This window comes from Zootoca vivipara, chromosome 7 (genome assembly GCF_963506605.1).
Source record: "Zootoca vivipara chromosome 7, rZooViv1.1, whole genome shotgun sequence".
In the NCBI taxonomy this organism is placed as follows: Eukaryota; Metazoa; Chordata; class Lepidosauria; order Squamata; family Lacertidae; genus Zootoca; species Zootoca vivipara.
In genome coordinates, this window is record NC_083282.1 from 93,748,096 (window position 1) to 93,884,806 (window position 136,711).

At 47.3% G+C, this 136,711-nt stretch overlaps 3 protein-coding genes across 4 annotated transcripts; all 3 read left to right on the top strand.

Annotated features, from left to right (window-relative positions):
- Positions 1 to 1,886: 1,886 nt before the first annotated feature.
- On the top strand, positions 1,887 to 58,146 carry DNMT3B (DNA methyltransferase 3 beta). Its single transcript, XM_035122933.2, has 21 exons — positions 1,887 to 2,418; positions 23,049 to 23,193; positions 25,276 to 25,358; positions 26,199 to 26,351; positions 28,591 to 28,755; positions 31,228 to 31,386; positions 32,614 to 32,721; positions 34,705 to 34,846; positions 35,212 to 35,358; positions 36,322 to 36,366; positions 38,424 to 38,503; positions 39,997 to 40,109; positions 41,354 to 41,537; positions 41,944 to 42,028; positions 43,460 to 43,605; positions 45,457 to 45,547; positions 45,664 to 45,812; positions 46,694 to 46,779; positions 47,667 to 47,736; positions 48,752 to 48,870; positions 54,324 to 58,146. Exons 2-21 carry the CDS (start codon positions 23,055 to 23,057, stop codon positions 54,463 to 54,465), a joined length of 2,406 nt encoding a protein of 801 aa, XP_034978824.1. The 5' UTR covers positions 1,887 to 2,418; positions 23,049 to 23,054; the 3' UTR covers positions 54,466 to 58,146.
- A 1,819-nt stretch (positions 58,147 to 59,965) lies between these two features.
- On the top strand, positions 59,966 to 72,976 carry MAPRE1 (microtubule associated protein RP/EB family member 1). 2 transcript variants are annotated; one of them, XM_035123105.2, is made up of 7 exons: positions 59,966 to 60,078; positions 62,015 to 62,138; positions 65,802 to 65,947; positions 67,907 to 68,114; positions 69,211 to 69,329; positions 70,238 to 70,390; positions 71,336 to 72,976. In XM_035123105.2, the coding sequence occupies exons 2-7, from the start codon at positions 62,018 to 62,020 to the stop codon at positions 71,390 to 71,392; spliced, it is 804 nt and encodes a 267-aa protein (XP_034978996.1). In that variant the 5' UTR covers positions 59,966 to 60,078; positions 62,015 to 62,017; the 3' UTR covers positions 71,393 to 72,976. The 2 variants fall into 2 exon arrangements, with proteins under 2 accessions (XP_034978996.1, XP_060133386.1); XM_060277403.1 differs by lacking the exon at positions 59,966 to 60,078 and adding an exon at positions 60,332 to 60,427.
- Positions 72,977 to 103,340: 30,364 nt separating this feature from the next.
- EFCAB8 (EF-hand calcium binding domain 8) lies at positions 103,341 to 119,036 on the top strand. Its single transcript, XM_035122016.2, is given in 11 exon segments — positions 103,341 to 103,541; positions 103,988 to 104,072; positions 109,171 to 109,283; positions 111,134 to 111,207; positions 112,491 to 112,621; positions 114,762 to 114,829; positions 115,845 to 115,993; positions 116,559 to 116,696; positions 116,985 to 117,080; positions 118,822 to 118,993; positions 118,996 to 119,036. Coding segments are annotated over 11 exon segments (1,179 nt in total). The 5' UTR covers positions 103,341 to 103,429.
- Positions 119,037 to 136,711: the final 17,675 nt, after the last annotated feature.

Below are 136,711 nucleotides of genomic sequence, written 5' to 3' on the forward strand. Positions count from 1 at the left end.
CGGCGCTGCCAGCCTCAGAGCTACATTCGCCTGCAGAGCTTGCAGCCAGAGCCTTTCCGAGGCAGAGACATGAGAGGGCATCCGAGGAGGGAAGGAAGGAAGGAAGGAAGGAAGGAAGGAAGGAAGGAAGGAAGGAAGGAAGGAAGGAAGGAAGGAAGGAAAGAAAGAAAGAAAGAAAGAAAGAAAGAAAGAAAGAAAGAAAGAAAGAGGGAGAGGCCAGGGTTGCCCGCGGCACCCGTGACCATCCTTCACGGCACACTGGTTGAAAACCACTGCGTTAATGGATGAGGATAAGGCTTGCAGTAGCTCCTAGTCACAATGGCTATGCGCTACCTCCAAGGCCAGAGGCAACATGCCTCTCTATACTACTTTCTGGATCGCAAGTGGGTGAGGGCAGAGCTCTGGCACTTTGCCCCCTGGCTTTTCGTGGGCACCTGGCGACAATAGGATGATGGACTCGAGGGGCCTTTGGTCTGACCCAGCACCCAGGCTCTCCTCACGCTCTTAAGGCATACTTTCTGCCAAGCAGGATATGAGAAGGAGCACAGAACATCTGCCGCCTTCCACAATGACGTACCATACAGATGTTTTGGACACTATCTGCTTCCGGGTTGGGGAAAGCTAGTTGCAAAATGCATCCTATGCCATGAGAGGTGGCCCCTTGCTATGCTGTAGTAGGAGATGCTGAGGTGCCCTGGATTTTGCCTCTTGGGTTGCTTGCAATGGAGCCCCCCTGTCCATCACCCCTACCCTCCTTCCTCCAGACCACAGGTCCAACAGGGGCCTTTTAAAAGCCTGGAACTTGCCTCCTCGCTGTCAAGAACATAGGAAGACCCTGTGGATTAGGCCAAAGGGGACCCCATTTAGTCCAGCATCCAGCTCTCACCGTTGCATGCGGGGAAACCAGCAAGCAGGACCTGAGTGCGAGAGCCCTCCACACTCCTGGAGTTTCCAGCAAATGGGATTCAGAAGAAGAAGAATTTGGATTTGATATCCCTCTTTATCACTACCCAAAGGAGTCTCAAAGCGGCTAACATTCTCCTTTCCCTTCCTCCCCCACAACAGACACCCTGTGAGGCGGGTGGGGCTGAGAGACTTCAGAGAAGTGTGACTAGCCCAAGGTCACCCAGCAGCTGCATGTGGAGGAGCGGAGACGCGAACCCGGTTCCCCAGATTACGAGTCTACCGCTCTTAACCACTACACCACACTGGCTCTCACGGCTGTGGAGGCAGAACAGAACCATCCTGGCTAGTCGCCATCAATACCCACCTCTTCCTCCATGAATTTGCTCCAGTCCTGAATTAAAGCCATCCTGGTTGTTGGCCCTCACTGCCTCCTGGGGGAGGGAGTTCCATAGGTTAACTATGTGCTGTGTGTTCCTATTCCCTCTGGCACTGTTTGGTCTGGCCTCGTTTTGGGACCCCTGTGTAGCTCCCCTGTCGAATGTCAGATTGCCAGCTCCTAGGGGCAGGGACTTTGGGGCTGGGTGCACTCAGGGTGGCACATGCTTCCTAGAAACCAATAAAAATAGGGGCAATGTCACTGTGCATTGAAAATCAAAATGCTCCTGCATTTGGGAAGATGTTCTGGGATCACTGAAACGCGTTGCTAATGAAGCAGCGGGGAGACCAAGGCAATGGGGTTACTAGAGAGCCAGCCTGCCCAGGAAAAAATTCACCCCAGGAAGCAGCACCCCGTCCATTTCCTGGTTCTCCTGTGTGTGTGCACCCTGGGTTACTTCCTCGGGGAGGCCCCCACCCCTGCTCAGGCCAGGCCAGGCCACCTCGCTCCCCTCCTTCCTTCCTTCGCGTCGCCAGCCTCACCTATTTTCTCCTTCGCCCGCCTCCCTCCCCCACCCCACCCCCTGGAAACTTTTGCTTTTGGCCATCCGGGCCCTGCCAGAGGCCGAGGGATCCGGAGAGAAGCATGCGGTGGGGGATGGGGGGGCTCTGGGAGGAGAATCTGGCCTGGGGGTGGGGTAGGCGCCCGGTACCTCCTCCTCCCTCCCCTCCCCTCCCCCAGGCCTGGCAAAAGCATTCACCTGGAGACCCGCCTCCTGCTGCCTTCAACTGGCCCGGGGAGGATTAGGGAGATTTTGGGCTGGGGGTTGGGAGAGGGGGGGAGGGGGCGTGCTCGGCACCGATCCCCTCCCCCTGATAACCCCCCCCACGCCCAGAAGGAGGAGGGGCGCCCGGCGGGCCAGCAAGGGAGTCCAGCAGTGCAGCGCAGCGCAGCGCGGGGAGGGTTAACCCGCCCATGTAAACGTCGTCTGGGGCTTGTCAGTTTCCGATTTGAGACCCGGGAAAAGGGGGGAAAGGCACGCCTGGCAGCGGGCGGGCAAAGCAGCTTCGGCGGCAGCAGGAATACAACAAGACCGCGGAGACCCCGACGGAGAGGACGAGTGGGCGGGCGCCGAGGTGAGTGCCCTCGGGCGCAGGCGCCGTGCTGGCGGGCGGGGTGGTGGGGAGCCCGTGGGGGGGGGGATCGCGCACCCCGGGATCGGGGCCCGGGATGGGCCATGGGAGAAGAGCTCCCGGGGGCTTTGTCCTCCTCGTGGGGGAGGGAAGGGGAAGCCGGGCACTGGGAGGCACGGGCGGGCGCACCGACGACTGCTGCGATTCAGTTTGGGACGCCCCCACGGGGGAGGTCAGCCGGGGGTTTGTGGGGAGGGTGTGTGGTTTTGGGGGAGGTGCCGGAGCGCGGTGGGTCGCCCCCTCCCCGGTTCCTCGCCCTCTTCCTCACTCGCCGTGGAGTTTCCGAGCCAACGCTCGGCTGCCTCGACGGCGCCACAGCCCCCGGGAGTAGGAGGAAGCGCGCGCCGGGGAAGGTGGGATGCGCAGCCCGGTGGTGCGCGCGGTTCCACTCGGGAGCTCCCTCCAGAGTAAAAGCGCGCAACGCGGCAGCCTCGTCGGGTGGGGGATGCCACCCCCTCGAAGGGGTCGTGGTTTGCTGTCGAAGCGTTCCCCCCCCGAGCGGCACAGCCAATTCTCACAACAGCCCAGGTCCTCTTTTTTTTCCTCCTTTTGCTGAATGGGGACGGAGATTTGAGTAGTAGCCCAAAGCGCGGCCGTAACGTCGAGGCTGCGTCCCTTTCCAAACTTACTACCAAGTCCCATGGAACTTACGTGTGCATCCATTTTTTTGTGTGTAGGATCGCCCTGCACGACCCTCTTTTTGTCCGGTTGGGGTGGGCCACGCATTGCCTACACACTGACCCCGTTCTCCACTCAGTGGGGGAACCGTAGGACCCCCACCCCCGGCCTGGCGCTTTTGCCCTCTGGGCTGGGCTGCTCAGCCTCCCGCCCCTTTCCTTTGTCCCCCGAAGCGGATTCCCCTACGGGGCTTCCAGGTGGGAAGTGGCTGGTTCAAAACAACATCAAAGAGCTTTGCAAACAAAAAACAAAAAAACCCACCCCTCTCCATATCTTTTCTTCTCCTCTCCATTGAGAAGCACCCCAAACCCAAGTAGGGCTGGGTTGCTGTTCTGCCCCAGTTGAGGACCGCCACTCAAGTGCGCTCTCCAGAAGCCATTTATCTGACTTTTACCCTTTCCAGAAGTTAAACATGTTTGATACCCAGTGGAAGTTTGGAGAGGAACTGACTCATTGTGGCATAAGAGGGCCCTTCTGTCACATGCAACAAATCAGTACATCAGCCTTCACCAACCTGGTGCCCTCCAGATGTTTGGACTAAAGTTGTAGTCCAGAACATCTGGGGGCACCAGGTTGGCGAAGGCAGATGCACATCTTTAAGGCGACATAATAAGCCTCTTTGCTATAGGTGAATGTGTGTGTGTGTGTGTTCATATGACATGTGAAATGAGGGGCTCGCATATTTACAGAGTGCCCAGCTTTTACATTTTATGCCAGCCTTCCCCAACCTGGCACCCTCCAGATGTTGTTTACCTATTTATGTACATTTTATATTTATTTATATTTGTCAGGTTCCATTGAGAGTTCTTTAAATCATCCATTTACTGATGAATCTTACTGAGGTCTACGGAACTTTTCTGCGCAGAAAGTGTCTGAAGATTTCAGAATGAAGGGGTGTGTGTGTGTGTGATTCAGAAGATCATACTTGCACTGGTTGTTTACTAACTTTTCTGCAATGGACACATTGATGAGAGTTAGAATAACCACTCTTTGGCTGATATTCTCAACAATACTGAAACGTGGATTTGTTAACTCTTGAAACCTTTAACCACATTTTTATTCACAGAAGTGGGGTGGCTACGTCCTGCACCCACATATTGGTAAGATTGCTGTACAATGCTAGTCTTACTCAAGAATAGACCTATTGACACTAATGGCTGTGACTCAAGCCCATTGATTTCAATGGATGGCATCCAGCTAAACAATCCCCCTAGGGAACCTTTTAGTCATCTTCTTTACCCCATGCCCCTAAATATGGTCTGGGGTTTCTCTTTGGATAATTTTTTAAGGTGGTTTGTTTGTGCTAGTGGAACAATTTAACTAGATACCACCTGCTGGGTCTACTCTAATTTAGCTCAGTGGCTCCCAAGCCTTCTCAGGCTCCCTTGGTTGCAGAAGCTCCTTCTCAGGGACTCCTGCCCCCCAAAAGCAGTATTCAAAATAGTGATTTGCAGCACCCTCTAAGAAATACAGCAACCCAATAAAGTTCAAAACAGTAACCATTAATTGCACATTTATTCCAACTCCAATTAGAACTAGTCAGTTTAATTTAATTCAACAAAACTGATCACCTTGTTCCAGAGATACCAGCTTTTAAAAGTGATAGTGACTGATATCTCCAGCGCTTACCCGCCTTTAGTGCCCCCCTCTTCCCTTTTAGCACCCCCACAAGTAATTCCACAGCCCCCATCTTAGGAGACACGACTCCCTGCCTTGGGAACCACTGACTTAGCTGGATATTACAACCCACATATTTTGCCTATCTTTTGGGCATTATTTACACAACTCTCCATCCATCTGAGACTTTTCAGTTGCTGCTGTGAACGGAGGACAAATGGTTGCGGAATAACAGGGGCCCGGGGGGGGGGGGCTGACTCAAACATGGCAAGGCTGCAGCGGCTGGTCCAAGCGGCTACCAGCTTGCTTAAGAGAGCTTGCCACTGCGACTGGGCCTTACGTTTGCAGGCCAGGTTCTTACTGCTGCTGCAAATGTCCCTGGGTTTCTTTCCCCTATATGCTGGGGGATTGACAGCTGCGCCTGGGAAATGGTGGCGCCTGATGTGATGTGAGAATGCATGAAAGCCTTGCCAGGCGGTGGAGCATTCTTACATGCCGCTTTCGATGTTGTGAAGCATCCTGCTTGTGCCGCAGCCATTCCTCGCTGGATTGTGGTGTTTTAAACTCTGCCGCTGCAAAAATCTGGGAAAGGGGTGTGCTGCGCTGGCAAGGGCTGGAAGAGGTGGCTCCGTCTGGGGGTGTCTCTTCAGACAAAGAGATGTGCAAAGCATGCACCATGTTGTGACTCCAGGGGTGCAATCGTCCCTGGAAATGCATGTCTGAATTGGGTCACAAGCCCAGCCAGGACCTTTCTAACGCTCAGTGAGGTCTGGGTGCCGTGTGTGCATTTGAGAGCTTCCCCTTCCTTATCTTCTGAGCCAGGTTGCACTGTTTGTCCAGGTCGATGTGGCCTTGTCCATGCGGGAGGCCCAAGACAATTGCTCTCTCCTTACAAAGGGCCTGGGGAGGGGATTGGTCTTGAGGCCAGATAGCCCTTCAAGCTTTCAACATCCATTGTACCTGAAAAGCTGGCTGCTGCTGGTGGTTGTGTGTATGTTTGCTGTGCATCGACAGCCAGAAGTAGCACTGCTTCTGAATAACCAGTTGCTGGAAGCCACAGCAGGGGAGAGGGCCACTCTTGTGTTCAAATGCTGCTTGTGGGCTTCCCCCAGGCATAGTTAGCCACTGTGAGAAAAGGATGCTGGACAGGATGGGCCATTGCCCCGATCCAACAGGCTACTCTTATGTGCCTTTTGCAAAAGGACTGGTTATGCCAACCTGACTCTAAGCTGCTTGAGTTGGATAGCATCTCCCATTCTTTGGGAGCAGAATGTGTGTCTTGAGTAGATATTAGCTGGTGGTTAGAGGCATGGAGCCATTCCCGAGGCAGGGGAAGGAAGAGGAGCCGGGAGTTCTCCAAACGCTCAGCTATAAAACAGAGGTTTCCTGGCGCTTGAGGCTTTCCGGTAATGATGTAATTTAAGAAAGAGGGTGAAGGAGGGAAGGTGGATAAGGAATGGAGCCACATCCTCTGTTAGAATGGCGAGGTGAGACTCTGGGAAGTTGCGTGTCAGAGAAAGAGAGGGCGACAGAGATAGGGGGAGAGGTCTAGAAGAGGCAACATTGCTTTGCCTCGGGGGCTGGAGGGCTAGGCAAGATTGCAAGCAGGGAGTTTAGATGCAGGGCTGATTTTAACTTGGGCATTTCTGCACTGTGGGAATGGTCACGTAATGTAGAGCTCGGCCCCAGAGCCTGATTCAGGCGCCAAGTCTCTGGCGGTGATTGAAACAACAGTGCTTCTGAGCATGTGGGGAGTTCCTTCATCACTATGGTGGGAGTCTCAGCCAAGCTGGGTGTCAGTGCTGCCAAATCACAGTGGCTAAGGGTCTCCGCTTGGATTAGGATGGGTTGGGCATTATATCACGCACAACTTCCACTGCAATCTGAAAGTGCAAAAAGTACTGACCCACATTGCAGGGCTGTTGTGAAGATAATTGATTACGGATAATGCATGTGCTATGCTTTGAACACTCCAGATAGCACACATTGTTTGAAATATGAATGCTGTCCCTCCAAATGCTGGAGGGAGCTAAGAACCACAGCAATAAAAGAAATTAGACAAAATTATACAGTGAAACAAACAAACCTGGGAGGCAATTAAAAGTGACCAACTGCAGGAGAGCTCTCGTCCAAATTATTGTTGTGATGGTTAAGGATCTGCAACAAGAATGCTTGTTGTCAACCATTTCCTTGTAAAAACAAATTAGACACTGCTCATAAGTTTATCTGTCCTGGAAGGACAGATCCTGAAGCTGAGGCTCCAATACTTTGGCCACCTCATGAGAAGAGAAGACTCCCTGGAAAAGACCCTGATGTTGGGAAAGATTGAGGGCACTAGGAGAAGGGGACGACAGAGGACGAGATGGTTGGACAGTGTTCTCGAAGCTACGAACATGAGTCTGACCAAACTGCGGGAGGCAGTGGAAGACAGGAGTGCCTGGCGTGCTCTGGTCCATGGGGTCACGAAGAGTTGGACATGACTAAACGACTAAACAACAACAACAACAACAACAACATAAGTTTATTTCCCACCATCAAGTGCATCTTGGAGGAAAGCACATTGTAATATATGCTCATCCTTAGCTATGAATGGGGACCTGAATAATCTGTGCATAAAAACATGTGAATTAAATGCCTAAGAAGAATCAGGGTTCTGGATCTAGTAGAATCCCAAGATCTGTCACCCAGAGATGGATGCAAAAGATCCTAAGCTCAGGAATTTTTGTTTCAGGAATTTTGTAATACAGTAGTGCTCAATATCCTTCCACACATAATTCCACTCCTGGCCACTTAATATGCACAGTATAATTGAGGGAGGGGATAGGAAGAAAGGAGGAGAAGGCCAGACTCTCCCCAACTCTTTCCACTGATGGGGGGAGAAGCTTGGCTTCCCTGGGGCTGCACCAAGGTGGACACAAATTGGTAGCTGATATTCACCCAAGATCCATCATGAATTATTCCAAACCTGTTGCAAAGATATTTTGAGGATGCTGATATTGGAGTTTGACACCATTGCTGCTGCTTCCGGCAGTGAGTTCCACAGGTTGTTTGGCCACTGCGATGACCCAAATTCTTGACTGAACTGTCCTGCTTCGCCACAGTTGCAACGTTCAAGGCCCTGGAAGACAAAGTACACTACTTTTCAGTGGAGACTGCTAAGTTTCAAGCCATCATCTGATCTAAGAGTGGGATACAATAGTAGTAGTAGTAGTAGTAGTAGTAGTAGTTGTTGTTAACCACCCTTAATCATAAGATCTCTTTTTCAATAGTCACCTGTCATTTTACAATAAGGACAATGAATGATGATCCAAATACACATTTAATTTCAACTTTCCCCTGCCCTTTCCATGGTTCACTTCATTATTTTCTTTTCTACTACATATTCTAATCAATCCCTATCTTTTCATTGTCTCGTTTTCTATATCTCCCTAGTTATTACTGCTGAATTTACTCTGTTACTGTTAACTTTTTAATATGCTTACAGCAATTTTCCAAATAATCTACAAAACATTTTCAATCTTCTTTAAATAGTTTTCCATCTTGATCTCTTATTCTGTTTGTCAATCTTGCCATTTCTACATATTCTATCAGTTTCACCTGCCATTCTTCCTTTGTTGATATTATACCCTTTTTCTACCTCTGGGTATATACCATTTGAGCTGCTGTAGTTGCATACATAAAGAGGGATTTCTGATCTTTCAATACACTTTCATCTGTTACACTTAGAAGACAGGATTCTGGGCATTTAACAAATGATTTTTAAAGCATTTTTTTCAGTTATATCATCTCCCAATGTCTTAACCTTTTTGCATGTCCACCACATAGGATGAAATGTATCTTCTTTTTATTTACATTTCTGACAGATATCTGCTTCAGATTTGTACATCTTTGCTAATTTACTTATACGACCTATAAATCATTTCCATGTAATTCTACCTTAGTGTGTAACATGCTGTAAATTTCAAATCCTTTTTCCATAATTTCTCCCATGCAGACAACTCTTATATTACGACCTATATCTCTTGCCCAGTGAATCATAGCTGATTTTGCCAATTCATCTTCAGTTTCCCATTCAAATAATAAGTTGTACATTTTGGATCTTCATCATAAGATCTCAGGGCAATTCATAGAATAAAATACAAGATAAAAATATGTGGAAATAACTAAAATGAAACTGGCAAAACAGTAATACCCGCCCCCCTTCCCACAGGCACATATTAGAAGACTGTAATAAGCCAAAGGCCTGGTTAAAAAGGAACATTTTTGCCTGGCACCTAAAAATATGAATGGAGCATTCCACAAATGGGGAGTTTAATCCAGAATGCGGCAGCTAGACTGGTGACTGGGAGCGGCCGCCAAGACCACATAACACCGGTCTTGAAAGATTTACATTGGCTCCCAGTACGTTTCCGAGCACAGTTCAAAGTGTTGGTGCTGACCTTTAAAGCCCTAAATGGCCTCGGTCCTGTATACCTGAAGGAGCGTCTCCACCCCCATTGTTCTGCTCGGACACTGAGGTCCAGTACCGAGGGCCTTCTGGCGGTTCCCTCACTGCGAGAAGCCAAGTTACAGGGAACCAGGCAGAGGGCCTTCTCGGTGGTGGCGCCCGCCCTGTGGAATGCCCTCCCATCAGAGGTCAGAGACATTTGTTGTTGTTGTTGTTTAGTCGTTTAGTCGTGTCCGACTCTTCGTGACCCCATGGACCATAGCACGCCAGGCACTCCTGTCTTGCACTGCCTCCCGCAGTTTGGTCAAACTCATGTTCGTAGCTTCGAGAACACTGTCCAACCATCTTGTCCTCTGACGTCCCCTTCTCCTAGTGCCCTCAATCTTTCCCAACATCAGGGTCTTTTCCAAGGATTCTTCTCTTCTCATGAGGTGGCCAAAGTATTGGAGCCTCAGCTTCACAATCTGTCCTTCCAGGGAGCACTCAGGGCTGATTTCCTTCAGAATGGATAGGTTTGATCTTCTTGCAGTCCATGGGACTCTCAAGAGTCTCCTCCAGCACCATAATTCAAAAGCATCAATTCTTCGGCGATCAGCCTTCTTTATGGTCCAGCTCTCACTTCCATACATCACTACTGGGAAAACCATAGCTTTAACTATACGGACCTTTGTCGGCAAGGTGATGTCTCTGCTTTTTAAGATGCTGTCTAGGTTTGTCATTGCTTTTCTCCCAAGAAGCAGGCGTCTTTTAATTTCGTGACTGCTGTCACCATCTGCAGTGATCAAGGAGCCCAAGAAGGTAAAATCTCTCACTGCCTCCATTTCTTCCCCTTCTATTTGCCAGGAGGTGATGGGACCAGTGGCCATGATCTTGGTTTTTTTGATGTTGAGCTTCAGACCATATTTTGCGCTCTCCTCTTTCACCCTCATTAAAAGGTTCTTTAATTCCTCCTCACTTTCTGCCATCAAGGTTGTGTCATCTGCATATCTGAGGTTGTTGATATTTCTTCCGGCAATCTTAATTTAGAAAATACCTAAAGGTAGCCCTGTTTAGGGAAGTTTTTAATCTGTGATATTTGATGTATTTTAATGTTTGTTGGACGCCGCCCAGAGTGGCAGGGGAAGCCCAGCCAGATGGGCGGGATATAAATAATAAATTATTATTATTTATTATTATTATTTAAGTACTTCTGCTCCTCAGTTGCAAGGATCATTTATATCCCGCCCATCAGGCCAAAGGCCCATCTGGTTGGCCACTGTGAGAACAGGATGATGGACAAGATGAGCCATTGCCTGATACAGCAGGAGCCTCTTATCTTCTTAAGGCACCTGTGGGAATCTACAAAGCCCCAACCAACTTGGGACCAGGATGCCTTAAAGATGCCCAGCTCTATACCTGAGATTGTCCTGGAGGAGGGCTGTTAGCTGTTGAAGTCAGGTATTTCATGTCCGCATCCTGTTCTCACAGTGTCCCCCTATGCCCCAGTGGGCAACCAGCGACACTCTCCTGGCAGAGATTCGGCAGAGTCCGCTTTGCCTTTGACTTCCAAAGGTTTCTTGAAAGATCCTGCTTGTTTCCTGCTTGGCAGGGGGTTGGACTGGATGGCCCTTGTGGTCTCTTCCAACTATGATTCTATGATTCTATGATCTTTATATGCCAGTGGGCTTATAAACCAGTCATTTTATGTTTTATGGCAGTAGCAAGAAATGAGCTGGCGGTAGAAAAATGCATTTAGAAACAAGTAAACAGACATGCAGTATTCTAGGAGGAGGAGCAGCTGCAGAGCAGAAATCCTGTGAAATGAGGGCAAAGACTTGCAGCCTACCTAGATGAATGCTCTCAGCATCAAGGAGGGCCTCCTTTGCAGTCGGGGTCACAGAGTCACGGCTAACTGAGCAGGACTTGCGTTCCTGAGATTCTCTCCCCCTTTCCTTTCCACAACCTCCACGTCACTCCTTCGCGTGTCCCCGTCTCTGGCCTGACTGTTTTCCTCTACCGACTCTCCCTTGCCCTCCTCCCCACCTCCTTGTCAAAAGAGTCTGAATTCTGTTGCAAAGCCTAGTTAATTTGGTTCCAGAACAAACCATGCAAATTAAGAGGTGCATAATTGTGGCTGATTTGCACAATTTAATGAGACTGTAGCTGCTGAGTTTTTTTCTTTTTCTTAAAGTGCCTGGCCTTGTTTTCAGAGAAGGTCTCTGCCTGTAATCCTTGGCAAGGGAGGAGAAGTTGGCGTGGGTTCAACTGCTGGTGGTGATGGATATTGTGTGTGTGATGTTTGGGGATGAAGTGAAACCCACCAAATTAATTCAGTCATTAAGGCCAAAGCTGGGATTGTGCTGATTTCTGCCCCCTTGACAGGTTGTTTTCTTCTGCTTGCTGTTTTTGGATGGGGTGGGGGTGGGGAAACATACCAGGAAACATATCAGGAATCTGATGAGGTGCAGGGGCGAAAAGGGGTGATCTGGAGTCTGCCACGCTCTTTTAAAACCCGGTAGCTCCGCCTCCAGCTGGCCCTATTGGCCAGCCCTGAGCGCAGCAGGTAAAGGTGGAGCAGGGGGCCGGACACGCCCCCCCCCTGCTTGCAGCGTGGAGCGGGTCCCGCCCGCAAATTCCCCCCTCTCTGAAGAGGAGGGATCTTTTTGGGTGGGAGCACTGTGGAACTCCATTCAGATCTGGTACTCGAAGTACGGTAAATTCCTGGGCGCAGGATTCTTTAATTCTAAACGTATGTCTTTTGCAACAGGCTCTGGTTGGTGGATCCTAGTAAAAATCAAAGTAGATCCCAGAAGCCTGAAGTCTTGTCTGTCCCTGGTCTGTGCAAAGTAGCTGCAGTTTAACCTGGGGGGATCATATAGGAATCTCTCCTAGCTCTACCTTGAGAAGCCAGGGATTGGACCTGGGATCTTGTCGCCTGCAAGGGAATGTTCTAACCCCTGAGCCACATCCTTTGCCTTTCCCATAAGCACTGTTAGTATGCGTGAAATTGGTCACTTTTTACTTAGAATGCCAGTTTCTAATAAATCAAGTTATTTTCATTTTTTTAAAACAAACAAACAAACAAACATGTAGATGTATTATTGATTTTTCAAGCAACAGCTCAACCAGATTTTGTTTGTGCACCAAAAATCCCCACCATTTCAACATTTTCAATTATTCTGAAAGTGGTAGCAAACTGAGGGTGTACAGAAGAAGCCATTCAGTAGCAGAAAGTGGTTCATTTTAGGGAACCACTGACATGCTTTATAACCCCCATGGAGAATGCTAGTGGCTATTCTAAATATGTTGTTGTTGTTGTTTAGTCGTTTAGTCGTGTCCGACTCTTTGTGACCCCATGGACCAAAGCATGCCAGGCACTCCTGTCCTGCACTACCTCCCGCAGTTTGGTCAAACTCATGTTCGTAGCTTCAAGAACACTGTCCAACCATCTCGTCCTCTGACGTCCCCTTCTCCTTGTGCCCTCCATCTTTCCCAACATCAGGGTCTTTTCCAGGGAGTCTTCTCTTATCATGAGGTGGCCAAAGTATTGGAGCCTCAGCTTCAGGATCTGTCCTTCCAGTGAGCACTCGGGGCTGATTTCCTTAAGAATGGATAGGTTTGATCTTCTTGCAGTCCATGGGACTCTCAAGAGTCTCCTCCAGCACCATAATTCAAAAGCATCAATTCTTTGGCGATCAGCCTTCTTTATGGTCCAAGCTCTCACTTCCCACTGTAATATGTTACAGCCATTTAAAATACTGAACTGCTTATAGAAGTGATCCGTGCACCCATTTTTCCGCTGGCCTTTGGTTCCAGCTGCCGGCACTCTCTTTAGTCTGAGCCCAATGTGCCATGCGCCACCACATCCTAGGAGCAGGCAGGGCTCTCCAGCTCTACCAAAAGGTGGATATTTGGAGAGGGATGTGAGGCACTGCCGCCTTCCTGCGGTGAGGCCTTTCTTCCTCAGACAGACCTTGAGCCTAGCCTCTGCAACCTCGGCAACCGAACAAATGCAGAATTGCTGCACGGGCAAAAAATGATCTGGGGTGGGGTGGGGTGGCTTCCTCTCCAGCCTCTTGAGCAATGGCTTTTTCTGCCTCCCCACTTCCACCTACTCTCTGAAGACTGGAGATGAGAGCCTCTTAAGAATATTAGGGGGGTGGGCAGGGAAAGGACTAGACCATGTGAAAAAGGAACATAATATTTTAGCTGCAGTTCATTCATTTTCAGCTTTGTATTCTTGCTATAAAAAAGTGCGCCTAAATATTTCGTTGTTGCGCCCATAACCTAGGTTTAAGGTGCCATTTAGTTCCTGGTTTTCTTTTTTCTTTCTTTTTTTGAAAAATGTTAAGAAAATACACCAGAACTTCAGAAATAAAATGTAAAGTACAAATTACACACACAAAAAGTATCCTTATAATTCAAATATGGTTACATTCAAACTCAAAATAAATCTAAGATTATACAGAACCAAATGAAGTCTAAAAGTGTGTTCTAATTTCGAAAACTATCAATACTTCCCACCCTTTCCACTATACCTGGTTTTTCAGATTGATGTTTCTCACAGGCTTGATATTATTAGATTTCTTCTTCTGTTTCCTCTCTTTTTGTCTCTTTATTTGTTTACCATTACAAATACCGTTCTAAATCTGTCAGTAGTGAATTGTTAGTGCTGTACATTTTTAAATATTCTCTGAAAATAACCCACTCTTTTGATGTCTTCTGAATACCTATTCCTCGCACCCACCCCGTCAATTTCGCTACAGTGGAACCTCGGTTTATGAACACCTCGGTTTACGAATTTTCGGTTTACGAACGCCGTGGACCCATCTGGAACAGATTAATTCACTTTCCATTACTTTCAATGGGAAAGTTCGCTTCAGTTTATGAACATACTTCCGGAACCAATTACACCCATGCTTCAGGTTAAGTACGCTTCAGGTTGAGTACTCCGCGGACCCGTCTGGAACGGATTAATCCACTTTCCATTACTTTCAATGGGAAAGTTGGCTTCAGTTTATGAACGCTTCAGTTTATGAACAGACTTCTGGAACCAATTGTGTTCATAAACCGAGGTACCACTGTAGTTGTAAATATTCAATCATTAAAACCTGCCATTCAGTGATCCTTGGGAGTGTTTCAGTTCCTGGTTTTCATATCTCCGTCTCTTAACACTGGTTGGAAGTTTTCGAGTGTCCTGGCCATTGCAGAGAAGCACCTCTCCCAAGAGCTGGTCCTCAGTACAGTACTTATGCCTGCCATGCTTAGAGGTGGGTGGGTGGGTGGGGGTAAGGTCCAGGCAACCCTCTTCCTCCTCCTCCAACACCTGCACTCTCTCCCTTCGACTTTTTTCCTCCGTTGGGGCCTCTGGGCAAGCCCCAATTAAACAAATTCAGCCAGAACTTGCTAAATGGCAACCAATTATTTCTGCACCCCTTTGAAAGGAGCAGAGGGGGCAGCTCTGCAAGGACAAAAGCCTGGGATTAACTCTGGAGAAGCCAGGCGGGTAAGAAAGAGGCAGCAGCAGCCCAGGTTGCTGGTGTGGGGGAGCCATCCGTAAGCCTCTCTGCCCTGAATTGGTCCAATCCTCTTTTAAAGTTGGTGGCCCTCGCTGTCCCCTGTGGAAGAGAGCTCCATAACAGCCAGCTTTCGATCACTGACTATCAAGCCAGAAGCTGAACCTCCATGTGTGCCTCCCCACATCGTCCCCATCCCCGGTCACTTTTTTTAAAAATAAAAATATATGGTTAAGAGAACTGAGATCCCCGAAGGCAGCTGGCTGTATTCTTTCCTCCCAGAGCGTCCCACATCTGTTTGTTCCTCTTCCCGCGTGATTCATTGATGGAGCCAGCCAAGCTGCAGGCTCGCTCTCTCAGCCTGCACCTGTTCCAGGGTTTGGGGGTGGGGTAGGATACAATAGATTTTCACAAAAAGATGAAATGAAGACTTTGCTACACACCCATTCCAGTCAATAGGTCGGTACACACAGGTGTACTTGCTTTATTGTGGCAGCGCCCGCTAGGGAGCATCCCAGGCAGAACCGTGTTTTCCATCCACATGTTTGCCCAGCAGCTGCTGAATGAAGAACTCGAGGGATGTGCATGTGTGAATTGGGCAATTTGGGTGTTGGGCAGGCCAGACCACCCCTCTACCTGCTGCCTTGTATCTGTCATCTGTTGTTGTTGTTTAGTCGTTTAGTCGTGTCCGACTCTTCATGACCCCATGGACCAAAGCACGCCGGGCACTCCTGTCTTGCACTGCCTCCCGCAGTTTGGTCAAATTCATGTTCGTAGCTTCGAGAACACTGTCCAACCATCTCGTCCTCTGTCATCTACACTTGAACTATTGGGCTAAGGCAGGCATCCCCAAACTGCAACCCTCCAGATGTTTTGGCCTACAACTCCCATGATCCCTAGCTAACAGGACCAGTGGTCAGGGATGATGGGAATTGTAGTCCAAAACATCTGGAGGGCTGAAGTTTGGGGATGCCTGGGCTAAGGCGACTGTTTGATTTTGGAATCTTTAAGATAATATTTCGGTTTCCTGTTAATTATGTTGCTTTGAACGTATACTTTATTTTTGACTTTCTTCTGTAGTGTTTTATTCTGGATAGCTTTATTTGATGTTTTAATGTAGGTTGTACTCCGTTTTGAGGTGTTGTTCTTAAACAGATAAAGTGGTATAGAGATGAAATTAATAATACTGTAATCATGTTCTGAACGGAACCATGGAGTCCCTGCCTACAGCCTCCTCTGAAGCCACGTGCTTCAATTGCCTCAGGAGCAAAAGGCAGAGAGTGTAGCAGAATTATCTGCTCTGCAAAGGAGGCTAAACGGGAGGAGAAAAAACTGAGCAGGAAATCATGCAGAGTTTGCAGGAAGCAGCTCCTTTTCGAAACATAGTAGCCTTTCTTTAATTCTTTACATTTTTCATGGGACACACAATCCAGGGCTTTGTGTTTTCTCCCTGGGGGGGGGGGGAAGTGCTCTGCACATGGTCAGGGATAAGTCTCTTCCACAACCAGCACTTCACACATGATTTGGCTGAGCCCTGGAACTGAAAACAGAGTTGGGTCCAGGGGCTGAGCCCTGGTCCTTGCATTCCACACGAGGCATCTCTCTCTGGAGGAAAGCCCCTTTGAGACGGTTTCTGCCTGATTTACAGGCGGGTCTGTGTGTTACAGGGTGGGGTCCCGCATGCCCAGGCAGCTTCCTCCCACATTGTGTCTTGGGTCTGGGAACAGATGTGTAGGATCAATGAGATTTCGGTAAGCACTGGCTGGCAGGTTTACTCTACCCAGGACACAAATGCCTGCTTCCTTCCCGCCTTCCCTTTGTTGCAGAAACTGCAGAGCTCCAGAGATGAAGCTCAGAGCCTAATAAGCATTTGTGGGGAAATTCTGGCGTTTTCAAGGTTGCACACAACACACAGAAATGGGAGGCATCCAGTGAGGAAGACGAAAAAGGGGGAGCCCGTATCAAGGTGCTGAATAAAGAGTATTGCACTGTTTATTAATTCCCAACACATTTCTGCCAAAACAGGCTTTCCACGGGGTGACTTATTACGTTTCATTGCGGACAACTGAAAACATATTTGAAAGCACTGTAGGCAGAACTCCTGAGGACGCGCCCTGAAAAATGCAAAGAACTTGGGTGTTTCAAAATGGAAGTTTTTGAATTGTCCACAAGGAAACACAATTGCCCCCGAGGAAGGCCTGTCGTGGCTGAAGTGAGTTCGGCATTACTAAAACGGGCGATATTCTACCCCCACCAGTTTCTTGGGTTCTTTCCCCATTTTTTGTCATCTCTAAGGACAGAATGAGACACCCCCGACATGCTGGAATTTGGAGTCTAATGGGCCCGAAAGCTGCTGCAATAGGTCCTGGTGGCGTTTTTTTAAGTGCACAAGAGTTTTGGTTACAGGTAGCCGTGTTGGTCTGCCGTAGTCGAAACAAAATAAAGAAATTCCTTCCAATAGCACCTCAGAGACCAACTAAGTTTGTCATAGGTATGAGCTTGCCTTTCAGGTGCATGCACACTTCTTCAGATACACTGAAACAGAAGAGTTTTGATTTGTCAGATGAGGTGGGAGAGGAAAGGAACTGAAAGGATTAATTGTTGTTGTTGATTAGTTGTTTAGTCGTGTCTGACTCTTCGTGACCCCATGGACCATAGCACGTCAGGCACTCCTGTCTTCCACTGCCTCCCGCAGTTTGGTCAAACTCATATTCGTAGCTTTGAGAACACTGTCCAACCATCTCATCCTCTGTCGTCCCCTTCTCCTTGTGCCCTCCATCTTTCCCAACATCAGGGTCTTTTCCAGGGAGTCTTCTCTTCTCTTGAGGTGGCCAAAGTATTGGAGCCTCAGCTTCACGATCTGTCCTTCCAGTGAGCACTCAGGGCTGATCTCCTTCAGAATGGATAGGTTTGATCTTCTTGCAGTCCATGGGACTCTCAAGAGTCTCCTCCAGCACCAGAATTCAAAAGCATCAATTCTTCGGCGATCAGCCTTCTTTATGGTCCAGCTCTCACTTCCATACATCCCTACTGGGAAAACCATAGCTTTAACTATACGGACCTTTGTAGGCAAGGTGATGTCTCTGCTTTTTAAGATGCTGTCTAGGTTTGTCATTGCTTTTCTCCCAAGTAGCAGGCGTCTTTTAATTTCGTGACTGCTGTCACCATCTGCAGTGATCAAGGAGCCCAAGAAAGTAAAATCTCTCACTGCCTCCATTTCTTCCCCTTCTATTTGCCAGGAGGTGATGGGACCAGTGGCCATGATCTTGGTTTTTTTTATGTTGAGCTTCAGACCATATTTTGCGCTCTCCTCTTTCACCCTCATTAAAAGGTTCTTTAATTCCTCCTCACTTTCTGCCATCAAGGTTGTGTCATCTGCATATCTGAGGTTGTTGATTAATACATGCAGCATATAGTTAGACTGTGGAACCCCCTGCCACAGGAGGCAGTGAGGACCGCCAACTTAGATGTCTTTAAAAGAGGATTGGACAAAACAGCGGAGGAGGAGAGGACTGTCTATCGATGGCTACTAGCCACAGGGGTTCTGCTCTGTCCCCACAGCTGGAGGCAGCAATGCTTTGAATCCCAGTTGCTGGAAACCACAGGGAGGGAGAGGACTCTTGTGTTCAGATTCTGCTTGTGGGTTTCCTATAATGGGCATCTGGTTGGCCACTGTGGGAACAGGATGCTGGAGTAGACGGGCCTCTGTCCTGATCGAGCCGGCTCTGCTTAATGTTCCTATGTGCTTAATGCTACAATCACAGACAGCCGCTCCAAAAATAGGCCCCTTGTTTCTGCTGGTTGTCATCTGTGCTCCACAGGGCATTCATTAAATAGAATCACAGTGTTTTTCATGGCCCATCCCAGGCTCAGGTTGGAGCCAAGCACCTGTTCCCAAACAGCGCATTGCTGGCTTTCGGAGTCTTCTTCCAACACAAGACCTTTGTCTAGAGATCAGCCCTGGTGATGTTGGCCAATTCCACACACACACACACACACACACACACACACACACACAACGCCCCCAGCAAGTCTGCCACAAGTTGTGTTAGATGCAGCCACATCAAACTCATGCCGTGCACATGCGCCAGGGCCGGCTCTACATAGACCCCCGGTGGCGCAGTGCATCATGGCGGGGGGCTGGTAAGCTGGGCGCCGGCCCGGCAAGGAGGGCGCCGCACGGCGAAGGCGTGCGGAAACCAATTGTGCCCTGCGAGGGCGGGGCGGGCGGCGGAGCGATCTCCGCCCCTCAGCACCAGGGCGCGCGATCTGCTCAAGACGGCCCTGACATGCGCAGTGCCTGGGTTGGTGGGTGGCAATTTCTTTTTGTGACTAATCAAGAGTCTGTATAGCAGGTGTGTGGAAGCTGTGGGCCTTCAGGTGTTCATAGAATCATAGAATTGTAGGGTTGAAGGGACCCCTTGCAATGTAGGAATCTCAACTTGCAAATTGATTTTTTTTCCTGGAAGCAAGTAAACACGGAAATAAGTGCTGAAATGGCTCTATTCCACTCTGTTTTCGGAAGTGGATTTTATGATGCTCAAAAGCCCACGTATAATGCAGAAATAAACTGTGCGGATGCCGCATTGCGCTCAGTTCCTGGAAGTGGTTTTTGCATCGTGTGGAAGCTCAGATATAATGTGGAATTTAACAGTTAGGGCAGGGGTCTGCAATCTTTAAGACAAAAAGAGCCACTTGGACCCGTTTCTGAAGAAAAAAAATAAACTGGGAGCCGCAAAACAGGGACGTAATTAGAAATCAGAGGGCCCCATAGCAAAATTTGCTATGCCCAATAATCAATGCCCCAAAATGCCCTAGAAAATTAATCAGGGCCCCAGTGTACCATAAATCATAATCAGTGCCTGATGTAAATAATAATTAATAATGAGGGCCCAATGTCATCCTCGTCATTCTAAAAATAACTTTGAGTTTGGGCTGCCTTGATTACTGGGAATGGGCAAAACTCTGACTCCCTTATTAGGACACCTGTATGGTTTCATGTGTGTTGCTCCCATCAAGTGAACTTATAAAATTTCCTCATATTGAATCAACCCATTGATTAATACATCTACCTCAATCTCCTGACCAGGCCGGCAGGAGGCCACAGGCAGGCCACAGGCAGGAGCAGCAAACACACGCTCCGAGCCCGCAAGCCTTTTCTGCTGCTGGGTGGGAAGAAGTGCGCCCGTTTAAAAAAATAAATAACTCCGCCCCCGCCCCCCCGTGAGCCTATTGGCTGCAGAAATGTGGCGGGGAGGGGCTGATGCAGGGAGGGGGCCGACCACGCTCCCCGGGCTGCTAACGTCACCTTGCGTCCTTTTTGCACAGCGCACGCGCACAGCAGAGTTGTGGACTCCGGCGGGCGCCGTGCGGGGCGCAGGCGCACAGCGCGCCGCAGCAGCTGTGTGCTCCGGCGGCGGTGGGCACCGCGCGAGTGTCTGGCGGGCGTGGCGGGCGCCGCCGCATGGCTCAGGCGCGCATTGTTCGGACGCCCCCTCCCCTCGTATCCGCTCCGGAGCCGCAGCAAAGGTGTAAAAGAGCCACATGCGGCTCCGGAGCCGCAGGTTGCAGACCCCTGAGTTAGGGGGACACCGTGAAAATGGAATAAACGGACACATAAATGCAGCCTTTGTCTTTTTCAGCAAGAGCGTTGCAGGTCCTTGAGTCGCACTTAACCCTGGCCTTGTAAATGAAAATCTATTTCATCACTCCTTCCAAAGGGCCTCTTTACATCTACCCACGTAAAACAATTGCATTGGAAGGTCAAGTCGCCTTGGACTTTGATAAATTAAGCCGTTGGCTTAGCTCAGAGAGGAAGAGGACATCATTTGTCATTATTCCAGTTGCAAATCTTTCCTTTGGCTTTTCTCACTTCGCTCCGTCTGGAGCAAAAAGGCTTGTGTGGATGTGCACCAGTTCGGCTGAGGACCACTTTTTAAATATTTTTTTTAAAAAATGGTTCAGAAAATATGCCAGTATGGTATGTGTGTATGTCATGTTTGGAGAAAGAATGAGGAATTTGTGAAAATGAGCGACGGAAGACCCAGCTGAATTACTTCGTAACCTTTAAAATACAGTATATTACTCGAAAACAAGAGTGTCTGACCTGAGGTGGTTGGATGTCTGCTTCCCTCAGTCCCAGCCAGCATGCCAAGTGGCCAGAGACTTGGGTCTTTGTGAGACAGAGTACGACTTTATTTAGGGAACAGTCTGCCAGAAGTATTTTTCGGCTGCTGTTGGTTTCAGTCTGTTTCGTTTTAGTTTCGTTTATTTTGTAGTTTATATATCTTGCGAATGGATCTGGGATGTTATGTGGAACGGTATAAAAATGAGATGAAAAAACATAAATAAAATGCAGTCGACAGTGAAGTCCAGAAACATCTGGATGGTGCAACATCTGGCAGAAGGTGCTGGGGGTGGGGTAGGGTGGGCAGTAGCTCCTTTGGAGCCCCCCCCCAGCCATCCTGCTCTGGCCATTCCATCACCAGCGCTAGTCCAGTTTGTGCGTTGCTGGGGGTTGGTCTAGATGACTCTTGGGTGCCCTTCAAGCTCTACAATTCTGTGATGATGGGGAAGGGGTGCCACCCCACCTTTTGCCTTGGGCAGCAACACACTTTAGGGCCACCTAAATATTTGGGTGGTTCTTATTCGGTAATGTTGGGTGGGAGCTGTGGAAGGACAATGTGGGATAGTGGTTAGAGTGTCGCCCTGGGCAGAAACCCAGGTTCAAAGCCACTGAGTTTATTTATTTGTTAAATTTGTCAGTTGCTTTATCCCAAAGCAACCTACAGACAGACAGACTATAAGCACCACGTAGATACATTAAAATCAAGAGAAGAGGTATACTGTAGTCAGGTTGTGTAGCAAACATAGGTTATTTTGAACACCAATGACTTTTTTTTACATGTGATTTTAGATTGAGAATGAGTCGTTTGCAAAAAAAAACACTGTTTTGCCTATGATTACAAGTTTACCCTAGAAAAGTCTCAGTTTAATTTTGGGGTTAGATATTTTTCATTTATTCAGAAGAACAAACTGTGAATGCCAGCCTGTTTTGTACAAACAAGCTACAGTATAGGGAAGACTAAAATAAACGGCACACACCTTTTCATTTCTCTAATAACGATACAATGCAACACAATGCTCCGTATTGAGCAGATGGGAGATGAATGCCTGGTAGGTAATGAAAAGAAAACAAAGCAGATCTAAAGGGGGTTCGGTGGATACAGAGCAAGATGCACATCAAAGGATTAAGGAGAGAAGCCTCAGTAGAGGAAGGCTGAGAAAAGCCAGCCTGTGTTTTCTTATTCCTTTGTGTGGAAAGGGGTTCCACTCTCCTCATGTCCAGATGCTGAAATATTTAGAGCTGGATGCATATTTAAGTGACAATGATTTTTTTTTAAAAAAACTGGGAAATCTTTCCACAAGACAATGCTATTCCACGGTTGCTTGTTCTTCACCCTGCGGCATATAAATGCAACCAAAGGACCATCTTTCCCTGGAAATAGAGACTGTGCCTGTTCTCAAGGGGGCTGCAGTCTTCCCTCAAACACCCCCCCCCCAACTGCTTGGGTGACTCGCATTTGGAAGATTTGGTAAGCACGGAACTAAATAAAAATAAATGAAAACTGAATAATTGGGGTCCGTTTTGTTTTGTGTTTTACCAGATCGCCAAAGAAACAAGGTTTTTTTTTTTTGGCTTTATTGGTTTTGAAAACTGTACAACAGAAATGATCAATAAAGTTTGCTATCAAAATAAAAATAAACATTCATTCATTCCTTGGTTGATACTTGTTTTTTTATATCATTCTGAAATTCAATTTAACATGACCTCCAATCTTCCCATTGTGTTTTGAGTCAAATTCCTTAAATACGCACTTAACTTTGCTTTCACCCTATTATTTAACTTACTTAAAGATTTTTCAAGTTGTTCTGTTTACACACAGAAGCTCAATCAAGACCTGCCAACGGACTGATATTTTGACAATGTTCTTTGACATAGACTCTGTATATATTCCACTCTCTGGCAAAAATTTCCTCTGTAACACCTCGTAGCCTTGCTGATAGTCTTGCCAATTCTACATAATCTCTTAGTTTATTTTGCCAGAAACAAGATTTTTTGATTGACTTTCCTAAGGTCCAGGGCAAAGCGCCACATTTCGGAAATTCCCCCTGCCTTCGAAATCCTGGCAATGTCCAGGAAAATCCAGACGTTTGGCAGCCCTATCTGCTGCTCCTGTGGCCACAGAGTTGGATGGTACCCCCAGGGGCCATCTAGTCCAACCCCCTGCAGTGCAGGTATCTCAACTAAAGCACCTGTGCCTCCCATCCTGCAGGTTAACATGAAGAAGGAGAAGGTGGTCCAGTGGACGATGGACAGCGAGGAGGAGAACCTGGTCTTGGTCAATGGAAGCTGCGGAGACCCAGCCAAGGCCAAGGCTGAGTCTACCTTGAAAGTCAAAGGGAAGAAGAAGAATGCAGGTATCCTTGGGAGTCTGCCTCCTGTTCACTCACAGAGGCTGGTGGTTTTGCACCCCGGCTTAGATCCCAAGCGGACTGTGGAGCTAGGCTTGGTGCCAGCCGATGGGCAGCGGTTGGGTCCTGGCTGAAGCTCCTGCGTCTCAGAAGGGCACTAAAAATAGAGGGCACTGAAATGGCTCCAGGGTGGCAGCGGTGGTGTTGTGATGCCTAAGCCCGCCACCAGCACAAACCTGGGCATCCTTGGATCTGGAATGTTTAATGCCACATCCCGTAGAATTCTATCAGCTAGATTGGCCGACAGCTAGATTTTTGCACAGCGGAAGCCACGTCGGACGTTCGTGTTCTGATGAACGTTCGAAAACCGGAGCATTCTGGAGCCGAAACGTTCAAGAACAGAGCCTTTCGAGTTCCAAGGTACCACTGTATTTTATCTGCACAATCAGAATGAATTTCGGGAACCAAAATGCTCTTCTGTTTAGCATGAGCAGGAGCAGTGAACGATATTATAGTTAACTCTTGTCGCTTGTCCTTGCTTAGCCCACCCTACTGCCTGGCTCACAGTTATGAACAATACTGGTGAATGGTGTGTTGTGAATTATGAATGGCCTGTTTTGCCATTAAGAAAAAGAGGTGGGAATAGGCCCATATATGTATGTGGACTGTCCCTGGATGAAGTGGCTTTTCTTCTTTTAAGTTCTCAAAGCTCGTAACCTACCGTAGCTCTAGGTCAGGGGTCAGCAAACTTTTTCAGCAGGGGGCCGGTCCACTGTCCCTCAGATCTTGTGGGGGGGGCCGGACTATATTTTGAAAAAAAATATGAACGAATTCCTATGCCCCACAAATAACCCAGAGATGCATTTTAAATAAAAGGACACATTCTACTCATGTAAAAACACCAGGCAGGCCCCACAAATAACTCAGAGATGCATTTTAAATAAAAGGACACATTCTGCTCATGTAAAAACATGCTGATTCCCGGACCGCCCGAGGGCCGGATTTAGGAGGTGATTGGGCCGCATCTGGTCCCCGGGGACCCTGCTCTAGGTAGCCATATGAACTAGCCAGATGTTTAAATGAGAATCAATCCCTGTCAGTCCATCATTTGAAAAACAAGACTTTAGAGCCCTCAGTTGTCAACTAGGCATTCCATGTTGCCGACTGTAACCTTGTAAGGAGACATTTGGTGCCTGGTTTATATATCGTGAGTTTCCAACACTGCCGGTGGCCAGCAGTGTAGGGGTGATGCTTTGGTTTTGGGGGCCAGCTGGCCAGGTGGCACTGAGGGCACCCTGAGGTCTGGGGTGGCCTCCAGTGGGACCGCAAGCTGCTTGGCCAAACAAGGAGCTTCTCCTTCAGAGGAAGGCAGGAGTGGTCCATGTCTACTTCCTGGAGCGTGTGAGGTTGGAATAGCAAGATGGGGAGTCGTGGAACTGCAAGGTCCTTGCCAGCAGGTTGGGATCAAAGGTGCCCATTGGCAGCCTCCAAACTCCTTGGTCTGCCCTCCTTTGTTCAGGGCAGATGAAGGAGTTGACTGGGCATGGGTCATAGCTGCCAAGTTTTCCCTTTTCTCGCGAGGAAGCCTATTCAGCATAAGGGAAAATCCCTTTAAAAAAGGGATAACTTGGCAGCTATGGCATGGGTAGGTTGAGGGTGGTTGCTGGCTGCGTTGAGCGATGACCCATCAGTTCTCCAGCACAGCTTTGGGCATCAGCTTTGAGAACTAAGATCTGGAGTAGACTAGGGTTTGGGTGCCTGAAGGAAGTGCCTGGGGGGACCCTGGGAGCCAGTCATTGCCTCTGAACCTAACCCACTTCAGAGTTTTCATGAGGGGAGAACCATCCGTGTAATGGGATGTCCCATCAATGGTGGGATGTAAATGCAATAAATAATAACTCTTCCAATGGGCGGCAGCAAAGAAGGCAAAACTGGGGTCTGGAGGAAAGTTTACTTGCCTTGAAGTTTACCTTTAAGCTGCCTATGGATAAACTATTAGGTGAGCAAGTTCTGGGGTGGGGGGGTTCCCCAGTGGCTTGGCACAAATGGGAGGAAGCTGAATCGAGGCCACGTTTCCCCGCTGTGCAGATGCCGATGACGCAGGGAAAGTGCCTCGCAAGACGAAGTGGAAGGAACAGGATGAGGAGGTCCCCAAAGAAGCCCAGGAGGAGGTGAGTTCTTTTTTTCCAAACCCTGAACGTCACATCACATTTATCAGTGATAAATACAATTTATCAGTAATGCAAACCAGCCGTTTGTGGGCCACCTGTCTTTTGGTTCCATAAACTCACCCCCTGTTCCCCCACCCTCCCTTATAGAAAGCATGACTCAGAGCAGGGGGTTGCACAACCCAGTATAAGGAAAACAGTAGCACAATAAAATTCAGTGCAGTAACAATTGATTGCACATTCATTTAAGGGTCCATTAAAACTGTTCAGTTTAATGAATTCAACAAAACTGATCAGTTTGGACTTGTAGGGTTGGAAGGGACCACGAGGATAATCTAGTCTGACCCCTCGCAATGCAGGGATTTTTCATCAAAGCGTGATAGTCATTGACACCTCCAATGCCCTCCTGCTGCCCCCTTGCCTCTTAGCATCCCCCAGCTTATCCCAACGTCCCCTTTGGGAACCAGTGGTGTAAATTATCTGGGGCAGCCATAACCAAGGCCTGAGTGGGGCAGGCGATGCTCTCCCCCCCCCCCCTTTGGATTTCCAGCCACTTCAAAGGCATGCTGACTCCAGAAATGGAGGCTCAACATAGACATTGCGGCTAATAGACCTTGAAAGCTTTGCCTCCCACAAATCTGTCAAATCCTCTTTTCACGCTGTCTAAATTGGTGGCCATCGCTCTGCCCCTGAATTTCCATTGCTGTACCAGCTTTGATGGAAGGATCATGTCACCCCTCGATCCTTCCCCAGTGAAACGAGGGCAGGCTGTAACCTTTCTCTGTCTCGCCTGCCCCTGACAAACCCAGGCAGTGAGCGACACCAATCCTTTTCGGTTCCCAGGTACGGAGGCGCGGATCCGCTGGCTGGGAGAACAGTTTGCGGCAGAAGCCCCCTCCCCGCATCGTCTTCCAGGCCGGACCCGCTGCGCAGGAGAAGAATGTGAAAGACGAAGTGGAGAGCGTGGAGAACTTCAAGGAGAGACACAAAATCAGGGTGAGGCTTGGGTTGCAGTGTCTGTCTGTCTGTCTGTCTGTCTGTCTGTCTGTCTGTCTGTGGTGTTCTAAGGATATTGTAGTCTGTAGACTGGGCCTTCTCAGGGAGGTAGTGGAGCTGGTCAACTTGTGATCTGGAAAATGACCCCATTGCCAGTCCTCCTCGTCTGCTGTTGCACCCCAGATTTCATCCCCTGCTTTAGTAGATGGGGGAGCATAGCTGAATGACAATCCTTTGAACCGCCAAATTGCGGGAATCATAGAATCGTAGAGTTGGAAGAGACCACAAGGGCCATCCAGTCCAACCCCCTGCCAAGCAGGAAACACCATCAAAGCATTCTTGACATATGCCTGTCAATCCTCTGCTTAAAGACCTCCAAGAGAAGTCAAACCAGCCCATCACCCTCCATCCCAGGTGGTGTGTGTACATCACAAACCCATTACACTAGTCCTCATGAGCAGGGAAGTGGCTTGGACACACCAGGTAGCTTTCAGCCCTGCTTTCTGGGCCACAATACGCACGGGTGACGCATTTCGTTGTGATGCTCCCCACCTCGTGAACATTGCGAGGGGAAATTCCCCTTGAGGGTTCAAGGACAGAGGCTCACACAAAATTCCCCGTTGCTCAGGCTTCGTTTCATAACTCGTAACTGGACAGAGTCCAAAGAGTTTGCGAGAGCATAGAATAATAGAATCATAGAGTTGGAAGAGACCACAAGGGTCATCCAGTCCAACCCCCTGCCAAGCAGGAAACACCATCAAAGCATTCTTGACATATGCCTGTCAAGCCTCTGCTTAAAGACCTCCAAAGAAGGAGACTCCACCACACTCCTTGGTAGCAAATTCCACTGCCGAACAGCTCTTACTGTCAGGAAGTTCTTCCCAATGTTCAGGTGGAATCTTCTTTCTTGTAGCTTGAATCCATTGCTCTGTGTCCGCTTCTCTGGAGCAGCAGAAAACAATCTTTCTCCCTCCTCAATATGACATCCTATATAATAATGTCCAAGATGTCCCTGCGTCCAAGCTGTCCCGTGTGTCCCTGGGTCACTGCGCATGTGCCCCAGGGATACAGGGATTGGACAGCAGAGACTGCGCGCGCGCACTCTCCCCCCCCCCCTGCCTCCTCCAACCGCCGCTCCTGCCGGACACCGCCTCACTGCAGGGCACGTCAGGGAAGCGAGGGTGGAGGCCGGTGAAGGCCTCCTCACAACCCTCCCTGGCCGTGAGGAGCGGCGGTTGGAGGAGGCAGGGGGGGGGAGAGTGTGCGCGTCCTTCCTGTCGGCAGCTGGGGGAGAGGAACGGAGGAGGAGAACGCAGTGCTTTCTCCTCCTCCGTTCCTGTCCCCCTGCCGCCAACAGCAAGGACAGGTCCCAGGGTTCGGAGAAGCGCTGCGCAAGCGCTTCTCCGAACCCTGGGATGTCTGCTTGCTGTCGGCGGCTGCGGGAGAGGAACGGAGGAGGAGAACGCAGCGCTTTCTCCTCCTCCGTTTCTGTCCCCCTGCCGCCAACAGCAAGGACAGGTCCCAGGGTTCGGAGAAGCGCTGCGCAAGCGCTTCTCCGAACCCTGGGATGTCTGCTTGCTGTCGGCGGCTGCGGGAGAGGAACGGAGGAGGAGAACGCAGCGCTTTCTCCTCCTCCGTTTCTGTCCCCCTGCCGCCAACAGCAAGGACAGGTCCCAGGGTTCGGAGAAGCGCTGCACAAGCGCCTCTCCGAACTCCAGGATGTTCTAGCGCCCGTTATTGAACGGGCTGAAAACCACTAGTCCTTTCATATATTTGAACATGGCTATCATATCACCCCTTAACCTTCTCTTCTCCAGGCTAAACATACCCAGCTCCCTAAGCCGTTCCTCATAAGACATCGTTTCCAGGCCTTTGAGCATTTCCGCCAGGATCCACACTATATGGACAAAGAGACATCATCTTAGCGGTTCACCCTCTATCCAACCATCCCAGCACCCCGCTCTCTCACAAAACCACAGTCCTTAGAAAACACTTACTCAACCCACTTTTTCTTTACCGCACATATTAGAACCCTCCTTGCACCTTACGCAGAGTTGTTTGCCCCTTTAGCATCTAGCCATCTGGTCCCTCCTTAAATGGTTCTTACCGGTTTTGGGGGGGGGTCAGGTCTTTTTGCACATGTGACACTGGCCTCGCTGAAAACGAGCCTAGCAGAAATCCTGCGCCGTCATCCGTCTCTCTTCTAAAGAAGCTCCGCTCTTTTCTTCCTCTCTACCAGTTTTCCAGGAGAATCTCTGCAGTCGCCCAAGTGGACTACTCAGAGGAGAACTTGGTGCAGTCCAGCCAGAGCAGCGGCGGTGGCAGCAGCAGCAGCAGCAATATTGGGGGGGTACCAAATGGCTGCCTCTTGACAGGGACCCCGAGAGATACAGAGGAATACCAGGTGGGGGCCGCTTTTGCCTGGTGGGGAGTGGGCTGACGTGGCTACCTGGCTGAAGCTTCACAAGGGGCTGGGCAGCAGGAGTCAGCTGCAGGCTGCGCAGCTCTGAAGCCCAGGGTGGTCAGAAGAAGGGGAGCTTGGTCCGAGGAGGGGAAGGGCTTGCATTTTGGAGAAGAACACATAGATTATTATTTTTTGGGGGGGGAATTATAGTATGATGACTAAAACCCCCTCTGCATTATTTTCATTTATGCATTGCATTTATAGAATCATAGAATTGGAGATATCCCACTTTTTTTCCTCCATGGTGATGAAAGCGGTTTACGTTGCTCTGCAGCTCAACCCCCACAACAGCCCTGTGGGGTAGGCTAGGCTGAGAGGGAGCGACTGGCCCCCAAAACCACACAGTGAGCTTCACGTTTGCCGAGTGGGGATTCGAACCCTGGTCTTTCCTGGGTTCTAGCCTGGAACTCTAACCACCACACCCCATGACCTCTTTTTGGGGATTTCCCGGCCCTGATTTTGGGACAAAGCATTGCCAATGGATTTCGCTTGTGTGACTATTTTTTAATTCATTCATTCATTTTATTGATTGATTGAATTTATAGACTGCCCTATACTATATTTTTTAGTTTGTTTTTATTATTATCAAAAGGGCTTTGATCCCAGTCTCTAGCTCGGGGGTCTCCAAACTTTTTGGGGGCCAAGGGCCACACCTGGGATCTTGAGAGTGCATTGGGCGCCAGTCATAAAATGGCTGCCGCGGGGGACGTGTCATCGCACAAAATGGCTGCCGTGTCTGAAAACGGAGATAGAAAGGGCCATCAATGGAGGGAAAGGCGCTGCCTCTTTGCGCCTCAGTTTAGAACATAAAGCACAGGGTTGGTGCCCATGTTTGGGCCTGTTGAAGCAGGTGACCAGTGGGAGGAGAAACTGAGCAGGGAGAGTAACTGCGCTGGAGACCCTCGCTGTTGCCCAAGTGCTCTCAGGGGTGGGTAGCGGATTCAAAAGACGGCGACAGCGAAGCAAAACGACCATAGGGCAGCAGGTTAAATGTACAGCAGCCGGATTTCAAAAAGGGAGGAGCGTTTTGTTGGCTAAATGGTTTAGGGAAGCTTTTAATGTTTAACAGACCAATGTATTTTTAATATTTTTGTTGGAAGCCGCCCAGAGTGGCTGGGGAAAACCCAACCAGATGGGTGGGGTATAAATAATAAAATATTATTACTATTATTATGAATATGGTTGTTGTGAGGGACAGGAGCTATAGACAGCCCCCTCCCATCTTGAACACGAGCTCATCGCCCAGCGGAAGTGGGAGCGGGGAGGGGGATGTTTCGAGCGGGGAATCAGGAAGTAGGAGCCCGGGCTCAGGCAGGATAGCTGAGCCACGGCGCCGCTTGGGAACGGAAGGGGGAAGCAGGGAAACCGCGGGAAGACTGATCCCGGCGACCCCGGAATTACGTAAGAAGCGCAGAGGGAGGAGATTTAGTATTCCCAGGCTACTTTGCTGGAGAAAGACGCGGGAATCTCCATTCGGAGGTTCTGCGCCAGACTGACAACATGTACTGCCCTCCTGTATATACCCTGTTTCTCATATTTTAAGACATGCCCATAAAATAAGCCATAGCAGGATTTTTAAGCATTCAAGGAATATAAGCCATACCCCGAAAATAAGACATAGTGATAGGGGCAGCAGCAATGCCGGCCGCGGCAGGAGGAGGAGGAAAAAAAATAAGACATCCCTTGAAAATAAGCCATAGTGTGTTTTTTTGAGGAAAAAATAAATATAAGACGTGTCTTATAATATGAGAAACACGGTAGCACTGTTTTAGCACTGTAAATAGACTGCACCAATAAAAGGATAAAATGCAGAGCTGTGAGGAGTCGTTACTCTAGAGTAGCCACCACCCCACTGTGACAGTTGTGATCAATTCTGCGATTTGTGGAAAGCTTCTCCTGCGCCTCCTTCAGCTGAGTTGGTGCCAAACGTCTTGCTCTGCCTTCCTTTGGACCACGTCAGCGAGGCTGAGAGGGGGGGGGTGTCTTGTCACCTGGGCAGCCCAGGACTTCCATACACACTTGCCAGGCTTCTCTCTGCCCCCTCCCCCATCTCACTTAACCAATGCAGGAGGCAGCAGTTTGACTTCACCAGAGGAGGCACACTCCGGTGTCTCTTGAGATAGATGCCAACGTCCCAGCCTTTTCCTGAAAGCCGCTTGCCAACCTTAAAAGGACCCTCTTGCTTCAGGCCAAAGGCATGCTTAGTTCAGCGTCTTGCCTGTCCCAAAATTGCTGATGGGAAGTCCAGAGGCAGCAGAAGATGGCAACCGTTGGTGACCCTGGGGGGGGGGCTTCATGGAGCCACTGATTCAAGAGCCACTGACAGGCCACGGGGGCTCCCTGGAACACCCCCCGTTAGCAGCCTGCTTCTTTCTGCTTGCTTACCTTCAATCTCGTTTGGTCTTTTTCCAGGACGGCAAGGGTTTTCGAATCGGCGAGCTCGTGTGGGGGAAGATCAGGGGCTTTGTTTGGTGGCCCGCCATCGTCGTGTCGTGGAGGGCCACATTCAACCGCAAGGCGGCCCCCGGGATACGTTGGGTCCAGTGGTTTGGTGATGGAAAGTTTTCGGAGGTGAGGGGAAAGGAGGGGGGGAGGGCGAACGATGGATGCTGGAGGGGCACTTGGTATCTCGTCCCATCATCCGCACTCGTCTAGTACAGCGGTACCTCTACTTACGAATAACTCTACTTACGAATTTTTCTACTTACAAATGGAGCTCCGTCCGCCATCTTGGATGCGGTTTAGATAGGATTTTTTCTACTTACGAATTTTTAGATAGGGTTGCTTCGACTTACGAATTTTTTCTCCCAATGCATTTCTATGGGATTCTACTTACAATTTTTTTTAACTTACAAATGTGCGTTCGGAATGCATTAAATTCGTAAGTAGAGGTACCGCTGTATATATACACGTGTGTGTATGTTTGCGTTTCTCTCTCTCTCTATATCTGTCTAAAGATATACAAAAGTCCATACCCAAAACAAAGTAATTTTTTTTTATAATACACTGAAATGAAAGAGTGTAAAAAGGAACAGAGGCAGAAATAAGCAAAATGGGGAATAAAGGAAGAAAGAAAAAGGGAAAGAAGAGAGAGAAGATTAAAGAAAGATTAAAAAGACTTCCAGTTTTCTAAACAAAATAAAAAAAATCCTTCTAGTAGCACCTTAGAGACCAACTAAGTTTGTCATTGGTATGAGCTTTCGTGTGCATGCACACTTCTTCAGATTCCAGTTTTCTGTACACTCATTTACATCGAACCATTCCATCTTCTGTAAACCAATGTTTTTTTCAGTCCTCAAATCCAGATACGAACTGGGGTGTGTGTTTGTGTGTCCTTCCCAGAGCTACATTTCTTAGCCTTTCTTGAAACGAGTTTCCTGGAGTTGAGCCATTCAGACATTGGGAAAAGACACAAGGAGTATTTGTAGACCGCCTTTTGCACTTCTCAGAGTGGCTACTCGCCTCTTCCAAGTGTTGGGGGGGGGGAACAATGGCAGATGTGCCCCTGGCGATGCTGAGCATTTAGGCCATGCTATAGGATGCCAAGCTCACAGTGAACTCCCTCTAAATACGGCAGTCTGCAGGATGCGGGAGTTGTACTAGCGCAGCCGCTTTCTCCCGCCTGGGTCTCCCGATGTAGCTGCCTCCCAGCCCACCACCCCCTCTCCCTCCTTTTGAGGAGTTTTGCAGGGGGCGGTGGGTGGGTGATGTTCCTCAAAGCAGCCCCGTGGCCCTGTCCTGACAATGGGGGGAAAGCCCTCTTGTTCCCATGGCTGAGCTTTGGCGTTTCCACCGCAGGTCTCGGTAGACAAGCTGGTGGGGCTGTTGGCGTTCCAGGAGCATTTCAACTCCACCACGTTCCACAAGTTGGTTTCGTACCGGCAAGCCATCCTTCACGTCTTGGAGGTAAGGGTCAGGCGGAGAGATGGGGAGCCTGGCTAGCAGGGCCTGGCACGATTCCTCCCAGAGGAGGGAGCCGTGGCAATAACCTTACAATACACCTTCTCAAGGGAAAAATGTGAGGGTCCTAGTCTCCACCTTTATTTAATGGACCTCCCGTCTGTCTTCTAAGGATGAGGGTAAAAGCATCCTGAGGGTCTGTGGTGTAGCTGTGATTCCTGAATTGCCTAGGGTAGGACTTGGGACCCTCGTATCTACGGGACCGTCTCTCCTGGTATGCCCCGCGGAGGACCTTAAGGTCCACAAACAACAATATTCTGGAGATCCCGAGCCATAAGGTGGCTAGATTGGCCTCTACTAGGGCCAGGGCCTTTTCAGTATTGTCCCCAACTTGGTGGAACGCTCTTTCACAGGAGACCAGGGCCCTGCGGGATTTGTCACCTTTCCGAAGGGCCTGCAAGACAGAGCTGTTCCGCCTGGCCTTTGGGTTGGACTTAGTCTGACCCCTGTGTTTTTCCTCCCTCATGGCTTGAATGTGACTTCGCAAAATGAGGCTGCATTTTAAATTTTAATCTGTATTTTAATTCATTGCTTTTTATGTTTTATCGTAATTTTTTTGGTGTGAGCCGCCCTGAGCCCGGTTCTGACTGGGGAGGGCAGGGTATAAATAAAAATTTATTATTATTATTATTATTATTATTATTATTATTATTATTATTATTAGAACTGTGGTTCCCAAAGTGGGGCACACACCCCACAGGGGGTCAATTTGATTTTCAAGGGGGGCAATTCGAGAATGAGTTAGTAACAGTGAATGGCCTTTTAGGCTTCCTCCACGTGAATAGAAGCTCACTTTTTGAATAATTATAAGAAGTATATGTCACCGGGGGGGGGGGTGTCATCAGGATTTTAGAGATGCTTCGGTGGGGCATCTTAGGGATGCTTAGGGACCCAGGTGGTGCTGTGGGTTAAACCACTGAGCCTAGGACTTGCTGATCAGAAGGTCGGCGGTTCGAATCCCTGCAACAGGGTGAGCTCCCGTTGCTTGGTCCCAGCTCCTGCCAACCTAGCAGTTCGAAAGCACGTCAAAATGCAAGTAGATAAATAGGAACCGCTACAGCGGGAAGGTAAACGGCGTTTCCATGTGCTGCTCTGGTTTGCCAGAAGCGGCTTTGTCATGCTGGCCACATGACCTGGAAGCTGTACACCGGCTCCCTCGGCCAATAATGCGAGATGAGCGCGCAACCCCAGAGTCGGTCACGACTGGACCTAATGGTCAGGGGTCCCTTTACCTTTACCTTAGGTGGGGCATGGCCAAAAAAAGGTTGGAAACCACTGGACTAGATGAACCATTGGGGATGGTCTCCAACTCCCAAGATTCTGTGAGAGTGATTCATACCTCCAGAGCCCCCTGCCACCCCCCATGCCTCTTAACACGCCCTGAGGGAATCCTGCTGCTGCTGCCCAGGTGGCAATACCCCCCAACTTTGGGAACCAGTGTTATAGGGAGAGATTACCCGCTGCCTTTCAGGACAATCTTTGGGAGCAGAAAAGGCTCAGGAGTGTCCCCAAGCCTTGTCTGCCTCCTTCCGGCAATTCCTGCAGCCAAGTTGGCACCAAACATCTTGCTCTGCTTTCCTTTGGACCCTCACCAGCAGGGGGGACGGGGGACGACACAGCCCAGGACTTGCACACACCCTGGCCAGGCTTGTGCCCTGGAGAGGCCACTTCAGTATTGCTGACACCACTGCAGGTGCACTCCATTGTCTCCTGGGACAGACGGATGCCAACCAACATTTTTGGGTAGCCAGGGCCCAAGGCATATGGGACTTTATAGGTCCTAACCTATATCAGGTAGGAGCTGCAAGGAGCTTTGCGCATCCCGCTCTGCCGTGAAGCAGCCAGGAGCGAGAATTTAGCCAGCATAACCCAGGATGCCCACCTGCTCCGCGACACCTCCGTAAGGCCTTCTCCTCTTCCTCCTGGCAGGTCGCAAGCAGCCGAGCAGGCAAGTCGTTCTCGAGCGCCCCGGGGGATTCTCTCGAAGACAAGCTGAAGCCCATGGTGGAATGGGCCATGAATGGCTTCAAGCCCACCGGAGGGAAAGGTCTGAAGCCCCCCAAGACCTCAGGTAAGGAGCTGGCCAGGGGGGCTTGTGCGAGGAAACCCAGCAAGGAGGGCAGTGGGAGCCTGGGGGACCTGACTCAGAGAGCTGTTACACACAAATTCTCCAGATTTGTTCACAGTGCAGAATTATGGGATTCACGGCTTGAATATTTGGCAGGGACCCTGACCGCCTTGTCTTCAGCATAGGCTTGACATTCCTACTAGCTTTCCCTGTGCAGGATGCAATCTTTGAAGAAGGCCCCTGCAGCTCCTTGTGGGGATGGCGGAACCCCCACTCCAGGACCCCCAACCTGCCCACAAACCTTTCCCCTTTCTGCCCACGAAAAATGACGTCCGTCCCGACTAAAGCCGGCTGTCCTTTCTCTGCAGACAACAGTCTCCCAAGCCAGAGGAGCTCCGAAGAACCTGCCGCTCCTGAACTGCCTTCCCCTGAACCTGCCCCCCCTCCCAAGCGGCTCAAGACTAATGTCTCCACTGGGAGCAACAAGGAGCAGGGGGAGGAGAACCAGAGCAGAGGTAGGATTGGGGCCGGAAAGGGGTTGGGGTGTGGGGAGGGAGGGAGGGAGGGAAGGAGAGGCACCTGCAGAGGTACAATTTTATTGAAACAACAACAACCCTTACTGCACATAATAAAAGTATATAAGGCTAAAATCCCTGACATGCTAGTGTTCTATGTGCAGGGAGATTTTTTTTTTAAAAAAAGAATTATTTCATAAATTTTATACTGTATATCACTCGATTGCAAAGAAACAAACGAACTCATAGTGGTTTACAAAAGGAATAAAACAAAAGTAAAAACAGCATTCAGGTCATAATTACAATAAGTGATAAGCTAGACGTAGATTAAAAGATTAAAAGCGATGTCAGTGTTCTGCATATCTGGGTCGGAGTGTCTAAACAAAGTTCTTAGTAGGTAAGAATTGAATTGTGTTTATAAGGATAAGATATAAAAGATATAGCAATATGGCAATAATGAAGTAATATTTGATTTTTCATAAGATTTAGAATTTACTAAATAAGAATTTTTAAAGAATCACAGTAGGAGGTGGAAGGAGGAAGTCGATAGATTAGTAACAATGGTTCTCAATGTAAGAATTTTTAGTTTTTTGTACTTTTTTTCTTTTTTCTTTTTTCTTTTTTCATGTTTTTGTATGTATTTTTTTTGTTGTGTATTGTTTTGGTTTGTTTGTATCCCTGGTTGGTTGTAAAAAATTTGAATAAATATATTCAAAAATAATAATAAACAAAGTTCTTAGTAGGTGTCGAAAAGAGTACCGTCCAGGTTCCTGCCTGATGCCAGTAGGCGGGGATATGGAGTGTCTATGTGCCATTTAATCCTACAGAACGTATAAAGCCGGCTCTTCTTACAACTCTGAAACTTTTCCAAGGAGGCAGAGTTGCTGCCTGTGGGTTTGTCTTCTGGCCTCTCCAAGGGGAGGCACTTTGCTCGCTAACTCGTTGTTGCCGCTTTATTTCCAGAGTCGATGGCTTCTGAAGTCAGGCACAACAAGAAGAGCTTGGAAGGTAAAGAGCATTTTCAGCATCAAAACATTGCCTGATTCAGGCCCACAAGACCACCCCCACCCCCCGCCTGCAGATACTCCCAGGGCAGATTTGAGACTCGCCCACGTAGTTGTGGATGTGTCAGGAGCAGATGGAAAGGAATAATATTCGGGTTGCTGATGCTGACCACACAGTGCCTAGGTAAACTGTGGAACTCCCTCCCGCAGGAGGCAGGGATGGCCACCAACCTGGATGACTTTAAAAGAGGCTTGGATAAATTTATAGTTATAGCTAGGTAGCCGTGTTGGTCTGACATAGTCGAAACAAAGGGCGGCTAACAGATGGAGGCTGAATCCTGACAAGACAGAAGTACTGTTTGTGGGGGACAGGAGGCGGGCGGGTGTGGAAGACTCCCTGGTCCTGAATGGGGTAACTGTGCCCCTGAAGGACCAGGTGCGCAGCCTGGGAGTCATTTTGGACTCACAGCTGTCCATGGAGGCGCTGGTTAATTTTGTATCCAGGGCAGCTGTTTATCAGCTCCATCTGGTACACAGGCTGAGACCCTACCTGCCCGTGGACTGTCTCTCCAGAGTGGTGCATGCTCTAGTTATCTCTTTCTTGAACTACGGCAATGCGCTCTACGTGGGGCTACCTTTGAAGGTGACCCGGAAACTACAACTAATCCAGAATGCGGCAGCTAGACTGGTGACTGGGAGCAGCCGCCAAAACCACACAACACCGGTCCTGAAAGACCTACATTGGCTCCCAGTACTGTTTCCGAGCACAGTTCAAAGTGTTGGCGCTGACCTTTAAAGCCCTAAATGGCCTTGGTCCAGTATACCTGAAGGAGCGTCTCCACCTCCATCGTTCTGCCCGGACACTGAGGTCCAGCACCGAGGGCCTTTTGGCGGTTCCCTCGCTGCGAGAAGCCAAGTTGCAGGGAACCAGGCAGAGGGCCTTCTTTGTGGTGGCACCCACCCTGTGGAATGCCCTCCCATCAGATGTCAAAGAGAAAAACAGCTACCAGCTTTTTAGAAGACATCTGAAGGCAGCCCTGTTTAGGGAGGCTTTTAATGTTTAATCGATTATTTTATTTCATTTTTCTGTTGGAAGCCACCCAGAGTGGCTGGGGAAACCCAGCCAGATGAGCGGGGTATAAATAATAAATTATTATTATTATTATTATTATTATTATTAGCTTTCGGGTGCATGCACACTGAAGAAGTATCTGAAGAAGTGTGCATGCACACGAAAGCTCATACCAATGACAAACTTAGTTGGTCTCTGAGGAGGTGCTAAGGATTTTTTAAAATTTATTTTTGGATAAATTTGTGGAAGAGGAAGGAGGATCCACCTTCAGTTGCCCATGAAAATAGGGTTGCTTTATTTCAAAAAGCGAAGACCTGGACACAAATTTGTTGAGCTTTTTGTTTTTGAGCAACTTTTAAGCAAATTCGCCAACATCTAGACTTCCAGCATGGGAATTTTCCGGACATTTTTAGTGATTTCGATCTGGACACTGTTACCCACTGCCATATTCTGGTTATGTCAGGGAAATTCCGGACGTATTGCAACCCTACATGAAAAACAGGTCTAGAGTCGGAGGCTAGGGAGATTTCCTCTGTTTCAGGAACTCTTCCCATTGTGAGACTTATCTGGGTGAGAGGAGCTTGTTTGGATGCTGGGTGAGAACCCGGAGGCTGAGAGGGAGGGCGAATTGATATTGGAAAATGAATTGATAATCAATTTATATATGTTATTAACTTTGTATCAATGCAATGTTTTTATATGTTAACTGTATTTTGAAATATTTTATTTAGAATCATAGAATTATAGAGTTGGAAGGCCTGCTGTTGCTTCAGTTTTCTGCACTCTGCTTAGAGATATTTGTAACATATTAAGCAGTATAGAAATCAATCAATGCCGCATGAGACCATTGCATCTGTAGCTCCTTGCTCTCTACCGGGATTCATAGAGTCTCTCCAGACTGAACGCTGGGACCATTTTGCCTTATATCAGATGCACCCTAAGGAGTGCTTATTAAAACACTACTGACCTGTCCTTCGCTCGTTGAACAGACAGCTGCTTGTCATGTGGGAAGAAGACTCCGGTGACCACCCACCCCCTCTTCGAAGGGGGCCTCTGCGAGACTTGCCAGGTGAGCGGCTGGGTGATTTTTTGGGGTGTGTGTGTGTGTGTCCTCCAAACCGTTTTATGCAGGGCCATTGCCCTACTTAACAATATGGGACCAGTTTACCTGCGAGATCGCCTTACCCCATGAAAGCCGCTTCAGTTTGCGAAACATCTGTAAGAAGTCATAGAGACATAGGTTGTAGAGTTGGAAGGGACCCCAAGGGTCATCTACTCCAACCCCCTGCAATGCAGGAATCTCAACTGCAGCATCCATGACAAATGGGCATCCGACCTCTGCTTAATTTGTGTATTTGTAAGAGCTGATCTCCACTGATACTCTAACAGCCATGAAATTTAATTGTTCTCTAAATGGACTTTCATTTTTGCTGCTGTAAGAACTTGTCCTTTCCTATAATAATCTTTCAGATAATATAAATGGTGTCCTTGCAATATTCACATTATATAATCTGTTTTTATTTTGAAATAGAGGACGATGCTTTATCGGAATTTTAGGGGACAGTCCTGGAGCTAAAACTTGTTGCCCGTTTTTTTTTTTTTTTACCATATTCTAAATCAGGCATCCCCAAACTGTGGCCCTCCAGATGTTTTGGCCTACAACTCCCATGATCCCTAGCTAACAGGACCAGTAGTCAGGGATGGTGGGAATTGTAGTCCAAAACATCTGGAGTGCCAAAGTTTGGGGGTGCCTGTTCTAAATCATGCGAATGTACAGTGGTACTTTGTAGTCAAACGGCTTGGCTCCTGAACAAATCGGTTCCCAAACGCCACAAACCCGGAAGTAAGTGTTCCAGTTTGTGAATGTTTTTCAGAAGCTGAATGTCCGATGCAGCTTCCGCTTGACTGCAGGAAGCTCCTGCAGCCAGTCGGAAGCCACGCCTTGGTTTCTGAATAGTTTTGGGAGTCAAGTGGACTTTTGGAATGAATTAAGTTTGAGAACCAAGGTAGCACTGTATAGGGATTTGTAAACTAACTCAATAATCAAAGCTTATTTCTCATTAATGCTAATACCCCTATAGGATCATCATCAATTTCTATATTCTCCAGTGTTGACTACTTCATTCTCTTACTGGGTGGCTGAGTTGGCTTGCTTCACAATAGCTCCTTAAATCTGGGATGTCCCAACCGCCGAATAAAGATTTTTTAAAATATGATTGGTCCAATTGAAATATAAACTTTTTTAAAAAAATATATTCTGCCATTGTTTTAATTGTTCTCACTATGCTTTTATTCTTTTTGTTAAACCGGTTTGAGCTTTTTTGTATAACCAAGCAGGATGTAAATTTTGCTAAATAAAAAAATACTGCAGATGTGCCCAGCCCTGCCCCTTCCAGACTACAATTCCCATCAGTCTCAGCTGTAGTCCGAAAAATGTGGACGGGGCCAGGCTGGGGGGGGGGGCTAGCCTGCTCTGTGGCTTCTGATGCTTATTTTTGGGGCTAGGGGCACCCAGGCAATCAGAAACTGTTTAAATCTGCCACAGATCTCTTTTCCTCGCAGGTTCAGTTCCTAGAATTTTTCTACATGTACGATGAAGACGGGTACCAGGCTTACTGCAGCATTTGTTGCGCGGGGAACGAGCTGCTTCTCTGCGACAATGCCAACTGCTTCAGGTGAGAGACCTCACCTGTCTCAAGAATCCAAACTACACAGAACCCTTGGAACCAAACCCCTGAGCTAGCTGCGATTGTATTGGGTGGAAGAATAACAAACGCAGGTGGCACTGTGGTCTAAACCACAGAGCCTCTTGGGCTTGCTGATCAGAAGGTCGGCGGTTCGAATCCCCGCGACGGGGTGAGCTCCTGTTGTTCTGTCCCAGCTCCTGCCAACCTAGCAGTTTGAAAGCACGCCAATGCAAGTAGATAAATAGATACCACTGCAACGGGAAGGTAAACTGTGTTTCCGTGCGCTCTGGCTTCCATCACGGTGTTCTGTTGCACCAGAAGCGGTTTAGTCCTTCTGGCCACATGACCCGGAAAGCTGTCTGTGGACAAACATTGGCTCCTTCGGCCTGAAAGTGAGATAATAATAATAATAATAATAATAATAATAATAATAATAATAATAATAATATATTATTTATACCCCGCCCATCTGGCCGGGTTTCCCCAGCCACTCTGGGCGGCTTCCAACAAAACATTAAAATACAGAAATCCATCAAACATTAAAAGCTTCCCTAAACAGGGCTGCCTTAAGATGCCTTCTAAAGGTCTGGTAATTGTTATTCTCTTTGACCTCTGGTGGGAGGGCATTCCACAGGGTGGGCGCCACTACCGAGAAGGCCCTCTGCCTGGTTCCCTGTAACTTGGCTTCTCGTAGCGAGGGAACCGCCAGAAGGCCCTCGGCGCTGGACCTCAGTGTCCGGGCAGAACGATGGGGGAGGAGACGCTCCTTTAGGTATACTGGACCGAGGCCGTTTAGGGCTTTAAAGGTCAACACCAACACTTTGAATTGTGCTCGGAAACGTACTGGGAGCGCCGCAACCCCATAGTCGCCTTTGACTGGACTTAACCGTCAAGGGGTCCTTTACCTTTAATAATAATAATAATAATAATAATAATAATAATAATGCACGCTTTATAGAAGAAAATGCCTCAGATACCCCCTTTTTTGCTGTACACGCAGAACCCTCCTTGTGCTTTATCTGGAGTTGTTTTTCATTGTAACTTTCAGCCGTTAGGTTCCCTTTTAACGGGTTCCTTCCAGTTTTGTGGTCAGGCCGCACTCTTGCATAGTAATACCGGCCTTACTGATAATGCGTTTTGCAGAATTTCTACCTCCTGGCCGTAGAGGAACAGAGGAGCTGCCCGGCCTTACGGACACACACACCCCATTCCTTTTCCCTTGTTTCGTGCAGGTGCTTCTGTGTGGACTGCCTGAACCTGCTAGTGGGTCGCGGGGCGGCCGATGCAGCCAGGAAGGAGGACCCCTGGAGCTGCTACATGTGCCAGCCGCAAGGGCGGCACGGGATGCTTCAGAGGAGGGACGACTGGAACACCCGCCTGAAGGAGTTCTTCACGGACGAGAAGGGGCTGGAATACGTAAGGAAATGGGGATGTGGTTAAAGCGGGGCAGGGCAGCCCGTATGCCCCAAAGTAGAATAATAGAATTATAGAATTGTAGAGATGCTCTGATGTTCGGATCCTGCTTGTTGGCTTGCCATTGAAGCACCTGGCTGGCGCCTCTGAGAACAGGATGCCGGACTAGATGGGCCATTGGCCTGATCCTGCAGGCTATTGTTACGCTACGTTCTTATGTCCAGTTGGTGATGTGAAACTTGTGCATTTGATTTTCTTAATGGATAGGATCCACACTTCTTGCATGTGGCAACCTTAGAAGAGGGTTCCTATATTTGCAATGAACTTAAGCCATTGGGAGAGCCATTGGGCACCGGGCGGCTGGTGGTGCCATTTCCTTCTCTCTCCCCCCCCCCATCTCTTCTCACAGGAGCCACCAAAAATCTACCCAGCAATCCCAGCGGCAAACAGGAGGCCAATCAGAGTGCTGTCTCTCTTTGATGGAATTGCAACAGGTGAGAGACCCCCCTCAAGCACTTCAACGAACTCTGATGTCTGAGAATCATAGAATTATTTCTTGTACCCTGCCCATCTGACTGGGTCGCCCCAGCCACTCTGGGTGGCTTCCAACAGAATATAAAAGAACATAACAAAACACCCATAGGGCCACACACAGCAATATGCTAGAACAGGAGTCAGCAACCTTTTTCAGCCGTGGGCCCATCCATCGTCCCTCCCTCCACTGTCTATGTGGTAGGCCAGGCTATATATTTTTTTTGGGGGGGGGGAATGAACGAATTCCTATACACAACAAATAACCCAGAGATGCATTTTAAATAAAAGGACACATTCTACTCATGTAAAAACATGCTGATTCCTGGACCGTCCATGGGCCAGATTGAGAAGGCAATTGGGCCGCATCTGGCCCACGGGCCTTAGGTTGCCTACCCCTGTGATAGAAGCTGGGTTCAAATCACAGGTTTGCTAGGGGTGTGTGTAGGTCATTTAGCTGAAGGACAGGTCCACCTTTCACTTTGTCAATCTCACCATTTTGTTTCCCTACTGCTGGTTTAATAACGCATTACGAATGTTAAAAGTAGGGCGTCATGTGTCCATGCAGGACTAATCTACTGTATACTGGCGCCTTATAATGTTATAAATGCGTTATAAAAGTGTGATACTGGGGCACTGTACATCAGTCCGTGGAAAATTGCATTGAGAGCTTTATAACTCCTTTTTCTTAGCGGTTTTTTTTTACCAGTAGAGATCCAGCCATAGTTATCAAAACCATTCCTTAACCCTTCCTTAAGGTTAAAAACCACAAGTGTATCTCCGCCCCTGGTCCCCCTGCGCAGAGAATGCCCTGGTGGTCCTGCGCTGGGCACAAGCTATAGCATAGTAATGGCACTGTGAAAAATGTTCATTGATAACCCTTGAGAAAAAATGCTGCTCTGCCTTGCTAGGTCATAGTGAGGATGGACGAGAACAGCCACCATCACCGCTAAAGGACAGCTCATCCCACAGTGGTGGTCGAGCCTGTACCCTCCTTCCTTAAGGCCAGTCTGGTTCATTTGACCCCATGTCTGTCCACCTTCCTCCCCTTGTCCTGCATCTTCCAGGCTGTCCCATGACATTCGTGATTTGTTTGGGTCCCTTTACCGATCTTTTGTTTGCAGTGTTGTTCCTCGTCAAACGATGTTGCGCATGCATGACTTGTGTGTTTGTGTGTGTGTGTGTGAGAACAAAACGTGTACTGGGAAATTGTCATTCTACATGCCGCAGTTGTGGTCAGAGCATGTGCATCAGCATTGCAGCTCCTGAGAGTCTCTGCTTCTGTCTGGATGTGGACGCCCTGCGCATCTTGGCTCCCACAGTTGGAGCTGTTGGCAGGGGTCTCAATGGGCCACCTCTCCCATCTCTTCACCTGTGATGCTTTGACTCTCTAGGCTACCTTGTCCTGCGGGATCTTGGCATCCAGGTGGAGAAATACATCGCCTCTGAGATCTGCGAGGAGTCCATAGCGGTGGGAACTGTGCGGCACGAAGGGAACATCAGATACGTGCATGACGTCAGGAACATAACCAAGAAAAATGTAAGGGGGTTCTCTGCACACGTTCCCTGTTGTCTAGTTGAGACTTCTTGGCTGGTTGTATTGGAAGCCGGGTCAAGATATCTGTTATTATTTATTAAACTTATATACTGCCTTTCATCAAGAGACCATACGGTGGTTTACAACATAACACATCAAGTACATCTTATATAATAAAGTCCCTGTGTCTCTGCGTCCAGATTCCCTGTGTCCCTTTGTCCGCGCTAATGCGCATGTGCCCCAGGGACACAGGGACTGGACGAAGAGGCGGGACGTACACACGCGCACGTTCTCTCCCCCCCTCAACCCTCTGCCTCCCATTCCCCTGCAGCGGCGGACCAAGATGGCGGCATCAGGCTCCGGGGCTCCCGGTACCCGATGCCGCCATCTTGGTCCGCCGCCTCCTCCTCCTGACAACCCTACCTGGCCTGTGGGAGGAGCGGCGGGGCCGCGGCCTTCCCTCCCTCTCTGCGCTTGGCCGCGGGACACAACGGGAGAGCGCTTTGTTTAATTGCGTTCCCGGCGCGCCCCGCGGCCGAGCGCAGAAAGGGAGGGAAGGCCGCGGCCCCGTCGCACCTCTAGCGCCCGTTTTCTTAACGGGCTGAATGAGACTAGTCATATAATAATAGTACAGGGGGGGGAAAGACAAATGCCTCTCCACTCTGCTTTAAAAGGTCATCTATTTTAATTAGCCAAAGGTTTTGGAGAAGACAAATGTTTTTGCCTGGCACCTAAAGATAGGTAACCAAGGTGCCAAGCAAACCTCCCTGGGGGGAGCATCCTGCAAATGGAGAGCCCCTGCAGAAAAGGTCTGTTCCTGTACTGCCACCACCTGGACCTCACGTGGACGAGGCACACAAAGAAAAGCCTCAGATAATACATTTATTTATTGAAAAGAATTGATATAGTGCTTGATCGTGGATTAAAAGATGTTTATTTTATTATAAATAACCACCGTGAGAAGAGGATGCCGGGCTCCTTTGGGCCTGATCCAGCTGTCTGGCTCTTCTGGGGTCCTCTGCAATGTGGTCATTTTGTGCAGGTCCAGGTTTAGGTTTGAGGGGGGCCCTCAGCTCCTGAAGGTAATGGGGCCCTTTATATGTCCAGCTGTCCTTTGTCAACAACAAATTGTCACTGGTTTATTTTTGTGTTAAATACTGTATATGCTATATGGTAATTTATGGACCTAGCAGGTATCTAAAGCCATTTGCACGTAACAAAATACGTATTTATCCAAGTAATTGTTGAACTGAAATACAATTAAGATGTATATTCAAAGTGAAATAATTATTCAGCTCTAACTTAAAATGATTACCCCATAGGAGCCTACACAACACAAAGCACTGTTTCTGTATGTAGGCTTTATTTTATTTGTTTTCTATCTTATATTTTGGAAATGCACATCCAGTTCCCCCCCTTTAACTTATTTTTGGGGGCCCCAAGAGAGTGGGGCCCTAAACTATAGCTTGTTTAGCTTAGCCAGTGTGGTGTAGTGGTTAAGAGCGGTAGACTCGTAATCTGGGGAACCGGGTTCGCATCTCCGCTCCTCCACATGCAGCTGCTGGGTGACCTTGGGCTAGTCACACTTCTTTGAAAGTCTCTCAGCCCCACCCACCTCACAGAGTGTTTGTTGTGGGGGAGGAAGGGAAAGGAGAATGTTAGCTGCTTTGAGACTCTTTAGGGTAGTGATAAAGAGGGATATCAAATCCAAACTCTTCTTATTATTATTATTATTATACGTAAATCCTGCACTGATTTTGTGAAGCCCCTGAAGCCTGGGATTTACAAACACGACAGGCAACATGACTTTGCACTTGACCCTGCAAAACCCATTGCTCTGCTTGCCCGTTGCAGATTGACGAATGGGGCCCTTTTGACCTGGTGATTGGCGGAAGCCCCTGCAACGACCTCTCCATTGTGAACCCTGCCAGGAAGGGCCTGTATGGTAAGCAGCCCTTGAAAGGATGGGGGATCTCAGCTTGGCTCCTCAACCCCCCAGGTGTTTTGTTTTGTTTTCCAATGTCCTACATTCCTTTGACCCACCCGTCTTCCTCCTTGCAGAGGGGACCGGGCGACTCTTCTTCGAGTTCTACCACCTTCTCAATTACACGCGCCCCAAACCCGGAGAGGAGCGCCCCTTCTTTTGGCTGTTTGAGAACGTCGTGGCCATGCGCATCAACGACAAAAGGGACATCTCTCGTTTCCTGGAGGTAAAGGCCCCCAAAAATCTCAGCACGTTTCGGCGATGTCCCCCCTGCCCCCCCAAAGCTTTGGGTGATCTCAGACGCCAGCGGGGGGGGGGGGGTACTACCTTCCCTTGGCTGCATTGAAGAAGCTGCTGGAACTGCCAATCAGGGTAATATATGTCAGGGGGCTGCAGTCACTGGGCAACAACTTTGGGTGATCTTGGGGTTGATATATCAAAGTCATTCTGGTTGATGTTTAACATATTGATTTCTTAATTTGGAGTAAAAAAAGGGGGGAGTCATCTTATACATGGGACGCCTTATTCATGGAAAAAGACGGTATTTTTAAAAGTAATTTATTGCTTTTATTCTTTGCTTCTTATACAAAATGCCCCCAAAGCAACTTACGATGCAAAATAAAAGATTCCCCCCCTAAAAGTGCTCATCATGCAATTTGATAAAAGGGACGATTCCTACCCCACCCAACTGCAAGGTGAAAACCAAACAGAGTAGGAGATTGTCATATGAGGTGATCCAAATTAAAAGCAAGGTGCCGGGGTAAAGAGAACTGTCCTAAAGTCAATAAGGATGGGGAGAGCATTTCACAATTGAAAAGGCCTGTATTTTTTATTTTATTTTATTTTATTTCTTATTCGATTTGTATACTGCCCTTCACCTGAAGATCACAGGCCATTCACAGCCTAGTACTAGAATTAGTACTATTGTTGTCATTGCCGCTACTACTATCCTAAACATGGCAGAGCATGAGGCAGCCTGTAATTCTTCTATCTGACTTTTGGAGTTGCTTGTTTTCCCCAAGCTGCATCTAATCCTGGCTGTCAAAGGAATTGTGAATTAGTCCTCCTGCCGTTTCGTCTCTAACTGCCGTCCCTTTTTGTCTTCAGTGTAACCCTGTTATGATTGATGCTGTCAAAGTCTCGGCTGCACACCGGGCACGATACTTCTGGGGCAATCTGCCTGGGATGAACAGGTAATTGAGAAGCCCCTCTAGGGGCCACGCCATGGACCCGCCATCCCTTCCAGAGAGGCAGCAAAGTCAAGCTGCAATCCTTGGCCAAAGGGGGCCCACCTGGCCCAGCACCCTCTTCTCATAGTGGCCAGCCAGTTGCCCCCAAGGGAAGCCCGCAAGCAGGATTCGAGCACAAGAGCAACCCTTCCCTCCTGTCGTTTCCAGCAACTGGGATCCAGAAGCATTAGTGCCTCTGACCATGGAAGCAGAACATCGCCAGCCTGGCTAGTAGCCGATAGCCCTCTCCTCCTCAAATTTGTCCAATCCTCATTGAAAGCCATTTAGTTTGGTGGCCACATTGCCTCTTGTGGGAGGGAGTTCCATAGTTTAACAGACTCCTTGCACTGTATGAAGCAGGACTTCCTTTTCTCTGTCCTGAATCTTCCATCGCTCAGCTTCATCGGACGTCCACAAGCTCCAGTGTTAGGAGGGAGAAAAACATCCCTCTTGCAGGTTCCCCAAACCTGGGTCTTCAGCTGTTTTTGGACTACAACTCCCATCATCCCTAGCTAGCAGGACCAGTGGCCAGGGATGATGGGAACTGTAGTCCAAAAACTGCCAGCCACCCAAGTTTGGGGAACCCTGTATGCTATGCATAATGTTATAGATTCTGTCGTGTTGCCTCTTACTTGCCTTTTCTGTAAACTAAAAATTCCCAAATTCTGCAACCTTTGTAGTTGAGTCGCTCCATGCCCTTGATCATTTTGGGAGTCCTCTTCTGAACCTTTTGAAACACTACAACAACCACAACATGCGCTCAGCAACATCTAGAGGGCCAAAGTTCCCCCTCATTGCTGTGAAACGATAAGCTTGGAGGACAATGGGGAATTTGTTTTGTCTTTTCTTAGGCCCCTGGTAGCTTCGACGGCAGATAAACTTGAACTTCAGGATTGCTTGGAGTACGGCAGAACAGCCAAGGTACTTTTTTTGGTACTCCCCCCCCCCCCACTCCATTTCAAGTAGTTCCTCCATTCTTATTCCCCCCCTCCATTCTTATGAATGATCTAGGGGGGAAGAAGGTGACGACAACCTTTGCCAACCCAGTGACCTCCAGATGTTGTTGGCCAACAACACCTGGAACAGGCATCCCCAAACTGCGGCCCTCCAGATGTTTTGGCCTACAACTCCCATGATCCCTAGCTAAGAGGAGCAGTGGTCAGGGATTATGGGAATTGTAGTCCAAAACATCTGGAGGCCGGAGTTTGGGGATGCCTGACCTGGAATTCCGGTCCAGGTTGGCGAAGGGCTGGGCTATGGAATGCCCCCTGGGTCTCTCTCTCGTCCGCAGCGGGGCCTGCAAATTATGTCCCAAATGGCCAGCATGCTCTCTAGTGGACCCTGGGGTGCCCCTCTTCTCAGCTGCCCTTCTCAGCCCCTCTTCCCTGCTGCCCCCCCCATCCCCACCCATGTGAGGCTCTTCGTGCCGAACGAAATGGCGAGACACACTCCCTTCTGTCTCTCCCCTGCTCCCTTCTCTGCTTGTGAGCAAAGAACTCGGACATTCCACAAAATGAAGCCCAAAATGGATCTCTTGGTTGGGGGGTGGGTGGGTTTTTGCGCCACTAAGGGGACATTGTCCCCTCCGAGAAAGAGATGCAAAGACCCTCTTTCACATTCCTGAGGGCCCAGCAGCCATCTCCCAGCGGCTGCTTTTTTTCATCTGGGTGCCGGCTGGATATTTTTAGCTGCCTTCTGGGCAAAACACCTCCCCCCACCCCTTGAAGGCATACCAGTGACATCTGAGCGCATTTCTGGCTGATGGATGAGAAGCCTAAAATCACTGGACAGATCCAGCCTCCCTCCCCTCCTCTGCTGGACGGCATTAATGCTACCACTTTCTGGAAACCTTCACACTGAGGCGCTTGTATTTTTTGGGGGTGGTTGTGTGTGTGTTTGTGTGTTTTAAAAAATATTTGCTTTTCTTCTGTTTCAGTTGAAAAAGGTCCAGACCATCACAACAAAGTCCAATTCCATCAGGCAGGGGAAAGCCCAGACTTTCCCAGTGCGGATGAATGGCAAGGATGACAATTTGTGGTGCACTGAATTGGAAAGGTGGGATACAAGGGGGTGGGTGGGATAATGGAGCTTGGCCCGGGGGGGGGGGGGAGAGATGAAAGGGAGCAGGCAAGGGCTGCCCAGGAAATGCTTTTGTTCAGAGCCATTGGGGCTCCAGCCTCTCTTCAAGAGGAGCAAATATTTGTTTTCCTGCAAAGGGATGCATGTTAAAGATTATTTGTCATAGTTACAGGTAGGTAGCCGTGTTGGTCTGAGTCGAAACAAAATAATAAAATTCCTTCAGTAGCACCTTAAAGACCAACTACCGGTAAGTTTTTATTTTGGTATGAGCTTTCGTGTGCATGCACACTTCTTCAGATACACTCTGAAGAAGTGTGCATGCACACGAAAGCTCATACCAAAATAAAAGCTTAGTTGGTCTTTAAGGTGCTACTGAAGGAATTTTATTATTTGTCATGGAAGAAAAATAAAAAAATTCCTTCAGTAGCACCTTAAAGACCAACTAAGTTTTTATTTTGGTATGAGCTTTCGTGTGCATGCACACTTCTTCAGATACAGTGAAATGGAAGTTTCCAGGCACTTATGTAGAGAAGGGGTGGGGAGGGGTGGGGATGGGGAGGGGGGATCACTCAGAAGGGTGGTGGAAATGGGTGATTGACTGACTGATAGCTGTTGATGACCGCAAACGACTGCAAATGGTTTTGCATGAAAAAGCAAGGGTTGGGATGGCTGAAGATCGCTTATCATGTATAATGAGATAAGAACCCGATATCTCTGTTCAAACCAGGTCCCTCCATGGTTTTGAGCTTGGTGATAAGTTGCAATTCAGCAACTTCTCTTTCCAGTCTATTTCTGAAATTCTTTTGTAGTAAGACAGCTACTTTGAGATCTTGTATAGAATGTCCTGGGAGATTGAAGTGTTCTCCTACTGGTTTTTCTGTCTTCTGGTTCCTGATGTCAGATTTATGTCCATTTATCCTTTGGCGTAGGGTTTGGCCTGTTTGTCCAATATAGAGAGCTGAAGGGCACTGTTGGCATTTGATGGCATACACAATGTTAGAGGATGAGCAATTAAATAGTCCTGAGATGGTATGTTGGATGTTGTTGGGGCCAGTAATGGTGTTGTCTGGGTGTATGTGGCAGCAAAGTTGGCATCTGGGTTTATTGCAGGCTCTGGTACCAGTGTCCATGTTAAGTCTGGTGGTTGTATTATTGTGGGTGAGGAGTTGTTTAAGATTGGGTGGCTGTCTGTAGGCAATGAAAGGTCTTCCTCCCAGAGCTTGAGAAAGGGAGCGGTCATTGTCCAGGAGAGGCTGTAGATCTCTGATGATGCGTTGTACTGTTTTAGCTTGGGAGCTGTATGTGATGACTAGTGGTGTTCTGTTATTTTCTTTTTTGGGTCTGTCTTGCAGCAGGTTCTCTCTAGGTATCTGTCTGGCTCTGTTGATCTGTTGTTTAACTTCATCAGGTGGATATTTTAGTTCTAAAAAGGTTTGCTGTAGATCTCTTAGGTGAGATTCTCTGTCTGTAGAGTTGGAACAGATGCGGTTGTAACGTAAGGCCTGGCTGTATACGATGGATTGTTTGGTATGTTTGGGATGGTAGCTAGAAGCATGTAGATATGTTTGTCGGTCAGTTGGTTTTCTGTATAAGGTGGTGTCTATACGTCCATCCTGTATTTTTATAGTAGTGTCCAAAAAATGTATTTCTTGCATAGATTGGTTCATTGTTAGGTTGATGGTGGGGTGAAAGTCATTGAATGTCTGGTGGAAGGTTTCCAGGGTCTGTTGTCCATGGGTCCAGATAATAAAAATATCGTCAATGTATCGCAGGTACAGGAGAGGTTTGAGTGGGTAGGAGTTAAGGAAACGTTGTTCTAAATCTGCCATGAAGATGTTGGCATACTGTGGGGCCATGCGGGTGCCCATGGCTGTGCCGCTGATCTGGAGGAACAGGTCATCACCAAATTTGAAGTGGTTGTGGGTAAGGACAAAGTGGCAGAGTTTGGTAGCAAAGTCCGCTGTGGTTTTATCTGAAATGGTGTTCCTTATGGCTTGTAAACCATCATTGTGTGGGATGTTGGTATATAGAGATTCCACATCCATAGTGGCTAGTATAGTATTGTTAGGAAGATTGTTCAAATATTGTATTTTCCTCAGAAAATCTGTGGTGTCACGTACGTAGCTGGGAGCACTGATAGCATATGGTTTCAGAACAGAGTCCATATAGCCGGAAACACCCACTGTAATGGTGCCAATACCTGAGATGATGGGGCGTCCTGGGTTTCCTGGTTTGTGTATTTTGGGTAGAAGATAGAAAGTTCCTGGCCGAGGTTCCGCTGGTGTGTTTGTGAGGATCTGTTCTTGGATGTGTAGGGGTAGCTCCTTGACAATCTTGTTCAGTTCTTTTTTGTATGCTTGTGTGGGGTCTGAGTCCAATTTCATGTAAAAGGCAGTATTGGAAAGTTGTCTGTGGGCCTCTTGGATGTAATCAGTTTTGTTCATGATGACGACAGCTCCACCCTTGTCTGCCTCTTTAATTATAATGTCTGGGTTGTTCCTGAGATTTTCTATGGCTCTCCTTTCAGCATGGTTTAGATTTTGTTGTAAGCGATGGTGTTTTCTGGTCACATCCGTTTGGATTCTGTGGCGGAAGCATTCGATGTACAGATCTAGTGTGGTATTGCGTCCATCAGGAGGGGTCCATGTGGAGTCCCTTTTTGTGTAACTTCTTTTCGGTGGTAGTTGGTGGTCAATGTTCTGTTCATTGATGCGTTTGGAGGGTGATGGTTGTTCCCCAGTAAGTTGAGAGGTGTTGTGTTGTGGGGATGTAGTTTGTTCACCCACAATAATACAACCACCAGACTTAACATGGACACTGGTACCAGAGCCTGCAATAAACCCAGATGCCAACTTTGCTGCCACATACACCCAGACAACACCATTACTGGCCCCAACAACATCCAACATACCATCTCAGGACTATTTAATTGCTCATCCTCTAACATTGTGTATGCCATCAAATGCCAACAGTGCCCTTCAGCTCTCTATATTGGACAAACAGGCCAAACCCTACGCCAAAGGATAAATGGACATAAATCTGACATCAGGAACCAGAAGACAGAAAAACCAGTAGGAGAACACTTCAATCTCCCAGGACATTCTATACAAGATCTCAAAGTAGCTGTCTTACTACAAAAGAATTTCAGAAATAGACTGGAAAGAGAAGTTGCTGAATTGCAACTTATCACCAAGCTCAAAACCATGGAGGGACCTGGTTTGAACAGAGATATCGGGTTCTTATCTCATTATACATGATAAGCGATCTTCAGCCATCCCAACCCTTGCTTTTTCATGCAAAACCATTTGCAGTCGTTTGCGGTCATCAACAGCTATCAGTCAGTCAATCACCCATTTCCACCACCCTTCTGAGTGATCCCCCCTCCCCATCCCCACCCCTCCCCACCCCTTCTCTACATAAGTGCCTGGAAACTTCCATTTCACTGTATCTGAAGAAGTGTGCATGCACACGAAAGCTCATACCAAAATAAAAACTTAGTTGGTCTTTAAGGTGCTACTGAAGGAATTTTTTTATTTTACTTCGATCCAGACCAACACGGCTACCTACCTGTAACCTGTCATGGAAGAGTTACTTCTACCACTCTTTAAATTGTTATGATTGTTCCTGTTATCATTCATTATTAGATTTACCAGTTGCTTGTTACCTAACTAGGTCTCCAAGTGACTTACATTTGAAAACATAAATGTAAATACATTACACCACCGGGGGGGGGGGGGAGAGGAGATGAGGCAAAACAAATTAAATTTATTTGAGAATAATATTTATCCATACCTTGGCATCATAATTGCAGTGGTTTAAAATGATATAAAGCCACACAGTAAAATCATAAATGGGAAAAGCAAGTTAAAACCAAAAGAATTAAAAAGAAACATCAGTGGGCCAGTGTGAGGTATGGGTGTATTCTTAATTGCCTGACTAATAATAATAATAATAATAATACCCCGCCCATCTGGCTGGGTTGTCCCAGCCACTCTGCATAGGCCTGGCAGAATAGAAAAGCTTTCAGCAATTCAAGGCTCTGGTTTTCCCTCTAATGGCTTTTATGGCTTGAGAGCACAATACATTTCCACATGTGAACCTGCCCAGATCCTGGAATCCTCATCCTTTGAGGCGGCCCTTCTCTGTATGTGACATCCAAAGGGTGCTGAGGAGAAAACGGGCCTTCTCTGCGATTGCTCCCTGTCTATGGAATGCTCTTCTTGGGGAGGCCCTCTTGCAGGGCGAGCCCATCCAGGAGGCAAGATATGGCAACCACATTGGGAGGCAGGATCCATGAGGCAGCAGTTCTGGCCTCAAAGAACTGTGTTGCATGCTGTTACCACCACAGCATAAAGGACCCAGGTGGCGCTGTGGGTTAAACCACTGAGCCTAGGGCTTGCTGATCAGAAGGTCGGCGGTTCGAATCCCTGCAACAGGGTGAGCTCCCGTTGCTCAGTCCCAGCTCCTGCCCACCTAGCAGTTCGAAAGCACATCAAAGTGCAAGTAGATAAATAGGGACCGCTCTGGCAGGAAGGTAAATGGCGTTTCCGTGTGCTGCTCTGGTTCGCCAGAAGCAGCTTTGTCATGCTGGCCACATGACCTGGAAGCTGTCTGCGGACAAACGCCGGCTCTCTCAGCCTATAGAGTGAGATGAGTGCCGCAACCCCAGAGTCGGACACGACTGGACCTGATGGTCAGGGGCACCTTTACCTTTACCTTTACCACCACAGCAGCACATGCGGCACACTCCTTGGAGGCAGGATCTGTCCTGTGGCACCTGGAAAGTGACCTCTCGGTGAATATTAGGAGGATCTGCCAGTTTCCTCCCACCGTTCTTCCCAGTGTGGAACCTTTTCCCCATCTTGTTCCAGACATACATCTTCGCTCACCCCTTCTTCCCTCGAGGGGCAGGTGGATGCCATTTTGCGGTTTCCCTCAGGTGCCAAAGTGTCTTGGGCCAGTCCTGCCATCTGGGCACCACCTTCATCGATGTTTCTGCAGTAGGCAGAGACGTCTTGTTTCCCTGGCATACGATAGTCTGTTGCTAGGTTTCATGTTGCTTATGTAATTTGATTATAGGTTTAGTGCAGAGGCCCCAAACTAAGGCCCGGGGGCCGGATGCGGCCCAATCGCCTTCTAAATCCGGCCCGCAGACAGTCCGGGAATCAGCATGTTTTTTTTACATGAGTAGAATGTGTCCTTTTATTTAAAATGCATCTCTGGGTTATTTGTGGGGCATAGGAATTTGTTCATATTTATTTTCAAAATATAGTCCGGCCCCCCACAAGGTCTGAAGGACAGTGGACCGGCCCTCGGTTGCAAAAGTTTGCTGACCCCTGGTTTAGTGGCTGTACATTGCTTTAGGATTTCCCCTTTTTTAAGGCAAATCAGAGAAACTAAGCTAACCACACTCTTTGCTGCTAACACAGGATCTTTGGCTTCCCCCACCATTACACCGACTTGTCCAACATGGGGCGTGGAACTCGCCAGAAGCTTCTTGGAAGGGCATGGAGTGTCCCGGTCATCCGCCACCTGTTTGCTCCACTCAAGGATTATTTTGCCTGCGACTAGGGAGCAGGTGGGGTGCCCAGGTCTCCTTCGAGCAAGCAGCCTTGGGAGAGGAGGGCAGCAAAGAGCTTGGAACGACGCCCTCCTGCAAGTGCGACCCACAGCACAGCATCTCCCCTTCACCACCCTCTGCAAGCACCACCATGGAGACTGGAAGGAAAAGACGGATGGAAATGTTCCTTTCCATCAATGCTGACATTTCTAAAAGGTCAAAAGACCTCTGTTTACTCACCGTGCAAAAATGCCGTTGTGTCTGTGGAGGGACACGACTGCAGCATTAGCCAACCATTCCCCCTAAGATCAATGTCAGTCGCTGCCTGACTGAAAGGCAGTTTTCTGACGGGCTGTACGAAAACCCCACAAACTTGAAAAAATAATTTTAAAAAGGATGAGCGACAGAATCTCTCCAGGGACAATCATGAAGAAACCAAAATTTGCAGCAACAATCCTGCCGCGCTGCATTTTGTACACTGGAACAATCAGGATATGATGAGGAGACTCCTCTCCTTTTTATCGTTCTTTTTAAACATCATACACACACACACACACACACACACACACACACACACACACACATATATATATATACACACACACACACACAAAACTTTTTTAAAAAATCAAGACACTTGGCTGCTGCTTTTTTCAGCGTTATGTGTGAATGGTGGAAATTCCTCAAGAGGAATTTAGCTGAAACACAAGTGTGGGATAATCATAGTAGCTAGAGGAAAAGAAAACCAACCAGCCAACTTTGCCAAATGCATCCAGGTATACTTTTAAACTACTAATCTATCTTTAAAAAAACATCAGGTCTGAAACTTATCGATGCTGCTATTTTCCTCGTGAATGTTCGCTTTGTTACCCCACCCCTCAGTTGGCATTACCTTGTTACGGAAAGGAAATGACATCCCTCTGCTGGGGCAACTTGTTTTTGTAGGTCCTTTCACGGCTCTGCCATGTGCTAAGAAGTAGCGTTTGATACAGTGCATATGAGGCAGCTCAATGGGTTCTTTCCCATGGAGGATGCAACTGGAGAGATCCTTTCACATTCCTCCTGGTTCTGTGCCACCTGCCAAAGAACTCTTTTGGATCAGACAGATCCACACTTACTGCTGTGGGGATGTGGTGTTCTAGCCCACAACCTCTCGAGCAGCTTCTCCCAATCGGGTGGCTTCCAGGTTGGGGAAGACTGCTACGGAGGTTGCCATATCACTTGACTTGATGTCAAGTGGAATGGGTAGCAGTCTGGCCAAGAAATAAGAATCATTCCTATCCCACTGATAGGAATGAGAGCAAGTAGAAGGGCATGACTGGGGGGCACACACGCCTCTCTTTCATTCCATTGGCTTGTGAGCAGGAGACCTTCCTGGTGGTCATGTCGCAGATTGTTCAGGATTGTTTCCCCACGTGCCATCAGTATTTCAAGGTACAGATCCAAGCTCCCTCACTAAACGACAGCCAAAAATATGTTGCTCAGGAAACATACTAAGTATGCCAGAGATGGACTCCTCTGGTCCCCAACGTAGCTGCAGCAATGTCTGCTTTGCCCAGATTTATCTCCAGCAGGCATTGTATCAGATTGGGCTATTGGCTGTGGAAGTTCTCTCTCACCGCCTGGGTCCTTCAGGAACAGCTCAGGGAAGCAGATTCGGACCAGAGAAGGAAGCTTTCCTCCTCCTCCTCCTCAACCTTTTGCTTGACCCAGGTATCATCTCTCTCATCTGTGCCACCGCTGAAGGAACTGCCAATGTTGGAGTCGTGAATTGTTCCTACATTTTGAGAACTGCTGTCTTGGCGATAAGCTGGAGTGTGTACTTTCTCCTTGCAAATGAATGCCAGTAATCTTGAGCAGAGATGCCTCGGAGGACACATTACAGGTGCGGGTACCAGGTTTGGCTTATTTGGAATACCTGGTCTTGAAACCACGGCCCTCCCATGTGCTGGAATTCTGCTGATTTTCCTGCCATATGAATGGATCTTAAGAAAACAGGGAGCCACACGGGCTCCTCTGAGCCCAAGCTTTGTCCATGGAAATCAAACTGCTGGAATGGAAATGGAAATGTATGTAACTCAAGAAAGGGAGTTAACCATATGTGCCTTCTTGTCCTTTATTTTCTTTTATTATTTTGTTTTGCAGACCACAATAGCGTATCTGTCATTTCAACAAGTTTAGGCTTCTTTGCTAAAAACAGTAAGACTTGAAAGACCCTTCATCAGAGGAGGACAAGTTGTAGGAAGCAAGGTAGAAAAAGGAGGAGACGGTCTACTTGTGAAACTTGCACAAAACGTAGCAATAACTATAATGTCTGTTCCTGGGCAAAATCCACTATTTTACTGCATGTTTGCCTCTTTTTAAAGCTGCATTTCAGGCATGTTGTTGTGACAAAGTTTTATAAGGTTTCCTTGTCTCTAGTTGGTGCTATATTTTTAGAATTTTTTTATGCCAAAACTGTTTTTTTATAGTATCGTTTTTATAAAAACATATGACTGTTTTGCTCTTTTTGTTTGTTTCTATTGTTTTGATTTTTATGAGCTTCATGATGCAGAAGCTCAGTACCAAAGTGAACATCTGAGCCTTTGCAAAGGGGAAATTGGGTGCTGTTGTGTTTTTCTGTGTTTGTGTGTTTTGGTTTTGGTTTTTTTACTGGAAATGAAAATAATTGGTTTCTAAAGCGTTTACCTCAAAAAATTTCCATTGTTTAATTAAAGTCAGTGTTCTATAACTGAGCACCCACTTGTTCGTTCTCTCTTTATTTAATGGTGTGTCTTAATTGGGAGTGGTTTACTTCTCTCCCTGGAGGAGTGGGTGGCTGGGGGATATTGGGAATGCACACAAGTTTGCATCTTTGTTGGCAATAGGATTAAAGTCGGTCCAGCCACAAGAGTTTGGCATTCCAAGAGAATGTTGAAAAGAAGGGAAACAAACTGCAGATCCAGTCTCGGTTATTTCATGCTAAGGATAGCTTTATATGGACCTTTGTTGGCAAGGTGATGTCTCTGCTTTTTAAGATGCTGTCAAGGTTTGTCATTGCTTTTCTCCCAAGAAGCAGACGTCTTTTAATTCCGTGACTGCTGTCACCATCTTCATGGATCACTACCTTGTCATGGTGAAGGGGCTTGAATAACTCAGAGAAGCTATGAGCTATGCCGTGCAGGGCCACCCAAGATGGACAGGTCATAGTGGAGAGTTTTGACTAAATGTGATCCACCTGGAGAAGGAACTGGCAAGCCACTCCAGTATCCCTGCAAAGAAAACTCCATGGACAAAGACAACAGGCATATAAAATCAAATGGCTTAGTTTTCCCTATTCAGTTGCAATCTCCACAACACTCCTAAAAAGCAGTTTGCAGCACTTTAAAAGACTTAAACACACATTTGTTCTGGCATACGATTTCCTTATTCATTCTCCTGTAACATATAAGTGCTTGATATATAACTCAGCAGAAAAGGGTTTGAACAAACACACTGGATGTGTGGATGGGAAGTCAGTGCATGAAACGATGTAACTATTTAACAAAACTTATACAAAATTCACTTCTTAGCTGTCAGGTAAGGAGAAGCACTAAAGTTTCCTTAAGTCTGTATGCATGTGGCATCAAACCATGGTAGTGTGTGCCATCCTTAGCCAATCTGGTGACATGGTTTTGCTCCATAACAAGATCAACATTAGTTAGCACAGTAAACACAATGCAGGGTTCAAAAAACAACAACAACAACAACTCCGAAACAATCCGCTTCATCCTGTAATTATTTATTGAAGGCAGCTCACGAATCCAACTCTTCAGGATTGGCATAGCCTGTTAAGAAAAGACCCAGTTGCAATAAAAACTGAATTTAAACTTACAATAAGACTAAAATGTAGCCCTTAAACATACTATGTACAGATCACTGCACAGGAACGAAATAGAGAGAACCAAGAAGAAAAGATAGATGGAGTGAGCATGACCTTGAGAGAAAGAGATTAACAGGACCAGTTTAAGCCAGCTGTTCAGCATCTCTAAAGAAACAACCCAAACATCAGGAACCTTCTGCTTGTTTACAGGAAGAATGGAAATTTGCTTTTCAGCTAGAAACTTCCAGCTTGTAGCTTGTGTCACACAGAGAAAGTACCAGAACCTCCTTGACTCAAATAGAATAGAAAAGATCTCTACATCTTAAACTTTCTGCACTTGCAAACCATGACATCTGGTAACCTCCAGATGTTGGGACTACAACTCCCATCAGACCCAGCAAACAGCATGTGGCAAAGCCTGGCTTGTGACTATATTGATTGAAGGTGCCACAAATCTCTCTTGTTCCTTCTGTAAGGCAACTCAGTATTGCACCTTCTGTGGGTGGGAGTTGTGGGGGGGGGGAGAGGGAAAGGCTCATTCCAATTTTTATTTTATTTTTAAATAAAAAAACCCCACAGTATTATTCCACTGCTGCAGTAGCAGACCCTCCAAGTGTCCCTATTTCCCAGGGATAGTCCCGGATTTACAGTTTCTGAATTGATCCCATAATGTCCCGCTTTTCCTTAGGAATCCCCTATTTCCATTGGAGAAATGTTGGAGGGAATTGAGTTATCTGACCCCTGAGCCAAGTAGCCATGCAACCTTTAGGAGACCAACAGCTATCCTGCCTTCCATCTGATTTTTAATGTTTAATGGGTGGCATATAAATAATATTTTTTTATTATGATGATGACTGAATAGGACGCCCTTATTTCCATTGGAAAAAATGGTGGCAGCGGATGCTCAAAAGGCCCGAAGCGGGGTGGTGGTATGTATGGTTTCCATAGAGATGAATGGCGTTATCTGACTACACTTCCCAGCATCCCTCGGGAACTACTTCCGGCCGCCGGCGCGTCATCCCACTGGCTTTACCCAGATGGACTATATTACCCAGCATGCGCGGCCGGAAAGGCGGACTCGCGTAACCGAGAAACGAGTGCGCCCTCAGAGGCACGCGGGGAAATGTAGTTCCTGCTGCGTGAAAAGGACCCGGTTAATAGTCTACGGCTGAGGAAGCCGCGGGCGCTTTGTCATGCGGAGCTCTCGGTGCCTCTCCACACGCGCAGGCAGGGAGCGTTCACACGCGCAGGCCTGACGGCTCCATGACACTCGTTACAAAAACCAGCCGTAATAAAGTCTGAACAGAACTGGGTACAAAGGGGGCGTGGCCCTCTGAGGGAAAAAGCAAATCTTAGATTTATATAATCTTAGAGTCGGAAGGGAGCCAGACGGTCATCTAGTCCAATCCCCTGTAACGCAGGAATTTTTAGCCGAACGTGGGTTTCGAACCCAAGACCCTGAAGCTCGCTGCTTTGTTAAAGGAGGCGGGGCTGGCTTTCCAGAAGGGGCGGAGCCGTTCATGCGCTTTTCCTCACAGCCCTCCCGCCGCTGCGCCAAGTGGTCAGCCGCTCTGTCATTCAAGCGGTCTCTCAGCAACGGAGGGCGGGCGTGGAAACCGACCGGAGCGTAACAGCCCCCGCCTCTTCCCCTCGGGAAGCCCCTCCTCCCGGCCGTGCGCGGCTCTCCTTCCTCCCCGAAGTGACGTCAGCCCGCCGGCGTGCCCGCGTGACGCTATATCCCGGACGAGGCGGGCGGGGCCGGTTTGAACGGCGAGCGACTGAGGTAACGGGCTCTGAGGGCAGGGCGCGGCGGCGGCGGAGACCCGTCCGTCCGTCCGTTGGTGGCGGCTGAGGAGAAAGGGAGGGCGGCGGCCGCCTCGGCTGGGCCTGGCGAGGAGGCAAGGAGAGTCGAATCTGAGCCGGGCCGGGCCCCGCCCTCCTCGCTCCGGCCGCGAGCGAAAGGCCGCGTCTCGCGCGGGGTGGGTGGGGGTGGGAATAGAACATTCCGCGTGCTATTTGCATATGCTGATGAGTGCGGTTTTTATGCAAATAGAGCAGCGCTTCTTTTCAGCCTCGCCTCTGGGTCTCTCTGGGCGTGGAAGAGGCGCCCTCCTCCGCCTACCTACCTGCCGGTGGGTGGCTGGAGGGGGGGAGCAGCTGCAGAGGGAGCCCCGGAGGGGGACCCGCCCCGGGGACGGGGGCAGGCGGGAGGCTGACTTGGGGGCGGCGTCGCTCCGCCGGCGTGTTGCCATGAGGATGGGTGGGCAGGTGTAGGTCCTGCTGCGTCTAGAGGACCTTTGAGTTCTCCGGTCTTGAGAGGATAGGTCAGTTGCGGAAATGTCGGGGGACCCCCCTGGGCCCGGTGGGCAAGGAACGGGGGGCACTTGCCCAGCAAAGCCCCCCCCCTCCGTAGCCCTCCTTGCAAGGGTCGTACCCCGCCCCGCTCGCCCTCTCGCTCAGCCTTGGCCTAGTTTGCTTCTCCAAGCTTCTCTCTCTGCTCCTGAGAAGAGCACATAGCTACTGTTCACTGCGGATTTTTGGCAACCGTTCAAGGCTTGTTCCCTCCCACTCATGGGGAACTCGAGTTTCACGGACAATTCACATGCCTGGGAGGGGGCTGGGGGTGTCGGGCCACTTCCCCTGTGAGAAGGGAAAGGGAACCATAGCACAGGCGCTCCTGCAAAGACTCCCAGGTGTGTTTCTGGAATGCCACATTTTTTACCTGGAAAGTGGAGCTCACTCAAGCCTGTGTGGAACACGATCCTTCGGTTGGGGGTGCTCTCCTGTTCATAAAATAGATACGCATCTGTGGTAAGATAGCAAGACGGATGCTTCCACTAATCCCTGCCATTGTAGTGAATGCAGCCTCAGTATATGGCCTGCTAAACCAAAGTGACTGGCTAGGCCCATAGAGTTCATTGCCAGTATTAGTAGGAAGTCTGCTTTGTTATGTGTTTCTGAACCAGACTGTTTTATTTTGACCACACAAGTTAAATTTCATTAGTGTAAAAACATCTTGCCATTTAATTTTGGGTGAAATGTGAACAAGCAGTTAATGCCCTCTCCTGAAACAGCTGCTTTCATATTGGGCATAAAAATGTACCAGTGGGCTGCATTTTGTCATCTCTTCTTCCTCCAATGCCTAGAATCTACCACTAAACTTTCCTGTTACAGTATGTGTATTTGCCTAAAATGGATCACCTCATCTTTCTTGAAGACCCAGTGCATCCATTCAACCTTTCCTAATCTCTTTCTGCCTCTTTCTCTACTTATTTATTCATCTGAGTTCTTCTTAAATCTCATCTCTACTCTTTTAGCTATTTTGTGGAAAGAGAATGAGTATTATTGGTAAAAGAATGTTTATGAGGCAGTTGTTAAATATAATGGGTTACAGTACTCTTCCCTGCAATGGATCATTGTGCCTATTGCAGTGTATTTCCTGGTACAATAAAGCAAGTTTACTTGCTGTGCCTGAGTGTGAGTACAGCATTTGCATCCAGCTATGTATAAATATAGTCTCATCACATTACTCAGACAGCAGATTTCTGATAACCAGACTGTCTCCAGTAAACGTTTTACTAAGGAGGTGGCCTATATCCAACAGATGTGACTGTGCTCTTGATGTCTGGAAAAGGCTTCCTTGGAGCATGAGATGTACAGGTGCTGGTTCACTAGCCTGTGTATAAACGAAATCCCTTCTTGGTTATTTCGCCTTGCAGAAAATGGCCGTTAATGTGTATTCCACTTCGGTGACAAGCGATAACTTGAGTCGACATGACATGCTCGCCTGGATCAACGAGTCCTTACAATTGAACTTGACAAAGATAGAGCAGCTTTGCTCCGGTAAGAAAAGTGCTGAAAGCAGAGGAACTTGCTGCTTGAAGTTTCCAAAGCATTACTATTTTCCTTTGAAAAATCAGTGGTGGGTGCTAGAAGGCTGTTTTGATGGGTTTCTGCTTTGCTTGCCTTGTCTTAACTGCTTCTCATATTGAGTTCAGAATAAATTTCCACAGCCAAGTGAGTACAAATGTTTTTGTGCCTTTCTGTGTAGGGTGTGGCATGCTTGTTTGAACCATCTGCTTTTAATATGTGTGCTCTTCTACAGGTACATTCAGCTTCTTATCCCTTGCTTGTGGCATGGAAGGGTTTTTGTGGTAGATGCTATAGAGCCCTCCAGGTGTTGCTGAACTACAACTTCCTTCAAGCCTAGTAAGCGTGGTCAGTGGCTGGGAATGATGGGAGATGTAGTTTCAGCAGCATCTGGAAGCCCAAAGGTTCCTCATACCTGCCATACAGCCAGTTGTGCCTTGACTTTCAGCATTGTCTGCACCTTAGTTTCCAAAGCATAAAGTCTTTACTGCAAAAGTGATGCATCATTTCCTGAACAGAAGCAGGAGCCCAAGTCACATTGGAAGAGGAAACTTTCTTTGCTGATGGGAATCTGCATCCCACAGCAGTGCTGAGGAAGATTCCAATAAGCAAACCAAGTTTCTTTTTTTGCAGACAAGATCCACGGGGCTTTAAGGCACACACCAGGCAGAGTAGAGACCCCGATATCCTGCTTAGCCTGATTTCTGTGCTTAGCCTGATTTGGTGCTGGGTCTACTCTTTAAGTATGTGCCTTAAAGACATGAGGTGTGTGCCTTGAACCTGCATAACTAAAGCAATAGCAAAACCATGGCCTTGCAGATTGTGCAGGCATAAAGCAGCTTTTACTGCAAAGTAAAGCCCTTTACTCTGCAATGCCCATAGCTGCCAAGTTATCCCTTTTTTAAAGGGATTTTCCCTTATGCTGAATAGGCTTCCTCGCGAGAAAAGGGAAAACTTGGCAGCTATGGCAATGCCAGCTGAGAGGAGGCAGGGGCTTATGCTTTGATATTCTGGGCAGGCAGGAAATGGCCATTTACTTTGCAGTAAAGTGCTGCTTCCTGCCTGCTGGGTCTGCAAGGTCAGCTGGGCAGTGCATTCTCTATATATTACAGGGTGAAATGTTTTGAAACCTTTATCATGTTCCGGAGTTCATACCTGTAAGAGACAAAATATTGATATATCATCCATCCCTAGTAGAGATGTATCCAGCGGAACAATCTGAATCTATCTGGGCTCCACACCTGAATTCCAATGTGGGCCACCTCTTTTTAAGGGAATTTCTGAGCTTTGCAGAAGATAAAACTAGGTTCTGTTTTTTCAAATCCTATATTAATCCCTGTGGAAGGTTAGCAATGCTTGCACAAGACTTATGCACTGTGGATAAACCTCAAAGGAGATGAATCCATAGTGATGGTAGCAGAGCTTCTGCGTTGCAAAGCTGTAATGCTGCTTGTTTTGTTTTTGTTTTTAATGTTAAACTGAGTTTGTGGACTTGTAATGTGCAGTACAAATAGGAAAAGCAAAGGGAGAGTGAAACAAACATTAGTGCAGACACTGTAATTGTTGAAGAAGATCTAGGAGGGCTTTCAAGTCAGACCTGAATTAGGAACTACACACTGCAGGCAGTGATGGTCATTGTGAAAAAATGATTGATGGAAAAGGAGGGTGTAAAGAATGGGATAAGTGAATACATGGCTGGGCAAATGTACTGATGAGAAGGTTAATACATAGTATTTATTGCCTGCAATGGGGAGCAGTGCTGCCCTCATCCATGGCTACATCCATGGTGCTGTTGGGGGGGGTACTGATGATGAGCTCAGAGAAGAAGAATTGGTGCTAAGATAAAAATTCTGCTTTGATGAAAATGGAAAAATAAAGTGGTGTGTTAATTTTGGAGTAGTCAGGCTTACACAGATGACAGAAACTTGATGGCTGCCACAGAACAGAAGTGGTTGAGGAAGCAATAGGATCAAGATGTAAGGAAATGGGAACTGAGGAATTCTCATTCTTGAAGGTTAGCAGTCATTGAGTAATCACAATAAAATCCTCATCAGGGTGATCGGAAGCACCTTTGTTATGCTTGAGGAGAACTAGACTTTGAGAGATGTTGTTCTTAATAGTTATTTGCAGTCTGGTTTAACTACAGTTCTCCTGTACTGTCTGAAGCAAACTGGTCAGTCACAGTAATTTCCTCATTGTACCACCTGTGGAGCTTTGTTAACACAACAAAACAACATGCAGCAAGTGAAGTCATTTTCCAGATGTCATGAGTAAGCATAACATAACAGTCATGCATAACAATTACCTCATGTTGTGACTCCATTGAATTTGTTTTCAACTCCTGAAGTATTTTGCTTTTGGGGAAGGCTGACATCCTTATGAGAATGCGGAAGGGCAGATATGCTTTGTCTATCATTTTATCTGTGCACAACTTGGAGAATTCTTTTTCATTCAAGCTGCTTATAAATTTCCTTGTGTAGGTAATATTCCATGTGGAATGTGCCCACTGTGTTTAGGTACAGGGAATGTTATAGTCCGGGATGCTAAAGTTCCATGCCACCTTCCTGCAGAAGATGTCTGCTTTTTCATTTGTGATACTTGTTCTCTTAGAATCTGTGACTGACTTTGATCATGGGTTTGACTTAAGTGTTAAGGTGTTGAGAGAAGTGGAAATGTTTGCACCTGCACATTCCACAGTCACAGGTTCTCAGCAATGAGGTAACTGTTCAGTAGCAATAGTGTAGGCTTATAGCACTGCCTTTACTTAGCAGGTGTTGAATAAAGGCTGTTGCTTGGACATGTCCCAGTTTGTGGGGAGCAGCTAAACGCCAATGATATTAGGGCAGGGGTCAGCAAACTTTTTCAGCAGGGGGCTGCTCCCACTGTCCCTCAGACCTTGTCGGGGCTGGACTATATTTTGGAAAAAAATATGAACGAATTCCTATGCCCCATAAATAACCCAGAGATGCATTTTAAATAAAAGCACACATTCTACTCATGTAAAAACACAAGGCAGGCCTCACAAATAACCCAGATATGCATTTTAAATAAAAGGACAAATTCTACTCATGTAAAAACACGCTGATTCCCTGACCCTCCGCAGGCTGGATTTAGAAGGTGATTGGGCCAGATCCAGCCCCCGGGCCTTAGTTCGCCTACCCATGTAATAGGGTATATCTATCCCTGAACGAAAGGTGGTTGTCTTACTGTGGCAGTAGCATGGGTTGAGGAAAGGGACCTCTTGCTAAAGCAAGCAAAGAGACAAAATTATTGTCACGGCTTGGAAGTGTTTGTCCATAATGTGATGCAGTGATGTTGACTAGTGACTTGTCAGTGGTCTGGTTTTGCTAACCATGAACTGTAAAGGCAGTAGAACTCGTGGTTTCCCCTGTCTTATTTGTTGAATTGGGTGGGAGATGGGGGAATGGATTTTCTTGCAAAACTTAAAACTTTGTTAACAAAAGGGACTGCTCTAAGGGTTTGCAATCCCAGAGACAGTGGATGTCTGGTCATACTGCACCCCCCACAGGCTTGTTGAAATGTGGTTGCAGGAGGGTGATTACTTCTTGCCTTTGTTGCATTCCACTTGCTCAAGTTCAATTTTTCACTAGTGTGCCTGTTTATTTATCTTTTCAGGCGCTGCTTATTGTCAGTTTATGGATATGCTGTTCCCTGGTTCGGTAACACTGAAGAAAGTAAAATTCCAGGCAAAGTTGGAACACGAATACATCCAAAACTACAAGGTCCTACAAGCAGGTTTTAAACGAATGGGTGTTGACAAAGTAAGCTCTTTTGTCTTGGAATGCACTTGCTTTGAATCACCTTTATGGAAAAATACAGTTTTCAGGATGCTGGCTTAAAATATTCCTTTTCTTTTACAGTCTTGGTGTTGCTTTTGTCCTAAATTGCTGATCTTTTCTACTTATTCTTGGCAGCTGCCACTCATCAGGCAGTATTCACTTGCTCAGTTTCTCTCATTAAAAGTTGATAAATCAGGGGTTCTGTCACTAACAGTATTGGTCGGCCTAAACTGGGTGCATTTATTCAAATAATGTTGAATACCATCTGCATTCAACTAACCATATCTTGTTCTTAGTTGCAGTTCCTGTCTTTTAAAGCTATTTCCCTGATTTGTACAGAAAAGATCTATAAATACAATAGTCACTGTTGAATTAAAACTAAAAGAATACTGAATTAATGGAAAATTCCAAGAAGAAGCAGGATTACATTTCCCTGGACTACTATGCATGGACTAATAATTCATAGTCTTCTATAGAAGGGCAGAACATCCAAACTACCTTTTTGCAACTTGTCAGACAAGTGCAAAAACACTTGTCAGCCTACAAAAGCAAAACTGCCTCCCCTTGTCTTGAAGGTATCCTTGTCATAGTGTAGATTTAAGCGAAAGATCCCTGTGTTTAGGGTGGTAGAGGGAAAGGAGGCTCTTTGGCTTCTGCCTGTTTTTTGGTTGTAAAATATGCTTCCCTTCACCAACCCAGCACACACATGGCTTCCAAAACTGTGTGTAAGAACAGATAATAATAATATTAATAATTAATAATTAATAATTTATTATTATGCATTTTGATCCCCCACAGGAGGAAATTGGTGGGAGAAAAGAGCAGAGAAATGTCTGGTGGGGAAAGCACCTTCCTCTAAGCTGCTTTTCCTTAGGAAAAGAAATCAGCTGTTGAGCTTTTGTTAGGGCATGTGTGATGTGCCAAGTAGGCCCTTTTTGTACTGATGAAAATAGCAATGGAAGATTGCTGGCTTCCTCATGAGGGCTGGGGATAGTTTGCACCATCTCAGCCCACCCTGACTCAGCCCACTACCAAAGGCTAAATGGGTCCATTTTCTAAAGGTTTCTGGCACTTTTCCTTTTGTGTCAGTTATGCAGGACATGGGAGGCTGTGCGCCAACCAACTCTGAAATTATTTGTGGCCTCAGGAGAAAATTCCAAATCCCCTTTCCTACCTCACTCTGTAAAAATCTGTTTTAACATTGTACTGTGTTTTTCCATACATACACATAAACTCTACCAGTATACATGCAGAAAAGTAGCTATGGGGAACCTCTGGTCCACAGGCCTAATTAGATCCACCAGGCCATTTGGGGCCAGCCCTGCTCACCTGTCCGCTATGTGATGTCGTATGGTGATTGAATTTGGTGCTTTACCCTATTGTGCTGCTTTCAGCTGCAGTTGGATTCGCTTGGGGCTAGACAGGGAAGAGGTGCAGACCTCTGTGGTGGGGAAAGAATAAGAGGTGGGGGAGAGTGCACAGAGATTGTGGCCGACAGTGGTGGAGAGCAACGTAGATTGAGTTTAATCATAATTTAAAATTGCATTATTTTAAATTATCAGTTTAAAATTACCAATTGCACCTGACTTTAAAGCAGAAAAATGTCAGAATAACATATTCAAACTTGCAGTGTCTATTGAAGACTGCAGGTGAGAGGCTAACAGGGCCAGAAGAACATCAGACACAATTGTTGCATCACAATTTTTAAACTGAGTGGGAGAGAATATTATAAAAACTGGCTTTCCTTGTTGTAACATTATTTTGATATCATTCCTGTGCTTGCTTCCTCATTGGCCCTCTGCATGCACTCCAGAGTTTGTTGGAATACGACCTCTGTGCAGAAAACCTTGGGCCTACCTATTCTCCTCTGGCTCAAGTGGAGCCGGCGAGTTCTGTCCACTCATCTCAGAAACATGTTTGTGTGTTTCTCTCTTCCCTCAGATAATTCCTGTGGACAAATTAGTGAAAGGAAAATTCCAGGATAATTTTGAATTTGTTCAGTGGTTCAAAAAATTCTTCGATGCAAACTACGATGGGAAAGACTATGACCCTGTGGCAGCTCGGCAAGGCCAGGAGACGGCACCAGCCCCTGCTCTTGTCGTACCCCTGCTCAACAAACCCAAAAAGAATCTTAGCTCTACTGGCACAGGTAAGCCAAGCTGTGACAAATCTGTCTGACCAGGCTAGCTTTGTGGTTCAGGGCTCTCATAATCAGATGCCTTCACATTGTGTGTTGGGCAAGGGACTTGCGGGATCCAGATTCTCTGGCTGCTTTTGCCCAGAGGCTGCTAGCAAGGAGCCTGAGGACTGGGAGGCAGCCTGGAGAGGAAGTCTCTGTTGGAGGCAGAGACTCGCTGTTGTGTGCTCTGTTTCCTCATGCCTCTCGTGCCAGTATGAATACATACGGTGGCATGAACATCCATGTGCCATCCAGCTTCACATCTGGAGTTACGCTTAGCACAGAGAAGTGGTGCAGGGTTGTGCTTGTGTGAAGATGTATTTACACTCTGGCACCTGCACAGCCCTTTTAATGTATGCCTGTGAGTTATTGTTGAAATCCAGGCTACTGTTGAAATTTGTCGTTCCTATATTTCACAATGGTGTGCTAGTCTCCAGACAGGAAACAAACACCCTCCGTTTGACACTGCCCTTTAATCCTGCTCCTCCCCAGCAGGGGAAGGGGATTGCCTTGTGTCTTACCTGTGACCAAGTGCTCCTAATGTGGTGCTATACTGTGTAAATGGAAAGCCTGGACTTTGAAGTCATCTTATTTTACTTGTTATTTTGTATTATATTTACTGTTTTTAATTAGGTTTTTGTAATTTTGGATTATGCGGAATGCTTTATCGGAGTGGATGTAGCAACCGAGTAATTTCGTTGTTCCCGCAAGGGGACAATGACAATAAAGATATCTTATCTTATCTTAATTCAGGTCTGCGTTTAACAGCTAGAAATGCTTTCCTTTTGTAGATGGCAGTGATGGCAATTTTGTGGGAACTCAAGAACTGAAGGCTGCAAGAGCAGACCACCCTGCTTCCTTACAGAAAGCGGTTGTAAAGCCTGTGATCGGTACTAAGCACTTCACAGGGAGATGGCATTCTTTGAGGCTGTAGGGTTAGGGTGCTTTCCTGCACACGGGATGGTACACTTTGGTGCTGTTTCACTTTAGTTGGCTAATATGTAGAGCACAGGTGTGTGGAATGGGCATTTTGAAACGGCAGCTAATATACCCTTCTGTGTTGCAGCCCCAGCGAGGCCCATGGTTGCACAGAGAACAACAGTGGCTAATAAAACTGCACCTGCAATGGTTAAAAAGGCTCCTGGAGGAATTGGGGAAGAAGAGTCTGCTGAATTGATTCAACAGGTGGGCTTCCAGCAAGTAGGCTGCACTGATCAGCAGAGGCTAACGGCATGGGTGGTCTTGATTCTCAAATACACTGCAATGTAGTATCACAAAGTAACATGATCGTGGGAGAGATCCCTTGGAGTTTTCTGTGCTGATGATGTCTTTGTAACGGAGATGTGAACAGTATTGTTAGACATAGGGCTAGATTCAGCTAAGTGGTTGTGCTCGTAGAAGCCAGCACAAAAACTGCTAGTGCAACAGGACTCCCCTCCCCTTTGCCTCCACCCCCATGCGCTCCCCAAATCTTCTTTGGAGAATCAGGAAACCCCCCGGAACAGCTCACATGGGGGAGAAGTGAGATTGTTCTACCTGACAAGCAAAAATGCCTTAGCGTGACATTGAATTCCACTTATAATCTACATTCACGAGCTATAGACTCCAAAGGTGTAGAGGAAGAGAGTTGTTGACAGTGGTTATGTTGCCCAAATTGGTCTTGGTAAGGAGAGCCACATGATTTGGTGACTGCCCTGGCCACCTTGCAGATGTTGCTTTGGGACTGGATGTTGGTGAAGTTGTTTCCATGCCATTCTTACCACAAGAGTTGTGCTGAAAACTGCTGCTTAAACTGCCCACCCATTACATTGCACACCATTAGTTCATCTAGCTTAAGAGGAGTACAATGTTGCTTAAAACCTCAAAACATACAAAGTTGTCTCTTACAGTTATTCACCCACAAAGATTGCTTGCATTTCATTGGTAGAGCAACATTGCAATGCAATCCTATGCACATCTACTTGGTAGCAAGCCCTATTGAGTTTAATGAGACTTAAGATTGCAGCCTTAAATGTGTAAGCCTCCCTTTTGGGCACAATTCTTGGGCACAAGAATTTTCTCTGTAAGAAGCACTGTGAATTGTTCTTCGGCAGATCAATGTATTAAAGATGACTGTGGAAGATTTGGAGAAGGAAAGAGACTTCTACTTTGGAAAACTGAGGAACATTGAGCTGATCTGTCAGGAGAACGAAGGAGAGAGTGACCCTGTTCTTCAAAGGATTGTGGAGATTCTTTATGCCACGGATGTAAGTATCTGCTGAATGCTTCCCCAATTTCTGGCTTAGACATTCCAGATTATGCCTATGCTTGCTCCTACAGCAGCATTTGAGACACAGTTTAGTTAGGAAGATCCCTCCTGTGCAAACCCCACTGAGAGAAGTTCAGTTCCTCAGCCCACTCAGAAGTATTCTTGTACAGCTTTCACTGGTTTCAGTGGGAGTTATTTAGCTATTATTTTAAAATAATCATATACCACTTTTCATTTAAAAACCACAAAGTGGTGTACAGCACAGTACAAAAATTACAAGACCAACACCCAAACCGTGTAGATACTAAAACCAAAACAGACTGGTGTTAATGGTTAGCAAAGACTTGGGAATAAATGAGTTTTCAGCAGGTGCTAAAATACTATTCATATGAGCGCCCAGCATAATTCAGAAGAGATGGTTCCATGGAGAGGGCACCGCAACAGAAAAGGTGCCCTCCTCACCCCCTTTACAAAAAAGGCAAAGTGGCAAATGCAAAATGCACAGATTTTGCAGGGAAGCTTATGTAAGTCTCTTGTTGTGTAGTACCAAAAGCCAGCCACTCATTAAGGATTCACTGTGTTGTTGTTAGTTTGCAGTGCAATCGTATACCTGTTTGCCCAGGCTAGGCTCTTTTAGGGTTGGCACTGGGGGAAAACAGGACTCTTGTGCCATTAGCAACTGTATGGCAGGCAGAAATTCAGTATATGGAATATGCAATTTTGAGGAAAGACCTACCAGCACAGTACTCTCTCTAATTTTATGTTACACCATGGCAGCCATTTTGTGACTGGTGCCCACAGCACACTCAAAAAAATCTCAGTGTGCCCACTGGTTTAAAAAGGTTGGCAACCCCTGTTCTAAGGGAAGGTGGCATCCTGCATTTCCCTCCTGTTGCTTGCTGATTAATGCAATGGTCTCTGCCTCTCCTGTTTTCCCTTTCAGGAAGGTTTTGTCATACCAGATGAAGGAGCGCCACCAGAGGAGCAAGAGGAGTATTAGTGGTCCACCGACTGTACCAGCAGAGCAGCAATAGCAGAATTCAGAAATCAGCTTTCCCCAATCATGTGCTTAAAATACTCCATTTTATTCTTTTCATAATTAAAAAGTACCTCTTGAAGTGCACTTTGCGTAAGTTTTAATACTTCCTCCCCTCCAGTGGGTTTAATTTGAGAGCTCTTTTCTCATTTTTTGTAGCAGAGCAGTATTAACATCTAGGTGGTGTAATTTGGAAGCAAGGGGTTGGATATTTGGAGTTTGCAGAGTTGCTTGGTTGCTGGTAAGGCACTGATTTGTGGAGAGTTTGCTGTACTGTTTTTTTCTTTTCTTTTTGTGGGCTGTGGGGAGTATGTAGTGGAGCAATTTCAGGATTGACTTTTTCGCAGGAAGGTTGAGCAAATATGAAATGTGTTCTGCAATTAAAGAGATGCCTTAAGGGGGCTTAAAATGTGCTTCCAGATGCCAAATTGAAGTAATGTGATGAGAGATTTTGTGTGTTCTATATTGGGGTTTGAGCATCTGGCTTTCTTGTTTTGGAAGGACTTGCTTGGCGCCTCAAGTCAGTAAGGGCTCTGTAAGGGGTAATTAAAACAGCCCACTATCTATTCAGAGCTGCCCTCCTGGTCACTGACTGTCGTAAGGGGGAAAGACTTTACTGTATGTAGCCTGTTGCAAGACTAGAATGCATAAGATTCGGATGTGCTTGAAGGCCTCTCAGTTTTGCTGTACTGTGGCCAATGGCATGTGGTGTCTTCCAAACCAAAAAGGCTATCCCTTTTGAAACTCTTCACCTAATTCACAGCCTGCATCTAGTCCCCTCCCTCACCGACCACCTGCTTTTGTGTCTCTGGTCCTTTGAATTTTGTGGGTCCTATTTCTCTCTGCACCCCCTTCCTCCTCCTCTTCCAAGCCTGCTGACTAAACTGTATTGATTTGGGTAGTTTTGTTTTGCAGTGCTGCACTGAGGCCAGTCTTGATCTCCAGACTGTCTCTGTCTGTTTGTTTGTTTGTGTGTGTCCTCCTTGAGTTAGCCTCCCAACGTTTAAGCCTTTGCCCGTGCTCCTGACGACTGGCAAAGAACATTGATTGGTGTGCATTAAATAGGAAATCCAATATTGCAGAAAAGGCGGTGCTCAGATGAGTTTTGATTACAGTATTTCATGTTTGACCCTGTCCCTCTTACGTGGAACAAATCCCGCCCGCCCACCCCCATGTCGATTGCTGCTCTTCGGGGAGGGCCCTTTTGAGATCTTGCCCACAGCTAAGACTGAGCCTCTGGGCTTGGTGTGCTCTTTCTTGTTCATTTGCTTCCAGTGGTTATGTGTTCTAAATGTGTGTAGAAAGCAAAGCATTTTATGGTAACTGTTGTGTAGTGCATGAATCCCTATGGAAATTCAGAGGAAGACCCAAATTCATCAAATGCCAAAAAAGCAAGCCATTATTTAAAACATCAGAGGTGCTATTTCTCTTGTGGCCTTCTAGATACTTTGTGCCCTAAACCATATTCCACCCAGACTCCTCTTGACAGGGTTTTTTTTCTACTTTTAAACAGTTTTTAAATAAAGTTCTGTTGTTTCAAGAATGCAACTGTCTGCTGGAGTGTCATGTTCTTGTGGGTCTGGTTCTGTTCTGGGCCCCCAAAGATCCCAGTTTCCTTGCTTGGAAGTTGCCCAGCATCAGATTGCTACTAAGGGCACCACACTGCAACCCTGTGGACACAATTTGTACCAATTTTGTGAAAGAGCGTCTTGAGGATGAGCTTCAGCTTGTTCCTCCCGATATCCCTTGCTAGCAATAGGGTTGTTCAACAAAAGTTGCTGTAACGCTGTGTGCTTGCTCTGTGGCAGCTTGCTCCCCACCAAACACCGGGTTACCTTATTACTCATGTAGATAGTTCTGTCTGTGTTGCCAGTGTCTTTGACAAGCAGCCTTATGTAGAGGCAGTTGCTTGCTGTGATGTCTTATCACATGTTAAACTTTTTGAGTGCCTGCACAGATGGGCAATGGAGGATGCTTGTTCTGCGAGACAACTCTTCATTTATAACTGCCCAAGATACCTTCTCTGGTTCTGAAGACTACTATAAGAGTAACAACTCTTCGCAAATGATACGTAGCAATCCACTGAAGTTAGCTGGGGGTTTTAAATGACACACCAAATCTTTTTGCTGTTTGGCTTCCTGCACATATGAAGGAAAATGTATTGGCTGCAAGGTATTGATGCTCTGAGAGTAGGAGGCTCCACCTAGTTCCTACCTATCTCACAAGGACAACATTATTCTTTTGGCTGTGTTTGTGCCACAGGGTTGTCTTTGCTGAAGGGGGGGGGTAGAGGGAGAGAGGCAGGTGGATCAGTTTACCTGCTGAACTGTGACAATCTCAGCTGCTGTTCTAGAGCGGATGCCTTTATGGCATCGTATAGTTGATGTTTGCTGTGTCTTCACCAGAATAAGATACCTAATCTGGCATGTAGCAGCTTCACGTGTAGAACTCCCACTTTTTGGCCAGAGAAGTGCTGAGATTTTAATGAGTTGCATATAATATGTAAGAAGCCTTCATTGTGTCATCTGGACCAAAACTGCCACCTCCTCTCCTCCCAAAATGATAGTCAATCTGCTCTCCTGGTACAGTACCTGATGCAAAGTCCTCTCCTGCTGAAAGGATCCTTTCATTTGGGGGGGAAATAAAAATGCAAGCAAGCCTGCCTTAATCTTGGCCTTTTTTGAAGATATGTGGAAGGCAGACTAAATAGAACAACCAAAAACTAAGACATGGACCTGTCTGTACCCCACAGCGGACGTCTTGCAGGATCTCTTTTCTTAACTCTTGTTGTTCAGTCTTGTCAACCTTCTTACTTGCATTGACAATTCTTACTGTAACTGTTCCAAGACAAAAATAAAACTACAAGCATTTCAATTAAAATATTGTCTTCACAGAATCGTGATTTCTCTGGCTGGGTAAAGATTTGTTTGAAATTTGCAGTGTTCAAAGCAGTTGACAGATCGTCACCCATACAACCCTGAAGTAGGTTGTAAGTGTTTCCACTCCAGGAATGGAGAGAATTTGGCCATGAGATGTTCACAGTGGCAGAAAGCTAACAGCCAGGTCATGGCCCTTGCTAATGCCACAGACTTTACTAACGGCATTAGCCAGTTCCCTTTTCCCAGCTTTCAAATGGACACAGTACTATCAAACTAGAACACGCTTTCTTGAGAGTAAGCCTCCTAGACCACAGTGGAACATGCATAGCCTTTTACCCCCTTTTAGCTTGCTATTCTCCTCCCACTTGTTTTGGCTAACTAGGATTGACACACCTCCATTTAAGAGAGCTCCTAGTGAAATGAAGGCATTACATAAAAATGCAGTGCTTTTAGAATTGAAGCCCAGTGCTGGAGAAAAGCCCAAGCAATAGCCTCTGGGAATGTGACACGCCTCCCTTTTTTGGGCTGCACCCCACCCTCCTCTGTTGTGGCTGTGATAGTATTCAAGCTGAGGCAGGCTTCAGGGTGAACACACAGGGATGCCCTCACTTAGAGCGCAGGACGTCATGAAGTTTCCCCTGAGCATCTCAATCTGTCCTGCACATCCTGGGGGAAGAGAATGCACTTAAAGAATCCTACCTATTTCGAAAGGACAGGACTCTCCCTGCTCAGATGTACACTCAATAGTTGGGCTCCGTGGTCAACATCTGGACAAGCAATGTTCAAGTTTAGCTAATTCCAGTTGTGATTTCCTAAATAAACGCTCTGCAAAAGAAAAGGGGACCTGCAGTTTGGGAAGTATGGTAGGTTTTTGTTGTCCCCGTCTACGGGATGTCCACATTGCCCTGCCTAATGTGGCAAAGCTGTTTAAAGACTGGAAGGATTCATGGGGAGACAAAGTCAATGTGGTGCAGCACTTGAGTGTTTGACTAGAACCTGGGAGAACATGGGTGGTTGGTAGTCAACTAAGTTTTACTCAGGGTAGACCCAAAGAAATAAACGAACCCCACAAAGTTGGTCTCTACTGAGCAGAAATTGAGTATCGCTAGCAACTGGTATTTGACAGTGGAGGTTAGAGCAAAGACATTCTGCCTAGTAGCCTGTAGCGATTCTTTGAAGCCCCTTCTACCCCAGCGGGAACTTAAATAAAGCCAGGGGATGGCTTGGAGCTTAGCAATACAGTTACAGTAGGCTGCGACCACTTCCAGTCGTGCTATTACTTAGAAGGTTTAGGGAGACTCCTCCTGCCCTTATGTGGGTTGCACAGTTTAACTCACAAATTATAACCCAATTAACAACAAAATATCTAGTAGTGGTCGAATGGTCTGGCTCTGGATTCAGCTTCACTCATTCAAAGGCAAGTACAGTGGTGCCTCGCTTAACGAATGCCCTGCTTAACAAAATTTCCGCTTAACGAAATGATTTTTTGAGCGGAGGTTGCCTCACTAGACGAATTCGTTTTATGAAAAATTCGTCTAGCGAATCACGGTTTCCCATAAGAAATTGAAATTTAATTAATGCGTTCCTATGGGCAAAAAAAAGTTCAAAAAATTTCCAATGCATTCCTATGGGATTCGCTAGACGAATTTTTCATTATAAGAAAAGACCCGTGGAACGAATTAAATTCGTCTAGCAAGGCACCACTGTAAGACCAACCAAGAAACACTTTCAGTATTTATTGTAACTAAAATTACTTATAAAGAGGGTGCACGTTTCTTACAAGGCATACAAATAAAAAAAAAACCTTAATTGATATTACTATCTGACTGACTATTAGGTCCAGTCGTGACCGACTCTGGGGTTGCGCGCTCATCTCGCATTATTGGCCAAGGGAGCCGGCGTATAGCTTCCAGGTCATGTGGCCAGCATGACAAAGCCGCTTCTGGCAAACCAGAGCAGCACATGGAAACGCCGTTTACCTTCCCGCTGTAGCGGTTCCTATTTATCTACTTGCATTTTGACGTGCTTTCGAACTGCTAGGTTGGCAGGAGCTGGGACCAAGCAATGGGAGCTCACCCCATCACAGGGATTCGAACCGCCAACCTTCTGATCAGCAAGCCCTAGGCTCAGTGGTTTTTAACCACAGCGCCACCTGGGTCCCAGCTATTACTATCTAACATACACATAAAAGTGCCGTCTTAAAATTAAATCACAAAGTCTCTCCCTCCGTCCCTGCACTCCCACAAGGGGCATGACAAACACTGGCAGACTTGGACATACAAAGGTCGCCAAGGGAGGGCCATTTGCACCTCTAGACGCAGAGTATATATCCTCATTAACTCTACTAGGTATTGCGATTTTAAGCCAATGAAAGGAATACTTTAATCAGTCAAGAGCCAATGATTAAAAGACCTAGCACTCCTAATTTGGCATAGCAAAACAAGGTAATACAGCTGTGAGAATGTTAATTCACAAAGACCCTGGGATAGGAGCCCCTCCCAATTTTCCCCATTTGTAGGGGATTTAGCTTTTAGCACCATACTCCCAGATAACATCTTCTTTCTTCCAGGCGGCAATACATCACATCCAAGCAATTAAGGAAAACCAAGAGGGGAACGTTTCTCTTTAAAGGGGAACCAACACACACTCCCTTCTCCACCTACCAGGATTCTACCCCCTGTTAAGCTACGCAGGGTCAAAACCCAAGGTTTAATCTTTCCCCAGATTTCCCCTCACACTACATGGCCGCTGATAGCTACTGGAATATTTTTTGCTGTTTTCAGGTTAAGCCCTGCCAAGGCATCTAACACACACACACACCAATGTCCCCAAAACCCACCACAACATGGAACCACAATCTCTACTAAAACATCTGAGCAATACTCTTACTGTGGTTCCTCTTCTTTCTGTGTCCCTTTTATAATGTGCAAATAACACTTACATTCTTGTGCCCCAGCACTGATTTCACCTGCTTTCCTTTGCTGTCTTGTTTTCCTGAGTGCTCTGGAAGATCATTTCCAACTGGGCTGCTGCATCTCTGCCCCTCTCCCCATGCACACCCACATGCCCCAAGTATCGCCTCCATTTCTGTTTACCAGCAGCCACTCCTCCCCTTTGAAGAAGAGACCTACACCACCTCAAAGCCTCCGTTGTAAGCATCATCTTTGGGGAACCATTCCAGCCGGCCTTTGCCTGTTACCTCCGCAAATATCCCACCTAACATTCTGTTCATTTACTAGTCCTTGATCTCACACTCCCACCCCATCCCAAACCAATATGTTAAGTGCATGCTTAGCAGAGAGAATTCTAGGCCCCGGCTGTATCTTCCTGAAGTTCAGTGAAATGAGGTAATCATTCTGAAGGGTGACATCACAGTTGAGTTTATTGGCACTCAAGCGGCTGAATACTTGCAAGTTGATTGCAGAGTCCTGCAGAGGTTGGATACTACGCAAGCGGACTGCTGAGCTCTTTGCTGAAGATGGAGGGCAATAGGGATGAAGATAGCCACACGGAGAGGCCCACAAGTTCGCTGCTGAGCACACCCCGGAAACTCAGCACCCACCCCTCCGTGAGCTGGTGAGTGTTGGAGCAGGGCCACCAGATCTTTCCCTTAATGTGTCTGTCTGCTCCCAACTTCCTACCTGTGCACCAAGCAGAAATGCAAATTCACATTAAATCAATATGCTTATGCGTTTGTTGAAAGGCTCTCCCCTGCCTGCCCATGTGTGCATGGAGAAGGCGCTCTGTGCTTAAGAAGCCTCTCCACCCACTAGACTCAGCTGGCTGGTGGCAATCCTAAATGTGGATTGTAGGCTCCTTGGAGGCAGGGTCCTCTCTGCTGCTTGTTTGTTACTCTCTCTGAAGCTCCTTGGTAGATAATAAGGTGTCCCTGTGTATTATAGTCACTCCCTGTTTACCTGTCCTCTCTCCATGATGGAACTGGGATAGAATGGCTCAGGCAATCCCTGAGGTACTCTGCATCTAAGTTATTCAGGGCTTTATGAATTAAAACCAGAATATTGACAAGTTGGAAGGTGTGCAGAGGAGGGCGGCCAAGATGATCAAGGGTCTGGAAACCAAGCCTGATGAGGAGCAGTTGAAGGAACTGGGTATGTTTAGCCTGGAAAAGAGGAGATATGATGGCCACCTTCAAATATCTCAAGGATTGTCACATGGAAGAGGGAACATGCTTGTTTTCTCCTGCTCTGGAAGGTAGGACTTGAACCAATAGCTTCAAATTGCAGGAAAGGAGATTCCGGCTAGACATACGAAAAAACTTTCTGGCAATAAGAGCTGTTTGACAGTGGAATGGTCTCCCTCGGGAGGTGGTGGGCTCTCCTTCCTTGGGGACTTTTAAGCAGAGGTTGGATGGCCACCTGCCATAGATGCTTTAGCTGAGATTCCTGCATTGCAGCGGGTTGGACTAGATGACACTCAGGGTCCCTTCCAACTCTACAGTTCTATGATACTATCATTCTGTGAACCTGGCTTGGTAGTCGATGGGCAGTCAGGGCAGCTGCTTTAACAATGGTGCCACATGTTTCTGACCAGAAGCTCTCACTTCTGTGCCAGCTGGAGCTTCTGAACCAGGCCCAAGGGCAGCCCCACGGAGAGCACATTACAGTAGTCTAGCCTTGAGGTAACCAATGGATGGACTTCAGTGGTCAGGCTATGCCTGTCTGGGAACGGCCATAGTTGGTGAACCAAACAAAGCTGATAAAAGGCAGTCCTAGCCAGAGAGGAAAATTGGGCCTCTAGCAACAAAGATGTTCCCAGGAGGACCTCTAAGCTATGCATTTGCTCCTTCAGGTAACTTACCAATTTCCCAAATGTGGGAATGACCCACCTGAAGAGCCTCTGGTCTTCCTGGGATTCCCTTGCAGAGGGAGCTGCTGCCAGTCAGACCAGGTGATGAAGTGGGCTTGATGGCCAAGGATGGCTTGATAGAACAGTTTTATTTGTCCCAGACATGATTTGCGAAAGCACATGTGTGTCATGACAGCTCATGCCTCCACACTCTCAGCAGCAATGGCTCCTCAATGCACCCTTAGAGTCTGACTACAGGTGAAGGGGAAGGCAACATCCTGGAAAACAGAGCCTGCAAAATTCTGACTGTAGCGTGGCATCTCTTAAAACAGCTTTCATAAGCTCTTTTTGTTGTTGTTTAGTCATTTAGTCGTGTCCGACTCTTCGTGACCCCATGGACCAGAGCACGCCAGGCACTCCTGTCTTCCACTGCCTCCCGCAGTTTGGTCAAACTCATGTTTGTAGCTTTGAGAACACTGTCCAACCATCTCGTCCTCTGTCATCCCCTTCTCCTAGTGCCCTCCATCTTTCCCAACATCAAGGTCTTTTCCAAGGATTCTTCTCTTCTCATGAGGTGGCCAAAGTATTGGAACCGCAGCATCAGGATCTGTCCTTCCAGTGAGCACTCAGGGCTGATTTCATTTAGAATGGATAGGTTTGATCTTCTTGGAGCCCATGGGACTCTCAAGAGTCTCCTCCAGCACCAAAATTCAAAAGCATCAATTCTTTGGCAATCAGCCTTCTTTATGGTCCAACTCTCACTTCCATACATCACTACTGGGAAAACCATAGCTTTAATTATACGGACCTTTGTCGGCAAGGTGATGTCTCTGCTTTTTAAGATGCTGTCTAGGTTTGTCATTGCTTTTCTCCCAAGAAGCAGGAGTCTTTTAATTTCGTGACTGCTGTCACCATCTGCAGTGATCAAGGAGCCCAAGAAAGTAAAATCTCTCACTGCCTCCATTTCTTCCCCTTCTATTTGCCAGGAGGTGATGGGACCAGTGGCCATGATCTTGTTTTTTTTTATGTTGAGCTTCAGACCGTATTTTGCGCTCTCCTCTTTCACCCTCTTTTTACATTGTTCATCTTTTTGTGTCTAGGTGTTCTTGGACTCCAGCTCCCATCAGCCCTAGCTAGCCCAGCCAATAATTAGGGGTTCTGGGAGTTGTAGTTCCAACAGCATTTGGAGAGCACCATCTTGGCTACCTTACATGATTTATTTAAGGCAGCATCTTGAGTATGTGTGACAGGCAGAACTGAGACCCTGGCCTGCTTTGCCCTTAGCAAGGTTGTCGCATCCTGTGCGTTCAGCCAACCGTCTGCCAACCTGGTGCCCTCCAGATGTTGCCCGAGTGCAACTCTCATCAGTCCCAAGCCAATGCAGCTGTCCTTATGGGAGTTGCAGTCCCACAAGAGCCAGGTGAACATTGGACCCTGACAATGCTCTGAGCAGCAAGCACATCCTAGATGTCATAGATTCCCTGGAAAGCAGCTATTTATTTATAATTTGTTTTACAAATTTATAAACCGCTTCACAGCCTGCGGCCATCAAAGCAGTATATAGCAGGATAAAAACAAGGTTTTGAATCCTTAAAAACGCTGTAAAAATAGAACCCTTTCCTGCAGATTTAACAAGTTAGCCCCCACCCACCACAGGGAGGAGAGGGCTGTCAATGGCAAGCCAAAGAAATCAACAGGTGCAGCTCCCCCCACCTGCTGCACTTCCAAGCTGTGCAATGCTTCACCTGTTGAACCTCTGCCCATCAAAGACTTTGCTGAGTGCACTCAGAGGTCCATGTAGCCTGACATTTTGTCAGGCCCCTGTGGAAAACAGAGCCGTGCCCAAGGAACAGGATTCAGCCTATGCCTTAAAGAGAGAGTGGTTTATTTCCAATGCTGTGCTAAGTACTGTCTATTCCTGCATATAAGACTACTTTTTAACCCAGGAAAATCTTCTCAAAAGTCGGGGGTTGTCTTATACACCGGGTCGTATTTCTTATCTCCCGCTTGGACTACTGCAATGCGCTCTACGTGGGGCTACCTTTAAAGGTGACTCGGAAACTACAATAATCCAGAATGCAGCAGCTAGACTAGTGACTGGGAGCGGCCGCCAAGACCACATAACACCGGTCTTGAAAGATCTACATTGGCTCCCAGTACGTTTCCGAGCACAGTTCAAAGTGTTGGTGCTGACCTTTAAAGCCCTAAACGGCCTCGGTCCAGTATACCTGAAGGAGCGTCTCCACCTCCATCATTCTGCCCAGACACTGAGGTCCAGCACCGAGGGCCTTCTGGCGGTTCCCTCATTGCGAGAAGCCAAGTTGCAGGGAACTAGGCTGAGGGCCTTCTCGGTGGTGGCGCCTGCCCTGTGGAACGCCCTCCCAACAGATGTCAAAGAGGAAAACAACTACCAGACTTTTAGAAGGCATCTGAAGGCAGCCCTGTTCAGGGAGGCTTTTAATGTTTAATAGATTACTGTGTTTTATTTTTCTGTTGTAAGCCGCCCAGAGTGGCTGGGGAAACCCAGCCAGATGGGCGGGGAATAAATTATTATTATTATTATTATTATTATTATTATTATTATTATTATTATTATACGGCAAGTATATCCCAAACTCTATATTTTAACTGGAAAAGTTGGGGGTCGTCTTATATGCCTAGTCATTTTATACGCCGGAATATACAGGTAAGCGTCCTATCACCGCTTGTGCAATGAGACTCCTCCTCCTCCTCTTCCTGTGCCCCCCAAATCTGTTCTGGAGTTACCCCCAGATTTATGGAGGGCCTGGGTTGCTCACACATGGGCAGGAGCAGGGTTGTGCATAAGTTTTGTTGAGTGAGTGGACAGGACGCATAAAGTACAGTGGTACCTCGCATTTCTGACATCTCCGTTGCCGAACGTTTCGGTTTTCGAACACCGAAAACCCAGAAGTAAACGTTTCTTTTTTCCAACGCGCCTCAGAAGCCAAACGGCTTCCGCTGTGTGTTTCTGCTGCTTTTCACAATTTTCACGATTGAATTAGCAGGCTGCCCTTTGCGCCTCTGTTTTCGAACGTTTCTGAAGTCGAACGGTCTTCCGGAACGGATTACATTCAAAAACCGAGGTACCATTGTACGTATTTATGCAGCACATAGTTAAATTGTGGAACTCCCTCCCGCAGGAGGTAGTGAGGGCCACTAGCCTTGATGAGGATTAGACCAATTCACAGAGGAAAAGGCTATCAATGGCTACTCGCCATGAAAGCTGTGTTCTTCTGGATCCCCATTGCTGGAAACCACAAGAGAGGAGAATTGCTCTTGTGTTCAGATCCTCCTTGGGGGAGTGGTGGCTTTCCCTTTGGGTCCTCTGGTTGGCCCCTGTGAGAATATAGGACACTGGAGTATACGGGCCACTGGCCTGATCCAGCAGATGCTCAGAGATTGGCAGGGGCCTTTGATCAACAGATGGGAGCAGACCATTGGGATGATCTAGCGAATGCTCTTTGTATGTTCCTATGTAGACTGGGATACAGCTCATTCGCTAGAGACACTTGCTCTCAGGGTCATGGGTTCGAGCCCCATGGTGGGCAAAAGAAGCCTGCATTGCAGGGGGTGCGACTAGATGACCCTCGGGGGTCCCTTCCAACCCTACAGTTCTATGTTTAAAAGGAGCAGGGTGAGGGGTTGCAGTCAAGAAACCGGGGATACAGTGAGCTGGCATAGGAAGTGGTGCTTGCGTCTGGAGTCTACGGAGCCTGGCTTTGCCCGCTATTCCTTCCGGCAAGAAGTCAATCGTTTCAGGCTCCCTGCCAGGGGTGGAGACCCCTCCTTTGCCATGCAGAGCTGCTGGTTGCGCCTGCTGAGCTTTGGCCCCTTCCAAGCTGCTTGCCCTTGGGGATGACAGCCTGCCTGGAATGCCCAAAGGAGGGACAGGAGGATCTCAGGGGCGGGGCCTGGGAGGGGGGGATGGAACCTGGAGTTTACCGGCTTTTCAGATCCCTGGCAGAAAACAGTTTTACTGGCCAGAGCGGAGCAGCAAATGCTGGCTCGTGCTGGCGATCCTACGTCCCTGTGGGCAGTAGTGAACGCCATTAGAAAAAAATCAGTTTCAGATTAATCGCTGGGCACCCATAAGCATCTCCCAGAATTTTGCAGATCTGCAGAGTGTGGCTGTAGCATCCTGAAGGTCCAGAGCTGAACGGAAAGGTACCACTCCTTGCTCCAGTTGATGCCAGCTTGTGCACACAAATGCTTTTAAAGGTTCTTTGTTTTCAAGCATCTGCTTCTGCCTTCTGTTTGCTGCCTCCTTCTCCTCTTACCCATCTTCTGTGGAGCAGCAACGAGCTACTGCAGGCCTTGCTTTCACTGCTTGGCATACCTGTCCCCATTGCCACCTGCCTGCCGGCAGCCTCATCTTTGAGGCTCCCATTGCAGTTCAGGTCGCCAACTTCATTTCCCAGCTTCTGCTCCTGTGCCTTTCACAACAGTTTTGATCAGCTGTTGTTAACAGGCAACTGTGCCAATCTCTCATACTAATTTTAAGGAGGGTTATTTGCCATGGGATCATAATGAAACATGGAATGGTGCTTCTCTTGCAAGCTGGGAAAAGCCCCACTTGCTGATTTTTGTTCATCAAGCTGTTTTTCAAGGCACAGGAGGAGGCAACCCTTCCCCTCAAAATCCCCATTGTCCTAGGCATGTTTTGCAATAATGAATTTCATTAGTGCAAGCAGTTTTTGAGCTCTGGGTGCAGTACTGCGCCTAAGATTTCATTTGTTGTATTTTATGCTGTTTTTTAAGTTGTTTTTAATTAATGTTTCATATTTCATATTTGCTGTTAGCCGCCCTGAGCCCAGTTTTCAAATTGGGAAGGGCGGAGTATAAATAACAATTATTATTATTATTATTATTATTATTATTATTATTATTATTAAAACTGCCGAGTGGAAGGAAAGGAGGACCTTTTTCTGCCTCCCCACTTCCACCTATACTTTCTGAAGACTGGAGAAGAGACCCTCTTAAGAATATTAGGGGGGTGGGCAGGGAAAGGACTAGAAGACCATGTAAAAAATGAACATAATATTTTAGCTGCAGTTCATTCATTTTCAGCTTTGTATTCCTGTTATTAAATAGTGTGCCTAGACATTCCATTGTTGTGCCCATAACCTCGGTTTAAGTTGCCATTTAGCTCCTAGCTAAGTGTGAGCTTCCTGGTTGGGTGACCATTCCCATTTTACAGAAGGAATCATTGAGGCAGAGCATGAGGAACGCAGCCAAGACCACTCCTTAAATCTCAGAGAAGCTGAACGCTCACAAGCTTGAATCCATCCAAAGGAGTGGGGACCTTGTCTTTCAAATACTTAAAAGTGCTAATTGGTTTTGCTTTCTTTCCAATACTTTTAGGGGAGGCCAAGAATTTGAGAAGCAACTCACCACTCAGCAGCTTCTTCCACCAGCAGCCCCTCCCCTAGTAAGTATGTGTTGGGAAGATGTACTGTTGTTTATTTGGGTATCTATCAAAAGGCGTATGTACGTATGCCATGAAAATATGTATATCAAAGCGATATATCAAAGCTGTAATCTGGGATATCTGAGGCTTCTCTGCCAGGCCGCCTCTGGCCATGCTTCTTGGAATTGTAGAGTTGGAAGGGACCCCAGGGTCATCTAGTCCAACCCCCTGAAAGGCAGGCATCTTGCCCACAGCTGTCCCTGGGATGGCTCGAACCATTGACGTTCTGGTTGGCCTTGAACTGTGAAGATGCCTCTTAACTTGCCTAGATGGACATGTGTGTGCAGAAACCTCAGAAATTTAAGTAGCTCAAACTTGGCCCGTTGCGCAAATGCAAGAGCCCCACCCACATTTTGCCCCCAGGCCCGCCCACCACCAATGTGCAGCCCCTGGAAGGTTTGACTGTGAGCAAATGTGGCTCTTGGCTCTGATCTGTCTCCACAGTCCGAGGCAGCACTGCCAGTTTCTGGAAACTACAGGAGGCGAGAGGGCTCCTATGCTCGGATCCCGCTTGCGGGTTTCATACTTATGGGAATGTTAGGGATGTGGATTAGGATATATTATTAGATAGATCCTATCCAAGCTTGTGTTAGCAAGCTTCCAATATCAGCAGAGTGACATTCCCCTTTTGTGCGCAGCAAAGCATGTGCGTTAGATTCGCTAGAATCTCTATAACAATATTACACTTCCTGGCAAAGGTCCCCTTTGTCCCTCTTAAAAGAAATACACAACACAGTGTTTATAAAATAAGATAGAGTTTACTTACAGTTTCATCCTGAGTTACAGCATAATCTCAGAAAGGCAGGCTTGCTTAGAAAAGTTACAAGTACATATATATCTAGAGACTACTTAGTAAAGTAAGACTCCATTTGGTCTCACTCTTGGCTGCAGGCCTAGAGTGAGAACCATGCTAACTGGAGATTCTCTGGAGATGTGTTCCCATCGAAGGAGGAAGTAGCTAAGAGAGAGAGTGATTGCAGGCTAGGGCTTTTGTCTAATCCAACTCATTTGCATGTCTGAGGGAACAGGAACTGACCTGTAGTCAGGTGTCCCTCCAGGTGAGTTCCTGTTAGTGGACACTCTAGGAACTGTTGTGACTTGTCTGCCCCAGTGTTCCATCCCACAAACCCCTTCTCAGGCAATTCACAACATTCATTACATACAAAACAAAACATAAGCAACTTTATTCAACCACCCAAGAGTCCCAGCTTGACACGCAGGTTCTGGAAACTCTGTCTTGGCAGGGGTTTTGTTAGGATGTCTGCTGTCATCTCCGATGTGCAGCAGTACGACAGTTCGACAAGTCCATCTTGTATCATCTGGCGAACGTAGTGGTACCTGACCCCAATGTGTTTTGAGCGTGCTAGGAACTTCTCATTCTGCGCCAGCTTTAGACAGCTTTGGTTGTCCTCCAGCAGGCTTATAGGTTCCTTTCTCTCCACGCCAAAGTCTGTTAGGAGTTGGTCCAGCCAGGAAATCTCTCTGCACGCTTCTGTAGCCGCAACATATTCCGATTCTGTAGACGATAAAGCTATACATTTCTGTTTATAACTGCCCCATGTGATAGCTCCGCCCCCATACATAAAGACATGCCCGCTTGTGGATTTATAATCAGAATTATCACCCGCCCAGTCAGCATCAGTGTACCCAATGAGCTTAGGGTCACTGACAGCTGGTAACTTTAATTTACAATCCATTGTACCCTTAAGATATCGAACCACCCTCTTCACACCAACCCAATCATGCTCAGTGGGACTACTCACTTTCCTGCTGAGAATCCCTACTGCATTGGCTAAATCAGGTCTGCATGTGGTAACTAAATACAAAAGTTTACCAATTGCTGAACGATACTCGGTGTTGTTTGGCAGCAGCTTCGAATCCTCTTGGTTCTTTAAGAAGTCTGTAGCCATCGGGGTGTCGACGGGTTTTGCATCCTGCAATTGCATACTCTCCAACAGTTCAATTATCTTTTGCTTCTGATTAAGTAGAAATGAACCATCCTGTTCTCTTTCCACTTGAATCCCAAGGTAATACTCAACTGGTCCTAATTCCTTCACTTGCACTTCCTTGTTGAGGTGCTGGACTACATTTTTATAATCCCTGTCATTTGACGTTGCGATTAAAAGGTCGTCAACGAAGGCAAGAATATAAGAAAATTGTCCATTACTCTGCTTAGTGTACAAACACTTGTCAGCTTCACCTTGCTTGTACCCAAGTTTCACCAGCATTCCATGCAATTTCAAGTTCCAGGCTCTGGCTGCTTGTTTTAAACCATACAGTCCCTTTTGAAGCTTGCAAACCAAATGTGCCTCATTTGGCTTTATAAAACCTTTAGGCTGCTTCATGTAAATTTCTTCAGAAATTTCCCCATGCAAAAACGCAGTAGCTATATCGATGTGTTTCACCTCCATCCCTTTTGATGCTGCGATGCTTAAAAGTAATCTTACGCTACTGTATCTTACTGTCGGTGCAAAGACTTGGTCATAGTCGTGGCCATATTGCTGTGAAAAACCTTGTGCCACTAGTCTTGCTTTGTAACGTTGCACCTCCCCTTCTGAACCCCTTTTAACCTTGAACACCCATTTGCTCCCAATTGCTTTCTTACCAGCAGGCAATTCTGTGAGTGTCCAGGTCTTGTTCTTGTGCAGTGCGTCAATCTCCTCCTGCGCGGCTTTCCTCCAGAGACTGGCTTCGGTGGCTGGCATCTGCTCTACCTCTTCCCAAGTGGAAGGTTCTGGTGGAGACGCCGACCCTGCAAAGTAGGACAGTCGTAGTGGCGGAACACCCTTGTTGGTTCTGGATGAGCATCTGACCTCTGGTTGTGCAACCGCATCAGCATCCTCATCCTCCTCCAACGCTGGCATGTCCACGTACAGCTCCTCCTCTTCGTCTCTGGTGCCGCCAGGGGTCTGGACCTCTGCGTCTTCTGGGGTGTCGCCTGTAGGGGGTGTTGTGACACTAGAAGGTATATTAGTTCCTTGTGCTAAAGGAAAACTTATAAACTCTTCATCTGGTGACTCTCTAGAACAGTCAATAACAGTGTTCTTTGTATCAAACTTTCCTAGTTCATCAAAATGAACCACATGGTATGGGTCTACTCTGCCACTCTTTGGATCTAGAACTCTATATCCCTTTCCTCCAGGAGCATATCCAACCAGGATACCTGCTTTTGCTCTGGAGTCAAGCTTGTGTCTGCGCTCTTTGGGCACGTGGTAATAACAGACACTTCCAAACACACGTATGTGCTGCAGACTTGGGACTCTCCCGTGCCAAAGTTCAAATGGTGTGCGTTCTGCACCCTTTGTAAGCAATCTGTTTTGCAAATAAATCGCCGTATTCGCCGCTTCACCCCATAGCTTCTGTGACAAGTTGGCCTCTTTTAACATGCACCTTGTCATCTCCATAATAGACCTAAACTTTCTCTCAGCAATGGAGTTCTGTTGAGGCGTGTAAGCAACTGTAGTTACATGTGCTATGCCTTCTTGTGCCATGATGGCCTTCATCTGCCGTGAGCAAAACTCTCCACCATTATCCGAAATTAAGGTGGAAGGAGCTCTCTGGAATTTGTTCTTCACCATGTTTAAGTACAGTTTGAACAATTCCGGTGTCTGACTCTTTTCCTCTAGAAAATATCCAACACAATATCTTGAGAAGTCATCTATAAATATCAGAATGTACTTATTGTTTCCTAGGGAAGGTACATTCAGCGGACCACATAGGTCAGTATGAACAGTGTCCATGACTTTTGTGCTTCTCTTCTCTGTACAACGTGGGAAGGAAGGCTTGACTGCCTTTTCAGTTATGCAAGTTGTACAGTTTGGCATTGGTGTACTGCAATTCTTTACCTGTAGACCTTTTACCAGATTTTCCTTCTGCATTTTCAGGATAAGGTTGGTATCCCTGTGTCCAAGCCTTTTGTGCCAGAGTTCCAGATCTGGTTGATCCTTTCTGCTGGGTTGTGCAACCCTTGCAGACTCATTCTCTGAAATATCAATCTCATACACATCATTGATTAGTTTGGCTTGAATAAACACTTCACCATCTTTTATCACATTGCATTGTCCATTTTTAAATATAATTTCAAAACCTTTCTTGTCCAAGCTAGACACACTTATTAGATTACAGTTCAGCTTTGGTGCATACTTAACATTACTCACTGTAGTATCAAAAGACTCATTGTTCACTTTGAAATTCAAGTTCAAAGATCCTGCACCTATTGACTTTATAACATTTCCATCAGCAATTTCAATCTCAGACTGTTTATTATTGTCTATTTCATTGAAATATTCCCTTTTATAACAGAAATGGCTGCTTGCTGCACTGTCCAGAAGCCACTTATTGCGCTTTCCTTCACAGCTCTGGAAAGCTACATTTCTTTCTTGCAATATCATTGCCCGCCCACGCCCCCCCTTCTTTTCGCCTTTTGGTGGAAAGGGGCGGGATTTATTCCTAGGTGCCCGGCATTCCTTCGCCATGTGCCCTTTTAAATTGCAGTTAAAGCAAATTATTTCCTTTGGCGTTTGTCTGGACCTTTGAAAATGCTTGGAAGCATAATTAGTGTCCTTTCTCCCTGTATTCCTTTCTAAAGAATCAAGGCAATCTCTGCATTCCTCTCTCAAATGATCAATCAGTTCTTCAAAAGTCAGGTCCTTTTTGTGATCCATGCAACTCTTGAATGAACTGAAGCTTGGTCCTAGAGATGCTATCAAAAATGAAACCTTTGTTTCTTCATCAAGGGCTTTAGGAGTAAGATCAATCCTCTGAACAATTTCACTAAATTTGCTGATATGGTCAGTGAATTCTTCTCTTGAATTCATCCTCAGCGCAGTTAATTTGCTCATTAAATTCCTGTAGGAGTTCTTAGTAGATGCTCCATACCTGCGCTCAATATCTTTTAAGATTTTAGCTGCATCATCTTTGCTATTAACTGATGTTAGATGCCTGTTGCGAAGTCCACTCAAAATTATGTATCTGGCCTCGCTGTTCATGCGTTTCCAATTTGCTATCTTGGCTAAATCCTCTGCTGTTGTGCCAGTGGGCATAGCTTTTTCAATGGCATCCAAAACATTCCTTGCATCTAAAAATGCTATCAGGCGTTGTTTCCAAAATACATAATTGTCATCATCTAGAGCCATGAATCCTGGCTTAACTCCACTATCAAAATCTGCAAAAGCCATCTTGGAATCTCAAAATTCTAAAAATTTCTCAAAATTCAAAAATTTGCCAAAAATTCCAAAATCAAAATCTCTAAAAATATCTCAAAATGCAAAATAATCTTCACTGCCTCTGAGTTCTCAGTGCTGTAAACTCTGAGGGAGGGGAGGGGTAGCTAATCCCCTAGGCACACTGGAGAACAATAGACCATGTGCTCACCAGGAAGTTCTAACTGAAAAAATCCTACCCAGTTCAAAATCACAATCCAAAGCAATCCTTCAAAAATACACAAAAATACGCAGTCCTGGGCCGTAATAACCCTTTATGGGAATGTTAGGGATGTGGATTAGGATATATTATTAGATAGATCCTATCCAAGCTTGTGTTAGCAAGCTTCCAATATCAGCAGAGTGACATTCCCCTTTTGTGCGCAGCAAAGCATGTGCGTTAGATTCGCTAGAATCTCTATAACAATATTACACTTCCTGGCAAAGGTCCCCTTTGTCCCTCTTAAAAGAAATACACAACACAGTGTTTATAAAATAAGATAGAGTTTACTTACAGTTTCATCCTGAGTTACAGCATAATCTCAGAAAGGCAGGCTTGCTTAGAAAAGTTACAAGTACATATATATCTAGAGACTACTTAGTAAAGTAAGACTCCATTTGGTCTCACTCTTGGCTGCAGGCCTAGAGTGAGAACCATGCTAACTGGAGATTCTCTGGAGATGTGTTCCCATCGAAGGAGGAAGTAGCTAAGAGAGAGAGTGATTGCAGGCTAGGGCTTTTGTCTAATCCAACTCATTTGCATGTCTGAGGGAACAGGAACTGACCTGTAGTCAGGTGTCCCTCCAGGTGAGTTCCTGTTAGTGGACACTCTAGGAACTGTTGTGACTTGTCTGCCCCAGTGTTCCATCCCACAATACTCACCAACTACATGTCCCAATGGAAAATCAGGACATGCCTCTTTCGGGGCTGCAATCTCGCCTGAGAGCATGGCACCCCAAAATGTGATGTCCTGATTAAATCACACACCCTCCAACATTTCTCCGATGAAAACAGGGACGTTCCATTCCATAAGGATAATTTTACTATTTACACCCCGCCCATCTTACCGGGTTGCCCCAGCCACTCAGGGCAGCTTCCAACATAAATAAAAAAAACATAATAAAACATGAAACATTTTTTTTTTTAAAGTCCCTGTACAGGATTGCCTTAGACGGCTCTGGGTTCGGATAACTCGATAAGCTCCAACATTTCTCCAATGAAAATAGGGACACCCTAAGGAAAAGTGAGATCACATAGCAACTGGGACGGCTACTCTAAATCAGGAACATCCCTGGAAAATAGAGACACTTGGAGGGTCTGAAACAGGGACAGTTGAGGGGCCTGTGTTTTCCTCTAGGCATCTGGTTGGCCACTGTGAGAATAGGATGTTGGCAAGGTGGGCCATTGGCATCATCCAGAAGCCAGCTCTTCTTCAAACCCTCCCCCCCGAAACCCACATTTTAAAATTGGATTTTAAACAAATACAAATACAATAATCATTCAACACTCGTCCAGCAGTACAGCTAATGATGCTTGTTTTATCCATTGCCTCGAGACATAAACTTACACATTCAACATTCAAGCATGTAAACTCTCCGCTGAGAATATTGAGCAGTCGGTCTCGATTTTAGCCATGAATATAGTTCAAGAAAGGGGCCCACTTTTCTTGGAAGGTGCCTCTATTTGATATGCCTTCAGTTACTCTCCTGTGAGACACTCAGACGTTGCTGTATCCCAAATATTATTTCCCCCTATGTTGAGGGGTATTTCAGCCTGGTTCTCCCATTGCTGAGCTATCGCCAATCGTGCTGCGGTCAGTAAGAAGCCTGCTGTGGCACAAGGATAGGAGGGCTAAGGCAGGATTTGGAGAAAGGGGTTGGCTGCAATTGAAGAGATAATGGAAATTAACGAAAGGGCATTCCCACCAAACCTGAAGAAATGGACCAATGACTTAGGGAAACGGCAGATAGCTCAGGCCCTTTCTTCAAAGGGCACGCAGAGTAATTATGGTGTCTTCCTTCTTCCCAGCACAGGCTTCCGGGTCTCCTGAGCATGTTGGGCCCGGTGTGCTCATCCCACAAGCAGCTGATAAAGGCTGCCGGCTTGTACGATGAAGCTCGCTCCAAGCAGGTGGAAGAGCAGATCAACTATGACCACTTGCGGAAGCTGGAGCGCATGTTCCGAGAGGCGGACACCGATGGCGGAGGAGGTGAGGCTCCTTTTTTTTTTTTCATTAGCGAAAATTGCTTGCAAAAATGTGTATATAAGCCAAAATTCAGATTCTGTACATCTTGGCTGTACAGGTTTTTCTTTTTCTTTTTTCGTTCTTAGATTTTATTTGAAGTTTTTAGAAAAAGAAGTAGAAACTAGAGAATAAACTTACAACCACAATCATTCAAAATAATTCAAATTACAAACACAATCATTTTGCTTTTATATCACATTCTCAATAATTTTCCAAGTACCACCCTCTACTTCCCTCCCCCACGACTTCCCCTCACCCATGTGAGATCTTATTGACATTTTTTTATTGTTTCTTGTTGTGTTAGCAGTTATTTATACTTAATAGTCATATCCTTTATAATATCATCTTGTATCCTTTTGAGTCTTTCATTTTATGTTTCTGTTAAACTTAATTTCCATATCCATATTTTTTCATATATATCTCTACACACTCCCACTCTCTCTTAATTTTTTGCTTGGGGAAGCCCCTAATTGATGCCGTTAATTTTGCCATCTCCATAAATTCACAGATCTTAATTCTCCATTCTGATAATTCTGGTATTTTTTCTGTTTTCCAATTTTTTGCCACTAGTAATCTAGCTGCTGCTGTCACATAGAGGAATATATTATTTTTATCTTTGGGGATATTGTTGGTTATTAAGCCTAACAGATATGCTTCTGGCTTTTTGAGAATTGTGCTCTTAAATATTCTTTTCAACTCATGTATTTTGGTCCAAAATTGTTTAATCACCTTACACCCCCACCACATATGGTGCATTGTTCCCACCTCCGCTTTACATCTCCAACAAAGGTTTGAATATTTTTTTATAGATCTTTGCCAATTTTACTGGGGTGAGGCACCAACGAAAACACATTTTTATTACATTTTCTCTTATCAAATAAAAAGCTGTGAAATTTATGTCAACACTCCATAATTTCCCCCACCTATCTAAATGTATTGTCTTGCCCAGATCTTGTGACCAATTTATCGTTGTTTCTTTTATTACTTCATTTTTCAATTCTCACTCAAGGAGTAGATTGTACGTTTTCGATATATATTTTTTTATTTGACTGCAATAGTTCTCTTTGCAATTTAGAAATTTTCTGCTCAAAACCTGTTTTTTTAATCTTCGTTAAACAAATGGACTCTTTGATGATATTGTAGCCAACTATTGCAGTAATCCTTAATCTCTTCATATGGTTTTAGTTTTACAACACCATGCTCTTTTATTAATAATTGTTGGTATGTTGGGCATTTCTTTTCCATATTTTTTTTTACTGCTAATACCTCTGGTGGAGACACCCACCAGAGTATCCTTGGTTCCAGTAGGCTACTTTCTGTGGGCTACTTTCAAACACACACACCTTTGCAGATGCTCCATACAGCAGGGCCATCACCCCATTCCTCACCTGCAACTCACCAGTTTGGGAAGCCACACTTGGGTCTCTGGTGGATTGGGAAGCCAGCTCTGTTGGGAGGCTATATATTTATTTTTATCTGTCTCCTAAAATGTATACACCACTTGGTTGTATATTGCGTTTTTCTCTTGTACATTTATGCTGTGAGCTGCCCTGAGATCTTTGGAGGAAGGGTGGTATACAGGGCCGGCTCTAGGTAGACCCCTGGTGGCAAAGCCGCGCGAAAACCATGCTCCGCCCCTCAGCACCAGGGCATGTGACCTGCTCGAGACTGCCCTGGTGGTATACAAATTTAATTGACAGTGATAATAATACAGTAATAATATATAATTATATAATTTTGTTGTTTAGTCGTTTAGTCGTGTCCGACTCTTCGTGACCCCATGGACCATAGCACGCCAGGCACTCCTGTCTTCCACTGCCTCCCACAGTTTGGTCAAACTCATGTTCGTAGCTTCGAGAGCACTGTCCAACCATCTCGTCCTCTGCCGTCCCCTTCTCCTAGTGCCCTCAATCTTTCCCAACATCAGGGTCTTTCCCAAGGATTCTTCTCTTCTCATGAGGTGGCCAAAGTCTTGGAGCCTCAGCTTCACGATCTGTCCTTCCAGGGAGCACTCAGGGCTGATTTCCTTCAGAATGGAGAGGTTTGATCTTCTTGCAGTCCATGGGACCCTCAAGAGTCTCCTCCAGCACCATAATTCAAAAGCATCAATTCTTCAGCAATCAGCCTTTTATATAGTATAATAATATTAATAATACACCGACACCTCAAAGCGATTAAGAAAAAGGCAACACAGAAAACCCCCGAGAACGATTTACAGCAGTGCTTTAAAACTTACAAGAAGTTGAAACACTAAGATGGATTAAATTCAACCAGGTGCTTGGCTCTGCTGGCTTAGTACTTCTGGCACGGAGCAGCCGCCACCCTCCAAGCTTCCAGGCTGAGTCCTTTCCCCTGGGGCGGCTGAGGATCTGGTCCTTCTGTAGGCAAGGCAGGTGTCCTACCAGCACTGGGGGGCCTTTCCCTCAGGTTTCTCCTGGTCTTGGTGCCCCTTTTGGTTGCAGAGGAACCTTTTGTGCCTGGGGAGGGGAGCTCTTATTATTATTATTTAAATAATTTTTTTATTCATTTTTTTAAAAAAAATATAAACATCAGTTCAAAATCCAAATATCGAGATTGCTCTGAATCTCCTGACTCCCCCCCCCCATCCCTTCCATGGGTCCTAATGTTAGTATTTACAACTGCATATCAATATTTATCCAAACTTTTATCCTTCTAAATTTCCCATACTTTCCATTACTTTACAAGTGTGGTTAGAATCCTGCTAATGTTCTAACCCGCTTGCAGTGGTCTCATAAGTAAATGATAAACTTTTTAAAAAAGTTTCTTGATTTCTGAGCTTCCCAGTTAATTTTGCCATTTTGGCATAGTCCTTCATCTTGGTTTGCCATTTTCTTTTTGGGGCGGGCGGGCGGGGGGATGTTCTTTCAGGACTGGACATGGAAGAATTCCGAAGCGCCTTGAAGACATTTCCAATGAAGATATTGATGTGATTTTCTTTTTTTCCTTCTTTGTGTTTTATTGAAGATTTTATTAGACAAACAGATTCTTAAAATGCATACAATACCATCAGAACAACATTCACTATGTTATAAAGATTATAGAGAATATAAATATGAAAAGAAAAGAAGAAAGAAAAAACAAAGAGGAAGAAGAAGAATGAAACTGTGAATAAAGGCAAAGACATAATGATATCCACGGTTTGAACCGGCAAAGAAAAGATCCTTCCGACTATACCCGTTGTACTAATTTCCAATTAAACTATTATTTACACAGTTGCTTTCCTGCCTTTCAGGACTGGACATGGAAGAATTCCGAATCGCCATGAAGAAGATCATGGGGGACATTTCTGAAGAAGATATTGACGTGATTTTCATGAAGGTGGACACCAACTGCGACGGATCTGTGGACTGGGCAAGTGCCTGCTTGCGTTCGTTCTGCAATGTTTTGAAAAGTCGTTCTGCATAACTCACTTGGTTTTGGTTTTGCATGGCACAGGCGGGGCGAGGAGAGTTATTGCAGGGCACAGAAGATGCTCAGCCCTCCCTGAGAAATCTGACTTGGCCACCCTCTGGCTTCTGGTCTTCGTGCTGTAAAGAGTATCATTGCTGCCCTCAGGGCTAGAAACTTGCTCTGCTGTTTTTAAATGGTAGCTCAGATAATCAGGATGCTGAATGGCACGCCCTGTGTTGCACACCCTGGGCATTTTTTTGTGCTCCTTCAGCATCCTATAAATGGGCTGGTCTATCCTTTGGCCTCGGCTGATGGAAGTTGCCACCCAAAACTTCTTGAGGGCAGCAGCTTGGCAAAGGCGGCTCTAAAACGCTTGTAGTCTTTTCCCATTTGGGTCTGCGACCCCCGCTCCCAGCAATACCTTTTGTTTGTAGCCCCCTGTCCCTCCCCTGCCTTAGTTGATTTCCCGACGTTGTCCGCGTGGCTGCCTTGTAGATTGTAAGCCCTTTGGGGCAGAGGCCTGTTCTCTGGTGCTGCATTTTTTATTTTTTATTTATCTCTACAAATTTGTATACCGCTTGATCATTTATGAAAAATGAAACAAAGCCCCTCCGCCCGCCCCCCCCGCAAAGTGATAAGGAACGAAAAATGCAAATAAATAAAAGATGAACCTCGGAACAACAACAACAACAACAACAAATTAATTAATTAATTAATTAATTAGAATCATAGAATCATAGAGTTGGAAGAGACCACAAGGGCCATCCAGTCCAACCCCCTGCCAAGCAGGAAACACCATCAAAGCATTCTTGACATATGCCTGTCAAGCCTCTGCTTAAAGACCTCCAAAGAAGGAGACTCCACCACACTCCTTGGCAGCAAATTCCACTGCTGAACAGCTCTTACTGTCAGGAAGTTCTTCCTAATGTTTAGGTGGAATCTTCTTTCTTGAAGTTTGAATCCATTGCTCCGTGTCCGCTTCTCTGGAGCAGCAGAAAACAATCTTTCTCCCTCCTTAATTGTATAACCAATTTATTTATTGTTTATACCCCACCCATTGCCTGGCACCCAACAGAACATTAAAAGCATGATAAGAGATCAAGCATTAAAAACTTCCTTAAACACGGAATAAATGTTTTACAGAGTAATAGAATTGGTGTTGTGGGGGAGGATGAGTCTGCAAGATGCTCTGGCACCCATTTGTTGATTTCCTAGATGTGTGGGGGGCAGAAGGTATGGGAGCAAGCTTGCCAGTCTAAGCCCTCTGTCTAGACCAGCCTTTCTCAGCCTTGCGGCTCCCAATGTCGTTGGACTACGACGCCCATCATCCCTGACTCGCACAGGGCTGCCATACATCCAAATTCTCCTGGACATTACCAGCATTCAAAAGGTGGAATTGATGTCCAGGGGGAATTTACGAAAGGCAGCACTTTGTCCTGGATCTTAGGCAAGTCAATCGAAAAATTGTGTGTTTTTTTTGGCGTTTTTGTAAAAAAGAAAAGAAAAGAAAAGCAGCTCTGCAACTGTGGGGTTTGTCTATAAAAAGCTCAACAATTTTGGTGGTTTCCTACCACCTCAACAACTTGGGGTGTCCTGGCTTTTACATTTTGAAATATGGCAACCCTAGGCTAGCAGGACGAATGGTCAGGGATGATGGGAGTTGTAGTCCGACAATATCAGGGGTCCCAAGGTTGGGAAAGGCAATAGTAGTCAAGCCTAGGCAAAGAAGTCACCCTAGAATGAATGGGTGGGCCTTCCCCACCCCCTAGCTCCTAGGTGGAGAAGGCTGGGAGCTGGAGATGGAAATACCTGCTTACTCTGTACTGGATCCAAAGCTGAGGCGAATGGAGAAGCAAGATCTGTTGGAGAGGGGTCAATGGCCTGAGCCTCTCCATCACAGAATCGTAGAATTGTAATTGGAAGGGACCCCGAGAGTCATCTAGTCCACCTTCCTGCAATGCAGGAATCTCAGCTAAAGCGTCCATGACAGATGGCCGTCCAAGCTCTGCTTGGAAACCTCCAAGGAAGGAGAGTCCACAACCTTCTGTTCCACAGTCAAATAGCTCTTGACGTCGGAAAGTTATTCCTGATGTTCTGTCGGAATCTCCTTTCTTGTAACTGGAAGCCTTGGGTTCGAATCCTACTGTCCAGAGCAGGAGAAAAAAAGCCTGTTCCCATCCTATGCTCAGGTTCCATATTTGTGTAAATAAAATAACAATCATAAAGACAAAACAATCATGCTCCTAAAGCAGGATTTCCCAAACTTGGGTCTCCAGCTGTTTTTGGTCTACAGTTCCCATCATCCCTGACCATTGGTCCTGCTGGCTAAGGATGAAGGGAATTAATTGTAGTTCAGCAACAACTGGAGACCCAAGTTTGGGGAACTCTGTCCTATAGATACCACAGTCTCCACTGACCTTTATCCCAAAGAAACCAAACTTGGGTGGGGGCCTAGAACTCAGTCTTTCGCCGCTCAAAGATTGGGGTGGCATGTCAGAATGGGACCAGCCGGGTTATATATTAGCTGGGCCCGAGAGAATCCTTGGGAAAGCACCGTGCAGGCGGAGCGAGTGAGAATAGCCATGGCAATTTCCTCTCCCTGCAGGAGGAGTATCTGAATTACATGCTGCGTGAATACAGAGGGAAAGACGACATGCTGAAAAATAAGGTGCTTCCAGAGTTCCAGACGACCATGAAACCGGTTTCCGTGTAAGGGTCCCTTTGTCCTCTGGGCAGGAGGGAAGGGGTTAAGGCCAGGTGGAGCTGCCATTCCCAGAGCCGTCCCTCTTCCCAGGGGAATTCCCTGGGAAATGCAGCAGGGGAGGGGGGAATAGGGTGTGTGCCCCCTGGCAATTTAATAATAATAATAATAATAATAATAATAATAATAATAATAATAAATACCCCACCCATCTGGCTGGGTTTCCCTAGCCACTGTGGGCGGCTTCCAACAAAATATTAAAAATACATTAAAACACCAGTCATTAAAAACTTCCCTAAACAGGGCTGCCTTCATGTGACGTCTAAAAGTCAGATACTGTAGTTGTTTATTTTCTTGACATCCGAAGGGAGGGCGCTCCATCACCACCTAAAGGTAAAGGGTAAAGGGACCCCTGACCATTAGGTCCAGTCATGACCGACTCTGGGGTTGCGGCGCTCATCTTGCATTATTGGCCGAGGGAGCCGGTGTACAGCTTGCAGGTCATGTGGCCAGCATGACAAAGCCACTTCTGGCGAACCAGAGCAGCACATGGAAACGCCGTTTACCTTCCCGCTGTAGCGGTTCCTATTTATCTACAGTGGAACCTCGGTTTATGAACACCTCGGTTTACGAATTTTCGGTTTACGAACGCCACGGACCCATCTGGAACGCATTAATTCACTTTCCATTACCTTCAATGGGAAAGTTTGCTTCAGTTATGAACACTTCAGTTTATGAACAGACTTCGGGAACCAATTACACCCATGCTTCAGGTTAAGTACGCTTCAGGTTGAGTACTCCACGGACCCATCTGGAACGGATTAATCCACTTTCCATTACTTTCAATGGGAAAGTTCGCTTCAGTTTAAGTACTTCGCAGACCGTCTGGAACAGATTAATCCACTTTCCATTACTTTCAATGGAAAAGTTTGCTTCAGTTTATGAACGCTTCAGTTTATGAACAGGCTTCCAGAACCAATTGTGTTCATAAACTGAGGTACCAGTGTACTTGCATTTTTGACGTGCTTTCGAACTGCTAGGTTGGCAGGAGCTGGCTTGCATGACCCGCTGAGGAAGATAATAGCACGATCAAATTCAAGACACGAACGATCAATTGCACGTTTTCCCCCAAAACCCAATCGAAACTACTCAGTTTAATTAATTTAACAAAACTGAAGGAAGTGACCAGCAAGACCAGCTTTTCAAACCCTGAAAGCCCCCCCCCCACTGCTGCCCTTGTCCCCCCTACGCCACCCCCTGGGAATCCCACTGCCCCCTTGTGGGGTGCTACCTCCCATTTTTGGGAACCCCTGGTTTAACTTCTTGACGGAGGTGGTTTCCCCGTTCACCTTTCAGACAGATGTTGCCCCTCCTGGTCCCCAGGAGCAAAGGATTCCTGTCCCGCCTGAGATGGAATGTTGCTCTTCGCCCTCTAGGGATGAATGCAAAATCCAACCCTGCTCTCGATGACTTTGCAAAAGGCCGCCCTGAGATTCTTGTGCAACTCTCCTATTACCTCCTACACCCCGTCTTAAGTCTGCCAACAAATACAGACTTTGTGGCGTCAATGGCAAACATTTTTCCCCCTACAAATGCCAACAGTGCCCTTCAGCTCTCTATATTGGACAAACAGGCCAAACCCTACGCCAAAGGATAAATGGACATAAATCTGACATCAGGAACCACAAGACAGAGAAACCAGCAGGAGAACACTTCAATCTCCCAGGACATTCTATACAAGATCTCAAAGTAGCTGTTTTATTACACAAAAATTTCAGGAACAGACTGGAAAGAGAAGTTGCTGAATTGGAACTCATTACCAAGCTTAAAACCATGGAGCCACCTGGGATGAATAAAGACATTGGATTCTTATCTCATTATGCATGATCAAACTTTCTTTAGCGCCTCAGCCCTTGCTTCCCCCCCCCCCCAGGACCAATTGCAGTCATCAGCAGTCGTTAACAGCCATCTACAGGTTTACCACTCCCATCAGCCCATCACCCATTCCCATCACCCCCACCCTCTGAATATACATAAGGGTTTGGTGGATTCTGTTTCAGTGTATCTGACGAAGTGTGCATGCACACGAAAGCTCATATAAAAATAAAAACTTAGTTGGTCTTTAAGGTGCTACTGAAGGAACTTTCCCCCCCTGTTGGTGTCCCCAGTTGCTGCTATTGTTGTTGTTGTTGTTGTTGTTGTTATTATTATTATTATTATTTAATTAGTATACCGCCTTTCATCCAAAGACCACAGGGCGGTTTACAAAATAAAAGCACAAAAATATAGCTGCTGTACATCTCTGGAAGTTGAACGTTTGTGCATGTTTTTAATGTTAAATTATGTTTCTATATATGCAGGAAGCTTCCCCGAGTGGCCGGGGCACCCCAGCCAGTTGGGGGGGGGTACAAACAACAAAATCATCATCAACACAACCATTATTACACTATTTGTACCCCACCCATCTGGCTGGGCCTCCCCACCATTTTGGGGAGCCCCCAGCAGACTATCAAAACATAAAAATGTTTCAAGAACCTGAAATCTCACTTTCTGTTTATTTAATTTGTATACCGTCCTTCATCTGTAGACCTCAGGGCGGATCACAACATAAAAATGCAAGGTAAAAAACACAAACTACACAACAAAAACAAAAGTGTACCAATAAGCCCTCCCACAACACATTTAAAAGAGCATCAGATGTCAATCAGACAAAGGTCTTGTTGAAGAGGAACGTTTTCGCCTGGTGCCTGAAGGTATAGAATGAAGGTGCCAGGCGAGCTTCTCTGGGGAGAGTATTCCACAAAGAGGGAGTCACCTCAGAAAAGGCCCTGTTCTTGTGTTGCCAGCCTTCCGGGTGTCTCATGGAGGAGGCACAGAGAAGGGCCACAGAAGGTATTGCAGGGTGTGGGCCAGTTCATCTGGGGAGAGGCGGTCCTGGAGCTATTGTGGTCCTTGCAGTACTCACTATTTTGTGACTTTTTGGTTGACCCTCATAAAAGGGAGAGGACGAGATTTTGCGTCTGTGATGCGGAAGGGCAAAAGGGCAGGCTGATGGCGCCAGAAATTGAGGAGGCTGAGCACAGTCATGAGGAGGAAGGCTCACTTTGCAATTTAGATTAAGAGGTGATTCTGTGCTGGGACAGACAGGACACACTGATGGGAACTTAGCCTGGGGTTAGTTAAGACAAGCCCAGAGCTTTCCTGGATGGTGGAATTGCTTTCCACTTGGACTGAAATGAATCCTGTGCTCTCCATGGTCTCAAAACGCTCACCTATGAATTATGATGGTGAAATATACTCGGAGTCGAGAGTGAATTTCATGCTCTTTATTCAGCTCATAGTCATCAAGGAGGAGAAGAATGGCTCTTTTCCCAAAACCATCTGCTTATATACATTATTTACACAATGGGCCTTGCGTGATTGGCTACTTCAGGGCTACACCTGTGGGCCAATCAGGTTGCAGATTCACTTCTGCCAGCCGCCTGATTGGCTGCTCCTGCAGGCCAATCAGGTTGCGGATTCACTTCCACCTGGAGTTGGATTGGGTAGCTCCTGCGGACCAATCAGACTGCTGATTCTGAATCCTATTGTTCTAGGATTCAGCTCAGTACATAACAGATGGCAAATGCTCCTTTGCCCTTGCATGGTTTTCTGATCTCACAGGAGGACGGATCTCTTTTTTTTTTTTAATAAAAGCATTGATATGCCACAATCACAAAACACATCAAAGCGGCTTACCGTGGTAAAAAACAGATGCCCTACAATAAAACCATAAAAACAAACTTAAAAACAGTTTAAAGGCAAAAAAAGGTTAAGCATCAATACGCTGTTGCCGGGAGATGTACTCTTAACTGCCTGCAGAGGCCTGACGGAATAAAAAAATTATATGGTTTTAAGTTTGCTTGCTATGTTCCTAAGCACAGTATACCGCATGTGTCTGTAGCTGTTTTCTTCCTTCCCCCTCTTCCTTTTCCTCCAGGGCTCACTCTGAGGAAATCGTCAAGATCCAGTTTTTCCCAAACCAGAACAGGGGGCTTTTGGAGAGGGCAAGGAAAAGCCGCTCGCCGCCTGGGCGATTCCTGACCGTGAGCAGGGACGGGATCTTGCAATACTGGAGCGACACCTTCAAAAGGCTTCGTACTGTTGTGGTAGGTATGGAGGACTCCCTTTTTCTCTCAAGTCTCCAAGAAAAACCAAGAAAAAATGCAAAGTTGAGGTACTAAAGCAATTCACATCAACTGCCTAAGCACCTAGGCAGGCTTGTCTGAACAATAATGTTCTTAGCAGGTGCCGAAAGGAATACAGCGAAGGCGCCTGCTTGAGATCAATAGGCAGGGAGTTCCAAAGTCTTGGTGCTGCCAGACTAAACAACGGAGTTCTTACAGGAAGGGTTCCAAGTGGGGCCTGTCGGTAGTGCCATTTCCGCCGACCGAAGCCTTTGAGGGGTCGTATATGGGGTAAGGTGATTTTGTAGGTCAGTTAGTCCCAAGTGGGCATGTTGTTCCGCCATGGCTGGTGGCATTCAGAGAGATCTTTTCAAAGCCAGGATGTGCTCCAAGGTGGGGTTTAGTGAGTGGAAAGCAAATGGAATTGCATGGTGGCTTAACATGCTTCTCAGGGCTCCTCTAGAAGACCTACCGGTACTTCCAAAACCTTGCACCTACCGTAGTCCTCACTGAGCATTTGTTCTGATTTGAATGTGTGAAGGTGGCATGACAATGATCATCCACCCTGATTTGCATGAGGGGCGTTTAACACTTCTTTGCGTTAGTCATCCTGCACTCGCCAAAACATTTCTCCTTTATTTTCCAAATGGCAAGAATGTAATTAAAAACAAACAAACAAACCGCAACCCAAAAAAGGCAGATTTGCTGTGATAGAAATGCTTTAATATACAGTACTTTAAATATGCAATCCTAGCCTCTCCCTAAATGCACGTGGGAAACCAGCATGCAGGATCCCTGCTTCCTTGTTTCCCTGCCCTCCAAGTCAGGTTCCACCCTCCCCCCGTACACCCACCCAGTTCTTCTTCATCTTCCTCCTCCTGTCTTGGAGGAGCAGTATGAGGCTCCTGACATGAAATATGTGATTTGCAAACAGCAGACCTTCCCTCCCTCCCTCCCTCCCTCCCTCCCTCCCTCCTTCCTTCCTTCCTTCCTTCCTTCCTTCCTTCCTTCCTTCCTTCCTTCCTTCCTTCCTTCCTTCCTTCCTTCCTTCCTTCCTTCCTTCTCCCCCATCACTTTCTTTGCTCTGTGAACCCTTCTTTCTCTATGCAGCTGGACCAGACCAAAAGACGTCACAGTTTGAAACTCTGGGTGATTGACATGGTATGTCTTACCAATATCAACTTACTGGCGATTGCAACGACAGACCAGGATATTGGTAAGTGCAGAACGCAAAGGGGAAGGTCCCCCGCCCCCGATTGCCTTGCAATCCCTGCTTCCCCAAATAAAGTGTGTGCCTCTGTATGCTGAGCTTGCAACCCTTTCCCTCAAATTACGCACCATGCAGCCATGAGTTCCACAGGTGGGTTCTGAATTGTGTCCAGGGGGACTTAGTTTTAGTGAGTTCTGGACTTCTGAGTCAACTTCCCATCAGTTTCACAGGGGGAGCTGTGGGGAGAGGGAGAAGATGTTTGACTGGCTCATCCAGTGGTGCTTGGTGTTCGTGAATAGAGACTCTGGAGGTCAAACTCTGATGCCGCTTCCATTAAGCCTCCAAAGCACAATGCCTTTCAGTGGAGTCAGTTCAGACCTGCAGGCTGGGAATCAGAGTGATGCTCGCACAGCCCTCGAATAAAGTGTTCTGCTTTCCCTCTTTCCACCCAGAGTTCTTTGACATTGGTGGCAATAAATGTGACCGGCTTTTCACTCTCGTCGACTTGGAAGGATGCGCCACCGCTATGGACTACTGGTACGTCAAGAGAAGACAAGGGCCATTTCCCTTCTCACCCTCCTCTCACCATCTCCCCAGACACAGGCTGCTGGACCAACCCCAGCCACAACCAACACTCATTTTCCAGACCCAGCCTACACTAACCATCGACACAACCACACTTGGCAATTAGAATTATGGGGGCTGCCCAGTTGCTGGATCCCCTCTTCATTTACGGTGGGAATGGGAAAAAGCACAAACCTTTGGTTCTGCGGTTTTTAAAGAAAGCAATACAATTTTCGAATTGTTGTATTATCCCTTCTCCCCCGTTCGCACTGTTAACTACTTAATATACATAACGAAGAGCTAATTGTTCCTTCTTGTTTTTTGGGGTGTGTGGCCACTGGAGTTGCAATGGCCCGCTTCAGGAGAGATCTAAATGGAGCCAAGATTTCATTTTGGCATTTCACAATTTGGTAATTGCTTTATTAGAAAAGTTGAACGGCAAACTACACGTCTCTAGGGGACAATGCAAAAAAAGGATAGATATGCAGAGGTCTGGTTTGATTTTATTGAGTATGTCAATATGGAAGAACAAGGTTTGTCCCTTCCCTCTGCTTATCAATGGAATTGATTGATTCAATAACATGCTCATATTCCTATTTAAGATTCGTCACACTCATGAGAGTAATGGGTTTTTATATTATCCTATGTTTAAAAGTATACCCAGCCTTCCATTTTGACTGCACCAGCCTGATGTGTTCAGTATTGTTGCCTGCCACCCCAATCTCCGAGAGGGGAGAGATTCCAGGAGTTCCTTGGGTCTGTGTTTCCTTTGGAATGAGGGACAGCGGAGACGGGGGTGTCTTTAGGATTTATGTTTTATTTACACATACATGCAAGCTGAGCCTACGATAGAGAGGCTCACAGCATCGACACCCCAAGAAGATCTTGTTTCTCCCATAGCTGCAACCTTGGAGTCAAACGGAAATCAAGCATTGCTCTCTGATCCTCTTTCCAGCTTGCTCCTTTGCTTGTAAAGGAACCCTGAAAATTCTTTAAACTCTGACTTTATCTGTTGAGGGAGGGCCCCTTAATCCTCCTTGGCTCACCACCCAGACTATCAGCTCACCAGGAGGCTAGGCTGGCTATTGCAAGAATTAGAAGCCTTGATTAAATTCTAACACTTGCTGGATCCAGGGATTAGAGGGTTCTGGCACCCAGCTTAACACCCCAGACTCATAACAGCATTGTTGTTGTTGTTGGATGGTGTTAGCCCAATGATGTGTTTTCTTTAAGTTGCTTTTCTTGCTTTTTATTTTATTTTAAGGAAAATAAAAGTTTGCAATTGGTTGCTATGGGGCTTGCTCCGAGGTGGGAGATCGGAGCCACTGGAGCAGGGGAGATGTTAGCCAGCTGGGTTTCATTGTGAAAAGTGCAAAGCTGGGGAGCTGTGTCTGTGGTGAGTGCATGGGGCATCTTTGCACTGAAAAGGAATGTATAATTTATTTATTTTTTATGTATGCTACCACTGCGGCAAGAATTCTGATAGCCCAAAGATGGAGGGAGGGAAGTCATGAGCTTGGTGGAGCAAATGCATTTGATTGATTATTGTAATGTTGTTATATTTTATGAGTGCCTGGCGTGCTATGGTCCATGGGGTCACGAAGAGTCGGACACGACTAAACAACAACAATGAAAATAATAAGAATATATTTTTTAAAATAAAATAAAAAAAATCTTACAAACTCCTCCCATTCAGTCAGCCACTCTGCCCCACAATCTTACTGAATCACCTTTTCACCAGCCACCCTCTCCCCGGCAATTGGTATTCAGGGATAGGCTGCTCCTGAACAAGGAGGTTCCATACAGCTGCTGTGACTCGTAGCCCCAGGTAGATCTGGGCTGGATGCTTTATTTTATTTACTAAATTTATATACCACCCTTCACCCGAGGATCACAGGGCAGTTTACAGTTTAGAAATGCAAAAATAATAACATAATAGCAATCATGATTCTAGATTCAGGTAGGTAGCCATGTTGGTCTGACACAGTCAAAATAATTTTTTTAAAAAAAATATTGTCCAGTAGCACCTTAGAGACCAACTAAGTTTGTTCTGGGTATAAGCTTTTGTGTGCATGCACACTTCTTCAGATACACTGAAACAGAAGTCACCAGACCCTTATATATAGTGGGAGGGTGGGGTCATCTGCATACTATCCCTTGCTTTTTCCTGTAGGACTAATTGCAGTCATTAACAATCATAGAATCGTAGAGTTGGAAGAGACCACAAGGGCCATCCAGTCCAACCCCCTGCCGAGCAGGAAACACCATCAAAGCATTCTTGACATATGCCTGTCAAGCCTCTGCTTAAAGACCTCCAAAGAAGGAGACTCCACCACACTCCTTGGTAGCAAATTCCACTGCCGAACAGCTCTTACTGTCAGGAAGTTCTTCCTAATGTTTAGGTGGAATCTTCTTTCTTGAAGTTTGAATCCATTGCTCCGTGTCCGCTTCTCTGGAGCAGCAGAAAACAATCTTTCTCCCTCCTCCATATGACATCCTTTCATATATTTGAACATGGCTATCATATCACCCCTTAACCTTCTCTTCTCCAGGCTAAACATACCCAGCTCCCTAAGCCGTTCCTCATAAGGCATCGTTTCCAGGCCTTTGACCATTTTGGTTGTCCTCTTCTGGACACGTTCCAGCTTGTCAGTATCCTTCTTCAACTGTGGTGCCCAGAACTGGACACAGTACTCCAGGTGAGGTCTGACCAGAGCAGAATACAGTGGTATTATTACTTCCCTAGATCTAGATGCTATACTCCTATTGATGCAGCCCAGAATTGCATTGGCTTTTTTAGCTGCTGCATCACACTGCTGACTCATGTCAAGTCTGTGGTCTACCAAGACTCCTAGGTCCTTTTCACATGTACTGCTCTCAAGCCAGGTGTCACCCATCCTGTATTTGTGCCTTTCATTTTTTTTTTGCCCAAGTGTAGTACCTTACATTTCTCCTTGTTAAAATTCATCTTGTTTGCTTTGGCCCAGTTGTCTAATCTGTTAAGGTCATTTTGAAGTGTGATCCTCTCCTCTGGGGTATTAGCCACCCCTCCCAATTTGGTGTCATCTGCAAACTTGCTCAGGATGCCCTCAAGCCCATCATCCAAGTCATTGATAAAGATGTTGAATAAGACTAGGCCCAAGACAGAACCCTGTGGCACCCCACTAGTCACTACTCTCCAGGATGAGGAGGAGCCATTGATGAGCACCCTTTGGGTTCGGTCAGTAAGCCAGTTACAAATCCACTGAATGGTAGCATTGTCTAGCCCGCATTTTACCAGCTTCTTTACAAGAATATCATGGGGCACCTTGTCAAAGGCCTTGCTGAAATCAAGATAGGCTACATCCACAGCGTTCCCTTCATCTACCAGGCTTGTAATTCTGTCAAAAAATGAGATCAGATTAGTCTGACATGACTTGTTTTTCAGAAACCCATGCTGACTTTTAGTGATCACAGAGTTTCTTTCTAGGTGCTCACAGACTGTTTGCTTAATGATCTGCTCCAGAATCTTTCCTGGTATTGATGTCAGGCTGACTGGGCGGTAATTGTTTGGGTCCTCTCTTTCCCCCTTTTTAAAAATAGGGACAACATTTCCCCTCCTCCAGTCTGCTGGAACTTCGCCTGTTCTCCAGGAATTTTCAAAGATTATTGCCAGTGGTTCTGAAATCACCTCAGCCAGTTCTTTTAATACTCTTGGATGTAGTTCATCTGGCCCTGGAGACTTGAATACATCTAAACTAGCCAAGTATTCTTGTACTACCTCCTTACTTATTCTGGACTGTGTTTCCCCTGCTGAATCATCTGCTCCATATTCTTCAGGTCGGGCATTGTTTTCTTTTTTTTTGGAGAAGACTGAGGCAAAGAAGGCATTGAGGAGTTCTGCCCTTTCTCTGTCCCCTGTTTGCATTTCACCATCTTCTCCTCTAAGTGACCCCACTGTTTCCTTGTTCTTCCTTTTGCTACGGACATACCCATAAAAGCCCTTTTTGTTGCTTTTAACCTCTCTGGCGAGCCTGAGTTCATTCTGTGCTTTAGCTTTTCTGACTTTGTCTCTACACGTGCTGGCTATATGTTTGAATTCCTCTCTGGTGATTTCCCCCCTTTTCCATTTTTGGTACATATCCCTTTTAAATCTTAACTCAGTTAAAAGTTCTTTAGATAGCCACCCTGGCTTCTTTAGGCACCTTCCATATTTCCGTCTCATTGGTATTGCCTGAAGTTGTGCTTTTAATATCTCTCTTTTAACAAACTCCCAACCATCATGAACTCCCTTCCCTTTTAGTATTTCTGTCCATGGGATCTCACCCAGCGTTTCCCTAAGTTTTCTGAAGTCGGCTTTCTTAAAGTCTAGGATTTGAGTCTTGGTATGCTTGGTTGCTCCTTTCCGCTGAACGATAAACTCCAGAAGAGCATGATCACTCCCACCTAATGATCCTGCCACTTCTACCCCACTAACCAGGTCATCAGTATTGGTTAGGACCAGATCTAAAATGGCTGATCCTCTTGTTGCTTCTCCCACTTTCTGGACAATGAAATTGTCTGCAAGGCCAGTGAGGAATCTGTTCGACCTTATGCTCTTGGCTGAGTTTGACATCCAACAAATATCATCAACAGATGTCGTCAACAGATTTACCATACCCATTGAGCCAATCGCCCATCTCCTACCACTTTTCTGAGGAAAAAACCCACCCTCCCACTATATATAAGGGTCTGGTGACTTCTGCTTCTGTGTATCTGAAGAAGTGTGCATGCACACAAAAGCTTATACCCAGAACAAACGTAGTTGGTCTCTAAGGTGCTACTGGACAATTTTTTAATAATAACAAGCAAAACACACACACACACACACACACACACCCATTACTTTATGCTCCTGCCTTGTGGCCAGAGGAAATCTAGAGCGATGCCCATTTTGGATCCCAATTCCAGCGCTCTCATCTGCTACCTGGAGCAAAGAAGCAGGCAGAGCTTATGTCCGAGGCTGACCTGCTTCCCAGGTAGGCCAAGCTCTCACCTGTTCTGCACCTGTAGGTTTTGGTCTTCATCCCTTTTCTTTTCCTACCTGAACTAGGACAGATGGGCGCAAAGCGATATTCTCCGTTGGAGACGTGAAAGGGAACGTCCTGATCTTCACCTCATCGGATGTCGTGGTGAACGGGCTTTTCAATATCCGCGGCTACATCGGTGAGCCAGGCTGGTCCAGGCTGGTGCGGGGGACAGTTCACAATACTGGCCAGGTAGAGGGGGAGCTGCTGTCTTTGCTGCTGGTCCCTGAGCCTCCACAAAAGGGGTGCAAGTCGACCCTTATGGAGATGTTTGATCTTTGGTGCTCCCCCTTTTGCCGAGCACTGACATGTTCCGGTGCAGAGCTTTCATTTCAAATGAGAGAGAGAGAGAGTGTGTGTGTGGTAGGAATGTCTTTGCAATATTTGCTTTATTCATAAGCTGAGCTTCAGTGGTAGCAAGTAAGGACTCTGACAAGGTTGCAGATCCATTACCCCAGATCAGATCTTCAGAGAGAGATTGCTTTTGTTTACATGTAATGCTATGCCATGGTTTACTAAGCTACAGGTCTATATGGCCTAACATCATATGGGAACCCTGCCCAATGTCTTAACTGTTTGTACTGCCCACAAAGCACAATCTGAAGCCATGGTTTGTTGCTGGCTTGCAAACCTTGACCTGTAGTGTGCGAACCCAGTTGTGACTCTTTAGTCGTGATGCCTGCATTGCAGGGGGCTGGGCTAGATGACCGATGGGGTCCCCTTCCAGCTCGACAATCCAATGATTCTGTGAACTATGGTTTGTTTGGACACAGAGGCGTAGCAAGGTTAGGTGGTACCCGGTGCGGAAAATTTCTTGTCAACCCCCCCCCCCCACATTCAAATTACTAAAAGAAGGAAAAAGAAGATACTTACAGAGCAGCTGGAAAACAAAGCAAACTCTGGAGAAACAAGCCAATGTTTCCTCAGTCGCCTGCGGGACAGCTCATAGTTTGTGAAACAGACCATGGCTTAGTGGAATGTGTGAACTCCAACTTTTGCTTTTAGCCAATTCTCAGCCCTCCAGTTGGATGTCAAAGAGGCAACCCATTATACAACCTTTTGTAGACATCTGAAGGCAGCCCTGTATTGGGAAACGTTTAATTTCTCATGTATCGTGTCTATCAGCTCCATCTGGTACGCAGGCTGAGACCCTACCTGCCTGCAGACTGTCTAGCCAGAGTGGTGCATGCTCTAGTTATCTCCCGCTTGGACTACTGCAATGCGCTCTACATGGGGCTACCTTTGAAGGTGACTCGGAAACTACAACTAATCCAGAATGCGGCAGCTAGACTGGTGACTGGGAGCGGCCGCCGAGACCACATAACACCGGTCTTGAAAGATCTACATTGGCTCCCAGTACGTTTCCGAGCACAATTCAAAGTGTTGGTGCTGACCTTTAAAGCCCTAAATGGCCTCGGTCCAGTATACCTGAAGGAGTGTCTCCACCTCCATCATTCTGCCCGGACACTGAGGTCCAGCTCTGAGGGCCTTCTGGCGGTTCCCTCATTGCGAGAAGCCAATAGCAGGGGACTAGGCAGAGGGCCTTCTCGGTGGTGGCGCCTGCCCTGTGGAACGCCCTCCCAACAGATGTCAAAAAGGAAAACAACTACCAGACTTTTAGAAGACATCTGAAGGCAGCCCTGTTCAGGGAGGCTTTTAATGTTTAATAGATTATTGTGTTTTATTCTTCTGTTGGAAGCTGCCCAGAGTGGCTGGGGAGACCCGGCCAGATGGGCGGGGTATAAATAATAAATTATTATTATTATTATTATTATTATTATTATTATTATTATTGTTATATTCTCTTGGAAGCTTCGCAGAGTGGCCGGGGCAGCCCGGTCACATGGGTGGGGTAAAAGTAATACATTATTATTATTTTCTTGTTTGACTAATCTGTTGTAGAACGAGGGAGTAGAGCCATTGCATTATATTTTGGCGAAGCTGGGCTCTGCTGGTGCGCAATGTTTTCCCTGGATCTTGTCCTCACAGGTGGCTTGTCTAGAGTCCCCGTGCACATCCTCCTGAAAAACAAGGCTGAACAGTACAGGAATTTCCATGTCCCTGTGAGTTTTCCCCATGAACCTGCCTGCTCCAGAGTGGGCGGGTGATTTCTGCCAGGCACTCCCTGCTTTTAATATTGATTTATTAAATGTGTTTCTATCCTAACCTTTATTATTTTTTAAGGACCGCAGTGAAAACGATCAAAATAAATACAAAACATGTGTGCGATAGAACCCCCAAAGCAATTAAAATATCACAATAAAATAGAATAAGGTGGCAGACTTACAACTAAAGTTTGCAGTTCTCTTTGCTAATTCAAGTTCCCTATGAAATCTTGGAAGAACAGGTACGATGTTGGCATCTGCTGTACCTCAAGGGGGGGCTTAAATTCCACTAAGTTTTTCACTGATGGGCAAGTGGTGGTCGGAACCAGCATTCATCCAGCCTTTGGCTATTTCAGGTACTTGCTCCTAGCCTTGCCGCTATAATCTGAATTGCCAAACCATGGGAAGGTCTTGCATGGCACTAGCGGACCAGCCCTCACCGCAAAGAGCAGAGAAAGTGAGCTTTGCTTAGTTCTCCTCCCTCTCTTCTTCAGGCTCCCACTCCCAGTTTTCAAAGATCTTTATTACAGTATTATGTCTGTGCGGTTCAAGCCAAAATGAATACACCTTTTACAAATTCACCGATGATTAAGGCTGGAGACAGACGATAGCCGTCTTCCAGGGAGTTTGAAATGGGGATCTTTGCTCATGCTCTGCACAGACACTTGCCTCTGGTGTGTGGGTTTTGCATCTTCTGGAATTGCCTCAAAACCCTGCAAAAACCTATTTGACCAGGCATGACATTGGAGAAAAGCGGGGGCAGCGGGGGTGGGTGGGGTGGGGTTAACGGGGGGGTGGGGTGAAGATGCATTTATTTCCATTACCATGAAAACAGCAACCTTTCTCTTTCCTGTTAATTTAGAAAGCGAGAGGTTTCTAGTCAGGGGAGGAATCTAAAGGGCTGTGTACAGACTCTAATTAATCTGCATCCAGTTCTCCGGTTTGGGAAGAGGCTCGCGCATGATGTTAGCCACAATGCATGCCTTTTCGTATGGAATACAGTACTGCATTTTGTTGCATTTGCCTCCAAACCAGCTTTGAACTGAACTGAGGAAAAGAAGGGCCTAGCGTGCATTTTAAGCAGGTTAATGCGTACACATCTCCTTTGGGATTTCCAAAAGATGGCATGCAGGCAGGCGGACAGAGCGCTCCTGTTAGTTAACAGCTCTCTGGCCTGCCTTTTTGCAAAGTTTAGTCGTCTTCCTCCTCCTCCTCCTCCTCCTCCTCTCCCTCCATTCCAGGCTTTGCACGGAGACTGGTGCCAGCAGATCATGTACATCCCACAGCTCAACCTGGTCGCCTCCTGCACGCCCGCCGACAAGTCTGCCATGGCCCTCACCTCTCTCCCACTGCATAACATTGGTAAAACCCAGTAAGAGAGGCCTTTTTCTCTCTGCTCTGGAAATGAAACCAAGGTGGGGATTAAGGCGCCGTTACTGTTTCCACCGGAAGGCGGGTGGGGAATGGGTCAGAAAGTTCAGAGAGCCATAAAACACAGGAAATGTCTATCAGGCTGTAAATGCACAAGAGTTTCCAAGCAGCGGCAGGGCAAGCCGATCGGGCGCCTGGGGTGGCACTCGTGCCCTGCACCCAGGGGTGGGGTGAGCCGGGGCAAGACGCTCCACAGGGCCCCTGAGGAGTCTGCCTCCCTCCTCCCCCTCAGCCCACCCTACAGGCCGCGGGCGCACCGTTTGGGGCAGCGCGGAGCCTGAAGCCACTGTGTGACTCCCAGGAGAGATGTGTGGCTCGGGCATGCTGCAGGCCCCGCAGTGAGTGCCGCCCAGCCACTGGGGAGCACAGAGGAGTGCGGGGGGAGCGCACCAATCTCTGCAGCTCGATCCCAGTGGGGTTCCATCGTGGCTTCCCCCACCCACGCTGGGGGCCTGCCCCCGGATGCGCCCCCCACCTCCGAGGGCGATACGCCATGACCCGCCCCCGCCTGCTCTCTGCCCCCTGGTGCCGGAGCATGAAACTCTGCCACTGCGCCCGGCATTTTGTCACGCCCCACAGTAGTGACAGCCGGGGCGACCTGCCCCCCCCGGCACCCCCTTCCTCCGCCCCTGTTTCCAAGGGACCTTGGATCCCAGAAAGGCCTCTGGGAAATCTGGAGGTCTTTGTTTAAAAAATGTTACTTTGGGGAACCTCCCAGGATTTGCAGGTATAGCCAGTTTCTCCTCCACTCTGATTTCAGCCGGGGAAGTGAAATCGACAAGGTGCTGGTATCCTCTCTCTGAGAAATGCTTAAACCTCCCATGGGAGAACACATGAGCTGGGCTCCCCCCCCCCCAGGACCTGTGGGAAGAGCTGCCCCTCTCCTCTCCCCTTCTCTGCAAAATCAGGACAAGGCTGCCTGTTCCACAAGAATGCACTGCCTTTCTTGTCAGGCACAAAATGGCACCAGGGAAGAAGGAGTGATTGAAGATCTACCTTGGGAACAAGCAGGGAATAGAGATCGACCTTGGGACCTGCTGTTTCTGCGGAGCCTGCTGCCTGAGGCATCCTCCTCGCCTTGCCTCCTGGGCGGCCCTGTTTCTGATTTACAAGGGCAAAGCAGGGCAAATGATTCACTTGGACGAACTTGGTTGTCCATTCTGAAGGAAATCAGCCCCGAGTGCTCACTGGAAGGACAGATCCTGAAGCTGAGGCTCCAATACTTTGGCCACCTCATGAGAAGAGAAGAATCCTTGGAAAAGACCCTGATGTTGGGAAAGATTGAGGGCACAAGGAGAAGGGGACGACAGAGGACGAGATGGCTTTACAGGGGTTGTTCCAAGAATTGCAACAAGATTGTGCATATGATATACTTCACAGCCTGCAAGTGCCAGGAATTATGATCACCAAAAGTTCAACGTTGCAGTTCCAAGAACTGGACAGCAGATGGTGGTGTTTCACTTTATTGTTCTCTTTAGGAGCAATGATTAGGTTTTTTTTTTAAAAAAAAATGTTTTTATTAAAGGATTTTCATAGTTAACAAGGGCGCACCCAACACCTCTGTTTTCAGTTCATAGTAGAATGGTGTGAAATGAAAGCATTTAAAGGATAGCAGGTTTAGAGCTTATCCAGACTCGCACTTGTCCTGCATCTTCCCCCTTGGAAAACCTCATCTTTACCACTGAATCAGAGAAAACCTCACTCAGATTTTCCGCAGATGGACATTTGCTCCAGTTCAGCAGTAAAGAGTGGGTTTTCAAGCAGGAAACCGCTTGGCTCCTTGGTTTCTAGACACAGGACAGGCCTCTCGTTGCCTTGAGGTTTCTTAGGCAAGAGCCTACTTTGTCAGATGCGCAGTGGCGCAGTTTGCAATTGGCAGGTTTGCTGCAGAAATCCAGGTCGAGCTCTGAGCGCCTGGTCCTTCTTGGATCATGGTCAAGGGTCTCTGCAGCCCACCATGCTTTTGGCAAATGTCCTTCTGACCTGTTTCTTCAGAAAGCCAGCCATTCATTTATTTTTGAAAGAAAGAGAAGAGAGACCGGCGTACTTAATGGACACCTCCCCTCTTCCATTTGTCCCAGATCAGCGGTGATCGTTCTGAAGAAAGGCATCCTTTGCTTTGACTATTCCTCCAAAATGAACATCCTCGGTACGTTCTCTAGAAACGGCTCCTGAAAACGGCCTCCTTCTGGAGCCGGTATCCTCTTTGGGGAGCAGATGCCTGAGAAAGTGGCAACTTCAGGTTTTCTTAGTTGGCAGCGATTTACTTGGATCCGGTCGAGTCTTGTTTCTAACCCAGTTGAGGCACCGAAACGCATAACTGCCAACTCTCCCGTATTCCCCGGGAAATCCCCGTTTTCCAGCTGTTCCTAGCTGAAAAAACGGATTTTTTTGTTTTCCCCCGGTTTATTCTGGCACGGCGGCCATTTTGGAACTGGGCGGAGCATGCTCAGAAGCGACTTTTGATGCTGCTCTGCCCAGTTCCAAAATGGCTGCAGTGCGACTTCTGGCATGGTGGCCATTTTGGAACTGGGCAAAGCAGCATCAAAAGTCACTTCTGAGCATGCTCCACCCAGTTCCAAAATGGCGGCAGCGCTACTTCCGGTCTGCTATTTCCGGTCCGGTCCCTTATTTCTCCGACAGCAACTTGGCAGGTATGCCGAAACGGCCTTGCTGCCCTGGTGGACAACTGGGAAGAAGGGTGTGACCCAGTTCAATTATTTTATTTTATTTATTGAATTTATATACCGCCCTATACCCGGAGCTCTCAGGTTGGTTCACAGAACAAAATCAAAATATAAAACCACGAGTTCATTCTCCAAATGTCTCAGCATCCCTCTGGAGGTCTGAGATGACGGGAGAGCAGAGGCAACGCTGCCCTTGAAACAGCTGCACTGGCTCCTGGCTCCTTTCTGTTCCTAATCCAAGGGGTTTGTTTTCAATTTGGAGGCCCTAAATAAGGTGTGTGGGACCTGTGTTGTTCTGATCTGCCTTCTGCAATCCTTCTGCACAATTGCCATCAGCTTATGCTTTGCGATGGCTGCCCCCCCAAAAAGTGAGGCAGGCGGTTCCGCAGATCGATCGGTCAGCGCACCCCGCAAACGAAATGGCAAAAGCGGAGCGATTCCGCCGGAGCTCCTGAGATGCGATCTCTCTTTTGCCAGTGACGGGAGGCTACGAGCCCCTGATCCGCATCTGGAACCCCTATGTAACCAGCAGCCCCATCACGCAGATGAAGGGCCACTCCACGGCTGTCACCCACATCATGATCAACGGGCAGAGGAACACCATCGTCAGCATCTCCAAAGACAAGGTAGGGATTTGGGTGCGAGAGGCGGGGAAAGGGCTGCTGTGGGAATGCCCTGTGCTATTGGTGGGGCACCGTTGCTTGGAAGTGGGGGGGGGATCCCTTTCCGCCCGTCCCCAGGAAGTGGAAGGGTGGGGCTGGAGGCCTAGAGTTTTAAACTGGAGATTAATTTAACCCGCTCTGGAGCAGAGTTCGACTGTTCCAACAGCCGCTGTGAGAACAGGATGCTGGAAAAGATGGGCCATTGGCCTGATCCAGCAACCAGGATCTTCTGATGCTCACAGTGCAAGGGCCCATTACGGGAAACCTCCGAGCAGTACCCGAGCAACTTTGCCCAGCAACTGCTGATCAGAGACCCCCTGGCTTGACAGTGGCATCCTTACACCCCTCTCCTTTTGCGCCAGGCTCCCGGTTCGAGTTGTGCCAGGCATTGGCTTGGGTGGACAGGGGGGGGGGCTAAGGAAGCCCTTGAGCCCGGCTGCTGCCATCCGCACAGCTCAGCCTCATGGGTCTAACTCTAATCCATGCTCCAGCTCTTTCAGGCCCTCTGCCTTCCCCTCTTCTCTCTCAGAACATCCGAGTCTGGGATCTGCTGGATCACTTCTGCCTGCAGTCGATCCACGGCAGGAACGTCCCCCTGGGCAACTATCCCATCTCGGCCACCTACTACCACCGGCCGTGCAATTACCTCATTTGCGCCACTTACACGGTGAGGAGGGGGCCGGGGAAGGGCTGTGGGATCAGAAGGCGAGAAATGGCTCCTGTCTCATAGTTTGTGAACTGTGTTTATTAGCATAATTTTGAATTTGAAGGGGAGGCAATTTTGGGGTTTCTGCAGCCTGTCTGTTGCTTGCAGTGCGCATTGTTCGGGCGGTGGGTGGGCATCAAATGGCGAAAGGTCACCTCTAGGCAATTTCTCCTGTCGGGGAGCTGCTCCGAGGTGCCTTGGCCCATGCCTGGCCCCTCTGGGAAAGTCTCCTGTGTCGTTTTGCTACAGCTTGGCTTGTTCTACGGCGTGGAATACGTCGACTTGGACGCCAAGACCCAGGACCAGCCGGTGTGCTGCGCGCTCTACAACAAGAACTTCAAGCAGGTGAACACCTGGCTGGGAAGAGGGAAGAACCTCGGGATGTTTACCTGGGAGAAAAAAAAGTGTGGGCAGTCTAGGTGGACCAGAGATGTGAGCTGCTATAAGGCAGCTCGGTACGTTCTCAGCAGTAATGGGGGCAGAGAGGAGAGGGAGAATAAAGAGCACGTTCAAAGTTTTCATATATTTAAAGGAGTGGTGGAAGGGAACCGGAGGCGCCAAGTTGCACCCAACATTGGTGGCCCTCGGCGCTTATGTGTGACGTCACACGTATTGCACATGTGGTGTGTCTGTGGCATCAGGAGGAGGCTGAGCCCAGAGCCCAGCCATGTGGCATGGTGTTGCGCTCGGCTCCTGACTCGCTCACCTCGCTGCAGGTGGCCCTGCAGGGGAAGTGAGCTCGGCGGAGGGGGCCGAGGCATGGTGGGACTCATCGTCCCTGCTCACACTGCCCCGGAGGCTGGGCTGGGAGGTGCGGCAGAGGCAGCGGCCCGTTGGGAGACAACGCAACGGCAAGGCCAGGAAGGGGGGCCGTCCTTTCGCCGCCACTCCAGGCAACCTTGCGGGCCCTCCGCCCCCATGGTGAAACACTCCTGGGACGCTCTGGACAGTCCTGGCCACCCTGTCCCAACATAATTTTTTTGGGGGGGGGCACGGGACTCAAGATGCCTCAGCCCTATAGAGTTGGCACTTATGAAGGAGACCATCCTTCCAGCTAAAGATAAGTGAAGAAACAAATAACTTCATTTGACTTGGAGGCCCTCAATGGCTTGGGACCAGGATACCTGATTTAGGGCTTGTCCCGTGCCTAGAAAACACAGGTCCAAGCAATTTTCAGCTTGACCAGCGCTTTCTAGGTACAAGTCAGAGCGGTTTCCCTCTTGCCCTGTTCATTTCCAAGGGAAAACCTGCTCTTTAGTGATAGATCGGAACAAATGGCAATCCGGGAAAAACCTGATTTGCTGTTTGCTCCGACTGAGCGCTAAAGAGCAGTTTCCCCTGGGGGAAAGCAGTGAGACAAAAGGAAGGTGTGGAGAAGCCCTTGCAGTTTCTCTCTGTATGAACCTACCTGCAGTTTAAGAGCTGCGTAAGGATGGAGAGATCATCTTCTCAGTGGCGATTCCCTGTTTTTGGAATACACTTCCCTGACAAGTAAGGCAACCTCTCTACCATTCATTTAGAAGACATCTGAAGGCAGCCCTCTTTAGGGAAGATTTTAATGACTGATGTTTTAATGTATTTTTAATATTTTGTTAGAGGCAGCCCAGAGTGGCTGGGGAAACCCAGTCAGATGGGTGGGGTATAAATATTATTATTATTATTATTATTATTATTATTATTATTATTATTATTATTCAGGAGAACAATGCTTGCTCCCCTAGGCTTGAAACACCTTTGCGACTTTTTGCCGCCGCCTTGAATTGCAGTGGTTTGATTTAAATTGTCCCCTGCTGCTCTTTAAGTTTTTTCGGATGATTCTATTTATCTTGTATCCTGCTGCTTTTATTGTTTTAGAGTTGGGAAGAGCAACAAAATCTTGCTGTGTCATGCATTTTTGAAGGCTGGCCTGCTGGCGTGTTTGTGCTAGAAGAAGATGGCGTTGCTTGTTTTTAATAATTTTTATTGCTACGAGGACTCTCAACGAACGGAGAGTGTGTGTGTGTGTGCAAATGCATCTTGCTGAATGTGATGCCCAGGACGCAGACCGACCTTCTCAAGTTAACCGTCCTCTCCGGTTTCTCCCCAGGCGGTCAGCGGCTGCTACAGCGGGGTCATCACCGTTTGGGATATCACGACCGGGCAGAAAGTGATGGAGTTTTCCACCTCATCCGGGCAGCCGGTGGAAATCACGGCGATGACCTTTGATACCCCTGAGAGGCGGCTGATCACAGCCCTGAAAAATGGGACCATCAAACTGTGGAACTTCAACAACGGCGCCTGCCTGATAGAGCTGCCTTTTGACGACAAGGCTGAGGTCAGCGCGGGGGGGGGGGGGGAGAGAAGCTGGTTGGATAACCCTTCTCAGGAGACAGCAACTGGCCACCTCAGAAGCCTCTCCCACAACTCCCTCCCAAGTGCTCTGGGGATACTGGGGAACCTTTTCACAGTATTCTGGCCAATGGCTGATCTGATCTGTGCGGCAGGAGCTGCCCTGCCCTCTTGGCCTGGGCATCGGCACCCCCCCCCCCAGTTCTGCTCCTGGGTCTGACCTGGCAAGGACAAAGGGGTTGGGCAATGCGCTTTATCCAGAGCGAAACACCCAGAACTGCCGCTGACATTGGTGAGGAATTCCTGGTCTTAACTGCATTGCAATACTCTCTCTCTCTCGCGCCCACCCTAATCTCCGGGCAGTGCAAGATTCCAGGAGTTCCTGGTGCTTTCCCCAGAACGAGGGACAGGGGAGACTGTGGTGTCTTTAGGATATATGGTTTATTTGCACGTGTATACAACCCACACCGACGATGCAATAATAATACCCCAAAAGGGACTTGCTTCTCCCATAGCCAAAGCCTCGGGAATCCCAGCAGAAGTCAGGCATGGCTCTGCCTCTCATCTGCCCAGCCTGCTTCTCACTCTCAAATGCCTCATCTCAGGCTTTTGCGTGTGCATAACCGGCTTTCTGCACTTTTACTTTTGTGTCTCCCCAATAGATCAGCTGCGTCTTGTACATGAACCAGAAGATTTTCGTGGCTGGGTGGAGCAAGAGAGTGACTTGGTATTTGTAAGTAGAGACCAAGTGCTGGTGGGCATCTGGGGTGGGGTTGGGGTTGGGGGCTTCCAATGTTCTCCAGTTCAAGGCCAGGCCATTGCTAGGCACATAAACTCCCTCCCTCTGGTGGTAGTGATGGCCACCAACCTAGATGGCTTTAACTTGAAAAAGAACCATGGAGGAGAGGGCTTCCCACTGTGAGAACAGGGTACTGGACTGGAGGGGCCATTGGCCTGATCCATCAGGTTTTTCTCATGGGCGTCCCCCCTTTTCTGTGATGTAAGGGGAGGATTCTGCCTCCTGCCCCTCCCTTGACAGCTACGATGGGTGTTATGTACTGAGCTGAATCATAGAACAATAGGATCCAGAATCAGCAGTCTGATTGGTCCGCAGGAGCCACCCAATCCAACTCCAGGTGGAAGTGAATCCACAACCTGATTGGCCTGCAGGAGCAGCCAATCAGGCGGCTGGCAGAAGTGAATCCGCAACCTGATTGGCCTGCAGGAGCAGCCAATCAGGCTGCTGGCAGAAGTCAATCCACAAACTGATTGGCCCACAGGTGTAGCCCTGAAGTAGCCAATCACGCAAAGCCCATTGTGTAAATAATGTATATAAGCAGATGGTTTGGGGAAAAGAGCCATTCTTCTCTTCTTCTCCTTGATGACTACGAGCTGAATAAAGAGCATGAAATTCACTATCGACTCCGAGTATATTTCAATGGGCCTACTTAATTTCTCCTAACCAGGGACAACAAGGAAGACGATAAAGTGATTGAGTGCAAGCATTGGAAGTCGTACCACTCCGACGACATCTCGTGCATGGACAGGCACGGCAAAAATCTTTTCGCGACCGCATCCTGCAACGGAGACATCGTCCTGTGGAACATCCACTCTGGGCAGGCGTTCTGCCGATTCAACGCATCCGAGAGCCCCTTGGTCCTTGCTCCCCAAAGGGTAACGTTCAAAGCCCCATTCGCCGCAAAGGCTCTCTTTTGTAAATTCCCAAGGCGGTTGGCATTTCCCTGGGGCTGCGGAGGAGTGAAACCTCACACTCCAGAGAGCAATAGCCTTTTCTGTCTGCCACTGCTGGCTGCTGGGCAGTTTTGCTCAGGGAAAATGCACCATGAGACAGATTGGAGGGGCAGGCAGAAGATAGGTCTCTGGGTGGCAGGTTTGCTGCAGATCAGCAAGAGCGTCCGACTCCCAGTTGTTTAGCAATAACAAAATGGTTTACAGCGGTACCTCGGTTTGCGACCGCAATCCGTTCCGCAGAGGCATTCGCTCGCCGAAGGCACGCTTCTGTGCATGCGCGAAGCACCGATAGAGCGCTTCTGCACATCCGACGCCGCAGAACACAGATGTAAACACTTCCGGGTCCGCGGCGTTTGCTCGCCGAAGCGTTCGTAAACGGAGGTAGTCGTAAACCGAGGTTCCACTGTATTCCACCTGAGCCCATTTCAATTCTGATGCTGAAGACCAATCCCTGGGCTCAGAATATCTCCTGAAGTGCCCTGGTCTCTCATTCCCATGAGAAATGAGACATCGCCTGCCATGAACTTGAATACACTTTCAGTTGAATCCAACGTTCTTGAATGTTCAGCCATGCAAGGATCTCTGCTTGTGCAATGGGACACTCTTCCTTTCTCCTCCCTCCTGCGTCTCCCTCCTCCCTCCTCCCTCCTACATCTGTTCCAGGAGCCCCCCCCCACAACCCTCTGGAGCAGATTTGGGAAGGGTGGGGGAGAATGTTGGCAAGTGAGAGGGGAGGGGAAAGTCCTGCTGCCCAAGCGGAAACCCTTGCGCTAAATGGATGAACATTGTTCAGCACCCAAGGGGCAATCCTCTTCCTCCTCCTCTGCCCTTCACTCTAAAGTCCCCAGGGCAGGTTACAACAACAACAGCCACTCAGATGGGTGGGGTACAAATAAAACAACAACAACAACAACAACAACAACAACAACAACAACAACAGAAAATGCAATTTCAAAAAACAACAATTCACAGCTGGAAAACAGATCTAATAAAATAATAATAACATCTAATAACAAAATTAATCACATCATTAGGAAAGTACTTTATGAAGTTTGGGTAAGAAATAAAGGTTTTTTGGAGCTGCAAACCCTCTGGTGGCTTTCACAAACGGAGGCAATGGCAGTAAAGAGGAAAAATATAGAATCTAACTGGCAAACGTACAAAGAATTACTGGAAGAAGAAAATAATTAACTTTAATTGAAAAAACATGATATACTTAAACAAATGGGTTTGAGCTAGCTACAGTATCACCAATCACACGATATTTTTAAGGAAGACAAAAAAAGGAATGGATTTGACACTAAATTATCAGAATTCAAAAAGCGAACTCTTACTAAATAGCAGAAACAAAAAACAAACAAAACACTCTCTAAAATGTATAAGTTATTATTAGATTGGAACATAAAAGATGAACAAGTTAAAGATGTGATGATTAAATGGGCCCAGGATTTCGGTTAGATAATAGAATTGGAGAGATGGGAAAACCTGTGGAAAAATATGAAATTCACAGCATGCTACCTGATTAAAGAAAACTTTATGAAGATGGTATACAGGTGGCATTTGACTCCATCAAAATTGGCAAAGATCAACAACAACAACAACAACAAAATAGCAGCAAGTTTTGGAGGTGTCGGCATGAAAATGGAAACTTCTTCCACATGTGGTGGACATATCCCAAAATTAAATCATTTTGGGACATGATATATGATGAATTGAAGAAAATGTTAAAATACACATTTACAAAAAAAACAAACAAAAAACAGAATGATTCTTATTGGGTATTTTTACAACAAACACCCCAAAGGTTAATAAAAGAGTACCAGTATTTCTTTATGCTGCCAGGATTCTTGTAGCAAAATACTGGAAGAGTAAGGTAAAAAAGGCAACACCGACAAAAAAAAAAGAATGACATCTAAAGTTATGTGAATATCTTGAACTAGTGAAACTAACAGAATCAATAAGAAGTCATTCGGGAAATAAAATTTTAAAAGAATGGGATGTTTTTTAAAAATTACATGATGAAGGATGTTTCCAGCGATCAGGGCTGTCTTAAGCATATGCGGCACAAGGGTGCAAATATCTGCTTGGCGCCCCCCCCCCCGTGGTTGCCCAGTCCTAGGCGCGCAGGAGGGCGTAGCCAGCCGGCCGCTTTCAGCATCTCGCTGGCTCATTCGCCCCCAGACTCGCGGCACAGATCTGCCCACAGCAGAAGAGCCTACCGCGGCGCTCCGACCGATGGGTGGGCTCTTCACCGGACTCAATTCTCATGCCCTGGACTCTTGGCCTGGTGCCCCTGAGAGCCCGGCACCTGGGTGCCTGGCACCCCTAGTGCCTATGGGTAAGACGGCCCTGCCAATGATTAGTCTTGGTTGAGCATAGACTAAATTCCGCAGAGATAAGAGAACAGGTTTCCACAGAATAAGAATGGACGCAGAAATTCTAAGAGATGAGAAATTAGGAACCGCATAGTGGTAGAAGGATGTCATTAAACAAATCAGGGAATAAAACCAGAGAATAGGTTTCATATAAGAGAGAGTAAGAGTAGTAAGGAGAAATCGATAAGGTGAGGATAAAATGAATTCTTATTGGATTTACATGTATAAAATAATGTCGGTGATGGTTTGTAATTCCTAAAAAACCTGTATGTTGTTCATAAGATTTTTAGTTAAACCTTCTTTCTATTTTTCCCATCTTTTTTTCTTGTTTTTCTTATTTTTCTTATCTATTTTCTTCTTGTGTGAATTCTTTTTCTTTCATAACAGAACAATGTGTTTGATTATGTGTAATTTTTAATGTGTAAATAAAGATTATTTAATAATAATAATAATAATAATAATAATAATAATAATAATGTAACAAAAATCATTCAGTTGCTTCTATTGCATTTGGATTTCTAATCTTTCTGCATCGGAAATCTTGAAGGCCCCTTTCCAAAACGAAATTTCTTTTCCTATGTCATGGGATGCATCTAGTAAGATGCTCTCTCACACCAACCGTTTTAAAGTCCACCTGTTGACCTAAAGTGGGCTTTCCTGAGGGTGGGAAGAAACACCACATCCCTTTGCTGGGATGAAGCCAAGGGGAGCTGATCCCCGGAGCCCAAGCCCGCCTCTTCCAAGGGGGAGCAGCTGGCCTGGCCTGCTCCCACCCTTCAATATATGGGGGTGAGGGTGGTGGGGTGAGCGGTGCGCCTGCTTGCGCTGAAGTGGAAACGGTGTCCCCTTTCACCAGGAATTCTCCACGGACCCAGACATCCCCGCGCTGAACAGGAGCCCCAAGAAAACAGGCTGCAACCACCGGCAGGCAATGAAGAAGTGCTTTGCCTGCTCGAGGAAGGTCACCCAATTCAAATCTGACATCCCTCGGCCGGCCAGCGCGAAGACTCACCACGTGACATCTCCTATCCCCCAGAGGCGCCCGGCTACAGCCATGCCTGGAAAACGCATCATGCGCCCAGCTACGACCGCTCCCGGAAGCCGCATCTTGCGGACCCAGGTAGGATTTTTTTGGGGGGGGAACTCCTTGGGGCTGGTGTGGGGGAGAAGGGGAGTTGGCAGCCCCGCTTTTCTCTGCTTGGCTAATGTGCAAAGTGTTGGCGAGCACATGGCACGGTGCATTATGCTGCCGGCTTGTGTCTGAAGACAGGGAACCCAGGCAGGTCTTTCTCTGTTAGACACCCTTCCCTTCTCAGTGCGCTTCCTGTCTTGGCCAGGAGCCAGACCTACGTGAATTGTGCAACCCCCCATTGTCTTCTCCACCTCAGGCTTCTTATAGATTTACTGTTGTTGTTTAGTCGTTTAGTCGTCACCTTGCCAACAAAGGACCGTGTAGTTAAAACTATGGTTTTCCCAGTAGTGATGCATGGAAGTGAGAGCTGGACCATAAAGAAGGCTGATCGCCGAAGAATTGATGACGACTCTTCGTGACCCCATGGACCATAGCACGCCAGGCACTCCTGTCTTGCACTGCCTCCCGCAGTTTGGTCAAACTCATGTTCGTAGCTTCGAGAACACTGTCCAACCATCTCGTCCTCTGGCGTCCCCTTCTTCTTGTGCCCTCCATCTTTCCCAACATCAGGGTCTTTTCCAGGGAGTCTTCTCTTCTCATGAGGTGGCCAAAGTATTGGAGCCTCAGCTTCAGGATCTGTCCTTTCAGTGAGCACTCAGGGCTGATTTCCTTCAGAATGGATAGGTTTGATCTTCTTGCAGTCCATGGGACTCTCAAGAGTCTCCTCCAGCACCATAATTCAAAAGCATCAATTCTTTGGCGATCAGCCTTCTTTATGGTCCAGCTCTCACTTCCATACATCACTACTGGGGAAACCATAGCTTTAACTATACGGACCTTTGTCGGCAAGGTGATGTCTCTGCTTTTTAAGATGCTGTCTAGGTTTGTCATTGCTGGTCCTTAAAGATCTTAAGCACGAGTGTGTGGGAGTTTGCTCTTTCTGCAGCTGTTTTTTGGTTTTGCCGACAGTGGTTTTTTTTTAACCTCAAGATTCCTTCCTCTCATCTGCTTTCTTTATTTTCAGCTGATTAATTGCTCTTCCCATGGTTAGATTTCCATTGAAGGATTCTAATTTCATGGAATCATAGAATTGAAGCATTCGAAGGGACCCCGGAGGGTCATCTAGGAATCTCAGCTAAAGCGTTTCTGACAGATGGCCATTTGACCTCTGCTTAAAAACATCAAAGGAAGGAGATAAACGCAATGCAATGCAAATAAATTAATAAAATTAATAACAGCCCAATATCACTTTTATGAACTCAGCTGGGTGCAACATGGTTAACCCTGTATGTGGTGGAATCTACAAAATCTGCACCGATGGTCCCCGATGGTCCCACATGCTGCAGATTCAAGAGGTCTTCACAAGAAGCCAGGCCAGAAGACTGGAAAAAGAGGTGGACCTTCTTAGAAAAGGTCTGATGATGTTTCTCACGACTTTGCAGGCAGCCTGGGAACCCGAAGGAAGTGATAAAACTGCCGCGGATCCTCATGCTCACGCAGCCCCTGAGGCCCGCACACCGAAGGTCGAGATCCCTACCTGGCAGGAAGAAGTCATCGCCAGCCGGGTTGGTGTAGAGAAGGTTAGTGCCGCTGGTTCCTCTGCTACGGGTCCAGAAGTGTGGGGTTTGGCTTAGGCCAAGAGCAGCCCTGCACATATCCAACTCCAATAGTGCTCATTTCTGCCCTCTTTTTTTACTCAAGGAAATACTTTTTTCTATCATCGTGGGATTGCCATTTCCCCAGAATGCGCCCCAGTCTTCCACCTTGCCCCTTCGTCCGCTAAATGTTTCTTTTCGCTCTGAACGGAGCCTTCGTAACCTAGGGGTTTTTTTTGCCAAAAAGCCACAGACCGATAAATTTGAGATTGAGATGTACGGCGAGATCAAGGAAGGGAAGGTTTACAACGAGGGCAGCAATAGAGCTGTCAAATTGGAAGCAGGTGGAAGCGCCGGGCAATGAGGATAAGATGCAATTGCTCTCGTTGATCAGGTGTCATCCATATTGGCACCTGCCATGTCCAAGAACGGTGTGAATATTCCGCACGGTGCAGGAATGCGCCCCGCACTTATGGTTCTTATTGGCTGCTGCCGTTATATGGCACTGTCGCATAGAATCGCAGAGTTGGAAGGGTTCTAAGGGTCCTCTGTTCCAACTCACTGCAATCACAGCTGGAAAATCCCTTCTCGACCACCCAGAGGTTTTCCTAGCAGCTTCCGAGAGGGTGTTAGCCAAAGAACTGGGCCCTTCCCTGAGACCAATTACCAGCCAGCTGGTGCCCTCCAGATCCTGTGGACTATAACTCCCATCGGCCACACCCAGTGTGGTCAGTGGTCAAGAATGCGGGCCGTTTTGGACCACGTCCTCTGCAAGGCATCACACCGGGAAACCCCCTGCGGCCACTGCGATTCTGAAAGGTCTCCGGCTTCACCCGTCTTTGCCTTTCTAGGTCCTCTTTCTGAATGCTCGTGAGCGAGACTCTCACACAGCCATTTTGCTGACCAGCTGCTCCGATGGGAACATCTACGCGTGGACATTCGGCGGCAAAGGAGGGATGCTGGGCAAATTCCGAGGAGCCCACGGGCATGCCCAGGACACCGTGGTCTGTTCCATGGCCACGGATGACAAGGACCTAGTCCTCTTCACTGGGGATTCCTTGGGCTACTTGAAGGTCAGTGCTCCCAATTCCCTTTGGATTAGTGACAAGGGCTAGGCGGTTGATGCCTCCATATTCTGGGCATTAAATATTAAAAACATCCCTAAACAGGGCTGCCTTCAGTTGTCTTCTAAAAGTAAAATAGTTGCTTATTTCCTTGACATCTGATAGGAGGGCGTTCCACAGGGCAGCCGCCACTACCGAGAAGGCCCTCTGTCTGGTTCCCTGTAACCTCACTTCTCGCAATGAGGGAACCGCCAGAAGGCCCTTGGCGCTGGACCTCAGTGTCCGGGCTGAATGATGGGGGTGGAGATGCTCCTTCAGGTATACAGGACCGAGCCCGTTTAGGGCTTTAAAAGTCAGCACCAACACTTTGAATTGTGCTCAGAGATGCACTGGGAGCCAATGTAGGTCTTTCAGGACCAGTGTTATGTGGTCTCGGCGGCCGCTCCCAGTCACCAGTCTAGCTGCCGCATTCTGGATTAGTTGTAGTTTCTGGGTCACCTTCAAAGGTAGCCCCACATAGAGCGGGCAGGGCAGTTTCAAAACAATTTTTTATTTGCATTATATTTGGTCTTTTTTTTTTTTACCATTCCTCTGGATTTTCTTGCAAGGCGTTCACACATCTCTCTGTTAGCCTCTTGTTCTTTGTACATTTTCCAATACATTTCCCTGTGGCTTTCTAGACCACAAACAGTCCTCCCCCCCCTTTTTTTTATTTAAAGGAGATTTGTTGCACTAGGGCAACAGAGACCTTTTATTCCACTTTTAGCTGCACAAGCCTAAAGTTCTGGCATATTCTTGAATCTCTCCTGCAACATACCGAGAAGGCTGGAGGCCCCCGAGCGCAGAAAGATCCCCAGTCAGGCTCCTCTGATCACCATTCCTTCCGCTTTTCCTAGATCTGGGATATCATGAATTACTGCACACCGAGAGAGAAGATAGACCCCGAGTCAGAGATTAGCGACGTGAATCTACCTGAGCCGAGCAAGAACGTTTTTCGTAGCTTAATCCCCGATTACTGCAGAATTCCTTCGGACTTCAGTTCCTCTGGTATAGTCGAAGAGGTTAGAAGTGTGAAATCCTTTTTCCAGAGAGGTACCAATGGGACTGCGTGAGAGGAAGTGTTTGGGCATCTTGGCACATGTTGGATCGTTTGATTATTTAATGATGACATCTTTCTCCATTTTATTGTTAATTCTGCTTCAGCGTCTGACTCCAGAGCACTTCTTTAGCTCGTGCATCCCAAACAGAAAGCCTACGAGTTTTGGTAGCTTGTAGCCCATCTCCCACAAGACTCAGAAGGGTCCTCCCTCACCCCACAAGATTCCCCCCCCCCAAACCAGGAACCATTCTCAGCAAGCAATGGCATGCCTGCCACCTTCCTGATGGCGGCCTCCAGCATCCAGTGTAACAGGGGCCTTTCAAAATTTCTCCGGCAGGAATACGAGGGCTGGCTCACCTCTCTGATTCCCCCCGTCTGCCTGAGCTCCTGGAGGGGCCACTTGAAGAACGTGGGCAGCATCAGATACGTGGAGAGATTCAGGGCGATTCTCACTTCCAGCCACGACAGCACAATCAAGCTCTGGATGCTGTCGGGGAGACACGTGGGTGAGGCATTTTCTCTCGGATCCCCAGGCTGTTGTCGCGGGAGAGCAGGAGACTGGTGGTCCAGGGCAGGGGAGCAGAGCGAGCGACGGAATGGTAGAGTTGGGAGGGACCCCCGAGGGTCATCCAGTCCAACCCCCTGCAATGCAGGAAGTCCATTCGCCCTGAGCTGCTGCAGTTGGTTGATATTTCTGCATCGCAGGGGGCTGGACTAAAGCAGTGTTTCCCAACCTTGTGCCTCCAGCTGTTTTCGGACTACAATTCCCACCATCCCTAGCTAGCAAGACCAGTGGTCAGGAATGATGGGAATTGTAGTCTGAAAACAGCTGGAGGCACAAGGTTGGGAAACACTGGACTAAAGGACCCTCAGGGTCTCATCCAACTCCATGATTCTATGATAGAACCCTTGATACACACCCCTTTGACACTTTCCGCAGCAAGGCAATCCTGCTTCTGCCCCGAGAACAGCTGGATTTCTCTGACTAATGCATGCAATGCAAAAAAAAAGAAAGTTTGCATGCATTTTCTTAGATGCATGCAAACTGTTTTCAGCTAGCTTAGGCAAATGGCCGACGGACTATGTAGGACACCGCTGGAAGTTATGCTCAGATTCTAATTTGCCCTCCGGGGTATCACTAGGGGCAAGTCCTAAGCTTTCTCTTGAAACCTTGGTCTATTTTCCGTGGCCATTAGGGACCAGAAACCTGCTAAGATTTCAGGCTGAGATTTCCAAAGGCGCTGAGTTTTGCAGCCAGTACCAAAATCCAGTGTCTAGTGTGCAGCACACACCCCCCACACCCCCGCATTTGGCTTTGGCTTATGGGTTGCGATTTGGTAAAAGAGCGAGGGTGCTCAGATTAGGAAGAAGTGGCAGCAGGGTTAAGGGGCGGCGGCGGCGGCAAAGCGCAGATCTCCTCCTGGCTTCCCTTGCAGGGACGTTTGGGCAGACGGTGTGGAGGCTGGAGCTGCAGTCCATGATGGCGGCAGAAGTGCCCGAGGACCTCCGCCGCACAGGCTCCCTGCAGACCCTGAAGGTCCTGAACGAAGGCCGGCAGCCCCACTGGGAGTGAGTAAACTGAGAGGGAGCAGCTCCTCTTTGCTGCAATCTAGCACCTGCAGCATGGAAAATTGGGCTGCTAGAAACAGGATCCCCTCCAACATTTCTCCGATGAAAAAAGGGACGTCCTAAGGAAACATAAAGGGACATTCCAGGATCAAAATTGTGGGGTTGTTAAGGAGAGTAGGAAAGGATACATTGGATAAGTGTTATCCTTCCTTCACTCACCCTGGTGAGTGATGTAGCCGAGCAAATTCCCCTCAATATACAGTGGTACCTTGGTTTATGAACACAATGGGTTCCGGAAGTCTGTTCATAAACTGAGGCGTTCATAAACTGAGGCGAACTTTCCCATTGAAAGTAATGGAAAGTGGATTAATCCGTTTCAGATGGGTCCGCGCAGTACTCAACCTGAAGCGTACTTAACCCGAAGCATGGGTGTAATTGGTTCCGGAAGTCTGTTCATAAACTGAAGCGTTCATAAACTGAAGCGAACTTTCCCATTGAAAGTAATGGAAAGTGGATTAATCCGTTCCAGACGGGTCAGCGGAGTACTTAAACTGAAGCGTTCATAAACAGAAGCGAACTTTCCCATCGAAAGTAATGGAAAGTGGATTAATCCGTTCCAGACGGGTCAGCGGAGTACTCAACCTGAAGTGTACTTAACCCGAAGCATGGGTGTAATTGGTTCTGTTCATAAACTGAAGCGTTCATGAACTGAAGCAAACTTTCCCATTGTATCTGACGAAGTGTGCATGCACACGAAAGCTCATACCAAAATAAAAACTTAGTTGGTCTTTAAGGTGCTACTGAAGGATTTTTTTTATTTTCCCATTGAAAGTAATGGAAAGTGAATTAATCCGTTCCAGATGGGTCCGCGGCGTTCGTAAACCGAAAATTCGTAAACTGAGGTGTTCATAAACCGAGGTTCCACTGTAGCTGGAAGCTAGTCTGCAGATTTGCTTGAATTTCTTAGTTAAGTTTATTTCCTGGTGTCCCCTTTAATCCCTCTTAAAAGAATAAAGACACGAGAGTTTTTCTGAGTAAACTACAGTGGACCCTCCGGACACGAACTTAATTCGTTCTGGGGGGGTCTGTATGTCCCCTGAAAAGTCCGCAACATGAGGCGCCGCTTCTGTGCAAATGTGCAGTGTTCACTGTAACAAGAGGTTTACTCACATTTCAGTTCACGATTTGATTGCTGAAAGGCAGGCTTTACTTGGTAGTTGCACAAAGAAACAGTGTGGGTTCATCTCAGAGAGAGACTGAACTCTTGTGCTGCTGGCTGAGACAGCAAAATTACACCAATAGAATAAAAAATGGCTGCAGGAGAGAGAACAAGACAACTTCAAGATGACAAGAAGACAAAACTGCAAGACTAAACGAGACTGAACTGAGAAAACGGCTGGGAAATGTAGGGAAATGTTGCATTTGACTGTATCAATGGATCAAATACCACACAAATCAGAAAGCAGGATGGTTTCTGGAAAACAGGGGCACTTGGAGGGTCTGGGATTAACAGTTAAAGGCCTGGTTGAAGAGGAATGTTTCCCCCTGGTGCCTAAAGAGAGGCAACAAAGGCGTCAGGTGAGCCTCCTTGGGCGGAGCATTCCACAAGTGAGGAGCCACCACAGAAAAGGCCCTGTTCAGGTGCTGCCACCGAGGGACCTCTCATAGAGGCGCATGGAGAAGGTGTTTGCATGCACCGGGTCATTATTTTTTTCTCTCTCTCTCTCCCCCCCCCCCCCGTTCCTGCTTGCAGGAGCACCCGCAGCATTGTGCAGACGTTGAGCCAGCAGAGGAGGCAGCAGACCATGCTGATGGATTTCCTGCACGTCAAGTCGTCCCTCGACGCTGCCAGCAAGATGCAGGGAATGATCCAGAAAGAGACGCGAATCATCCCGGTCACAGACGAGCAAGTTGAGATTTCTTATCAGCAGTGGGAAGAGTACGGGAAGCTGGTGAGGAAGATCTCTTGCTTCTGGGCGGGGCGGGGCGGGTCATCTGCTGTCAAAAAGTGATCAGAGCACATGGCCCTAGCCAGGATTTATGTGGGGAGGGGGCACCCATTTGTCCTGTTCCAGAACCGAGCTGTCTGCGACGCGATGGGTCCGTTCACAGAATCCACGCCTTTCTCTCAGTCGGTTTGTCAGTGGCATCGCTATAATAATAATAATAATAATAATAATAATAATAATTTATTATTTATACCCCGCCCATCTGGCTGGGTCTCCCCAGCCACTCTGGGCGGCTTCGAACAGAAAAATAAAACACAGCAATCTATTAAACATTAAAAGCCTCCCTGAACAGGGCTGCCTTCAGATGTCTTCTAAAAGTCTGGTAGTTGTTTTCCTCCTTGACATCTGTTGGGAGGGCGTTCCACAGGGCGGGCGCCACCACCGAGAAGGCCCTCTGCCTAGTTCCCTGCAACTTGGCTTCTCGCAGGGAGGGAACCGCCAGAAGGCCCTCGGTGCTGGACCTCAGTGTCTGGGCAGAACGATGGAGGTGGGGACGCTCCTTCAGGTATACTGGACCGAGGCCATTTAGGGCTTTGAAGGTCAGCACCAACACTTTGAACTGTGCTCGGAAACGTACTGGGAGCCAATGTAGATCTTTCAAGACCAGTGTTATATGGTCTCGGCGGCCGCTCCCAGTCACCAGTCTAGCTGCCGCATTCTGGATTAGTTGTAGTTTCCGAGTCACCTTCAAAGGTAGCCCCACGTAGAGCGCATTGCAGTAGTCCAAGCGAGAGATAACTAGAGCATGCACCACTCTGGCGAGACAGTCCGTGGGCAGGTAGGGACTCAGCCTGCGTACCAGATGGAGCTGATAAACAGCTGCCCTGGATACAGAATTAACCTGCGCCTCCATGGACAGCTGTGAGTCCAAAATGACTCCCAGGCTGCGCACCTGGTCCTTCAGGGGCACAGTTACCCCATTCAGGACCAGGGAGTCCTCCACACCTGCCCGCCTCCTGTCCCCCATGAACAGTACTTCTGTTTTGTCAGCATTCAACCTCAATCAGAAGGCGCCACAATAGCATCCGAGTGGCCTGAGCATTTCAATTTCAAATATTCTGATTAGTTCCACTTTTAGTTAAGTTTTTTATGTTTATTTCCTTGATGGGGGCGGCAGCTGCCCGTCCTCCCCCCCCCGCCCCCTGGCTACGCCCAGCCAATGAGCGCTAGAACTTACAACTAACAGAACTAGATGGGGCTTCCAAATGAAGGCCTTGATGTGGCATAGAATTGAAGAGCTGGAAGGGGCTCCAGGGGTCATCTAGTCCAACCCCCTGCAATGCAGGATTCGCAGGTTGGCTTAAACCTTTGTTTAAAACCTTCGAATGAAGCCCACCACCCTCTGAGGGAATCTGTTGCACTGTCAAACAGTTCTTGTGGTCAGAAAGTTATTCTCTCTATACTATATATATATTTACAAATAAGAAAATTATATTGATACTATCCTATACTGAAATGTTTAAATGTTTCTTTGATTGTCCTTGAACCTTCCTGCCACACTTGCCATCCTCTCCTGCCACGCCAGGGTGGCACGTCACACCCGTTGAGAACCGCTGCTCTATGGTATTAACCCCTTCATGCAGTAATTGGACTTAAGAATTGTTGGTTATCTGACGCTGGTTCCAGCCCAAGCTTTAGGAAGAGCCTTTTGACGCTACAAGCCATTCTGCAGCAAAACAGACTCGCTTGGAAGGTGGTGGGCTCTCCTTCATCAGCGTTTTCAAAGCAGGGGTTGAATGGTCACCTGTCAGAGATGCTTTAGTTGTCGCTCCTGCATTGCCGGGGGTTGGGCTGGAAGGCCTTTGGGGGTCCCTTCCAATTCTACGGTTCTAGGACTCCAAGGTGTGCAGGGCAGGGCAGGGGCGGCAAAGGCAGATGGGACCATTGGGTAGCTCAGGGAAGGTGAGCTAGAGGCAGGGGAACCAAGGAGGGCCCAGCTAAGCGACTTCTCTGGCTTAAATCCCTCTGTGAGTGCAGAAGAGTGATATCCTGGGCAGCGCCTACAAGCAGAAGTTTCCGCGCCCTGTCTTGAAGCAGCTCCCAGAAATGAAGGCCTATGTAGCCCACAAGGACCAGGTAAGCAAGCTCCAGGAGAAGACAGAGTCGGCGGGGTGAAGGGGTAAGGGGTGGTGGGGAGCTCACATAACCCCATGCCCTCCAACATGTCTCCGATGAAAATAGCGACGTCCTAAAGAAGAGCGTGAGTGCTCACTGGAAGGACAGATCCTGAAACTGAGGCTCCAATACTTTGGCCACCTCATGAGAAGAGAAGAATCCCTGGAAAAGACCCTGATGTTGGGGAAGATTGAGGGCACTAGGAGAAGGGGACGACAGAGGACGAGATGGTTGGACAGTGTTCTCAAAGCTACGAACATGAGTTTGACCAAACTGCAGGAGGCAGTGCAAGACAGGAGTGCCTGGCATTCTATGGTCCATGGGGTCACGAAGAGTCGTCATCAATTCTTCGGCGATCAGCCTTCTTTATGGTCCAGCTCTCACTTCCATGCATCACTACTGGGAAAACCATAGTTTTAACTACACGGTCCTTTGTTGGCAAGGTGATGTCTCAGCTTTTTAAGATGCTGTCTAGGTTTGTCATTGCTTTTCTCCCAAGAAGCAGGCGTCTTTTAATTTCGTGACTGCTGTCACCATTTGCAGTGATCAAGGAGCCCCAGAAAGTAAAATCTCTCACTGCCTCCATTTCTTCCCCTTTTATTTGCCAGGAGGTGATGGGACCAGTGGCCATGATCTTGGTATTTTTGATGTTGAGCTTCAGACCATATTTTGCGCTCTCCTCTTTCACCCTCATTAAAAGGTTCTTTAATTCCTCCTCACTTTCTGCCATCAAGGTTGTGTCATCTGCATATCTGAGGTTGTTTATATTTCTTCCGGCAATCTTAATTCAATTTTGGGATTCATCTAGTCCAGCCTTTCGCATGATGAATTCTGCATATAAGTTAAATAAGCAGGGAGACAATATACAACCTTGTCGTTTTCCTTTCCCAATTTTGAACCAATCAGTTGTTCCATATCCAGTTCTAACTGTAGCTTCTTGTCCCACATAGAGATTTCTCAGGAGACAGATGAGGTGATCAGGCACTCCCATTTCTTTAAGCACTTGCCATAGTTTGCTGTGGTCCACACACACACACACACACACACACACACACACTGGTATAATTATATCAGTAATTAAGTAGTATAAACACTGACAACTGGGAAACACTGGCCTGCGAGCACTCCAGTTGGAGAACAGCCTTTACCAAACGTATCCCGGGCTTTGAAGACACTCGAACTCAGGACGCAAGGGAGAAATGTGCTAAGAGGAAGGCACACTTGGCAAATCCACACCGTGATCAACCCCCACCCGGAAACCAATGTCCCCACTGTGGAAGGAAGTGTGGATCCAGAATTGGCCTCCACAGTCACTTACGGACTCATTGTTAAAACCGTGTTCATGGAAGACAATCTTACTCAGCTACGAGTGATCGTCAAAGAGAAGAGAAGAGATATCAGTAATTATATTAATGCTAAGTTTGTAGGTTAAAGGTAAAGGTAAAGGGACCCCTGACCATTAGGTCCAGTCGCGGACGACTCTGGGGTTGCGGTGCTCATCTCGCCGTACAACCTTTGGGTCATGAGGCCAGCATGATTAAGCCACTTCTGGCGAACCAGAGCAGCGCATGGAAACGCTGTTTACCTTTCTGCCGGAGTGGTACCTATTTATCTACTTGCACTTTGACATGCTTTTGAACTGCTAGGTTGGGAGGAGCAGGGACCAAACAACAGGAGCTCACCCCATCGCGGGGATTCGAACCGCCGACCTTCTGATCGGCAAGCCCTAGGCTCTGTGTTTTAACCCACAGCGCCACCCGTGTCCCTTAGTTTGTAGGTTGCTGTACTGCAAAATTGAAATGAAAAAGAAGGGTGGAAACACACACCTTTGGGCTAAAATGGGGTTGGAGATCCGCATGGCTCTCTTGGGCTCCCTGACTGAGTCCTCCTCTCTGTGCTCCCACAGCCCCGGATTTACCGCTGCATCCAGTACACAGACCTGCAGCCCATGTTCCAGGCGTACACCCCGGAGCTGGTGACCGAGTCCTTGCAGACCCAGGCCGCCATAGACCACCGGGCAACCCGGAGGGCCAAGCGGTGGGCAGCCCTCAAGGGCGTCGTCAAGCCCACCCTCAAGAGCTTCCTGTTGCGCAAGAAAGCTGTGGAGCCCACTGAATGAGCTGCCAGTTGTGACAAGCCTTCGGAGGCGCGAGGCAGCGGCTTCCTCCTCCCAAGGGCCACTGCTGCTGGCTTGGGGAGGCTGGGAGCGATTCAAGGCCCTCTCCTGTCCTTGGCTCCCCCCAATTTCCAGATCCTAGAAGCTAGCGTTTGATGCACCCGACCCTTCAAAATAAACGAATTGTTGGAGATTGATGGCTTGTTCTTTCCCCTGTTAGGTATGGGGTGGGGAGCTTTCTGCAATGGAGAGTTCTGGTAACAAACAGATCATAGAATCATAGAGTTGGAAGAGACCACAAGGGCCATCCAGTCCAACCCCCTGCCAAGCAGGAAACACCATCAAAGCATTCTTGACATATGCCTGTCAAGCCTCTGCTTAAAGACCTCTAAAGAAAGAGACTCCACCACACTCCTTGGTCGCAAATTCCACTGCCGAACAGCTCTTACTGTCAGGAAGTTCTTCCTAATGTTTAGGTGGAATCTTCTTTCTTGTAGTTTGAATCCATTCCATTGCTCCGTGTCCACTTCTCTGGAGCAGCAGAAAACAACCTTTCACCCTCCTCTATATGACATCCTTTCATATATTTGAACATGGCTATCATATCACCCCTTAACCTTCTCTTCTCCAGGCTAAACATACCCAGCTCCCTAAGCCGTTCCTCATAAGGCATCGTTTCCAGGCCTTTGACCATTTTGGTTGCCCTCTTCTGGACACGTTCCAGCTTGAACTGGACACAGTACTCCAGGTGAGGTCTGACCAGAGCAGAATACAGTGGTACTATTACTTCCCTTGATCTAGATGCTATACTCCTATTGATGC

Bases quoted from the DNA above. Each gene is read 5' to 3' on its own strand.
- DNMT3B (XM_035122933.2), top strand. From the start codon at position 23,055: ATGAAGAAGGAGAAGGTGGTCCAGTGGACGATGGACAGCGAGGAGGAG. The intron at 28,756-31,227 runs GTGGGGGCCGCT...GTCTTTTTCCAG, and splicing joins GAGATACAGAGGAATACCAG to GACGGCAAGGGTTTTCGAAT. The intron at 35,359-36,321 runs GTAGGATTGGGG...CTTTATTTCCAG, and splicing joins GGAGGAGAACCAGAGCAGAG to AGTCGATGGCTTCTGAAGTC.
- MAPRE1 (XM_035123105.2), top strand. From the start codon at position 62,018: ATGGCCGTTAATGTGTATTCCACTTCGGTGACAAGCGATAACTTGAGT. The intron at 65,948-67,906 runs GTAAGCTCTTTT...CTCTTCCCTCAG, and splicing joins AACGAATGGGTGTTGACAAA to ATAATTCCTGTGGACAAATT. The intron at 69,330-70,237 runs GTGGGCTTCCAG...GTTCTTCGGCAG, and splicing joins CTGCTGAATTGATTCAACAG to ATCAATGTATTAAAGATGAC.